General features: G+C 38.0%; 1 protein-coding gene across 1 annotated transcript; it reads left to right on the top strand.

Moving 5' to 3' along the window:
• The first annotated feature begins 51,706 nt into the window (after positions 1–51,706).
• LOC114492926 (glutamyl aminopeptidase) lies at positions 51,707–139,802 on the top strand. The gene is made up of 20 exons (XM_028507564.2): positions 51,707–52,559; positions 69,826–69,967; positions 71,955–72,086; positions 84,331–84,451; positions 87,086–87,240; positions 87,651–87,764; positions 90,479–90,613; positions 92,612–92,677; positions 98,572–98,637; positions 98,740–98,891; positions 109,554–109,633; positions 117,867–118,003; positions 118,107–118,162; positions 124,560–124,710; positions 129,040–129,113; positions 129,227–129,331; positions 129,420–129,590; positions 131,783–131,923; positions 137,933–138,011; positions 139,024–139,802. Exons 1-20 carry the CDS (start codon positions 51,952–51,954, stop codon positions 139,189–139,191), a joined length of 2,853 nt encoding a protein of 950 aa, XP_028363365.1. The 5' UTR covers positions 51,707–51,951; the 3' UTR covers positions 139,192–139,802.
• The last annotated feature ends 4,377 nt before the right edge of the window (positions 139,803–144,179 follow it).

The following is a 144,179-nucleotide window of genomic DNA, read 5'->3' as shown; positions in this document are numbered from 1 at the left end:
GCGCAGTAGCTTTGAAATCCAACTCCTTGTACCTGCGCAGGAAAAGCCCGCCAAAGATTAGCAAGGGGGCTTCTGCCCTATAAGAATAGAATCCCCCAGCCCACGTGCCCTTTTTTTCTCTGCTCAGAGCTGGCCCACTCCCGTGTCCTGTGGAGTGTACTATCACTTAATAAATCTTCCCTCTTTCTTTATGCTATAAACTTTGTGTGTTCGGTTCAATTCTTTGTCCTCGATCACTAAGAACCTGGTTACCTGTGCACACCTGTGACACATACACTCTCAGAACTGGTAGACCAAGTAAACTAAAAAAAGCAATGTTTGAAAATTTAAATACTACATTTAAAAACTTGACCTAATAGCAATATAATTTTTGTGTAAAATTTTTACACAAAAATTTTTATAGATTTTTACCTTGTGTTGATTTCAGTAGGGCCATCTAAAATGAACACATGTGTCAGGTTCCCAGGGCAGCAGCATCACCTATGTGGTAAAACTTTCTTTTAATAACAGAGCTGTCATCTCAATAAAGAACTCCAACTGCAGGAGCCCACTCTCTCCAGGATGTTCACTCTCTTATTCTCCTCTGCCTGGCATGCTGACCTTCAAAAGACGAAAGTTTGTTGAGGGGCACGTTGGCTGAGGCCCTCTGCACTCTCTGTGAAGGTCCCCACTTGGGGATAAGCAGGGTCAACAATGAAGAGGCTGTGTGCTCTACCCATGTGGATCACTACTTTGGTCAAGACTGCTGGTGGCCTACCCCATCTCTGTCCTTTTTCTTTTCCTTAGCAACAGATTTTATTAGGGACACTCATGTACCAAGCTAAATGACAGAACTTCCCAACTTTCCTTGCTCTGGGTATGCAAGGAGACAGAAGCAAAAGTACTGCATGGCATTCCCTGGAAAGCTTGGGCCTGACTCAACTGGAAGGAGCTCCTTTTCACCTCCTAAAAATCAGCAGTCCTAATTGTTAAGTCACTGTAGCCAGGTCACACTGCAAGAGCCAGAAGTAGTTCCTAATGGATAAAATTACTGGAAAGATTGAAAAGAGCAAGATCCAGTCATTTAAATTGTGCTTCAATACTTCTCTGAACCCTGAAGCAAACCCTCACAGAGTCGTTAGGGTAAACACTGCTACCTACTCGCACCTGAAAGATGAGTTAAATGGGTCTCTGGTAGTGTGCCTTTTACAAGGTCAAGGGGGTGAGGAACAAAAATCCTTGCTAAGGTGGAAACAGTCTTGTGGTACTAGCTCTTTGTCCTTCTACCAGATCTTTCAGAAATTGAAACAAAGTAATAATTAAAAAGTCTTTTCATCAAGCCAGTGTATCCAATAGGTTAGTGGTTTATAATTAACATAAGCAATCTACATGTGTTTACAAGCATCTGTAAGAGAAGGGAGAAGGGATAGGTGAGTGGGTTTAGAAATCCACCTCAATCACTTACCAACTATACTTAAAAAACTTGGTACTTAGCCCTAGCTGGTGTGGCTCCGTAGATTGAGTGCCAGCCTGTGAATTAAAAGGTCGCCCCCCCTTTGATCCCCAGTCTAGGGCACATGCCTGGGTTGCCAGCTAGGCCCCCATGGGCTGAGAGGCAACCACACATTGACGTTTCCCTCCCTTTCTTTCTCCTTCCCTTCTCCCTCTCTAAAAAATAAATTAAAATCTTTAAAATATTTTTAAAAACTTGATACTTAAAAAAGACTTTCAATTCCATCACTTAAAAGTGAAAACGATAACAGCAACCAAGTCAGAGAGTAATTGTGAAGATTAAAAGAGGTGGTAGATGTTTGGTCTTTAGCAATAAACTTGGAACATAATGACCTGTTAATGTTAGTCATTATTATTATATGCCACATAGAAACCAGTGTTTTGGTTATAATTAGGTGCAGCTATAAGTAACAGAGAGCACTCAACTAATATTAGGTTAAACAAAATAAAAATTTAATTTTTCTTGTAAACATGTAGTTTTGTTATCTGTGCCTAGAAGGGTGTCTCCTCTCTGTGAAGTTCTTCCTCTAATTTAAATATTATCTCCACTATTTGTCCTCACTTAGCTAAGCCATGACTCCTTCACTGTACATTTTAATTAACTTTAAAAATTGTGACTACAGCCCTGACTGGTGTGACTCAGTTGGTTGGATGTCATTCTGCAAACTGAAACGTCACAGGTTTGATTCCTGGTCAGGGCACATGCCGGGGTTGCACAGTTCCCAGTCAGGGCACGTGCCAGATGTTTATCTCTCACATTGATGTTCATCCCTTTCTCCTCCCTTCACCTCTCTCTAGGACTAATAAAAATTTTTCTTTTTAAATTGTGACTACAAAGAACAAAGTCTAAGTAAATTAGCAATTAAGATGATGTGAAGAGAGATTAGAAATCTGTATATGGCATCATCAGAATGAAGGTGAGAGGTAAAGTTTCTGGAGTTTGAAACCTGAGAGTATCAAGTTGGTCAGAAAAGCAGTCTATTGAGAAAAACAGACAGTCAATTCCTGCTCCAAGATACCATTGTTAGGGGGTGGGCAGACAAGAAAGGAGCAAAAAAGTAAGGGAATGAAAAGTGAACATTCTTAATGCAAATGACTTGTTTCTAGACACACACATACACACTTTTAGGAAAACATGTAGAGGCGATAAACCCAAATAGTGAGGAAAGCTAGAAGGAAAAGATGAACCTGGGATTCAGCACGATAATTACCTCGGGAAAGGCGAGACCGAGAAATCAGATGGAGAGGTCTACGTGTTGTTTGTCTGTAGCAGGTATGGACAGGGCCCTAACTTTTGGTTTGAGTGAGCGGTGGTCTCATAGGTACTTACTACTTTACTAATAGCAAGTGTCATTAATAATAATAAAAATGAATACCAGAAAAGAAATAAACTCTAACAGGCCAATTATTATAGAAGAAAGAGCTTCCAAAACAGCAAATATTAAGGGGGAAAAGATTAAAGTTAAAATATAAACAAAAAAGATAAACTCAAAAGTAAAATTTAACAAGAAATACATACTCTTAATGTCCATTAGATTGGGATTTATTTGTCAGTGTCAGAAGTGATGCCATTTTTACAGAGAGGTGGTTGCTAGAGGGGAAGGATCTGCGGGGCTGAGCGAAAAAGCCGAAGGGATTGAGAAGTACAGATGGGTAATCACAGAGCAGTCACAAGGGTGTAAAGCACGGTACAGGGAATGCAGTCAATGATATTGTGGTAACTGTGCATGGTGCCAGGTGGGTACTTGAAATATCAGGGGATACATTGTAAGGTATGTATTTGTCTATGCGGTACAGCTGAAACCAATACAAAATAATATTGATTGCAAACTGTAATTTTTGGAAAATGATGCCATTTTTCTGAGCTCTGTATCCACATCTATAAATAGGAGAACCAGGTAAAACAATTTTAGGATCTCTTTCAGCTTTAATATGCCATGTCTGTAGAACTTGCTCTGGACAAATCTTCAGTGAACTTGATGGTAGCATAAGCATTTCTGTGGCCTTTCATTGCCTCCAGTAAATATCTTAGATAATTGTCCAGAACTTAAAAAACATTGCCTTTAAAACCTGAACAGGGATAATTGCTTAAGTTAGTTTTCCTTACATTTCTGTTTTATTTGGTGGGGATAAAGATCCAAGTGTCTGGAATTTGAGATCTCGCCTAATCACTAGTACGATTTATAGTATTACATTCTACCCAGTTTATGTGAATGTACTTCTGAGAATTATGAATGTAATTCCAGAATTATAATGGAAGGCAATGGTTGTGTAATAGAGAGAAAAATACATTTAGAACAAAGGAACTATGTTTAAATTCCAGCTTTGCTTGTCAGTAGCTATGTGACCTCATAAAAGTCAGTGAGCAACTAAACACCAGGGCCCTGATCTATAAAGAAAAAAGTGAAAGGAAAATTATGATGTCACTTTATGAAATGTAAAGTGCTGTCCTCTGTACTTAAATACTTCAAACAGTGACGTCCACCATTCCTGTGCAGCCCATGTCAGCGTGGTCCTGCAGCCCCAGAACTGTGTATTCTGGTCAGATTGGATAAGGCCCACCCTAATTGCCTCATTTTAACTTAATCATTGCTCCAAAGGCTCTCTTTCCAAATACAATCGCATGCTGAAGAGGTTAGGGCTTTAACACATGAATTTGGGAGGACACAATTCAGCCCATAATGGTGGTTAAGCTTGTGGATTTTAGAATCAGTGAGACCTAGTGTCAAAAGTCATGCTTTCAGAACTGTATTAGTCAGGATAAGCCAGGTTAGACTGCAGTGATAAGCAACCCCAAGACAGACAAAGATTTATATTTTACTCATGCTATAGGCTCAGTGTGGATTGGCTGGGGTCCCTGTTCCATATTGTCCCCACTCCAGAACCCAAACTGACAGAGCTGACATCAACATCTGAAACATTAAGGACAGGTGGACAAAGAAGTGTGGCAAATTTCACAAGGAGTTTTCAAACTTTTGTTCAAGATTATACATATCACTTAAGTTCACATTTCACTGATCTTAGCAATTTTTAAAAAGATTTTATTTATTTTCAGAAAGAGGGAAAGGGAGGGTAAAAGAGAAGGAAAGAAAGATCAATGTATGAGAGAATAGATCAGTTGTTCCTTGCACGCCCCAAAAGGGGGCCTGGCCCCAAACCCAGGTGTGTGCCCTGACTGGTAATTGAATCACCAACCTTTTGGTTTGCAGGCCAGCGCTCAATCCACTGAGCCACACCAGCCAAGGCTGACGATAGTAATTGACATAGCCATGCCAAACTTCAAGGGACGTGAGGAGCCAGGGCCTGGAAGAAAAAATAAGCTGAAATATTTGTCAGTAGCCTCAATGTCAATGGAAACTACTTACTAGTAAGTGCCATTGGTAAGTTATTTGACACCTCCAGGCTTCATTTTTCTGAATGGAAAAGTACAATAATGCTAATACATATGACATAATGTTCTTGTGAACATTAAACTAGATAATAAAAAGAATGTACTTATACAGTGTTTGGAAAAGGTAATATGCTCAATACATGTTAGGTGTTATTATTACTACATGTAATATTAGAAAATTCCTCAGATAGGAGGAACTATAGATATCTAGTCAACTCTCCTTTGCATAATATGGGAACAGAGGCCCACAATGGATGACTGACTATCAGATGGAATAGAATCTTACTTGAATAACAATAAAATTTTTTTAAAAAATGGAAATAAAAGAACCCAGAGGTGACAATTTGTAACTTTAGCCCATGATTCTGTGTATCGATCGTGTTGGCTTTTGCAATCTGCTATATATAGGGAGACTATAATAGTAATTTATAGTTTGGGAAAATTCCAGATCTCGTAATACTTTAATGGACTGGAGGACAAGAAGTGCTTTAGGCAGAGTCTCTTTATCACTAAGTTAGTGGTTCTAAGAGGGGGACAGGGACCCATGGGGAAAATCCAAATGAACTGCTGAAATGAGAAAGACATGAGAAGGAAAATGTGCTGCCAAGCCTGACAGCCGGCACCGCTGCTCAAGAACAAAGAGTCGCCTGAGCTGACTTGTGGGTTTGAGCTGAGTATAGGAGATACCAGGGAGAAAAGAGCTGTAAGAGTGTCCACAGCTGCTCTCCTCACATGCACCATCCCTTTATGAACATATTTCCTGAATTAATATTCACAGTAGAGACGTGGTCTCTCTACTGGGAATAACAGGACATTCTCAACAGCTCCTTGGGCAAAAAGCAATTTGCCTTGGAGGAGTCTGCTTTTTGCTGTACCTTGGAGAATGCCAAGGAGAGGTGCCAATTCTTTCCTGCTTCTTCCAATTCCTGAAAAATATTAGCATTTTCATTTAGGAGTGAAGTCTATTGAAAAGGTGTTCTGTCTTTGAAAAGAAAAAAAAAAGGAGTAATGCTGCAAAAATGCAGTATCTCTGGGAGAGCCAGAATTACGTGGAATGAATTTGGCCCAGGCACATACTCATTTGAAAACAGAGTTTGGAATCTGTACAAGGACCTGGGTTATAACTCTGGCTCTAGTCCTTTTAACTGTGTGACCTTGTACATGTTGTTTAATGTCCATAAACCACCAGTTTCCTGTCAATAAAACAGGGATTATACTAGTACATACATATGTCACGGGGTTGTTATGAAGATTAATGAGATCCATCATCAAAAAATGTTAGCTACAATCATCCTCATTGTTATGCTCTTAGGGTATCTTCAGACACAAATCAAACATTTTCAGAATGAATTTTTAAAAATAAAATCTATCTTTCCCTTGTAAAAAGGATAGTGAATATAAAGCCTTTTATTTTAATGCTCATTTTTTTTGTCAATGGAAGTAACTTTCAGCATCCTAAAATTATGTTCATATTCAGCAAAATAGTGCTTACTCAGATTTTTGGGGTTAGAAATCATGCATACATGTAATAAATTTTCTCAGTGTGAAGGTAGCCCAATTTGGAGAAAAGAATAGTAAATTTAACCATCAAGAAACTTAGATTTTATGAAAGAACATTTTCACCCAACAGCTGGATGGCCTCACACTAATTCTCTAACCCTTTATTTCCTTATTCATCAAATTTAGTAACTAATGAGGCATGACTGGGTAAGCAAAGAAGGTTCAAAAGAAGTCAAAGTCTCAATTTGAACAATTGCAAAAATAATCATGCCTCTAATAAAAATACAGAAGTTAGAAGAAATAGTCTGTTGGAGAACATAAACTTGCTTTGAAACGTGCCAAGTTTGAGGATGATAGTGGAACATCTGGATGGCAAAATCTGGAAGTCAACTAGCAATCTACGATTGGAATTCAACAGCAAAGTTAAGGCAGAAGAATGGCAATGGTTAGGACCATTACATAGACCGAATACTTGACGTTATTAAAGTGAACATTGGTGATAAATATGTAGATATGAAAAGAACTCGATGGCTAACAAATTTTCTTTGGGAAGAAGAGTGGGAATTAGAGGAGTCAGCGGGGAGCCGTGGCAGTGTAGTGCCAAAGCGATAACGGTGCCCTCTCTGTGGTCTTGCAGTGATGTGTGAAGAGGCAGGTGAGGACTGTGTGAACTGACTTCCTTCCACCCCCACCCTGGAAAAAAAACAAGAAAAAAAATCTTTGGACTTAATTAGATGTTGAGTAGGCCACCAGCTTCTAACTCCTGGCCTCAAGGGAAGAGAATGTCAAACATTGGGAAGCAAATGGTCAGTTATAACAGAAAATCATGAGCATGAGACTTGAGAGTGGAAGTCCATTGAATTTTTAACTCTGAGAATTTGTCTGTGTTTTTTCAACACTGCTGGTTGGTTTCTCAGTAGAGTGAACTGGTAAGAAGCCATGTAGCTGGGAATCAATGGGAAAGTAACTGATGAAGAAGTGGAGAGAAATCCCGTGAGTTAAGGAGTGAAAACAACACTTGGTATGGTAGTCAAAAGGAATGAAAAGGGAAGGAGAAAAGAAATGTACTACGTATGGAGGCAGGGGGAAGAAAGGTCATTTTGAGGAAACAGCTGAGGTGAGATCACAGAGCACCTGTGTAAGCAAGCAGAGCGAGACTTTGAAATGCTCATCTCACATACTGATTATTCTTTAAATATTTACTCATTGGGCTTGGGTAGTTTAGGGGCTAATTCTGTTAAAAGCAACTTCTCTGTTTCTAGAATTCATCCCTAATATTTTAAATAAAGGTATAAAATCTACCTAGATTAATTTACAAGCATGTTGATGTTAAAATGTGTGAGATTATTTTAGGAATTTGAATGAATTAGCCTCCTCCATTTTTCTTCTTTTGTTATAACAATCCCCAGGGAGCCTTATTTTGCTCAGCTGCTGCATCTGATTTTGGTCCTCAGTGACCCCTTCCCAGCCTTTGGCATCCAATGTGTATGAGAAGAGGGAGCTAACAAACTAATTAGACTGGTAGCTTAAGAAAATAGAAATCATGGTACATGCCCACACCAAAAAGGCTTACATGCACAGAAATTGAGCTTTTGGCCTTGTCCCACCATCCCAAACTGCTAACCTCAGACTTTATCTTACACTTGGAAAACTGGTTTTGTTTTGCTTTGCCTTGTACTTCAGCATACTGTGCAGAGCGTTGGCATATTCATGCAATAAAGACTGAATTGGGAATGATGAGAACGCATTGGAAAAAATTATGTACGAGAAGATTTGGAAATATAACCCAACCATTTGCCATTAATGAAAATATGCAAATTGGTAAGATAACAAAATCTGCTTTAGCTGTTGAAATTGTGAGTATGGGTATAAAAAAGTTGTCTTTTGTGTCATATATATAAAAAAATGTATTAATAGTTTTCTCTTCCAATGCCTGTCTCTGTTGTCATTTGGCTGCCTCACATAATCATTAGATAGAAGAAAAAATTTTACAAAAGCTTATGATGACATGATCATATTCCTCTACAATGAATATTTATACGTACATCTTGAAATTATAAGATTTTTATGAAAAGGTAAAGAAAAGAATAGGCATTTGATGTGGGTGCACCAGATTGAAGACATTGGTCTGTAAGTGGGATCATGGATGTGTTCTATTTCTCCACTTGCTCATCAACAATTGCTTTCATCACTGTTCTTTTTTTTTAAAGATAAGCAATATATGAATATGCCTCACATCAAATTTATGGTAAGGTTTGTGCTTTTGTAAGAGTGGCCTTTAAGTATAAGCAGATTAAGTTATAACCAGAGAAGAGGGAAAATCACAGATTCCAGCATCCTCCTCTGTCCACAGAAGTCCACGATGTTCCTGGCCTGTCTGTTTGCTCTCTTAGGCTTGTTTTTCAGAGTAAGCTAGTGGAAGTAAGTGGCTTCTTTTCTTTATTAATTTTGTTTTCTATTCAATCTTCCTGTGTCCCCCTCATAGATGACAAGAATCCCCTTTCTAAATAAATAATGCTGTTTGCCTCAACTATAAACACAAATGTGATATATTTTTTTAACTTGAGTCTTCTTTTAAAAAGCCAGCTTTATTTAGAACTATCTGAATTATGTGCTGACAAAGCAATTATCAGTTACGATTCTATCCAGAATGACAAAATTTACATGCACCTCAAAGTGGATGTCACAACAAACTCTTGGCCACATTAATGTCGGGTTACTGAATGTTATAATCAGAGCCTTTCTTGAACTTATTTTACCTGAGTTCAGGCAGGTAGAACTGGTGTTCTCTTTGTTTTATAAATGTCATCATTCTTTAAGAGGAATCTGATAGTGAAGGTGTCTGCTTGCTTTCTGAAGATTTTAGTTCTGAATTATTAGAGGTTTTGCTGGTATTTTATTTTAACTGACATACCGTTTTTAAATGTGAAAGTATTTTTTGCACCCAAAATCTACTGTCAAGTCACATCATCTTCTTAAAAAATTGAAGTAAATGAACGTGCAAAATAGATATGGAACCATCACGGTAAAATAACATACTTTTGAATACCAACCTGCCATTTCTCAGGAAATTTAAATTGACATTTTTATGTCTCAGCAAACATCTAACTTGAACAGAATTAGGAATTAAAAAATAACATATCTAATCTGAGCCATAATTGCTTCTTTGCAAATATAAGAACTCTGCCAGTCAAAGTAAAAACTACTTTTCCCCCTTATTTCAGGAACTGCCCTTACTTATCCAAAAGTGGTACAGAGAATAAGTAACCAAGGCCACAAAACATCCTGTGGGGTTGCCCGTTTTCTAGCAAAATGGTAAGTATTTACTTCTGAACATTCTCTTCTTGAATAAGATTTTTCCCAAATCCATTGTATTACTACATGTTTTCTACCACTCTAATTTTAATCATTGTATCTGTGCATCTTTTCAACCAAACACATAAATCAACTTTATTGTTAAACAGGAATATATTTATGGTATGACTATAATGTGTATAAGTACACGTCAAATTGCAGTCTCTAAAATATTCTGTTTAATTTGCAATGAACAATTAATCTTTGAAAAGCATTTCAAGTGATTATACTTAAGATCAAAGTCTTCAGCATTTCCATACAGTCAGAAGCAGTTATTGGACAAGCTCCAAAGAATCTCAAGAGATATTGGTGACTAATTAAACCATAACTGATAAAGTGTATTGCTTGGCCTTATGTAAAACCACCTTACGGCAAATGTCAGATATTTAAAAAACTTCTAATGTTGTCATTTTATGCCATGAAAAATCTTTTAGCTTTTTTTAAATTTTTTATTTATTTATTTTTAGAGAGGGAAGGTAGGGAGGCAGGGAGAGAGAGACAGACAGACAGACAGACAGAGACAGAGAGAGAGAAATATCAATGTGCGGTTGCTGGGGGTTATGGCCTGCAACCCAGGAATGTGCCCTGGCTGGGAATCGAACCTGGGACACTTTGGTTCACAGCCCGCGCTCAATCCACTGAGCTACACCAGCCAGGGCTATCTTTTAGCTTTTTAACATTATGAATGATGTTAGCTGTAGGTTTGTCATATATGGCCTTTATTATGGTGAATCATGTTCTTTCTAATCCTACTTTGCTGAGAGTTTTGATCATAAATGGATGTAGGAATTTGTCACACATTTTTCTGCATCTATTAATATGATCATATAATTTTTAGCTTTTGTTTATGTGGTATATCATATTAATTGATTTGCAAACATTGAACCAAATTTGCATCTCAGGAACAATTCCTACTTGATCATGGTGTAGATTCTTTTCAATGTACTGCTGAATTCAGCTTGCTAATATTTTGTTAAGGATTTCTACATGTTGTTTATCAGAAATATTGGCCTGCAATTTTCTTATTTTGTAATGTCTTTGTCTAGTTTTGGAAGCAAGTTAATGGTGGCCTTGTAAAATGAGCTTGGGAGCCTTCCCTCCTCTTAAATTTTTTGGAATAGTTTGGAAAGGATAGGTATTAATTCTTCTTGGAATGTTTGATAAAATTCACCTGAAAAGCCTTCTGGTGTACTGGATGATACTCCAACCAACTGAGTCACTGGCCAGGGCTGCAAATATTTTCATTAAAATTATAACATAAACTATGTTCAGATTAAGAGAATTGGACCAACACTAACTAAATAATTAATACCTTGAAAGGGCAATACAAGAGGTGACTCATTGAGGGTGGCTTTATTTGTTTTTTTCTAGTTTCTTTTCGTATGAGTTTAGATTGTTTATTTGAGATTTTCCTTATTTCCTGAGGGAGGCCTGAATTGCTATAAATTTCCCTCTTGGAACTGCTTTCACTGTGTGCTATAGATTTTGGGTCACAGTGTTTTTATCTACATTCATTTTTAAGGTATCTTTTGATTTTATCCTTGATATTATTGTTAACCCTTTCATTGTTTAATAGCATGTTATTTAGTCTCCATGTGCTGTGTGTTTTTAAGCTTCTTCTTATTTGATTTCTAGTTATTGATTTCTAGTTTCATACCATTGTGATTGGTATTGTGTATTGTGTATTTCAAGTTATTGATTTCTAGTTTCATACCATTGTTATTGGAGAAGATGATTGATATGACTTTCTTAGTTTTTAATTTGTTGAGACTCGTTTTGTGTCCCTAACATGGGGTGTATCCTGAAAAATGTTCCATGTGTGTTTCAAAAGAATGTGTATTCTCCTGTTTGGGGGTGAAGTGTTCTAAAAGTATCAATTAAATCCATCTGATCTAATGTGTCATTTAAGGTTGTTTGCTTGTTGATTTTTGTCCAGATGATTTATCCCTTCATGTCCATGGAGTGTTAGATTTGCCACTGTGTCTGGATTACTGTCGATCTCTCACTTTATGTCTGTCAATCTTTGCTTTATATATTTAGGTGCTCTTATGTTGGGTGCTCTTAGTGTTTACAAGGATTGTATCCTTTTGTTGAATTGATCTCTTTCATCATTTGAAATGTGCTTTTTGTCTCTTGTTGCAGGCCTAGTTTTAAAATCAATTTTTCCAACATAAATATTGCTGCACCAGCTTTTTACTCTTTTCACTTTGCATGAAAAGCCTTTTCCATCACTTTACTTTCTGTTGAGCATGTCCTTTGATGAAGTGGGTCTCTGCAGCATATGTATTGGTCTTGTTTTCTTCTCCATTCCGCCACCCTGTGAATTTTGATTGGAAAATTTAATCCATTTACATTTAATTATTGATAGGTATATAATTATTGCCATTTTATTATTCATATTATGATTTTTTTCTTATTTTTGAAGAAGTCCTTTAACATTGTTGTACTACTGGTTTGGTGGTGATGAACTTTTTCTTTCCTGGAAAACTCTTTAAGTCTCTTTCAATTCTAAATGATAGCCTTGCTGAGTAGAGCAGTCTTGGTTGTAGGTCCTTTCTTTCATCACCGAATATTTCATGCCATTCCCTCTAGCCTGCAAAGTTTCTGCAGCAACATCAGTTCTATGGGAGATCTCTTGTATGTAATAAACTGCTTTTCTCTTGCTACTTTTAAGATTTTCTCTTTCCTCTTCAGCATTTTACTTATGTTATGTCTTGGTGCAGACCTCTTTGGGTTTATCTGGTTTAGGCCTCTCTGTGCTTCCTGGACTTGTATGTCTGTTTTCTTCACCAGGTTAGGGGAGTTTTCCATCATTATTTCTTCTGTTAAGTTTCAATCCCTTCTCTCTCCTCTCCTTCCTATGCCCTTATAATGCAAATGTTGGTACACTTGATGTTGTCCCAAAGATCCCTCAAATTATCATCATTTTTTAAAATCCTTTTTCATTTTTGCTATTCTGATTTGTTGTTTCCCACTATTTTGTCTTCTAAATTACCGATTCAGTTCTCTCCTTCATCTAATCTGCTGTTGATTCCCTCTGATGTGTTCTGTATTTCAGTTAACATATTCTTCACTATTGATTGGTTCTATTTTATGTTTTCTACTGTAACTTTATATTTTCTGTCTTTGTTAAAATTCTCACTCAGTTCATCTACTCGTCCCCTAAGTTCATTTAGCACCCTTATAAACAGTGTTCTTATCCCTTCATCTGGTATATTGCTTGACACCTTTTTATTCACTTCCTTTTCTGGAGTTTTGTCCTATTCTTTCCTTGGGGTCATGTTTCTTTGTCTCTCATTTTGGCTGCCTACCTGTGTTTATCTTATTAGGTAGATCTGCTACATCTGCCAGGGTTGGCAGAATGGCCTTATGAAGTAAGTGTCCTTGGAGACCCAGTATTTCAGTTTCCCTTGTCACATGTACTGGGTGCTTCAAGGATATCCCTATATGTGTTGTGTGTTGTATGTTGTGTTGCCATACTTCAAGGCCAGGCAGGTTCATGGTATTCATGCAGATGGAAAAATACTCACGAAGCTGTTGGGATGTCTGATGTGCCTTTATTCATGGATGGGTGAGCCATGCACGCTGCAAACTGCCTGTCTATCTGCATGTCTCATGTCATGGCCCTTGCTCCCCAGAGTGTCACCATAGTGGCACCTGTCCCCTTGTGTGTGTCTCCCACCATCACCCCCAGCAGGGAGTCCCTACCTCTTTAAGTACTACAGGGGAACAAAGATGGCAAAATGCCAGAAATTATATAACATAACATTATTCTGAGCATGCGAGCTCACTTCATGTTATGGGAACAGTTTATTGGACCCAGTCTCAAGGCCATGAGAACACTACTTAATCAGGTCTCTCCAAGGCTATGGGAACACTGCTTCCCATAGCTACTCAGATACCTGGGTGAGGAAGCCAGATGCCTCCACTTACCCTACATATGTGTACTCCTGTTGTAGTTGAGGCCTGGTTGCTGCTGACATGTTCGTGTGTGGGATTGACCCTCGGGCTGACAGGTTCTGACATGGGCTGGTCCCATGAAGTAGAGTTAGCTTTAGTGGGACTCTGGTGCCTGCTGACTCTGCCCTTTGGGTGTGTTGTTTATTGGATGGTGCTCTGGTGAAGTCTGAAGCCAGCCTACAGGGTGTGTTTGTTCTGGGCCCTTTGGGAGGACCTATGGTTCAGGCCTAGGTCAGCTGCTGTTTATTCTCAGCATGAGCCACCTGATGGGAGCTATAAAGTGATTTGCAGATGGTTGCCATTTGTGCTGGACATGGAGGCACCTGGGAGAGGCTAAGCTGTGAACTGAGGTCAGTTGCCAAGAGTGCCAGCCTTAGGGTCATTTAGCAAGAGGTACAGGGCATGCCAAGGCCAGATGCTGCTTTGCGATTTGTGAACCTTTGAGAGATTTTAGAAAAATTCACAGCACAAACCAAGATGAGCCATTTGTGTTGCAAAGTCATTGGTAGAGAGTCAGGCCAGATGCTTGAGTTGGATGGGTCATGTCTTAGGGAATCATCAGAGCAGGGCAAATGGTGTTAGCCAAGTAAAGGGCAAGCTCAGATTTGGTGCCAGCTTGCATGTGCCAGCTAGGTGGGAGAGGGCTCAACAAAGGAACAATGATGTCTGCCAGAGGGACACTCTGTCCCAGTGTGAGCTGCCCTGACCCCTGCCCTTCCATCCCTTGCCCTGAAGCTGGTTAATTTATTTCCTCCCCATATGTCCTTGGCACTTTTTGAGCTGCTACTCCATATCTGGACTTCAGAGTGAGTGAGTTTGTTAGTAAGCTCATGTGTGAGCCCTTTAAGAGGAATTCCTAGAACCCAGCTGCCTTCCACCTCATTCAGCCACAATCCCCACTGATTTCCACGGCTACATGTCATGGGGACTTCTCTTCCCAACAGTGGAGCCCTGGGCCTTTGACCCCTGTCCCCTCAGGGGAGACATATGCAGCCAAGCTGTGCCTCTCAGTACTTAACTGCCACACCCATTTCGCATCTCCACCCCTCCTATCGATGTTAATGTGACTTTTTCTGTATGTCCTTAAGTTATAGGGCTTCTGTTAAGCTAATTTTCAGGGGGGTGTCAATATGGTTGTCATGTACTTTAGTTGTGATTTTGATGTGGGCATGAGAGGAGGCAAGCACAGCATTTACTTACCCTGCCATCTTGACCAAAAGCTAAAATACTTTTAAATTTGGTTTTATGGGGCTTCTCAGTTAGTGTACAATAAACTTGTTTCTAGTGAACCACACAGTTAGTGTATGATAAACTTGTTTCTAGTGAACCACACACACTGCTTCCAGAGAGTTGACAATAGGAGAGACCATATTCCACAGAAAACCTAACAAGGATGTTTTCCCTCTCAGTAAGAAGAGTAGCTTTACCAATGGTATTGCAACAGTTGAAGTGGCTTCAAGTACTTTCTCACTTCAACAAGGAAAAGTTTATGCAAGAGGAAAGTGCAGATCATTTTGCCCCCAGAAGGACTGACATAGGGAAACGTTCCCATAGTTTTAGATTAGACACACCTGCTCTCCAGCAACAGCTTCTTTTTCTGACAGTGTGTTCTAGCAGCAGGGATGGTACAAGGTACACTACAGAGGCAGTTACAAAAATCTACACTGGAACACAAAGCAGGAGTTATCTCAAACAGAATTGTTGCCAGGGCCCCCGGGTGCTATCTGCCCTCTGCAGAGCATGAAGAAAAGAATGTCTCTCATCAGTTACTTCTGGCCAGCAAATATGCACACCTGGAAACTAGGGCATTGTTAAGCCATTAGCTTATTCCACTTCTTTTCTTTTCAAAGTCTAGCTGAGTCATGAATACTGTGACCTGGAAATTAGAAAGAGAGAGGGAAAATGTCATATCATGGAAGGTGGCTTTGTTATTAATTGGGAAAAATTACTCTCACACTCATACATATGCTTATAGGATTTTGTCTAGGGCAAAGTTCCCCAGCCCCGGGGCCACAGACTGGTACCTGTCCATCTGTGGCCTGTTAGGAGCTGGGCTGCACAGCAGGAGGTGGGCAGCGGGTGAGTGAGCAAACCTTCATCTGTATTTATAGCTGCTCCTGACACAGCACCATAACTAGACAAATTAATGAAATAGCAGAGGGTAGTGAGACACAATTGTCAGAGAGGATTAATGAGTCACTGTGGTACGCAATTCAGGTTGACGAGTCTACTGATGTTGACAGCAAGGCAACAAGGTTTGTTTTTGTGAGATACATTTTTCAGGAGGATGTGCATGAGGATATGTTATGTGCACTTTTGTTGCCAACTAACACCACAGCTGCAGAACTATTAAAATCTTTGAATGATTAGTTAGCAGGAAAACTAAACTGGTCATTTTGTGTCAGTATATTCATGGACAGAGTGGCTGCCATGACTGGACAGCTTTCTGGTTACATTACTTGGGTCAAACAGGTCACTTCTAAATGTGAGTCTATGCATTGGGTCATCCATAGAGAAATGCTGGGTAGCTGGAAAATGTCACCTGAACTTAACATTTTGCAGATGTGTTTAAAATTATCAACCACATTCAAGTGCGTGCCCTTAACTCCCGTCTGTTCACGCAGCTCTGTGAGGAGATGGATGCAGAGCACACACGTCTTCTCTTACACACAGAAGTGAGATGTTTCTAAAGGGAGATCGCTGGCCAGAGTTTCTGAGTTACAAGAGCCACTGCAGAGATTTCTCTTAGAAAAACAGTGACCAGTGGTAGCAGATTTCAGTGACAGAGAATGGGTCACAAAACTTGCTTACTTGTGTGACATATCCAACCCGCTCAATGAACTCAATCTGTCATTTCAGGGGAGAACAACAACTGTGTTCAGGTTGGCAGATAATGTGGCTGCATTCAAAGCCAAACTGGAATTATGGGGGCGACTACTGAACACTGGGATTTTTGACATGTTTCAAACATTAGCAGAGATTTTTTTAAAGTGACAGCGAGGGCCTCTTTCTCCCAGCTGGTGTATGATCACCTATCTCAGCTTTCAGAAGAGTTTGAGCACTACTTCCCAACCACAAAAGACCCCCAAGCTGGGAAGGAATGTAACCATGACCCACTTGTGAATAAGCCAGGTGAATTGATTTTGTCTGTGCTAGAAGAGGATCAGCTGCTTGAAAACGCAAATGACAATGGCTTTAAAAGTATGCTTGAGACGACTTCGAATGTCGATATATTCTGGCTTAAAGTCAAGGCAGAATATCCTGAGATTTCCACAAAAGCACTGAAAAGCCTGCTTCCGTTTCCAACATCCTATCTTTGAGAAGCAGGGTCTTCTGCAATGGCAGCAACCAAAACGAGATTATGCAGTAGACTGGGCATAAGCAACACACTTTGGGTGTCAGTGTCTCCTATCACCCCTGGATGGGTCCCTCTAGTTGCAGGAAAACAAGCTCAGGGCTCCCACTGATTCTGCATTATGGTGAGTTGTATAATTATTTCATTACATATTACAGTGTAATAATAATAGAAATAAAGTGCACGATAAATGTAATACGTTTGAATCATCCCCAAACCATCCCCTGTGCCTGGTCTTTGAAAAAATTGTTTTCCAAGAAACTAGTCCCTGGTGCCAAAAAGGTTGGAGACCACTGGTCCAGGGCATATTTCAAAACCCCTGGAGGTCAGATGACATGAGAATGGGATGGCAGGGGCAGGAAGTCAGTGGTCTTGAAAAATGAACTGGAAAGAAATAAGATCCTATTAACAATGTTTTTGTTGTTCTTGTTTTTGTTTGTGTTTTTCTCTGGTGGGAAAAGTGTGATGTAAATGTTAGAGGATAGGAGTGTGTGAACAGAGTGAGATTTTAAGATGGAAATACCTCCCACCCCCGCTACACACACCCACTTATATGTCTGAAGCACAGAAGAGTTTTTCTATAATCCTTAAAAATGGAATTGCTGTATTACAGGACATGCAAATCCTCAAATTTACTAAACAAAGTCAAATTGTTTCTAGTTTTGCTTCTCCTAGTTTACAACTTGCTTTATCATATTCTTTGCAGTATATTTTGAAGAGCAGAAGTTTTAAATAAAGTCCATTTATCAGTTTTTTTAATGTTTAATACTTTTTTGTATCTTAAGAAATCTTTCCTTTTCCCAAATGTTTTCTTCTAGGAGCTTTATAGTTTTACTTTTTCATTTAGGTCACTGATCAGTTTAAGTTAATTGTTTTTATATGGTGAAGTATTATAGATCAAAATTAATTTTGTTTCATATAGCTACTATCCTCTATTCAATTATTTCAGCACTACTTTTTTAAAAATATACTTTATTGATTATGCTATTACAGTTGTCCCATTTCCCCCCCTTTATTCCCCTCTGCCCTGCACACCCCTTTCTATCCACATTCCCCTCCTTTAGTTCATGTCCACGGGTCATACTTGTAAGTTCTTTGGCTCTTACATTTCCCATACTGTTCTTGCCCTCCCCTTGTCTATTTTCTCCCTACTATCTATGCTACTTATGCTCTGTACCTTTTCCCACTCTGTCCCCCTCCCATTCCCCTGCTGATAACCCTCCATGTGATCTCCATTTTTGTGATTCTGTTCCTGTTCTAGGTGGTTGCTTAGTTTTAGTTTTTGTTTTTTAGGTTCAGTTGTTGATAGTTGTGAGTTTGTTGCCATTTTACTGTTCATAGTTTTGATCATCTTCTTTTTCTTACATAAATCCCTTTAACATTTCATATAATAGGGGCTTGGTGATGATGAACTCCTTTACTTGACCTTATCTGAGAAGCACTTTATCTGCCCTTCCATTCTAAATGAAAGCTTTGCTGGATAGAGCAGTCTGGGATGTAGGTCCTTGCCTTTCATGACTTGGAATACTTCTTTCCAGCTCCTTCTTGCCTGCAAGATCTCTTTTGAGAAATCAGCTGACAGTCTGATGGGAACTCCTTTGTAGGTAACTGTAACCTTATCTCTTGCTACTTCTAGGATTCTCTCTTTCATTTTTATCTTGGGAAATGTAATTATGATGTGCCTTGGTGTGTTCCTCCTTGGGTCCAACTTGTTTGGGACTCTTTGAGCTTCCCGGACTCCCTGGAAGTCTATTTCCTTTGCCAGATTGGGGAAGTTCTCCTTCATTATTTGTTCAAATAAGTTTTCAATTTGTTGCTCTTCCTCTTCTCCTTCTGGTACTCCTATAATTTGAATGTTGGAATGTTTAAAGATGTCCTGGAGGTTCCTAAGCCTCTCCTCATCTTTTTTGAATTCTTATTTCTTCATTCTTTTCTGGTTGAATATTTTTTTCTTCCTTCTGGTCCACACCATTGATTTGAGTCCCAGTTTCCTTCCCATCACTATTTGTTCCCTGTATAGTTTCCTTTATTTCACTTAGGATAGCCTTCATTTTTTCATCTAATTTGCAACCAAATTCAACCAATTCTGTGAGCATGCTGATCATCAATGCTTTGAACAGTGCATATGATAGGTTGGCTATCTCTTAGTCACTTAGTTGTATTTGCTGTGGAGCTTTGATCTGTTCTTTCATTTAGGCCATTTTTTTTTTTTTTGTCTCAGCACACCTGTTATGTAGTAAGGGGTGGAGCTTTAGGTGTTCACCAGGGCGGGGCAACCCACATTGCTGTGTTGTGAGCTGTATGTGGGGGCGGGGGCGGAGAGGGAATAATGGCACTTGCTGCACTCTCTGTTGGACTTCAGTCCCTTCCACCACTTCCTCCAAGCTAACTAAGCCCTTCTTGGTGCTGATTCCCATGTGGGTGGGCTTGTGCACATTCTAGGACCCTGTGGGTCTTTCCAACGAGCTCTCCTGTGAGGCTGGGTCTCTCTCCCAGCACCTCAACCCCCACAGGTATTTTCAATCAGTGCCCTGAGGCTCTATTTCCTGGTGCTGGGACCCTGGGTTGCATGGTCTGTTTTCTCCTGGTTTATTTGCATTCGAATGTGGGACCACCCAGTTAGTGTGATGTCAGCCACCTTGCACAGAGTACCTCCCTTCACAATCACCACCTTGCTGGGTTTGCCCGTTGCCACCCCGAGTCCAGGGTCCACCTGCTGAGATCTTGCGTGGCTGGTGCCACTGTTTTTTTTGCCATGACCCCTCTCTGCCTGGCAGCCCAGCTCTGCCCCTCCTACTGGTCTGGATGAATGTGTCTATTTTAACTCCTTGGTTGTTGGACTTCCATACAGTTCAATTTTCTGTCAGTTCTGGTTGTTATTTTGTTTCTAAATTGTTGTCGTCCTTATTTTTGTTGTGCGAGCAGGCACAGTGTGTCTACCTATGCCTCCATCTTGGCCGGAAGTCCTCAGTATTACTTGTTAAACAAAAGAATAAACTATCTTTCCTCATGAATTACCCTTGTATCTTTGTCAAAATTTAATTACCCATATGTATGTAGATTTATCTTATCTCTATATTCTTTTTCATTGTTTTATATGTCTTCTTATATTAATATCTCACTTTTTATTATCCTAGGTTTATAATAAATATTGAAATTAGGTAATATAAGTTCTTAAAACTTTATAGTTCTTTTTCTAAATTATTTTGGGTCTTCTAGATTTTGGTGATTTTTATATTAAATTTTTAACTGGATTTAAATTTCTACTAAAAAAGCCCACTAAATTTTTGATTGGGATTGAGTTGAATCTCTAGCTCAATGTGGAAGCAATGACATCTTAAAAATATTGAGTCTTTCAATCTATGAATGTGGTATATCAATCCATTTATTTCTCTTAGCAAATTTTAAAGTTTTCAGTGTTCAGGTCTTACACATTTTGATAAGTTTATGTCTAAGTATTCAATATATATGGATGCTGAGGGATGGCATTTTTATTTCATTTTTCAATTTTTATTGCTGGTATATAGAAAAATTATTTATTTTTGTTTAACAGCCTTATTTCTCACAATGAGCTAGATTAATTTTGTGGTTCCCTAATCCACTATTCTCAGTTTTCATTTTCTACATCTTCTTGTTAAATTTCTTGTTGGTCTACAAATCTGTTACTTGTTCAACCAGTGTGATCTCGGGCTAACTGCAATGTGGGCCTCCCTGTATATTTCCCAAAGGCCATTGTTTTCATCATTGCTCCTGGATGTGGGTGTTTCTGCATTCTGTTTCAAATCAGTTAGCCCACTCAGGTGCGTGGCTGCCTGTCCTCTGAGCCTGCCCCACCCTGGTAGAACTAACTCTGTGTGTGGAACTGATGGGCCATGGTGTGCAGAACTGAAAGACCCTGAGCCTGAAACTCCACAGACTTCCACAGTACTCATAGTGACTCAGTAGTTTGTCTTGAATCAATGCTTCTTGAATTGTGTGTTTTTCATCAATTTCCAGAGTCTTGAAATGAGTTTTTCAAAATTTTTAGCCAGTGTTATTGTTACTTTTTGGGAAGAATATGTGCTAAGCTTCTCACTGGAGAAGAGGGACTCTTCTTTCTGGCCATTCTGAAAGTTGTGCTTTATGTAAGACTTTTAAGACGTAGCTATTAAAGCCGCACGCCACTCCTGCCTCATTCTGTTTGTCAAAGCAAGTCACGAGGGCAGCCATAGTAAGAGGGTCGGGAATAGGCTCAGATTCTTGGTGGGAAGAGTGGCAAAAAGTTACAGTGCTTAGTGGCAAGCACATAGGAAGAGGAATATTGTCACAATCATCTTGCCAGCAATCTACCACAGTATGACTAGATGGAGATAGAAGAGAGACAGACAGAGATGTGGACATGAATACAGGTATGTGTATAGACAAAGGTGTCCATTTGGATAATTATAATATTTTTATCCTTACCAAAATACTTAGTGAGAAGCAAAAGACATGTTAAGGAAGAGACAGAAGTAAAAGGAATTATTGAAAAGAAAGCCTCCATTTTAGATCTAGCTTACAATTAAAGTCTTTGCAATGCCCAAATTAAAGTAAATTTAAGTAAAATAGCTTGACATTGTATGCTTATGAAGGGACATTTGTCATGAATATTTCATATCCTGGTTCACTAGCACAGTCCTAATGAAGCAAAATTGTGAAATAGTTTCCTGTGTAGAAAGAAAGATTCTATTTTCTTCTCATAATAGCCATCTCCTTCTCATAATAGCCATTAGGTAAGCACTGTATTTTTTTGAACTATAAGACGTACTCCCCCACAAATTTGGGAGGAAAAGGGGTGTGTGTCTTATAGCCTGAATGTAGCTTACCTGGCTTGCTGTGGGCAGGGGGGATGGCCTATGTTATTTATATTATTAAATATTTTACCACATTTTTTGCTTCAATTTTTTTTCCCTGTTTTTTTTCCTCTAAAACCCAGGTGCATCTTGTGGTCCAGTGTGTCTTATAGTCCAAAAAAATCAGTAAATACTACAATGAATAAACTACTGAGTTAATTTGCTGACATAGCTGGAGGCAGGACTTAAACGTTGACCGTCTGTTCTGCAGTCTGCACTACATCACACAATATTCTCCATACCACTCTCTGCTTGGGTTCCTCCAAGGCCTTTCAAAGTCCTCTAGTTACACCTAGCATTTTGCAGGAGTTTGTCCCATGCACCTAGCACTTTTAGCTACTGTGTCGTGTCCACCATTTTCTCTAACACCCTTGCTCTGGTCTGGTTCCCCACAGTTAGGACCCCTGAGTCAGCCAAGCCTTGGGGAAGTGCTGGCTCTTGCTGGTGCTGCTGCTCCACAGTTGGCCTGTCCTGCCCATGGTCCTCCTCACCGTGCTGTGGCTGCCAGCTCAGAAGTACTCACTAACACCCAGCAGGGACAGTGCTGCCAGTGCTGGCAGAGTCTCCTGTTGTCAGTGGATGTCACTGCCTGCCAGCAGGAGTGCCAAACTGAGCCAGGCCTCTCTGTCTGTCCCACTCCACAGCCATCGGCAAAGGTCCAGGTGGGCTGGCTGAGCCAAGTGACAGTCACTGCTATCACTTTTCAGAAGTCCTCCTCCTCTTCCTGATGCTAAGCACTAGTCTAGAACACACTCAAGGTTCCTGCTGACTTACTTTCCTTAGGATGAGTTTTTCTTCAAGAGGTAATTCAGTTCAGATGTAAATACACTCCTGGCAGGTCTGCTCTGCCAGTGCTCCATCTCTTGACTCACTAAGTTCAAAGAGCTGTAAGTTCAATTAAACATAAGATTCCCACAGTAATAATTCAGAAGCTAGCAGTATTTGACAAAGACGTGTCCACGTAAACTGGGTCAATGCATTGGCATCAAACTTCCATGTAATTAATGTTACTATTCATATTATTTAAGTAGCAACAGTTTTTTAAAAAGTGTTTTTCTGGTGATTCTCATTCTGATAAATGATATTTTATATATGGGGAAAGAATGACTTTTATGACCAGCATCATGCTGACTTTTACCATGATAATTCTAAAAATTCCTTTTTATACTGAAAGTTGGAATACTTCATTTTGGGGAACCACTTCTTTGATACAATTTGCTGCTTCAGTGTGACTTTCAATATGTCATTTTTCCCAGAGATTATAACCTTTTGAAATAGTTTGTATTCATATTCTAAAAGTAAGGATGATTGACAGGTATAATGATGGTTTTATCTTTTTCTGTTGGTCATATTTTCATGAGTGAAAAGGCTATTTCTCAAGGCAAAGTTAGCTTCCCCCCCCTAATGTTATATACACTTTTCAGGCCAAGAAAGTCTCACTTATTACATTAGGGTTGCATCTTAGTGAACTAAAGGAGTAAATGTGCCTCATATTGTGATTTATCTTTTTACCCATTATATAATCTTTCTAACTAACGGGTTCTGGCACTGACTAGAAGAAAAGCATGCAAATTGAATACTTAGTTTTCCCTTGAATCTTAAATACTACATTCTCTGATATTTTAAACATGATCTATTTGTGGAAAGTCTAGAATATTAAAGTATACAAATACTTAATAATTATATTTTTTAATTAAAATATTTTAAAAAGTTACTTCCAATTCTATAGTACTTATGGTAATAAAACACATTTGGTATTGAAAGTATAATAGTTTGAGAACACTCACTGAAGAGGTATTTCTTTTAAAACTGCAACTCACAAAGAACCCAAATCTTTTAATTTTCAAACATAAGTACATTTTCTAAGTTATTGTATTTTTAGCTCTCATTCTTTTGTAATCAAACAAAGCTATTCTCTGAATATGATAGAAACTGAGAATGGTATTTCTAAAAAACAAATAGATGCAAGGTATGGCTGACATTTTTGCCTTGGACTGTATCAAGTTATATAAATCATAATTAGGGAGCTTGGGATTTTTTACAGTTCACAAAATGGTTGGGAACAGTTTTCGTTATAAGCAGAAGAGACTGCTTATCAGGAAAGTGATTTACTTAACATGAAGTTGGAATCCTTGAGATTTGCTCACATGGGCACTTCTTTCAAATCAGCACAATCCCTTCCCACGACTCCCTTATCATCTCATTTCTTCCAGGTACAATGTAGGGGCATATCATTTTTATAGATCTATTGTGTTAATGGCTTTACATTTAGTTACAACTATCTTTGTGTAATAGGCCTTAAATCATCACATTGAAGTGTAAGCGTGTCTCGGTGTCTGCATACGGTTTTTGCAAAGGACAATCCAAATAAAGTTTCACCCCATGAAATCTGCAACTCAGGAATTTTCAAGTTAATTCTGTACAGACAGCAATTATTTTTACTACCTCTCATATTTTTTTCCACAGGGAATGTTTCTCATTCTGTTGATTTTTGTGCACAGAGAGGGCTAGATTTGAGATTTTAACTCACCTGTATTTAATGAGTTAAACTGATGGGTAGAACAGTGCTAGGCACATAAAAAATCCGTATATGTGTTAGATATAATCATTCTTTATAGTGGTAGTAGATAAGGAGGGGTTATAGAATTGCTTACATATTCACTTTAATATAACTTCCTCCTTTGTCACTCAAAATGAAGCAAAATAATATGTGAAGTTTAGTGGAATGAATCTAAAGGTGAAGTTTAAACTAGGAGGAATTTCCAAAAATCTCTATTTTAGGGCTATTCTTATTTTATTTTGGTGCATATCTCTAGAAGTGTTTTAGCACATAAAGAAATAAGAAACACACCTTCAACTTGTATGTAACCGCGCTGTCCACATTTCAGTTCGGCACACAATCACTACCTCCCGGGGAGAGCTGGCAAGATGGAAGCAGACTGCGAGAGTACATCACACACCACTTCCCTGAACCAGACTGGAAAGAGGAGAACAATCACCTGAATTAAACTGAAGACTACCTGAAAAAGGGACTTTTAACCAAAGATGGCCAAAAAACCACCCCTAAGCTGGCAGAAAGGGCAGGGACATCTTAAAGGGATTGACCACCCCCACACAGGCAGTGGGCCGAGCTGGTAGCATGGCAGTGGGAGTTTCCCCCTGGAGAGAGAAGCCAGGGCCACAGACTGGGCCCCCCACACACAGAGCCAGCGCCGAGATCAGCCCACCAGGCAGCATCCAGCGGTGGAAGGCCACAGGAGCTCTCTCTGCTGGAGAGAGATGAAAACCGCTGGAGATGATCTACCATCTTTTTTTTTTTTTTTTCTTAAAGGAGCAAAACACAGGTTTTGTGTTTGCAGCTACTCACCTTGGGCCCCAGCGAAGGGAGAAAGGCGTAGACTGGAGGTGCGGGAGGAGAGTCTGGAGTGGGAGGCACTGGGTAGAGACTTGGGGGAGAGGCTGTGGGGTTTTGGGGACCCTGATGTAGCTGGCCTCCACAGCTGCCATCTTTCTGGAGAAGAGCTAGCCTCTCCCAGGGGAAAACCAGTTACCTTACCCTGTAGGATACGGCTCGCCCCACCCTCTGGAAATCCCCTTGGCACATTCTTTGAAATCCTGTCACTCCACCCTGCACCTTTTTTGTTTTTTTCAGTTTTTTCTCTGTCTTGGTGTTTCGTTTTATTTAGGTTTTTTTTTTTTTTCTTTCTTTTCTCCCATCCTGCATCTTAACCCTTGCTGAAGAGACAGCAACATAAACAGACTCAGGAGTTGTCAGAGACTGGCTGTAGGGTACAGCCACTCCATATACTTTCCTGGGAAAGACTGATGTTTCCCATTCATGGGAGAGCCCCAGAAATACTCTCCCAAGTGTTTGGACCCAAAATCTGGACTCTGGGGCCCCACCCTACCAAGTACAGGGAAATAATCCCAGGCAGACAGACTAATGGCTCTGGCGGAGGGGGTGGGGAGGAACACACCCACCATCTTCCCTGAAGTCTGAAAGGCATCTGCCAGGGGAGATGCAGGAATCACAGCTCTCTGTTTCTGCCAGAAGCCCTCTCACAAAGAGTTGGGTGCGCAACTATTTTAAAATTGACAGCAAGCCAGCAGGCAGAGACAGGCAAAGGTGAATCCTGCAGTGACTTGGGACATTGCTGACACTCCCCTGGACCCAGTGCTGACCCAAAAGTCAGCTTTGCAGAGCAGCTTGGCCCAGAGGAATCTGCCACAAACTGTGGATTGCTTGTAGCTTCAAAAAAGTTGCTGAAGGCCAGATATGGACAGCACCTGGTATTGGATTATACCAGACTCAGATATCAGAGGGTATCCAAAGGGAAAAACCAGCAGGCAAGAGCTAAACTCTGCTGAGACTAATCCACTTATTTCACTATTATTTTCACTATTTTTATTTTTCATAGCCTTTTTATTATTTTTATTCAAATTTCTTTTTCTTTTAATTCTGTGCTCTAATTTTTCATATCTCCTATTTTACTCTTATCTTTGATTATTACGTTGTTCCCTTCTCTGCTTTTATTATTTTTGTTACTTTTTCTGTGATCCTTTTCCTCATTTTCCTCTTTTAATTTATTACTAGTAGTAGTTCTCTTCCTCTTTCTCTTGTCATAATCACTTTTCTTTCCTTTGGTTTTCTCATATTCCTTCTCCCTTCCCCCTTTCTCTATTATTCCATTTCTCTTTTTGTTTTTGTTATTCTTTGTTTTCTTGTCATTGATGTTGCTGTTGTGGTTGAGGGGGGTTGCTTGTTTTGCTTTGTTCTGCCAGCACCTATACAACAGTGTACAAGATTTAGTGGGGGTTGAGCCTCTTAGTCAGCTAGCTGAAAGGGAGTTCCCACCAGTGAACAGGCCAATAACAAGCAGAACCCAAATACAACAGGAGAGTCTACATAACCCACACAAAGGACATTCCTAGAGCATCCAGATCAGGATATCAAGGAGTCTGCAACACTGGGTCCCACAGGACTTATAACACATAAGACCACTCCAAAATACAGAACATCAAAACAGATCAATCTAACAGATAGAAACAAACAGACAACTAAAATGGGGAGACACAGAAACAACTCCCAGATGAAAGAAAAGGAAGAATCTGCAGAAACAGAGATAAATGAAATTGAGACAAGCAACTTATCAGACATAGATTTCAAACTAATGGTTATAAGGATGCTTAGGGAACTTAGTGCAAACTACAAGGAACTTACTGGGAACTACATCAGCATGAAAAAGGACATTGAAATCTTGAATAAAAGCCCATTGGAAATCAAGAATGCAATATCTGAATTGAAGAGTACCCTAGAAGGAACTAAAAGAAGACTGGATGAAGCAGATCAAATCAGTGAGTTGGAAGACAAAGTAGAAAAAATCACCCAGTCAAAGCAACAAAATAAAAAAAAAAAAGACTCAAGAAGAAAGAAGATAGTTTAAGGGAGCTTTGGGATAACATGAAATGTAAAAATATTCACAGCATAGGGATACCAGGAGGAAAAGAAAGGGAGCAAAGAGTAGAATGCCTGTTTGAAGAAATATTGACAGAAAACTTCCCTAATTTGGTGAGGGAGAGAGTCCCACAGTTTCAGGAAGCACAGAGGGTCCCAATCAAGATGAATCCAAAGAGGCCCACACCAAGACACATCACAATTGAATGGCAAAATTTAAATACAAAGAGAAAATCTTAAAGGCAGCAAGAGAGAAACAGCTAGTTACCCACAATGGAGCTCCAATAAGGCTAACAGCTGACTTCTCAACAGAAAACCTAAAGGCCAGAAAGACTGTGCAAGATTTGCTAAAGGTACTGCTATAAGAAGAAGAAGAAATAGAGAGAGGAACACAGGTACAAAGGAGAAAAAGAGCAACGAATATTTCCCTATCAATAATAACCTTATATAAATGCATTAAAGGCTCCAATAAAAAATAGGGTAGCAGAATAGATAAGAAAATAGATATGACCCATAAATATGACACCTACAAGAGACCCAACCTCAGAAAAAATGATATACAAAAAACTTCTGGCCAAGGTGGAGGCCTAGATATATATACTTTGCCTCCTCACACAACCAAAAGAAGGACAACAAAAAATTTAAAAACAGAAAGAAACCAGAGCTGCCAGAAAATCAAACTGTGTGGAAGTCTGACATCCAAAGAGTTAAAGAAGAAACATTCATTCAGCGTGGTAGGAGGGGTAGAGACAGCCAGCTGGGCAGAGAAGACTCACAGCAGGGTGGCAGCTGGCAGACCTGGGCAGACAAGGGGCAGCTGGAGGTCCGGGCAGTTCCACATTTGTGTATGGTAAACCGGGAGGAACAACTGGGGAGTGAGACAGACCATGCAACCCAGGGGTATAGCACAGAGAAATAAGCCTTAAAACCTCTGGCTGTAAAAATCTGTGAGGATTGTGGTGGTGGGAAAAACTCCCTGCTTCACAGGACAGGGAGTTTGTTGGAGAGACCCACAGGGTCCTAGAACATACACAAACCAACCCACACAGGAATCAGCACCAGAAGGGCACAATTTGCTTGTGGGTAGTGGAGGAAGTGACTGATACCCAGTGGAGAGCTAAGTGAGTGGCATTGTTCCCTCTTGGCCTCCTCCCCAACACGAGTGCCACAAGGCAGTGACATAGGTTGCTCCACCCTGGCGAATACCTAAGGCTCTGCCCCTTACTACGTAACAGGTGCACTGAGACCAAAAAAGATGGCCCAAATGAAAGAACAGATCAAAGCTCCAAAAACAGACCTAAGCGATGAAGCGATATCCAACCTATCAGATGCAGAGTTCAAAACACTGGTAATCAGGATGCTCACCAAAATGGTTGAGCATGGTTGCAAAATAGAGGAAAGAGTGAAGGCTATGCAAAGTGAAATAAAGAAAAATGTACAGTCTATTCATTCGATGGAATACAGTCTATGTATTCTACAGAATAGACTGACAGGTATAAGATGGGAGGGAGGAAGTGGAGATTGATTGAAAGGTGAAGGGATTAGTCAAAGAATATATATGAAAGACCCATGGACATAGACAACAGTGTGGGGATTGGCTATGGAAGTGGGGGATGGGCTGGGTTAGGGGGTGAAGGGGGAAAATGGGCAAACTGTAATAGCATAGACAATAAAACATTTAAATTATAAAAATAATAAAATTGTGAATTTATTAAAAAATAACTACCTCCCAGAAGCAATCCAAAGTACAACACTCATGCCCACATCAACAAAAAGATTGTAGTCTCTCCTCCACTAAGTTCTCCTTCCCTTTTATGTCCCAGAATTCCTCAGAATGCCTACTTTTTATGAAACACAGTATGTTTCCCTTTGGCTTGCTGCTGGAACCAGAACTCGGATTGTTCCCTCTCTGAGAATGATAGACTCAACAAATGCTATGAGAAAGTGGGTGTCCAGAAGATGGTACACTGCATCTGCCAAAACAGCTGGAATCCGTGTAGTCCAAGGAAATTCTCCATTCATCACAGCCAGTGCTGGATCATGTTCCTGCTGCCTTTATGGCGATGGTTGCTGCAATCACCACAGTGCTTCTTAAAGGTGTGAGAAAGGATAAGCATTACCACACCCATGAATGTTAGCATAAAATTGACCCAAGCTTCCAATGTTACAGTTATTAATGTCACCCAGATCACCACTCTCTAAGTACAAAGGCCCCCCACCCCCAACCCACCAAGTGGGATGACTAATTTGGGAGTAGTTCTAGTGTCTTCCATTCCATGGATCCAAATCCACAGTTCCCTCTGGCCACACAGAGCGAGGCTGAGCTCACCAATTCTGTCTCTTTCTGCCTGCATGGAAACTTTTTTCTTTGGGAATTTCCATGCCCTTCCCTGACTTAGTCAGAGTACCTGGATCTGTTAACTTTTGGATAGGTTTCTTTTTCTCATACCTTCGAATTCACTAACCTTTTCTTCTGCAATGTTTAAGGTACCATTAATGCCATCCAGTGTATTTTGTTGTTTTCATCTCTAAGTTCAGTTTTGCTCTTTTCATTTACTTTTTATATCTACTTAACTTTTAAAAATAAAGAATACAGTTATAATAATTGGTTTAGTGTTTTCCCCACCAATTCTAATATGTCTGTCAATTCTGGCTTCAGTTGATAGATTGTTTTCATTTTTATAAGGATCCTATTTTCCTACCTCTTTGCATGCATGATAATCTTTGATTGGATGCCAGACTTTGTAAATTTTGTCATGTTGAGCACTGGATATTTTTTTGTATTCTTGTCAATATGCTTGGGCTTTGTTCTGAGATAGAATCTAAGTTACTAGAAAACAGTTTGATTCTTTTGAGCTTTGTTTTTTAGATGTTTTTTAGATTCATTAGGTAGAACCAAAGCCATGTTTAGTCTTTGGCTAATTATTCCCTGATACTGAGGCTACACCCTTCTGAACAATCAGTTCAATGTTCTGTGAATGTTTAGGTCTTCCAGTGTGGTTGATGGGAGTGGAACTGTACCTGATTGTGTGTGAATGTTCATACTGTTTCCTTTAATCCTCGTGAGTGATTTTTTCCTCTCGTCTCTGACAGTTTCCTCACATACATGCACTGTTGAATGCTCTGCTCCATAGTTAGGGGGACACTATTGATCTTTGGGTTCCTCTCTTCTCTGTGGTACTCTGTCCTGCAAACTCTAGCCGGCTTGGTCTTCCTGGATCCTCAACTCCATCTGCTCTGCTCAGGGTGTCTGCTAGGCTCCTCCACTTTTTGCACCACAGCCTGGAAACTCTTTTAAAGCATTGAACTCTGGCAGACTGATCTGTTTTCTGTATCTAAGGATGACTGTCCTATATTGCGTGATGTCTGGTGCCCTGAAACCATATATTTTATCATTTCCTACCAATTTTTTGGTAGTTTGAGATGGAAGGATAAATCTGATTCCTGATGCTCAATTTTGTTTGGAACTATAAATCCACCCTAATTATGAATATAAGACAGACTTCAATAATTTTCCACTTTGGGAGGAAGAAGTGGTACTTTGAAAATGTCTAAATAAGAGAGGTTCTTATTGGAAGAAGGAACTTAAAAGTTGTGTTTGCACAGTACTTTACATAATATTGATAAAAATCCATTTATATCAAAGAATGTGGGAGATTATGGGGAGGGGTCTAAACTTGCTCTTGGTGGTGCTGCCACTGGGTTGGCGTCTCAATCTAACCAATATGCTGTGCAACTGAAATTAACACAAAATAATATTGAATGTCAACTGTAACTGAAAAATAAAATAAAAAGTTTAAGAATTTTAAAAAAGACTACTGTTTCTGGTGCCTCTAAAGCAGAAACACCTTTCAAGAACTGACATGCACTCACATAGAAATAAATTCATCTTTTTAATTTTAAAAATTATTTCACAGAAACGACAGCTTTGGATACTGAAAGAAATACAGAAGAGTCTGGCATGGAGCCCTGGCCATTAGTTCAGATAGTGGAAGCATCATCCTGATATGCTAAGGTTAAGGGTTCGATCTCAGGTCAGGGCACATACAAGAACAAAGCAATGAATGCATAAATAAGTGGAACTAATCAATGTCTCTTTGTTCCTCTCTTGCTCTCTTTTCCTCTTTTTCTAAAAATCAATCAATAAAAAAAAATTTAAAACAGAAGTGTCTGGCATAGAAGTGCCTGTAATCTAATAGGAAAATAAGTCATATGTTTATTAGAGGTAGCACAAGGGAAGAAGAGATGAATAGGTACATAACAATGCAAAGTGCCAATAGAAGAAATATCATGGGTTATTAAATGAGTGGTAGAAAAAATACCAATATGTTTCAGTTTAGAGGGATGGGCAATCACTAGCTGGAATGGTTTCATAAGGGCTCATGGAAGGAATAAAACTTATGCTGTGCTTGATAAAATTTCACTACACAGATTTTAGATTTTTACCCTACATGATTCATTGTGATTTATTTCCATATAATATTCATTTTGCAGAATTGCCTTCAGAAGTCAAGGAAAGTCTCAGGAAAGGGAAAGTGGCAATATTATAAAATTTAACACCAACCACAATAAGAACTCTGAAACATTACTTCCTAGAGACAGATAAATTTCAACTGCTCCTGGGCTTTCCCACTGTGGCAAGTCCCACAAAATTGCTTCTAAACTCTTACCTCACCAAGGTAGGAAGAGAGAGACATTGTTCAAAGGCCAGTACCAGTTCATTGAGTACTTAATAGTGTGAGGAACCACCATTAGTGAACATGAATGATGGGCAGGAGATAAAGCTGTTTCAATGCTGCTGGGCACATTCATGTAAGACTGTAGATATCATTTCTCTGCTGCCTGTACAGGTCTCTTATAGGCTGGATGCTAAGAAAACTACTGACAGTAGTTTGGAACTGCTCACCAGTGCAGCAGAGGGACTATGTCATTTCTCCTCCTTTCCAGGAAGATACAGAAAAGCAGTAGCATGCAGCACATACCAAGAGAAAGAGTAAAGAGAGCTGGTGAAAGTAAGACTCATGGCATCGGGCAAATGAAGACAAATCCACAAAGAAGAAAAGTACCATGCTGTGGTCTATGCTTCAGAGCAAAGGTAAATCTGGGTAAGTTCAAGAAAGCTACATGCAGCCAGTGAGCAGAGAGTAGTGAACAGGAGTCATCACAATTAGAACATAATAGAGAAGCCCTCTCTTGCATTGTTTATCAGTGAGAGCTAAACAGTCGCTTGGATAATGAGACTTTCCTCTGGACTTGGTTGGATGGTGTTGTTCAAAACATGAAGCATAATTTTAAAACATGTTAAATAAAGTTTGACATTTTATTTTATAAAATTATATTTGTCATTATAATTACTTTTCAGAGTAAAATTTTAGAAACTCTTATTTCATTTCCTATATCTTACATCATTTCCTATATCTTACAAAATCTTATTTCTAATGTCAAATTGAACTTTTCTCATCATGCAAAGAACTTATAAATTTCCAAATGCTATAAGTGCATGAAGAGAGAATTCAAAAATATTTTTAACTCTAGTGTTAACTTGCTTTTATTATTCCAATGCCAATCAAATATTTTACACGAAGAATAACTGTTGATAATTAAAGCCAGGAATTCCATCCTAGTTTACTTTCCTTTTAGAAACAACTTCCAATAAATAAATGAAATAGCATTATTGCACTGTTCACATCAGAAGTAGAAGTACATGCATTGCAGTGTGAACACCTAGATAGACACACACTCCAGGGGTGTTCACTAGGCAGTGTGACTACAGATTGAAACCCATGAGAGTCAGATAACCATACCATTAGTATTTTGTGAGTCATTGTATATAGTAATCATGCTTGACTTTTATCACCTCAAAAGACAGAGATAAACGAAAAGCACCAAGATATTATAATCACTATTTCAAATTGAAGCCAAATCTCCAAACTCAAAAATGTCCATAAGAACTTCCTTCATGTTCACTGTTCATTCCTGTATTGCTGATTTTATTGATTGCCTTCTAGGTGACAGACACTGTGACAGTGGAGAAATAAGTGGAAACAGCCCTGGGTCAGGTGTCTAAACATGGCTCTGCCATCTCCTGGCTCAGTGACCTTTGGAAAGTTACTTAGCCTCACCCCGGCTTTCAGTTTTCTTACTCGCAAACTAGATTGTATCTAAATTGCATTTCAGCTTTAAATTTCCATTTTCTTATGAAAGATAAATTTATTTTTATTTTTAAATCAGTGAAGGTATAGGAAATTATGGCTAACTAAAAGTTTAGGATGAATTAGAAAAATAGGTTAGGCTATGTTGTTAGTGAGACCATGGCCTCACCAACTTTTTGGGTTGGTCAAAAAGTTGTGTTTGTTTTTTTTCCTTTAAGATGGCTCTAGTAGTACTTAGTTGTCCTTAACTTCATTCGAAACAATTTTGTTAGATTGTATGTAGACAGCTGTCATATTGGCAGGCACTTAAAAAAAAAAACAACAAAATTGTTGAATTTTTGTGCAGCCATTTTAACATTGAAGAGGGAAGAAAATAAGCAATATTTTCAGTATGTTATGCTTTATTACTTCAGGAAAGGTAAAAATGCAACTGAATACAAGACTTGTGCAGTGTACAGAGAAGGTGCTGTGATTGATCAAATGTGTCAAAAGTGGTTTGTGAAGTGTCATGCTAGTAGAGATTTCTCACTGGACGATGCTTCACAGTCTGGTGGACCTGCTGAAGTTGATAGCGATTAAATCAAGACATTAATTGAGGACAATCAACATTATACCATATTATAGCCATATTCAAATCAATAAGTCTATTGGTAAAAATGAAAATATGTGTCTTTTATTTTATGGAAAGAACTAAACAGACCTTTTGGCCAACCCAATATAATTCCCATTTGACCTAAGCTCTAAAACAGATTCATACCAATTCCTACTGACCAACATTGCAGAAGAATGCTCTGATTCCAGATTTGGGCACGTGTGTAAAAGATAAGCCACACTTCAGCTGAGAAAGCACAAGCCCTGCCAACGATAGTACTATAGTTTCACCTTTCTAGACCAAAGGGCAACGCTGACATGTGCTGCCTGAGGCTGATTTCCCATTACAGAAATGAATTGGAATCTCTCCAGGTACTTGGTAAAGTCAGAAGATGGAAATGCAATCAGGACAATGTTGCCCTTTTGGTTTGAGAATGGTGATAAGGAGAAGGTGAGGAACTGAAAGAAAGGACTTTGCCTACTCGAAGATGGAAGGTGTGTTCCTTACGTCCTAAGCAGTACATCCTGTAGCCATTTTCAGGAGCAAACTAGGCACAGCTACTGCATATTACTCAATGCCAATTTTAATTTCAACCCCCAAACAAGAGACATTTATTTTGTGCCTACTCTGTACCTGGCACACTTCTAAGGCAATGGGGATACAAGAAAAAGTTCCAGTTTGGCGGAGCTTACATTCTAGCTAGGGAGGCAGATAATATGCATTAATGAAAAACTAAGTGCAGTAAGTGCCAGTGGAAAGAAGGCTATAAAAACTATGGAATCATGTAATGAAATAGAAAATGCTAAGGAGGAGGGAGAAGGGCAGTAACAATGAAGCTAAGACAGTTAGTCAGGTCAGGATGAGGTATGAGTGGTGAGAAAGAGGCAGCCTTACAAAGATGATGGGGAAATGTGTTTTAGTAGACCAGAAATGGGACTCCAGAGTGTCCAAGGAACAGAAAGAAAGTTCAAAAGGGTGGAGCCTATAGGATAGAAAGAGAAGACACATTGTAGGTTCCTGTAGGTCATAAAAAAGTGTTTCGGTGTAGTTTCAATTGCATTGGGAATCCATTGAGAATTTTAAGCCGAGAATACTGTTTATGTTTTAAAAATATTATTATGTTTGCCATGTATATCATATTGTTTGGGAATCAGAAAGGAAAAAATAGCCCTGGCTGGTATAGCTCAGTGGATTGAGCATGGGCTGAGAACCAAAGTGTCATCAGTTCGTTTCCCAGTCAGGGCACATGCTTGGGTTGCAGACCAGGTCCCCAGTAGGGGGTGCATGAGAGGCAACCACACATTGATATTTCTCTCCTCCTCTTTCTCCCTCCCTCTCCCTCTCTCTATAAATAAATAAATAAATACATAAATAAAATCTTTAAAAAATAAAGGAAAAAATAAACTTCACATTGAAAAATTTTGCAAAGCTTTTCTTTACTAAAAAAAATATCAGATTTTAAAAGGTGAAACATTTGATTTATCTGCATGTGTATCTGAATGTCAGATGTCTCAATAAAGGCTTAACAAAGTATTCTTGTTATTTGACTGTTCTGTAACCCATGTTGTTAAAAACAGTCTCCAAGGCAAGGAGTGATTTTAATAATGTCTGAAGGAGGGCCTCAGCCTGGGCTGGGTGGATGGGGAGTGGGAAAGGAGATTGGAGAAGAGTATATAACATGGAATGTAAATATCAGCACAATCAATATTTATTTGAGATCAGCAATCAAAACATGATTTATAGAAAAGTGTAAGAAGGGGAAACCCAGATAAATAATTAAACTTATCCTAATAAATTAGAAGTATGGAATGATGACAGGAAATAAATCTGTACTTTTTTAGAGGCAGAATAAACATCTTTTCTTGGTTTATTTAACTTAATAGGTCAAGATTTGGAAATGGATGATTATTAAAATACAGGGAAGTAATAGCCACTAGCAAACATCTAAATATTTTTAATGAAGAACTTGACCCAGTATAACATGTATGTGTGTGTTTATTTTTTACTAAATACTAAAATAATATCTTTCAGAAAATCTTCTACACAAAACAAAATAAGAGCAACACAAAAGGACAAAAAATTTCTCTATGGCCTATATATTACCAAAGAAAACAGCTGTTTTTAACACTTTGTTATGTTTTCCAGTCTTACGGGGAGTTTAGTGTTGTACCTATCATTTCATTGTTTGCTTTTATGCCATAATATTTTTCACACTATTACATTATGTACATTTTATTATTTTTCTACAATAAGCCTATACTGGTTAGTAATCAAAACAGTTAAATACAGTAGCATAATCAAATTGATTACTATACTAGAGAAAAAAGTTGGTAAAATGCTTTTATATAAACTTAGTTAAACCTTTAAATTTATAAGTAAAATAGAAAATGAATTTTTATTTCAGCTTAAGTGTTATCTGAGCATCATTTTATCCATTCATTCTATTCATCACCATGCAATGCATTGTGGGGTTAGAAAACACTGTGAATGACTCTAATCTCAAAAGGTTATAGAGGGGAAAAGGCACATATTATATTAAGCCAATAGAAAGTAATTCCAAGCATCCAATAAATAAGAATAAGACATATACAACCTAAGTTCTGTGGCACATTAGGACAATGAAAAGCGAGTTCCATGGAAGTGAGGTTGCTTTGTTTAGCCAAACACACTTGTGTGCCAGACTTCGTCCTAGAGATTATGAACACAAACAAACATGAGATGAAATCCCTAAAGCTCTATTGCTGCACTGTCCACTAGGGTAGCTACTGGCCACATGTAAGTGCTAAGCACCTGAGATATGGCCAGTCCAAAGGGTGATGTGCTGTAAGCATGCAACACACTAAATTCTGATACTATGGAAAAATGTCAAATACATTATTGATTTTATATTGAACACACGCTTTTGTTTTGAGTACATGAAGTGATGCTTTTACATTAAATGCATTTTTTAAAATTTTGAGTACACGAAAGAATAATGTTTTGAACATATCATGTTAAATAAAACTAGTCTGCCTGTTTCTTTTTCATTTTTTAATGTGGCTACTGAAAAATTAAATGTTACATATATGGTTCACCTTGTATTTCTATTAACCAGTGCTGCTCTGGATCTTTAAAATCTGAACAAGAAAATGGCAACTTAAAGCAATACCATACAACCTGTACAAAGTGCCAGGAGAGAGGAAGAGATGCTGTAATTGCCAAGCACCTATGACCCACCTGGCAGTATGTGAGGTGAGGGAAGAGTCTTAGCTGGTGCCAAGGAGGAATAATTGTAACTCTGATGGAAAAAATGAAACATGGAAAGGGGTGGGAAGACACGATGTTTTTGTGGTTAGTGATAATACTTAGCTTTAGACAAAATGAGTCACAAGTGATGGTGGACTATGCAAGTAAGCACAGGCTAGCATAGTTTGATCTTGAATCTCAGGAGAAAATTTGGATTGGTGATGAATTTTGGGAGTTGTTGGAATAGGTGTGTTGGTTGAGTTATGCAATGGAGGAAGAGAAAGAAGAGAAAATGTCTGTCTTGTGGAGGAGCTACATTTAGAGGATGAAAGAAGACAATGGGGAGAGAAGAAGCAAAGAAATGTCGTGTCGTAGAAGCTAAGGGAGAGGGAGAGTTGAGGACAAGGAATGATTCATTCTTTTTTTTCTCTTTGTGCTTTTATTTACACTCATTCAGTCTTTGTTCATGAATCATTTATCAAACACTCTGTCAGGCATTGTGAGAATTGCTGAAGACACAGCAATAGACATGGCGGTGAACATTGTACAGTGCAAGGGAGGACGAGGGGAGAGGGTGATGGAGGTGGACAGAAAAATATGGAGAGTACAGAGCTTTGCACAAATGACAATTTAGCAATCAAAGCTATCAGTCCATCACAGCACCAAAACAAGAATCTGAATCAATCAAATGCAGGACCAGGAGGTTACTAAATGAATCATATAATAAAACTAACCAAATATTTTGATATTTAGTTTTGCCATGCAGATAGACCCTAAAGCAGGGTTTATCAAGCTCAGCACCACTGACGTTTGGACAGGATGACATGTGAGGAGCTGTCCTGTGCACCGCAGGGTGTTCAGCAGCATCATAGATCTCTGCCAACTAGATATCAATAGCAACCACCTCCGCTTCTGTGTCCAAGTCCTCACAATCAAAGATGTTGCCAAATATGGCCAGATGTGTCATCCTGAGAAGAGGTAAAATTGTCCTTCAATGACAACTACTGGCTTGAAGTAAAAATTCAGCAATTAAATATGTATGGTAAATAATATTAAAGTCAGACTAGAGGAGAATTCCTACACCTTTTGATAGGTTCATAAATGGAATTTATCTTGCTCACATAAAAATCCTTTGGTCGAGTGCAGTTAGGGAGTGGGTATATGTAGTCACCTGAAGCCCAGACTCCTGCCATCTTTTCCATCTTCAGTGGGTGGCTTTCAGATTTCCCTGGGTGTCAACATCTAGCTGGCAGACAAAGGAAAAGCAAAAGCACAGGATCACACAGGTGGTTTTTATGGACAAGTCCTGAAGAGAACATATTTCTTTTCACATTCCATGAGCCAAAACTGAGTTGCATTTCCACTGTGAAGTAGGCTAAAAAACACTGTCCAGCTATGAGTCCAGGAGGGAAGGGAAATATACTTCAGGAGCAATTAGCCAATCACTGCCAATAAACCAAGTTTCCTGGAACCTCAAACGTAACTTTGTTCTCAATGATCAGATTTCAATGTCTACATGAGTCAAATGGATAAAATTGTTAGATTAGTCTCCATGTGTCTTATTGCCATGCAAAGGCATTGTCGCTTTAGAGATAGCAGTATTGAGTTTCCGTTGCTAAAGAAAAGCAACAAGATGAATAAGGGGTTCTCTGCTGAAAGACACATACTCATTATGCAAATCACTTTATAAGCAATTGGGGGACATTAACAACGCTGGCCTTCAGAGAGAGCAGGACAGAATGCTAAGTGTTATGACTGAAATCACAGATGGGCTTGGAATGTGCTGCCCGAGCTACTTCAGGAGAGGGACATGGCTGGCTCTGTGAATGGGAATGTGGGTGCAGATACTTTATGTCTATAATGTTGTAGTTGAGACACACAAAACATCAGTCAAGAAAATGAAATAGCTTCATTAAAATCATCTGAAACAAAAACTTACTCAGTTTCTTGAATCTATGACTTATTTTAAAAATAGAATAACAATCAGTTTGTTAAAAGCAGCATTAGTGCATCCCACTTCCTGTTCTTTTTTGTTCTTTCATCACTTGAACAGTTGCCATAATTTACCTAATAAGCTAGGCAATACTCACACTGCTTAGACAACAAGGTTACAAGCTAACAGGAACATACTCCAGCACTAGAGGGCAAAAAGTAGTATGTTAGCCACCCCAGCTCGGAGCATGTTGGATATGGGGACCTCCCAGGGTACTAAGAGGACTGACTGACCGCCAGATAAACAAGTCGGTCTTCTATTTGGATCTTGAAGCACATTTTTTCTTGGAAACAACATTATAAATGTGATCTGTTGCTTATGCTACATGCAAAGGTCTATGTAGCTCATAATGCAATTAAAGTGCAAAATTATTTATGAAGAAGTCTGGACTAGCCCATTAACAGGACTAAATTTCTTCTATTAGATTTGGAGGCAGGAAGATGTGGTTAAGTAGCAACTGGGGCTCATAATAAGCTGTCACTGGGTGCATAAAAAAGACAGCAAATAGAAGACATCTGGCACCAAGTACGACCATGAAGGTTGGTTTTGTGTCATTTCCATTTCCTTCACTTTTCCTTCCACCTCAATGCAATTATCTTTCTGACAGTTGTTTCTATGGTGCACTGAAGTGCAAATACAATGACCTTTTGCAAAATAAAATAGGGAGTTGCTATACCTGGACCATTTCTAGACTCAGTGTGGAACCTGGAGTAAATCACTTCACCTGTATCCTCCTCAGTGTAACAAGTCTGTTCAGGGGAAATTAAGTCAGAGTGATTTTTTACAGCAGTCATGATGGGAAGTAAGCATCAGTGTATTGATCATGTAGCTGAATAGTTGTATACATGTGTGAAGAGAGAAGGCACTTGGCCTTGAATATATAGTCTTAAGGGAGGAGGGGGCAGCAGGTGGAAAACAAGAGGGAGCACACACTCTCTGCTGCTTTCAGATCTGTTCTCCTCCCTGTACACAGGGTATGTTTAGGCCAGGCGTGTGCTCCTTGATATGTACAGCCGTCTTTATCTACCCAACAGCCTTTCCCCACTTCTTATTTGCTAACAAATATCCTGCACTGGTTAGTGGCAGTAATGTGTGTTGTCTTGCAGATGAGTTGCAGTTGTTTCAAGTTGGTCATTTTCGCCACATTCCTCTCTCCCAGGTGAAGCTACAGAAAGACTGTGTGAGTCAGGACTGCTGAACATGATGTCAGGGAAGCCTGCTGAGGGCATCTGGGGAATTATTTTCTTCATTGGTAAAAGAAAAGAAATCTGAAAAAAAAGTTTTTACTCTTCCTCACTCTCTCCTATACTCTTCTTTCCTTGACAGCAATTGTCATAGCCATAGCTGTGACACCCAGCTTGAGACAACATAATGAATATTGTGGAATGGAGTTATAGCATATATTAGTTTGTTTCTTTTATTTTTCTTAAATTTCTTTCTTTAAGAATTTTCAATTACAGGGACTTCCAGTCAAGATGGAGGCATAGGTAAAACACAGCTAGCCTCCTCACACAACCATAGCAAAAATTACAACTAAAATACAAAACAACTATTACCCAGAATCACCAGAAAATCAAGTTGTATGGAAGTCTGACAACCAAGGGATTAAAGTCACATTCACCCCGACAGGTAGGAGGGGCAGAGACTCAGAGATGTAGAGATTCAGAGACATGGAATGGACGGCCCTACACTTATATGTGGTCGATAAAAATTGAGAGGGATACCTTGGGAGTGAGGAATTCCAGCTTCACCCCAGACTACCAGCCCCGGGTTCCAGTACCAGGAAAAGTCCCTATAACTTCTGGCTGTGAAATCCAGTGGTGGTTGGGGTGGCAGAAGAAACTACAGGATTTTCAGGCATCTCTGCTTAAAGGGCCCAAAATGGTCTTAGGACTTAAATGAAGACTCACTCTCTCTGGACTCTAGCACCAAGGCAACATCTGGAGGGACACTGGTGGCATATGGGGAGAACCTGAAGTGTCTGGCATCAGGGCAAGTGCCAGGAGAGAGCTTCCCCTTGGACAAAACCCCAGAGGCTAGGCAGCGGCCAATGTTCCTTACTGAGCCTTCCCTAACACAGAGTCAATGACCTGCAAGACCATAGCTGAGACTCCATCAGTTTGGTTCACACAGATTGTCCCACCCTGGCGATTACCTAAAGCACCACCACATCCAACTTAACTGGTGTGCTTTTCTACAATATGCCACACTACTAAGACAGGAAGTCAAAGCAGCTCTACCTAATACACAGAAACAAATGTAGGGAGACTGCCAAAATGAGGAGACAAAGAAATATGGCCCAAATGAAAGAACAGAACAAAGCTCCAGAAAAAGAAATAAACAAATGGAGATAAGCAGTCTATCAGATGCAGAATTCAAGACATTGGTTATTAGGATGCTCAATGAACTCATGTGGCACTTCAACAACATAAAAATGATCCAGGCAGAAATGAAGGTTACAGTAAGTGAAATGAGGAAAAATTTAGAGGGAATCAACAGTGGAGTGGGTAAAGTCAAAATCAAATCAATGGCTTGGAACATTAGGAAGAAAAAAACATTCAATCAGAGCTGCAGAGGAGAAAAGAATCCAAAAAACAAGGATAGGCTAAGGAGCCTCTGGGATAACTTCAAATACACCAACATTTGAATCATAAGGGTACCAGAAGGAGAAGAGAAAGAGCAAGAAATTGAACACTTCTTTGAAAAAATAATGAAAGAAAACTTCCTTAATTTGGTGAAGGAACTAGACATACAGGTCCAGGAAGCACAGAGAGTCTCAAATAAGTTGTACCCAAAGATGACCACACAGAGACACATCATTATAAAATGTGAAAGTTTCCTGGCTGGCGTAGCTCAGTGGATTGAGCGTGGGCTGGGAACCAAAGTGTCCCAGGTTCGATTCCCAGGCAGGGTACATTCCTGGGTTGCAGGCCAGAACCCCCAGCAACCGCACATTGATGTCTCTCTCTCTCTCTCTCTCCCCCTCCCTTCCCTCTCTAAAAATAAATAAATAAAATCTTTAAAAAAATAAAAAAATAAAATAAAATGTGAAAGTTTAAAGATAAAGAGAGAATCTTAAAAGCAGCAAGAGAAAAGCAGAGAGTTACATACAAAGGAGTTTCCACTAGACTGTCAGCTGATTTCTCAAAGGCAACTTTGCAGGCCAGAAGGGACTGACAAGAAGTATTCAAAATGATGAAAAGCAAGGACCTAAATCCAAGATTACTCTATGAAGCAAAGCTATAATTTAGAATGGAAAGGCAGATAAAGTGCTTCCCAGACAAGGAAAAGCTAAAGGAGTTCATCATTACCAACACATTATTATATGAAATGTTAAAAAGACTTATTTAAGAAAAATAAGATGATCAAAACTGTGAACTTTAAAATGGCAATAAACTCACAACTATTAATAATTGATTCTAAAAAACAAACTGAGCAAACAAACAGTCAGAACAGAAACAGAATCATAGATATGAAGATCATTTGGAGGGTTATCAGTTGGGAGGGGGAAGGGAGAGAAAGGGAGAAAAGGTGCAAGGATTAAGAAGTACAAATTGGTAGGTTCAGGGTATCAGTGGGATGTTAAGGAAATGGAGTAGCCAAAGAATTTAGATGCATGACCCATGGATACGACCTAAGGAGGGGAATATATATATATATATATAGTTATATATGTAATATATACAAATCATTATATATCATTAATACACAATTATATATGTAATATATATATCATTATATATACCAGTGTAATAAGATAATCATTATATATGTAATACATATAAATTTTCAATTACAGTTGACTTTCAATATTATTTTGTATTAATTTCAAGTGTACAGCACAGTGATTAAATAATTCCATAATTTACAAAGTCATCCCCTCAATAACTCAAGCACCCACCTGGCACCATACATAATTATTACAATTTATTGACTATATTTTTATTCTGAAGTTTACTTGGTGAGGATATTCCCTACCTTCAGATTTGTTGTTATGGGTGGTCATTATAGATTAAATAATAGTTACCTAAATTTTCTTTACTTGGAACTAAAAGCATAGCTGACTCATAAATTCCACAATAAATTTTCTCAAAATGCATAAAAAATTTTCATATCTCCAACCTATGGTAAGCTGCACTTGATGATTTCACACATGAAGACATGTCAGAAAATTGTGTAAAGAGATCTTAAGCAATCAAGCTAAGACCCTTGCAATATATGCATATAACTATCTTAGGCCCAAATAAGAAAGATATCAGACAAACAAAGAATAAAAGAGTCACCTGAAAAACCCTTAAAAGATAACAGAAATCAAGTTATCAAAAAAGCATATTAATGTAGAGGTCAAGTAATTCACCAGATTGCCATCAATGATAAGGATAGAAATAAATGGGGCAAAATATTCAGAAAATAAAAAGAAATCACTGTATCCAGAAGAAATAGTAATATTTTGCCCAAGGTTTATAACATGATTGACAATAAAGCATCTAGAATTAAAGCTTCCAAATAAGAAGTAAATATAATTTTTTCTCCAGACATAAATTTAATATATGATGTAAATAAATTCAGTGGGAGTCATAATGTTCATACAGAAATACATACATTCTGTTCACTGAAGAAATAATTTATCAAACTTATTAACAGATATCCCATTTTAAAGGCAACTGGAAAATAATTGCATAAAAATCTTTTGAAGCCTTGAGTAAAATCTATATATTTCCTGAACAACAAAAACAGTTGTTCTGAGGAAACTCAGAAGTGAATGAAAGAATAAAGTACACTAGTGTGTAAAAAGCCAATATTCTATCTGACCCTCTTTCTACTTGAGAAAAACTATTCTGTTCTGAGACTGTTTTTGTTTGTGTTTTTATTCAGTGCTTTTCCATCAGTTGAAATACGTGGCACAATGTGGTCCTCAATAATAAATAATAAATAGTAAAACAACTATATTAGTTTTCTTTGGCTGCTGTAACAAATTACCACAAGCTTCATGGCTTAAAATGACAGGTATCTTTTCTATCACATTTCTGAAGTCAAGACATCAAAAATCAGTATCGCTGGGCCAAAATCAAGGTGTCAGCATGGCTATGCTTTTTTCAGAAATTGTGGGAGAGAATCTGTTCCTGCTTCTTCCACTTTTGGTGTCTGCCAGCATTCTTAGTTTTGTGGGTGCATCACTCCAGTCTTCCAGACAGTCATCTTTAAATCTCTCTCTGCTGACTTTGCATTGCCTGCATCTGTGTACACAATGTCTGTCTGCCTTCCTTTTATAACAACACAGGAGATTGTGTTTAGGACCCACTCTGATAATAGATAATTCTAGGGTAGTCTCTCCATCTCAAGATTCTTGACTTAATCATGTCCGCAAAGACTTTTTTTTTTACCATGTAAGGTAACATTTACAGGTTCCAGGCATGAGGATGTATCTTTGGGGGATGGGGAACATTTTTTGCCTTAAGACAAAAGCATGCTGAAAAGAGATAAATGAAAAATGCAAGAGATGCCAAGAAAAGAGTACACCAACAGAAGGAATAACATTCCTATTACTCATATGGATGACTTTTAACATCTTATTGCAGTTAATATCTTTATTACCAAAGAAAACAAAAATTAAAGACAACTTTTTTTTAAATTAATGTGATAATAAAGAAATCTTCAAATAAAACAGCCAGTGCTAGTAAGTGTAATTTGGAAAATTACTGGCCTTTCCTCTGAAAGAAATAATACTCCTTAAGGTGAAGAATATATCTCTTAGAATTTTTGTGGGGAACATGATCCAAAATCATCACTGCTAGTATAATTCACTCAGACTCCTTATGGAATAAAAGAACATTGGGTGAGATATTTCCCCCCCACGAAGATTATACTTGCAAACTTCTGTAGATAGGAAAGAAGAAATAAAGAAAATATTGCCAAGAACTTTGATACTACAGAGGCTAGAAGAAAATGCTGAATGAATTAAGCATTTTGGGAAATTTTATAATTCAGAATATAGACTACTCAGAAAATTTATAAAATAATTTTGAATTATTGTGGAACTATAGAAATTTAGACTATAACTATTATGTTTTTCCTGCTGTTTGTTTATTTTACCATTGTCTCCCAATGTATTATTGCACATTAGAAAACCCAATAAAAAAGCAGTTTAAAATTATAAGAATAATAAATAACTTTCATTTTATTTTCCTTGCCTTTCTGAATATTTCAAAACCTCAACACACTAAGAGCAAAGCAAGGGTTTACATACATGCCTGTAAGAGTATTTACTAACATTTCATTTAATGCCCACATTTTAGTTTATCCTATAATTTTCTGTCCAGTATATATATGTTCAAAACTAAATATTAAGCTTCTGGTCAAAGTGGCAGAGTAAGTAAATACTGTGCTTTCCACCTCCCACAACTACACCAAAATTACAACTAAATTATAGAACAACCATCATTGAGAACCACCTATCACTGAATTCCTATAACTAAGCTTAAAAAGAAGAAGCCATATGGGGAGACTAATAGGAGGGGTAGAGATGGGACAGACAGGTTTCCCAATCATGGTGTGGCAGTCCAGAAATGAGAGACGTCTCAGCTGAGGAGGTTTCCCCCTGAGGAGTGATGGGTCCCAATTCCACACTGGGGTCCCCAGACTGGGGCTCCAGTGCTACGGAGAACAGTTCCCATAACATCTGGCTGTGAAAACCAGTGAAAATAAACAAACAGCAGTGTGAAAACCAGCCAAGAAGAGAGTGAGCTGGAGAGCTGCTGTGGATATTAAAAGGCCGAAGCACTGACTTACTCACACAAACTCACTCACTCTGAGCTCCATTGCTGGGGCAACCACTAGCAAAGCAATGGGGACATATGTAATGAAGCTGAGTTAACTATTTTTAGGGCAAGGACTAGAAGGGAAAGGTCAGGGAATCTCTCCAGGGACAGAAGTGCTGGCAGGTACCATTGTCCTTTGTTGAGCCTTCCCCATAACCAGCCAGTAGGCACAAGGAGACACCAAATTTCAGCTCTCCATTTACTTGGCTAATCATTCACTACACCCTGGTATTTTTCTGAGATCCTGCCCCACCCAAATCATACTCTCAATCCAAATGACTTCCAGCAGCTTTTCCACTCAAGTAACCTTCATCAGTTCAAGCTGCATCTTTCCTAGAATCAAAGGTGCAAAAACACCAAACAAGCAGCAGCTGGCCTAAATGTGCTTCATACTACTTGCAAAGAGGCACCAAACCCAACCCTAGTGGCAGCTGGTCTTTAGAACTATGGAAATTGAGACTATCACTATTATTTTTCTCCTGCTGTTTGCTTATTTTGCCATTGTTTCCCAATGTATTCTTGCACATTAGCAAACCCAATAAAAAAAATTTTTTTTTTGGCAGCCAAACTTCTCCCAGGAAACTCCAAGCCCAGCATAGATGGAAACCAACAGCAGATCACTTGGCAGCTTCTACCAGGTGGCCCTGGGCTGAGCAAAGATAGTAGCTGAACTTGGCTTGCATGAGAGACACTCTCGAGAGACACTCTCAAGAGACCCCAATACCAACACATGTAATGGCTGGCTTCAGACCACACCAGAGCACAAGCTAACCAGCTCTACAAGTGAAAATTTTCCCAAGGGCACTCTCAGCAAACACCAGAAGCCCACTAAAAGTGAATCCCACTTCACAGAGTCAATCCCCATGAAAAATTTTCTCCACTGGAGTCAAGCCCATTCTTTACAGCCAATCAGCCTAAAGGTCAGTCCTACCGACTGACATGCCAACAGCAATAGAAGCTCAACTACAACATGAGGGCATATACAACCCAAACTAGGCACACCCTTGGAGCACCTGCCTCAGGTGATCAAGGAGACTGCACCAATTGATCCCATAGGACACCTACTACATAAGGCCACTCTGCCAAGACCAAGAGACATGGTAGATCTATCTAATACATAAAAACAATTACAGGGAATGAGCCAAGTTTAAGGACAAAGAAACATGTCCCAAATAAAAGAACAGGTAAAAACTCCAGAAAAATAACTAAATGAAATGGAGTCAAGCAATATACCGGAGGCAGAATTCAAAATACTGGGTATAAATATGCTCAATGAACTTAGGGGAAGACAAATGAACACAGTGAAAACTTTAACAAAAAAACCCCCAGAAAATATAAAAATGGAGATAGAAGACAAAATAGAATCAGTCAAAAATGTCGAGTACAATAACTGAAATAATGAATTCAATGGAGAGAATCGACAACAGATTTGATGAAGCACAGAACCAAATCAGTGATCTGGAAGAGAAGCTAACAGAAAACACCCAATCAGAACAGCAAAAGGAACAAAAAAAAAAGAATTAAAAAAAATAGAATAGTTCTAGGGACCTCCGGGGCAACACCAAGCATACCAACATTCACACCATAGGGGTACCAGGAGAAAAGAGAGAGTGTGTTTGAAAATCTATTGAAAGAAATAACAATAGAAAACTTCCTTATCTTGGCAAAGAAGATAAATATACAAGTCTAGGAAGCAAAGAGGGTCCCAAACAAGATGAATCTAAAGAGGTCCACACCAAGATACATCGTAATTAAAATGCCAAAGGTTAAAGACAAAGAGAGAATCTGAACAACAGCAAAAGAAAGTTATTAACATACAAAGAAGTTCCCATACACTGTCAGATGATTTTTCAATAGAAACTCTGCAGGCCAGAAGGGATTGGAATATTCAAAGTGATTAAAAGCAAGGACCTACAACCAAGATTACCCAGTAAACCTATCATTTAGAATTGAAGGAAAGACTTCCTCAAAAAAGAAAAAAAATGTATGGGAGTTCATCACTGCTAAACCAGTATTACAGTAAATGTTAAAGGGACCTAATTAAGAAGATAAAAAATATGAATAAGAAAATACAGATAAAGAAAAAATCACTGATAAAGGCAAACATATAATAAAAGCAGTGGATTAACCAACTATAAAGCTGTAAAAGAGTTACAAGTCAAAGTAAGATCACATATAATTACAGCAATAAGAAATACAAACACACACCCATAAGAAGTAAAAAATAATAACAACATAAACATGAGTGGGGCCAGTAATATTGTAGTGATTTTATAATATGTTCAAACTTAAGAGATGATTACCTTAATATAGACTGCTAGAAACATAGCTTGACATATAGGAAACACAAGATAACCACAAACCAAAATCTACAAAAGATACAAAAGAAATGGAGAGAAAGGATCCAAATACAATTCTACAGAAAGTCTTCAACATAGTAGTGAAAGAAGCAAGAGAATAAGAAGGGGACAAAGAAGAACTACAAAAACAATCATAAACTATTAAATAAAAAGTCTACTAACAGGTTAACTATTAATAACTACATACCCATCGATAATTACTTTATATGTAATTATATGGACCAAATGCTTCAATAAGAAAACAGAAGGTAGCTGAATGAACAACAATGACAACAACAACAAATAAGACTTACAGATCTATTGCCTACAATCAACCCACTTCAGATGAAAAGACACACAGACTGAAAGTAAGGGGTATGGAAAAGATATTTCATGCAAAATGAAAGGAAAAAAAGCTAGGATAGTAATACTTATATCAAACAAAATAGACTTTTAAACAAAGCCTGGAACATGGGACAAAGAAGGGCATTTCAAAATGATAAAGGAATAAATTAAACAAGAGGATACAAATATAAGCATTTATGTACCCAATGCAGGAGCACCTAAATATATAAAGCAAATTATGACAGACATAGAAAGAGAGAACGATAGTAACAGAATTGCAGTATGGGACTTTGACACCCCATTGACATCAATAGATAGATCACCCAGACAGAAAATCAACAAGGAAACAAGGGCCTTAAATGACATATTAGACCCCAGGAGGTTCATTGATATTTTAGGGCATTTCAACCCAAAGTAGTAGAATATATGTTCTTTTAAGTGCACATGGAATGTTTTCCAGGATAGACCACATGTTAGGTTACAAAACAAGTCTCAGTAAATTTAAGAAGACTGAAATCACATTAAGCATCTTTTCTGATTGCAATTATATAAATTTAGAAATCAGTTACAAGAAAACTAAAAAAAAAAAGCACAAATATGTGGAAGCTAAATAACATGCTACTAAACAATGGGTTAGCAATGAGATCAAGAAACAAATAAAGGAACACCTTGAGACAAATGAAAATTAAAACACAGATATCTAAACTCGTGGGATACAGATAGAGCAGTTATAAGAGGAAAATTCATAGCAATACCAGCATACTTCAAGAATCAAGAAAAATCTGAAGTAAACAATCTAATCTTATACCTAAATATGAAAGAAAAAAAGAGAGGGCCCAAATAAATAAAATAAAAAATGAAAGAGGAGATATAACAAGTGACACCAAAGATTATGCAAAGGATTATGAGGAAATACTACAAACAATTATACACCAACCAATTAGACACCCTGGAAGAAATGGATAAATTCTTAGAAATATAGAATCTTCCAAGACTGAATTAGGAAGAAACAAAATTGGAAGGGGCTTATAACTATTAATAGACTTGAATTGGTAAACAGAAAAACACCTAGCAAACAAAAGCTGTGGACCTGTGGCTTCATAGGCAAGTTTTACCAAATATTCCAAGAAGAATTAACACCTAAACTTCTCAAACTATTCCAAAAAGTTGAAGGAGAGGGAAGGCTACCAAACTCATTTTATGAGGCCAGCATTACCAGATACCAAAACCAGAAAAAGACACTACAAAAAAAAAGAAGAAAGAAAGAAAAAATTATAGGTCAGTATTCCTGATGAACATAAATGGAGAACTTCTCAACAACATATTAGCCAAATCCAGCAATTCATTAAAAAGATTCTATGCCCTGGTCAAGTGGGGTTTATTCCTGGGATGAAAATTTGGTGCTATATCTGTAAATCAATGTCTGTCATACACTACATTATCAAAGAATACAAATCATATAATCATATCAATAGATATAGAAAAAAATAACAAATGTTGCTACTAAATGTAACAACTACTCAATAGTACCTCCTATGTGGGACATTCACTATGTGTGTCCCCATTCCGAGGCTCTGAAAGAATGGAAGATAGTGAAAACACTTTTCAACTTTTTCTAACCCAGCACTGCCTGCTCTGTATGTCTGTTAATACTCATGGATTGACCAAGTTTTTCCATAGTTACTTAACCTTTAAACATTTCTCTTCTTCAGAGAACAGAGGAAGTGAGTTAGATATATGGACTTTGCACTCAGACAACCTGGGATCAAACCTTAATTCAGTTATTTACCAGTTGTATGACCTTGAGCAAATGATTTGACCTTTTCAAATGTCAGTTGCCCCATTTCTAAAACGGGCATCATAATAGTACCTTTCTTAGTGGGTTGCTGGGAAAATTTAAGTAACTTCTATGAAATACTCAGCCTAGTACCTGGCATATAGAAAGTTCTCAAATTTTTTATAATTATTATTGTATTGCTACTATACAATGTATACAGAGAGGGCTGAGGTGTCTACATTTTAGCTACTCATAAATAGGATAGCGTTCTGTGTCCCCCCCATAACTTTGTCATTCAGAAGCGACAGGTTTGCACAGGTAATGAATCTCCTAGTCCGCCTCCCTTCCCATCAGAATCTGTTCCAAATGTGATCTATCACATCAAAGTCTAAAGAAAATCTCTCTTGGAAGCAAATTCCAGAGATAAATTTATCTACTCCAGTTCAGTTATCTAACCTAACAAGATTACAAAACAAATTTACCTTCCTTATAGCTCCGATTCTTCAGTCCTTTCCCCTTCTGTATCTCTGTTTTCTTCTTTGGCTTTCAGGTCCAGTACTGCTTTGGCTAATTTCTCTGTGTTTCCCCCTCTCTTTCATCCAGCATCCACTGTACTCATTTAAGGTTACCTGGCTATGTTTACTAATCCACCAGTTCAACAAATACTTACTGAAAACTTAAGTGGGTCTTGAGTTTCTGTATCACTGGGAGCATCTAGTTCCAGGATATGACTTTGGCAAAGGTCAGGATCTGAATATTTACATAATGTGAAAAAGAATACAAAGAAAACACTTCGCTTCTTTAGCAAACTACCTGGTAAAATAGCTGACAGTCAAGAAGCCCTTTGGTTAGGAGAGAGATTGTGCGCACAGCAGGAAGAAGCGAGACCCAGTGACAAAGGTTGAGTTTTTCTATTGCAGGCACACCTCTTGCCCAAATGTTTTCCAGAAAGCTGCTGACAGAGCTTTGGCCAAGGATCATCCTCATGTCGGCCGATAAACTAAGCCCTGTTTTATATTTAACTCCCTCCAATGACAGAGGGGTGGGGTGAGGATGCTCTGTTTATAAGGAAGCCGCGACAATTCTCTCTTCAGTCCTCTTCCTGGGGCCCAGCCACTCTGCTACCCCGCCCCCCCCTCGTTTCCGCATTCATCCTTCAGTGGCTGGGCTGAAGTTGCAGGGAGAGGAGAGGAAAGAAGCCAGAAAGAGGTGCGGGAAAAGCGAAAACAGGCTGCCAAACCAGGGCATTCCTTCCAAGTTAAAAAAGGAAGTCTGCTGACGTTAGCTACATTTAACCTCCTCTCGTGTGTAACATTTGACTTTGGGAACAAAAATGAACTTTGCGGAGGGAGAAGACTCGAAGAGATACTGCATCAAAACGAAACATGTGGCCATCATCTGTGCGGTGGTGGTGGGTGTAGGGCTGATAGTAGGACTTTCTGTTGGCTTGACCAGATCGTGTACTCTCCCAGAAGATGCCCCTTCCCCCAGTCCACCCACGGCGAGCCCTCCCCAGGACCAGGGGGCCTGCCCTGCAAGTGCCGATGAAAGCGGAGCCTGGACGAATTTCAGGCTGCCAGACTTCATCATCCCGGTGCACTACGATCTGGAGGTGAAGCCGGTAATGGAGGAGGACACCTACACGGGCAATGTGACCATCGAAATCAACGTCACCAAGGCCACCCGGCACCTGTGGCTGCACCTCCGGGACACCAGGATCAGCCAGCTCCCGGTGCTGAGGCGGCCCTCAGGGACGCAGGTGGCAGTCCAGCGGTGCTTCGAGTACAAAAAGCAAGAGTATGTGGTGGTGGAAGCACAGGAAGAGCTCACACCCAGCGGCACCGAGGGTCTCTACCGCTTGACCATGAACTTCGCCGGCTGGCTGAATGGCTCGCTCGTGGGGTTTTACAGAACGACCTACGTGGAGAAAGGACAAACCAAGTAAATATTAATTTTTGCTCTATTTACCCTAAACTCACATATTTGCTTTCCATTTCTTTTTCTTCCTTTTTCACTTTCCACCTTTTAATTATTTCGTTGGCCTCATCTTTATCTAAACTTGGTGTCTGGGAAACAAAAATTATTGCCCTGTCCTATTTTCAGAGCCTGTCATAAAACTTGAGAGTGCTAAGTGAGCTGCACAGAGTGAAAAAAAAATCATTGCAAGTCTTTCATTCCATTAGGAAAAATCATAATGTACTGAACTCTATCCTTAATATTTAGTATAAACTAAGATTTGTAAAATATGTGTATTTGATAAATTTAAGTGATGATATTCTTGGGCTCTATGGCAATGATTTTAAACTGAACCTTTAAAATGCTATTATACTAAATTTAAGTGAAAGTCAGCACATGTCAATTATAACTGTGACTGTTTTATTGGAGAAAAGACATTGAAAGAGTAAGTAATATTCATGGAATTGTCTTTGTATATCCATCTGGAAATGAAGGCAGGACTGTGCCCTTTTATTTCATATGGCCAGAACCATTTACAGATAAGCAATAAATCCTCAGTGAGTCCACATATCAGTGGCAAAACAGTTAAATCTTTGCACTTATTGCCTGTAATGCAATATGCATGTAACAGAAAATTCTATTAAGGACATAAAAAGGTATATAATTAAGGACATAAAAATGTTTTTCCTCCCCAGTCTTTCAAGTGTGTGCATGAACACACAAGTTCATTTCCTGATGGTTACTTGCCTTGGTAATCAATCAGAGGCTATTATTAGAGTTGCATTGAAGGCAGAAAGTCAAGGATCTTAATAAACCTTCACACTGTGGGTGTGGCCCTATATCAGGGAAGAATTCTACACCTGAGGTGTAACTGAACTTGAAACTGCTTTGGCCTTTGCTTACTTGGATTCTGAACAGGTAGTGATTAAGAAACCTTAGTGTCACAGTTAACAAAAGTGAAACTGGGGCCAGCTCACTGGGGTCAGCTCACAGATCCTTCAGCACCCCTTTCTTAAGTTGTTTTAAGCATCTTCTAGAGCAAAGCAAACCTTTTGGTCAAAATTCTTTCTGTTGTTTGTCAGAGACACTCAAGGACTAAAATAAATATTTCAATAGCCCTATCTTACTGTGGTACACTAATACATTGAGTAGAAATGCTAGTTTGAAAAAAAATATTTGAAGAAGGATGCTTGATGGTGTATCTTAATATCACTAGTAACAAAACAAACTATTGTTTACATTTTTCTGTTCATAAAAATTACAAATGTTGAAAGCATAAAAAGTTATTAAAAAAGAAACTATAAGTACTTTCACCATCCAGTGGTAACCCTGTTAATATGTTAATGTAATTCTGGTATTTTTCTAGGCAATCAAAACTGTAATTATATTATTTCTCTAATCTAGAATCTTTGTTTAATTATATTTTATTGATTATATTATTACGGTTGTCCTGATTTTTCCCCATTTGTCCATGTCCACCCAGATGGTTGCCAGATGTGGGGGGGGGGGGGCTCAGGTAATACCCCCACTGAAGTTCATGTTCATGGATCACGTGTATAAGTTCTTTGGCTACTCCATTTCTTATAATGTACTTTACATTTCCATGGCTATTCTGTAATTACCTATTTTGTACTTCATAATCCCCTTACCTCCCAACCCATTCCCCCATGTACCCTTCCATCTGGCAACCATCAAAACGCTCTGCATATCCATGACTCTGTCTCTGTTCTTCTTGTTTTTTAGATTCAGCTATTGATAGATACATATTTTTTTGCCATTTAATAGTTCATAGTTTTGATCTCCTTTTTCCTATATAAGTCCCTTTAACATTTAATATAATAATGGTTTGGTGATGATGAACTCCTTTAGTTTTTTATTGTTTGAGAAGCTCTTTATCTGTCCTTTGGTTCTAAATGATAGCTTTGCTGGGTGGAGCAATCTTGGCTGTAGGTCCCTATTTTTCATGACTTTGAATATTTCTTGCCAATCCCTTCTAGCTTGCAAAGTTTCTTTTGAGAAATCAGCTGATACTGTATGGGAACTCCCCTGTAGGTAACTAACTTCTTTTTTCTGGCAGATTCTCTCTTTATCTTTAACCTTTGGCATTTTAATTATGATGTGTCTTGGAGTGGGCCTCTTTGTATCCATCTTGTTTGGACTCTCTGTGTTTCTAGAACTTACATGTCTATTTTCTTCACCAAATTAGGGAAGTTTTCTTTCATTATTTTTTCAAACAGATTTCCAATTTCTTGCTCTTTCTCTTTTCTTTCCCTACAGTGCAAGTGTTAAACTGCTCGATGTTGTTTTAAAGGCTCCTTACACTATCCTTGTTTTTTGGATACTTTTTTCTTATTGTTCTGATTGGTTTTTTTGCTTCCTTATGTTCTAAATCATTGATTTGAGTATTGGCTTCATCCACTCTACTGTAGTTTCCCTATAAATTATTCATTTCAATTACTGTGCTCCTTCTTTCTGGCTGGATCTTTTTTATGCTGGTGAGGCCCCCACTGAGATCCTTGAGCATAGTTTTAACCAGTGTTTGGAACTCTGCATCTGATAGATGGTTTACCTCCATTTCATTTAGCTCTTTTTCTGGAGTTTTGATCTGTTCTTTCATTTGGGCCATGTTTCTTTGTTTCCTCGTTTTGGCAGCCTCCTATGTATTTGGCAGTTTCTATGTATTAGGTAGAGCTGCTTTGATTCTGTGTCTTGGTAGTGTGGCTTAGTGTAGCAGGTGCCTTGTAGTTTCCAGTGACAGAGCCTCCTCCATCACCCAGCCTGGTTATTTGAGGTATGACCTTAGTGTGGGCTAAGTACACCTGTCTCTTGTAGTTGAGCCTTGATTGGTGCTGGTGGGTCAATGCAAGGGTATTACCCAGGCCAGTCAGCTGCATGGACTGGTTATGACCACTTACCCCAAATCTGCACCCTCCATGGAGGGTCAGCTATACAGGGGTAGGGTGATGGTATTCAGACATGGTCTGTAGCTGTCCACTGTGTGCACTGGCCCTGGGGTTTCCCAGGTGGTGCAGGCCAAGGTCAGCTTCAGCTTTTGTTTTGCATGTGGTCACCCTGCCTGAGTTGTAAAGCAATCTGAGATGGCTGCTACTTTTGCTGAGCTTGGAGATTCCCAGGTGAAGCCAAATTGTGAATCTAGGCTGGCTCCTACTGGTGCAGGACGTGGGGGCTCACTGAGGCCAGCTGTTTCTTGTTGAGAGGATTTAGGAAGTTGTGAAGCATGAGCCAAGAACAGCCATTTATATGGAAAAGCTGCTTGGGTGGGCCTGTAAGTTGGGTGGAGCAGAGTCTCTGGGAATCTCCAAGGCAGGTCAAACAGTGTTAGCCACGTTGATGGAGTCTCAGTTATAGCACCAGATTGCCAGCACTGTTGGGGGAAGGTTTAAAAAAGGGACAATGATGTCTGCCTGCCTTGATGCCAGACACTTCAGCTTCTCCCTATATGTCACTGGTGCCTTTCAAGCTGCTACCCTGGTGCTAGAGCTCTGAGGGAGTGAGTCTGAGTAGGTGAGTCCATGTGTGGGTTCTTTGAGAGGAACTGCTCGGAGCTCCAGCAGTTTCTTCCACTGATGCAATTCCCACTGGTTCTGCAGTCCAAAGTTGTGGGAATTTATCTTCCTGGCCCTGGAATCCTGGGCTGGGGTACCTGGTGTGGGGCTGGGAATCCTCGCTCCTGAGATATCCCTCCTGAATTTTTAATGCACCACACATGGGCCAGGGACCAGCTGGCTTCACATCTGTGCTCCTCCTACCAGTCTGGATGGGTGTGGTTTTGTTAATTCTGTAGTTGTCAGACTTCCATTCAACTGATTTCTGATGGTTCTGAGTGATGGTTGTTGTACATTTTAGTTGTAATTTTGATATGATTGTGCAAAGAGGCAAGCCATGTCTGCCTATGTCTCCATCTTGATCAGAAGTCTTATCTATATACCTTTTTATAACTTAACATATTATAAGCATTTCCCATCCATTCTTAAATACTTTCAAGAGTTTGGTTTTAAAAATTGCACAATATTCCATTGCATGAATGCAATTTTATTTTTTAAAACCAATTCCCTGTTGGACTTTTGAGTGCTTCTACTATTTATTATTATGAACAAGTTAGAAAAGGATTCAGTTGTAAATACATCTTTAAGTGTATCTATGTATTTATTACCTTATGTTAGAATATAAAAGGTATGAATATACCCAGAAACTTGTAACATTTATTTTATTTATTTCATAAATAATACACATTCACTGCAGAAAACTTGGAAGCCAGAGAACATTGTAAGAAAAAATAAAAATCTGTTGGGAACCACCCTGACTGGTATCAGAAGCTGAAACCCCTGCCTAGGCTAAGGCTAAGGGAATGCCCTTGGAACCGTAAGCCAGCAAGGAGACAAAAGCTTGTCTCCCTGGCAGGAATGCTGCTTCTGCTGCTGAACCCCCAAAAGCTTGGTCGGTTAACCAAAGACGGGTAAGATTCCCCACGAGGGGAACGACCTAAGGCAGGCACGATCACTTTGGGAGGCCCCCCAAAAGAAGGACTTTGGGGGCTGCAGCAAAAGAGGGTGACGGACTCTCGCTCCTCGGCTTTGACATAGCCTGAGTTCTCATCGTCTGGGAGAAAATCTCCTTATTGCCTTAGTTCCCGTGCTAAGCCTGAAACAATGACAGGGCGGTGCAGCTCTGTGCTGAAAGGGCAGATTCCCTGGGTGATCAGGCCTAAGAAAGAACATGTAAATAACTGTGAAACCTTCTTTGTTTAAAATGCTCTCAGTTGAATGAGAGGGGTCCAAGGAGGAAGTTTGTTCCTCAAAGTCTTACAGCTCTTTGACCCCCACTCAATAGACCAGCAGAGTTCCTTGTTTTCTATAGTTCCTTACTTCCTCCTAATGAGTACTGTACTTTACCTGAATTATTATGCAAAATGAGCCCAATAAAAGCATGTATGGATGGTAAATCGAGGCCCTCCCCATTAGGGGGGGTGGCCACTTATCCCTGCTTCCCCACAGAAACTAGTCTTGTCTCTGTGCATGTTTGTGTTTGTTGTTTCTCGCATGTTTTTCAGTGAGCCATCCACAGCGTTCCGTGGTCACTGCTGGCCGGTGACCCACGCGCAACAAAAATCCACTTACAGGCCCATCACTCAAGTATAGTCTTTGTTAATACTTAGGCAGATATGTTTCTAGTATTTTTTCTGGACACAGATAAGCATGACGTTATTATGCTGTACATAGTGTTGTGTAACATGCTTTTAGGATATATCAACACTTTAATGTGTCATTTGGTATTCTTCCATAAATAATGGATACATGATAGTTCATTGTATGAATCTAATGTGATTTATTTAACTTTTCCTTTAAACCTGGGCATTTAAGTTGCTTCTGCTCTTTTACCTATAAACACCTAATGTTCATAAAATTTAATGAACATCTCTATAATAAACTGTGTAACATTCCTAATATTTCTTTAGGAAAATGGTGCAAACTATATTATGTGTGAATGCGTGTACACATGTATTTTATACACATATATATATAACCTGTGCATGCACATGTGTGTAAGTGTGTGTGTGTCTGTCTTCAAACTGACTTCCCAAAGGTATGACCCTAGTTATATTTCCTCCAACAACGAATGAAAGTACCTATCTCTCTGGGCTGCACTAACACTAAAATGCTTTTTTAAAGTGTTTGCACTTCATTGGAGGAAAAGGCATACTATTCTAAAGAATATCCATCTTTGAGAGATTAAAAAAATTCATTAGTGTAAATTGAAAATGAATCAGAACTTTCGAATGATTATTTCTAGGGTTTTAAAACTGTTTCTTAGGTTGTGAAAACAACAGAAATTTCATCCAAGTAAAGTCATCAAAACACATAAAAATTCTGTACACTACAGGAAGGACAAAAACTATGAAATAATGTTCCATTAATAAATTTCTGTTACATACTTTACAAATTTTAGAAAGCACTATATAAAAAATATATATTGTTCACTCTGATGCTTTGGGTTATTTTACTGTACCAGTTAATTTTACCATAAAATATATATGTGGGAGCTGGCATTCTGAAACTCAGCTGTCTTAATCATTGGTCAAAAAGTACTATGCGTCAGTAAGATTGGCAGAGAAGGCCTGTGCTCAGTTAGGTCCTCCGGGAAGACTGGTCTTCCCCTGCTTGTCTGTTTTCATTGGTAACTTTTGAGGTTCTCACATTACACAGGATGCTGCCAGTTCTGCTCTGCACACATGCTTTGGAATAAATAGTTCTGGCTCATACTCAATAACTTCATTTAAGCAACATGGAATACTTTCAGTTTGGGTTGTTATGAAATACTGTATTTCAAACATATAAGAAAATGCATTTTTTTAAGCCTTTGGACAATGCAAGCCTCTCAGGTTTCCCATCCACAATGTCCACATAAGGGCCAGAGGAGTGGATTCACTGGAGCAGCACCATTCTTTCACATTATACAGTGAGCTTTGTAATATTGGATGTTCATACACTGAAAATTCCATTGCAGTAATAGATTTTCAGTATGTGACCAAAATTATATTCTCTGACTTGTCTGCCTTTATGTGAAATTTAACTCCGAGACTGAGTATTAGCAAGATTGGGATATTATTTGGTGCAACCATAATGCAAACTAAACATGACTGTACTCAGAAGTAACCAAAATTACTTGATTTCTGAAAATATAATTCGGACTTGAACTTCACAGAAGGGAGACAACTATCTGAGCTTCTTTCCCTCAACATTGTGAAAGAGTTGTAGAAGAAGGGGGAGCCAGCTTAAAGTTCCCTAGTACCAGTCTCTACATCATGTTGCTGGGGACAGACTTGTAGTGAGGCTTAGGAGGACAAAGTCTGGAAAACTTAAAAGTCACTTCTACTCTCTGGTCTGTTCCTTAAGGTCTGAGGAAAACCACTTAAAAGGATTGGAAGGAAGCTTTGAAATGTTTTCCTGCCCGCATCACCCAAACCCTCACTCTTTTCAGTTTTTCTTGTCCCAGGCAGAGAGAGTCCCCTTTACTCACATCTCCAAAATATTTAATGATATTTTTTCCTCTCCCAGGTTCAGCATTTCTTTCTCAGTATTTGAATTGCTTTTACACAGCATTTCTCAAAGTATGTTCCACAGAGCTCTAGCTGCATGGGTCATTGATAGATTTTGCCAAAAAAAAGGAGGGTAGGGATTCTGTTGCCAAATTAGTTTGGTCAATAATATTAAATACAGCATGGTTTTTTAATGGTGGGACTTTTCAGAGACTTTTATATGACAGTGTCCATTATGAATTTCTAGAGACTGACATAGTTGCCATTTTCCAAACTTATGTGAGTGTGGACACTTCTGTGGGTCTCTGAGAGTACGCTGAGTCTCTCTTGTTCATTGCCTGGAACACAGTGAACACTCAAACATTATTGAATGGATATAGAGAAACAATTTCCTACAGGCCTTTGCACTCCTAATGTCCTCTGGCACAAGCTGGGATAAGCCACAGTGCTATAGCCCCTTTCCCATGAAGGACTCCAAGTTCTACTGATGATATCTCTACCTCCCAACTCAGTCAGGGTGAAAAACTTCCTTGGTTTCTTTTCTGCCCTTCTTATTGAAGAAAAGCAGAGTTTGGTAAATCTTTTTTTTGATTTAAGAACAAAGTCTTCATATGTTAAGATCTGAGAATATTGGAATTGACAGAAATCACAAAAACATAAAAGGGGGACAGATGGTTTCCAGTTTGAGTTTTCTGGAGTATTCTTTGTAACATTGGTAGGCTTGACACTGAATTTTGATATTATGGTGGGATTTTGATAAGCAAATGAGAAGGTAAAAGCAGGCAAAAAGGAAAGGCACTGAGTCAGAGAAGCAGAGTGGGGAGGTAAAATTAGTTTGCGTGAGCGGTTTGTATGAAGAGGTTAGCTAGAGATAACCCTAGAAAACCTATAAGAAAGAAAAGGAAGGATAGCTAATGACAGGCATTATAAAGGATGTAGTAACTGGATGGTGAAGGAAAGAGCCAAGTTTATATTTGGGTACGTGGGAGACATTGAAATGACACAGGAAAGAGAAGATGAAGATCAGGTAGGACAGTGGTTTCAAGACAGACAGAAGAGGACACAATGGAGAAGACAGTTTGGAGGAAAGAGAGTCAGAATTTGCAAACTGGTTGACTATGCAGAGGGTTAAGTTAAAGTTATGGGTCTAGGACACCCCAGATACCTGATCTGAGGAACAGACTTCACATTAGTTGGAAATACAAGAGAAGAACCAGATTAGAAGAGAAGGCCCCCAAGTTCAGTGTCAGAGATGCTGAATGCCTGTAAGACATCTAGGGAGAGATATCGAGTAAGCATTTGGATAAATAAGCATGAAGCACGAGGTTAAGCCTTGTGATGAAGATATAGGAGTTAAATGGAAATATGACAAAAAAAATCAGTGTGATGGTCTTAGTGATATGTATGTGTGTGATATATTCTCACACGCATGGACATGCAGACTCATTTGCTGTGTTGATCTTGAAATTTTAGTCATATGTCAGTTTTCTTATTATATTCTTAGATTGATACATCGAGCTTTAGTATACCCATTATCAATAAAGAATCTTTTTTGGGGGGCCTTGTTTACTTGCCACAGGAGGCTTAGTTATTTCCATTATTTTAGAAGAAAGGGAACAAAATGATTTTACTTAACCTTGAATGTCGTCTTCTTAGGAAAAAGCAATTGGAAAAAAAGGTTAATTAATTCATGGGTTAATTCAAACCCCCAAAAGTCTGATGGAATCTGTATAAGCTGCATGGGTTGTCTTGCACTGGTCAGCTTCCCTGTGTGAATCTGGGGCCCTTGCTTTCCTCTGCACGGGCGCCTAGCAACTGTGGCTGCCTTGCTTGCATCAGAAGCCTTTGTTCAAGGTTTTCACCCAGACCTTGCTATTTATTTTGCTGGATTAAGTCATTAAATTGCTGACTATAGCCTGAGAGTCTTCACTGGAAATAGTATGCCAAGTAATTTATGAGATAGTCAAGTAGTTTGGTTTGTTTTTTCAGTTGATGCAGAGTGAACTGGCCTGTGACTTGAATCATCACCTTTTCTCTATTCTCTAAAGTCTCCTTGATGTGGCAGAGCCAGAGAAGTCAGAGGGCTGTTCTTCCCTTTTACAAATTAATAAGCTGCATAGAATTATATTTTTAATGTACTGAGCCTCGAAAGTGACTTATTAATGTAGCACAGAGAGGCCCTCATGGAAAAGTGGTTTACCTCAGCAGTTCCCCTGGCACTATAATTACTCAGGACATGCCCAGCAGTCACTCCCGAATGTATTGTGCTATTAGCCGGGCCTTTTCCATTAACTGGTAACACAACTCAGCTGATTTTAAAAAGAAAAAAGTTTAATCACTGAGTAAAGCCTCCCACCAAGAAGTCATGGTCTATAATTGTTTCATACTGCTATCTCATACACCTTGTTTTCAAATTTGCATATCTTTACAAAACTTTAGTAACTTTGGATGGAATTTAGCATATTTAAATTGGAGTTCGTGAGAAAACAAGTTATCATTTAGAAAAATCATATTGACTGTAGTATTTACACACAAACTTTAAAAAACTGATTTTGTTCCAGTACATATATTAGTGTCAAACAAATACATTTTGAAGTCTGTTGGTTGTGGAAGGTGCTACATCAGAAAGTGTAGTTAGGCAGGCTCAGCCAAGCCTTGACCTATGTGGCACCCTGGTGAGGACTCTGCTTTTTCATCTTGGGGTGGTTTATAGGCTTTTACTTTGGAGCACTCTGTCCAAAGCTGTTTAGAGGGGCCTCGGCATCCGGTGTGATCTGCAGGATGGAAGGATCTTAACCAGTAGAGTATAGCCTGCATGGTCTGAACACAGGAGTTACAGTATTGTCAGTGCTGGAAATAGTCTTTCTTTTCTTGTAAGATGTATGAATGAAGTGTTGGTGTCCTCACCAAGAGGTGGCATCTAAGGGTTCTGAGGAAATAAATGTATAGGTCCTTATGTACAGACCTCTGGATAAACACGTTTTGTATATACATTTAGGACAGCTGTTTTGAATTCATACAGTCGTACATAAAAGTAGCTGTATAATTTAAACCCGTGTGAACAGTTTGGATTTTTTTTACTCATGCATTTGGGACTTTTTCATTTGGTTGATTAAAGTTGCATATGGTGTGTGTGCATGAAAAAAAAAGTATAGTTAGTTTTCTAGAATTTAATAGAATGAGGTGTATCCTAATCCCATTACGTAAATTTCAAGAGAGTTTCAGATGTATTACTACATGTGACCTAACCCTTCTCTGTGCCCCTAGCCCTGTGAAGAGGCCAGATGTGCTTTGGGAACCAGCTGTTATAGATGAGGGCATTAAGAATCACAGATTTTTACTTTGTTCAGGATCACACTTAAGGGACTGAAGTAGAATCAGAATCTAGGAAGTTTTACTCTTAGAAGAAGACTTTGTCCATAAAATTATATTGGCTCTGCAATTTAGAAAACACAGTGCACATTTTGTAACCCTCCTTGTTAACAAATGTCACTTTACCTACCCCAGTGTATGCCCAGATCACAATAATGGAGTGAGTTCACAGTGATTAACATTCAGTTACAGGACCACAAACACACTGCACAGAGACATCTCTGACACTGTGTGGCATTTCCAAAGTGTCTCTGAGCTTTCAGGCATAAGCTCTTTTAAAGAGAAATGGAGAAAGGATAGAAAACTCTTCTATCTCTTGGGTGCAGGGACATAGACCAGAGACGGGAAAAGAGTACTGAAAACCTACCCTACCACTATTGCTTAGGGACCTGGAATTCCACTCCCTCCTCACCCTTCTCTCCCTCCACGCCCACACACTTATATTCTCAAATTTCTGAGGCATGACTAAGCTGCAACATTCTTGCAGTGGTTTTTCCTTTTCTTCTACCTGTGGAAGAAATCAGAAGCAGAAGAACTCAGAATAAAAAGGCAGCTGACAAACATGGGATTGGAGCTTGGTGCAGCTTACTAGAAAACCTTAGTACTTGAGGACAGTGTACAGATTTCTTTATAGTCTGATGTATTTGCAATTCACAGCAATCTGCACAGTGTTAGAAACTTCAATTCACTAGTTAAATTGTTATCCTCAGAAAAACTCATCAGTAATTATTTTATTGAGGAATACATTCTTGACTGAGACTTTGAGTATTTTTTTATTTTGAAATAATTTCAAATTTACAGAAAAGTGTCATGAATGGTACAAGAAGCTCCTAAAACACTTTACCCAGATTCACCAATTTCCTCTCTCTCTTTCCCTTCATCATTTCTCTCTCTCTCTCTTTCTCTCTCTCTCTCTAAGTGTATCAAAACACTGTTTCCCTTTACCTCTTAACATTCAGTATATATTTCTTAACACACAACATTCTCTAACAACCACAGTGCAATGATCAAAATCAGGAAATTTAACATTGTTATAACACAATCATTTAATCCACAGTCATAATCAATTTTCATCAGGTAACCACAAATGTCTTTTTGAGCTATTTTTTTTTCCACAGTCCTTAAGGCAGTCTAGATTCATTATCACAAAGACTATAATAGAGTGCCTGTTAGATTCCCTTGAACTAGAACTGTCCTCTAGACTTGTCTTTCACAACCTTGATATTTTTGAAGAGTTCAGGCTAGTTATTTTGAGAATGTCCCTGAATTTTAGTTTTTCAGACTTTCCTCATGATTTAAAAATGCAACTTGAGCATTTTGTCAAGAATTTCACGGAAGTAATGCTGTGTCCCTGTCCCTGTTTGGGCATCCACTGCCCATCATTTCTAAATCCATTGTTGCTCCTAAAATTATTGGTAGGCAATCTATTTGGTATTGCCTACCAATAGTTTGCCTACCAAATAGATTGCCTACCAGTAATTACCCTCTTATTTATTTGTTCATTTGTTTTATGAGAGTAAGGATTCTCATTTTATTCAAAGGATTATAATCCGATTGTTTATTTTGATGTTGCAATTTCCTCAGACTTGGCTAGTGGTAGTCCCCTCTAGTGGACTCCTGTGTCCTTTTTACTTGTTCCCGTGATTCTTTGAGAACCTCCTCAGTTTTTGGCACACCAACATGTTCCAGGATCATCTTGGACATTTCCCGACCCCACACTGGAATCAGCCATTTCTCTAAGGAATCCTGGTTCCTTCCAGTAGAGGATGATATTCCAAAATGACCATCTGGGAACTAGTTCTATTCATTGGTACACGCCTGTCACTGTATCCAATTCTCTTTAGCGGACAAAGCTAGGAAATGTATTTTTATATCCTTTTATCAATATCTACTTGAAAATCATTCAGTTTGTAGCAAACCAGCATTTACAATTTGATATCAAGGCTATGTTCTAAACTTTAAACTTCCCTCCTTACAAATTTATAAATTATTTTCCCCAACAGGGAAAAAGCTGCTTTCCATTATTATTATTATTTTTTTACATTTGCTCAAACAGAGAGGGCTTTTTCTGAATTACTAACCTGTGCCACTGCAACAACACAAAACTGCTTACTAGAGCTCAATATTCATGCATAGTTGTTTTCAGGTAAAATTTATTTTTTATTTTTTATAAAAATATGGTCAGACTTATTTGTGATCAGAAAAATACAACTTAAAATGATAATGAGGTATCACTTACACTAATTAGACTGCGAGAAATTAGAAAGCTGACTAATGCCAAACATTGGTGGGGAATGAGGAGCTGTCACAGCCAACTCACAGCTGGTGGGAGCAGCTCAGGACGCCCATTCTGAAACATAGCAGCAGTGAGGGGATTACACACAGCGAGCTGTGGCCCTAAGATCCAACTCCTCTTCCTCTCCATCTATAAAGCCCATGGGTTGGAGGTAGGATCTGTGAGTGGTCCAGCCTGATGGTCCCTGGCTGGACACAGCAGTGACCTATCTCCAGGTCACTCAAGAGGAGTCAAAGGCCCCCCAACACTGGTGGCAGTTTTCTCCACAAGGTGGCCCTCCTGGCTTTTCCATGTTCTTAGTTCATATCTTAAGAAATTAGTGCTTTTTTTTTTTTTACCAAAAGAGAACTGTGACTTTTGTTTTGCAGTCTGCCAAGTTGACTTCATTCTCCTTTGCTATTTGAGTGGCATTCTGTTGGAAAGGTGGCATCCCAGGTCCCAGGCCAGACCCACTGACCCAGAACCAGCATTTCAACAAGATCCCCGGTGATTCTTTGTTATATTGAATTATGAGAAGCACTGCTCTAGGCTGTTCACACCACTTCATCCCAACCCACTTTTTACAGCCTTTTATTTTCACCACAAGCAGATCTAATTTCTTGCACTGTCTTTACTTACTGAGCATCAGCTGTGAAGCAGCCATTATGTCAGACCTAGATCAGCATTGTCTTGTGTACTCTTCCCACCTGCCTTGTGAAGTAAATGCTATCATAAAATTCTATTTTTAAGAAATATATTTTATTGGTTATGCTATTAGAGTTGTTCCAATTTTTCCCTCTTTGCCCCCCTCCACCTGGCAACCCCCATTAGCTCCCAGCACTCCTCCCCCTTAGTTCAAGCCCAGGGATCATGCATGTAAATTTTTTGGCTATTTCTTTTCCTGTACTGTTCTTCACATCCCCCATCTATTCTTTAACTGCCTATTTGTACTTCTTAATCCCTGCACCTTTTCACCCATTGTCCCCATTCTCCCTTCCAAATGATAATCCTCCAAATGATCTCCATATCTATGATTCTGTTTGTGTTCTGCTTGTTTGCTCAGTTTTTTAGATTCAACTGTTGGTCATTGTGAATATATTGCCATTTTAAAATTCATAGTTTTGATCATCTTTTTCTTAAATATGTCCCTTTAACATTTCATATAATAATGGCTTGGTGATGATGAAATCCTTTAGCTGTACTTTGTCTGGGAAACACTTTCTCTGCCCTTCAATTCTAAATGATAGCTTTGCTGCATAGAGTACTCTTAATTGTAGGTCTTTGTTTCTTATCACTTTGAATACTTCTTGCCTGGTCCTTCTAGCCTATGATGTTTCTTTTGAGAAATCACCTGACAATCTTATAGGAACTCCTTTGTAGGTAACTCTCTGCTTTCCTCTTGCTGCTTTTAAGATTCTTTATCTTTAACCTTTAGCATTTTAATTATGATGTATCTTGGTGTGTTCCTCTTTGTGTCCATCTTGTTTGGGACTCTCTGTGCTCCCTTGACTTGTATGTCTATTTCCTTCACCAAATTAAGGAAGTTTTCTTTCATTATTTTTTCAAGGAAATTTTCAATTTCTTGTTCTTTCTCTTCTTCTTCTGGCACCCAATGATGTGAATGTTGGTACATTTGAAGTTGTCCCAGAAACTCAGAGCCTATTCTTATTTTTTTAATTCTTTTTTCTTTTTGCTGTTGTGATCGAATGTTTTTTTTTTCCCTATGTTCCAAATCATTGGTTTGATTTTCAGCTTTATCCACTCCACTGTTGATTCCCTGTAAAACTTTCCTTATTTCACTTAGTGTAAACTTCATTTCTGCCTGGGTCTTTTTTAGGTTCTTAAAGTATCTAATGAGTCCTTGGGCATCCTAATAACAAGTGTTTTGAACTCTGCATCTGACAGATTGCTTATCTTCTTTTTGTTTAGTTCTTTTCCTGGAGTTTTATTCTGTTCTTTCATTTGGGCCATATTTCTTTGTCTCCTCATTTTGGCAGCCTCCCTGCATTTGTTTCTATGTATTAAGGAGAGCTGATTTGACTCCCTTTCTTAGTAGTGTGACGTATTGTAGAAAAGCACAGCAGTAAGTTGGGTGGGGTGGAGCCTTAGGTAATTGCCAGGTTGGGGCAACTTGTGTGAACCAAGTTGATGGAGTCTCCAATATGGTGTCACTGATCTTTGGTTCTGTGTGGGAGAAGGCTCAGAAAGGAGACAATGGCTGCTGTCTGGCCTCTGGGGTTTTATCCAAGTGGAATCTGTCCCCCAGTACTCGCCCTAATGCCAATCATTTCAGTTTCTCCCTCTATGCCACTAGTGTCTTCCAGGTGCTGCCCTGGTGCTGGAGCTCAGAGGGAGTGAGTGTGAGTAAGTCCTAAGTCTGTTGCAGACCCTTTATGAGGAGATGTCTGCAAATCCTGCAGTTTATTCTACTGCCCCAAGCCCCAATGTTTTTTACAGCTAGAAGTTATGGGGACTTATCTTCCTGGCACTGGAACCCTGGGTTGGGTGGTCTGGTGTGGGGCTGGGATCCCTCACTCTTGAGTATCCTTCTCAATTTGTATCTACCACATGTGGGAGGGAGGTCACTCATTCCTCATCTCCACATCTCTGCATCTCTTACCCTCCTACCTGTCTGTATGAATGTGGCTTCTTTAATTCCATGGTTGTCAGATTTCCACAGAGCTCAATTTTCTGACAATTCTGGGTGATAGTAGTTTTGTAGTTTAGTTGTAAGTTTTGCTATGGTTGTGTGAGGAGGAAAACCATGTTTACCTAATGCCTCCATCTTGCTATTTTTAAGAAACATTTATATACATTAAATGCATAAATCTGTTGGGCACAATTCAGTGAATATTGACAAATGCACACACCTTTGTTACCTACACTCCTATGAAGATAAAGATTGTTTTTCAGGCATCCTGCAAAATTCTCTTAGTCCACAGTCTCTCCAGACACATTTTTCTGGTTGTGTTTTTTACACAGACTAGTTTTCTTGGCTTAGTTTTTAACAAGTAATTTTTATATCTACAGAAATTTTTAAAATAAATTCAGAAATATTTTAATTTCTTATAGATGGTTGTTGACTTATGACATACTACTTTTTTAGTAAATTAATGTATATAATACACTGTTGAATAAAAATGAAATACAGCCTCTTACCACAGCCTCTGCTGGCCTCTCGAACATCTCTTTTGCCCAGTCCCTCTTGTTCACTATACTTCAGCCACATGGGACACCTTTCAGGCCCTCAGCCACATTAAGGTCGTTTCCACCTTAGAGGCTGTGCACTTGCTGTCCCCTCTATTAGAACACATTTTCCTGACTCTTCACCTGTCTGGATTTTTCTCATCATTTAGATCTCAGCAAACCATCAGCTACTATGAGAGACTGTCCCTGACTACTCTACTTAATGTTGCTTACCAGTGCTCCTGAGTCATTCTCTGTCACTCTCCCTGTTTTATTTTGTACAGAGTTCCCATCATGCTCTTATTTAAATACTAGTCACTTATCTATTTATATGTCTGTTTATTTCTCATTGCTATTCCTTCACTACCCAGGATAATGCCTAGCAAATGTGTGTATCTGTGTAAGAGAGAGAATGAAGTAAGGGATTCAATAAATATTTGTTGAATGGATGAATGATCTAATAATTTAGCTTGGTAACCTTTATGATATACCTTCCTTAGTTCCTGAGGATTTTGAAGGACAAAATATTTTCTTTGCACAAAATATTAGTGAATATAAGTCAACATTTTTCTTACTTTTCCTTTCTTTTATATTTTTTACTTTGCTTATTCTTCTAATGAATAATACAGTAATAATACTGTGATATGACTATACAAAAGTATATATTCATTGGTTTTTTGAGGAATTACTCAGAAAAAAACATTTCTACTTTGAAATGATGGAAACATTAACATTTTTGCTTACATAAGGATATGCAAGTTAGAACCATAAAGAAATGCTGTCCTCAAAAACAAGCTTTAAACCTGGCCAAAGTTTGCTTCACCTGGGAGGTTACTCAGAGCCTTGACTTTGCTTGGAAATGAAGCTGAGTGTGTCCTCTGGTGTAAAACAAATAAGAAAGAAAGTGCCCTTAGGGACAGGAGCAGTGACTCTGAAATATGCTTCCCTCCTCCATGAGAGAACACAGCTGCTCACTCTCTTGAGGGCTGTCCAAGACAATCTCTGAGGTGGCTTTGGGTTTATTTACTTTTTGTTTGACAGCTTTGTGGTGAAGGGAGTGACAGCTCATAACTGGGTTCATTTTTGCTCTTCTACAGTCACCATATTTTTAATTATGATGCCAAAATAGCTAAAAATTCATAGAAAATATCTGAAGTTGTCTCTGGACTTTCATTTATTTGTTACCTTAAAAATTTCAGAAAAGTCTCAATAACTCTTTGATAGTTTCTGAATGGAAACTCATTTTAAGAAATGTAATGGTTGTAATGACACTGTTGATTGTTTCTGTGGGAATAGCAACATGGGGGCTGTTAGAAGAGATCACAAACATTATGGTTTTTTTGTGTGTGTTTCTTTCTAAGGAGCATAGCGGCCACTGATCATGAACCCACGGATGCCAGGAAGTCCTTCCCGTGTTTTGACGAGCCCAACAAAAAGGCAACATATACAATATCTATCATCCACACCAAAGACTATAAGGCACTTTCAAATATGCCAGTGGAGGTGAGTATTTAAAAAAAGTTTTTGTTCACAAAGGTAGTCTGTTTAAGATATTGGGTAAACTACTTGATTTGCTGTGAAAGAATCTTACTGATTTCTAAAAATTAAAAGTGCTCTAGTAGCTTATTTAGAGGTTTCAAAACACATTTTGGGAATCTCTTTTCTTTGAATCCCAGAAGTCTTTAACCCAAGAGATCACAGTCCAGTCAAAAAGCCACCGTGGGTTTTTAAGCTAGAGAGAATACAGTAGACAGACACCAGCGGGGCTCTGCTTTGCTGAAAAAAATGACAACTTAGTGGCAAAGTAAAGAAATTACTGACTGAAAAATACTCAAGGGCCTTGTCACTATTCTTGGTATGTATTTAAATATAAATCCAGTTTTTAAAATAGAGATACTGCAAAATATCATCACTTAAATATTGGAGTATAGAAGCCAATTTTAGGAAACAACATATGCATAGGTTTTCTAATGAATTAGACATACTCATTAAATGTTAAAAAAATAGGTTACAGTAAGTTCTGTCTGTACAGTTATTCACATAAGATTTTTTCCACAGTTACTGTTCCTTGTCCCCATAATGGGTAATGTAGTTAACTAAAGTGACATTACCTTAAAGTTGAGGTGCATTATACCTTAAACATTTGACATGTAAAAGGGCAGTGTTTGTCCTTAGACATAATTCTCACCTAACTCGTATCAGAAAGGCACCCTGCCAAAACTGTATTTCCCATCTTTCTGTCTGACTATCCGAAATATCATCACTGAAATCCATCCCTTTTTATTATAAATATTCCTAAAAAAAAAGCTTCTGTGTGAATCAGTTCACCAACTTGGTTTTTTTTTTTTTTTCTGGTGTCAGGTACCTGAGCAATTGAGTTTTGACTGGAGAAGAAAGAGGAAAGAATAAACTTAAAGTGTGAGACACTGATCCAGAAGACTGGATCCGAGGAAAATGCCATTAGACTGTGGAATGGGCTGGGACAGTGAGGCTGGGAGGAGAAAGAATGTGAACTTTACTAACTTCTGCCTAAGACTTCCCCATATTACCTTTGGCTTTTGCAGAGTATATTTCTGGAAGTCCTAGGAAAAAGAGAGACTATTCTGTGTAATTAGATCAGAACTAATACCAGTAAGTTTTTGTTGCAGAGCATCTTACTTCGCTGGGGTTTCAACGCTTCCATATTAGCACATGTGTACACATGCTCACCTTGTCAACCATGCATCAATTCTAGTTCAGCTTCCCTTGCTTAATTCCTTTTTAAAGCTTCTCACTGTTGTGTGACTTAATGTGTGACTATAGGGCATGTGGAAATGTTTACACAGTGGGTAGCAGGAGTGGGCAAGTATTCATAGATGGAGTCTGAGGACTGGTGATCGGCAGCGAGGAAGGCAAAGCTGGTGTGGACAGAGAGCAGACAGATGGGGTCAGCAGTCATACCAAGCAATGGAACCCTTCTCTTTCTCCATGACCAGGGCAGTGAGTTTAGTAGTGACCATACTTTGGGTCTTCGATACGGACAAGCAGAGATGGAAAGAGAGCCCAACATCCTACTGTACCTGGTACAGCTAGTGCCCTACACATACTCAAATCAGAAAATACCTACTTAGTTCTTCCTGTGGGCAGCGCTTTGAGCACCAGACTCATCTTCCTTAAGGAATCACAGCAGCTCCTCAAGCATTAGGGCCAGCCTTCTGCGTTTCATGTAGAAGGATAACTGAACTGTCCAATTTATATCACAGTCAGAATTGTATTTCTCTCTGAGAAAGTTTTTATATAGCATAGTTCATCAATCATTCTTTCACAGTACTAAAAACAAAATAAATTTTCCTTTAGTCTTTCCAAATTCCCCCTTTAGGGGTAAAAAGAAATTTAATCCTTAAGCTTTGGCAGAGGGCTTCTGACTAGAAAGCCTGGTTTGGAACCATCGTTTGCCTTTGTACACGATCGACCTTTTGATAAATAAAAGTTTGTCTTCTGTTTTCAATAGAAAGAAGAGTCGGTGGATGACAAATGGACTAGAACAACTTTCCAGAAGTCCGTCCCCATGAGCACTTACCTGGTGTGCTTTGCTGTGCATCAGTTCGATTCCGTGAAGAGAACATCAAAGAGGGGAATTCCTGTGAGTCACGCTATATTTTTTAAAAGTATATCACGTGCCTTTTTGGTTGACTTTCTATTTGTGGAATTTTTTTTCATACAACAGAGTAGAATAGCTCATTAGTTACCCAGTTCTGTGAGTTTGATGGTATATTGAACAACATAGAAAAAATGTAAAGTAAAAGAACAGGTGAAGAATAAACAAACACAACAGACATAGACATGGGTAGCCTCAAATTATTGGGGTTGGCCCAATTTAGTAAAGTGGCCGAATGTATGTATGTGTCTGGGCAGGGTCCCAGAGAGCCCAGAGAAGGAGAAGGAAAGCAGAGGTAGATTAATGTTCTTTGAGTAACTAAGCCCTGAGTGGCTTATAGTGCTATTCCTGTATGTAATTCAAAATAAGACAACAGCAAAGGGTCCAAAAGCATTTTTTAAAATGTAATAAAATATAAATTTTTTTATCAAGATGAGTAATTCAGTAATTTTCTTTTGAAAAGCCAAATACTTTTACCTAACTATTTTTCTCACTTTGGAGTCCCCCATTTGGCTTATGTCCTAAACACTTACCTAGTCTGTCATTCCACCTCTGTGCTATATTCTATGTATCTATAAATACTACTGAAATGATTTCTCTATCAAAGCTGAGTGCATACACTCTTAAATCGGTGAAGATTTCTTCTTTTGAGTGGGAAAAATAACATAATACCATCATAATATATTATTTTCTGATCATCTGTTGGATGAAAGAGGAACAGAAAGCCAAAGTGTCCTTGGGTACTTACCAGGGACTCTGAGTCATGAGAACTCAGTGAAGTTGGGATGTGGAGCTGAGCAAAGTGGGTACCCCTTCCTCCGCCTCATCTGTAGAAGACGTGTGGCCAGTTTTCCCTCTTGCAAAAACCTGTGGACTGTTTGCCTCAAAAGTTGAACAGAACATGAAGGGAGAATTTAAGGTATCCAATGTGAATGACAATTCATGGTAAATTCCATCTCTTTGACACTTAATAAGTTCCCTGCCTGGCTCCTACCTACTCACTCTAAACTGAAATCATATAGTCCAGAACCAAGCACAAATGCTCCCAGCACAATCTCTCACTGCAGACTTACAAAAACAACCACCCCTACCCCTCCCTTACATCTGCTTAAATGTAACAACAGAGGGGACTCATACCACACTTGGGGCACTATGTATTCTTAGAGCTGAACAGATAATCTGAGACAAGTAGGCATATGAAGAAAACAAGCAACATGAAAGAGAAAAATCCAAGACACAGTGGGGGTAAATGGTGATAATTGAGAAAACAAAAGATAATCCCCTAAAATAACACACAAAATTACACTTACACGTTAAGCCTTTAATTATTATGCTCAGAGATTCAAGAAGCTATGGTCACAATAAATAAAAACAAGCAGTTAGGAGAAAAAATGAGAAAAAGTACTCCAAGTTTAAAAACGTGATTTCCCAAGCAGGACCTGGCTCTGGCCCCAGGAACCCATTTCTATCTGTTCTAAAACCAGAGCCTGATAAGCTTATGCTCCAGTTTCTGCCCACTTCCTTGTATTTTTATCAACTCCATGGAGATGCCTACATTATTTAAAGCCTTGATATGTATCATGGGTTTTCTTTTTTTTTTTTTATTGCATCTGCTCTTATGTATGTTAGGAGCAATGGAGGCACATCAGAGCTTCAATTTATTACACCCTCTTGACCCAAGGTCTCTATATTACTTTGTCAGTTAAAAAAAGAAACTACGTAGTTATTGTGTAATACAATATTTTTGGTAGAAATGTCATGAATCAAAGGACCATTCTTATCCACTCTGCTTCTGATAGTATTATTCTGGTACATTAATCACCTGCTATTCAGAATCAGATTATACTGTGCAATCCAAGAATCTGTAATATCCTGATTAAACTTTTTTGGGTATGGTCACCCTCCTGGCAAGAATTCTTTATATCAATAAACACAGCATCAATAAACTTAATCAAACAATTAAGGTCTTAGTTGTATACTTGGAGAGAGCATAGCTGATTGAACCATTCATTATGTTGAAATGTCCTTGTTGCTTATGAGAAAAATTATATTGGAGGACCCAGTCCTAAAACATTGTTAAGAAAAAAGGTAACTCAGTTTGGAAGGTAGCTCAGAAGACTTTAACACTGCATAGTTTTTGAATATTAGTTATATTGCATTTTGATTCAATCCTAAAAAAAATAAAAACCAGAGCAACTGGAAGAGTAACTTACAGTACTTTAGCAACAACTGAGGCCTGCCATTGATGAATTTTTCCACAATTGTGTTGGCAAGATATCTATACCTGAAGTGTTTTTTTTTCAGGTGTAGTTGATTTGGTTAAGGATTTTAAAGTAAATGAAACCACTGAATTCTACCTCCCAAAATAAAAAAAAAAATACCCTGAACTGTACAAAATGTAGAGAGATTCTATGACATTTTGGTTATGTGAGTAACTCTTGAGTTACAATGGGCTTCTCTTGCCCTTGCAGGAGTCATGTCCTAGGAAACAATGTCACCAGTAAGCATATTATTAACCTTTTAAAAAGATTTTATTTATATATTTTGAAGAGAAGGAAAGGGAGGGAGATAGAGAGGGAAACATTGATGAGAAATATCAGTTGGTTGCCTCTCACATGCCCCCAACTGGGGACCTGGTCTGCCACCCAGGCATGTGCCCTGACAGGGAATTGAACTGGCGACCTTTCAGTTTTGCAGGACTATGCTCAACGTAGTGAGCCACACCAGCCAGGGTGCATGTTATTAACTTAATAGTCCAGTTCAAAGTCTTCCATTCAGATATACTGAAATCTATTTTTAATCCAAAACAATGTTATTCATATATTGTTAGGTTTTTAAAATTATAGTTTTAATACACATACATTATAGAAAATTTGGAAGAAATAAAGCAAATACGAGAAAGAAAGCGTTCCCATATTACCACATATAAAATTATTTAAAGTGTTTAGGGTTGTGGTGCTATCTGAGGTACATTTGAGATTTGTCCTCAGTAATTTGCCAGAATTTTTAACTTGGCACTGGTCTCCTAGAAACTGAATTTAGGAAAAGTTAAATAGCAAGGGTGATCTTATTCCTGAAAACCAGTAAGTTCTAATTAAGTCTTGAATTTTGGGGGGGGGCATTTGACCTGTGTCTTCTGTAAAGAAGGTTGTGCCAAAAGAAGCTATTACCTTGCTGGAGATTATTTCCACTTTTGACTTTCATGAGAAGACGAAGTTGGGAAGAATTATTCACTAAGAGAATGCTGATTGAAAGCATCTGCTTAATTAGGTTTATACTATAACCATATTAATTCTAATAACTCAGTAAAAGAGATTATATGGTGCCCTCTTTCAAAAAGTCTTACAAGATGATTTCTGAATAGTAGCACCTAGAATTATACCTGTGAATGAATCCTTCCTACTTGCCTATGTCTTTTTACTTGCTTCCATTTTGGTCCATCATTTGTCTGGATTGGTAAGATTGGTTGAGGGCAGAAAATATGCATGTCATGGATTTTTGTATTCACTCTACTTTTTTGAGTTGTTTTAGGTTTTTTAATTCATGCATTATACTCTGGTTTCTCTTCAGATCGTATAAATCTTTCGCCTTCTTTTATGTATGCATCCCTTACATGAAAACAGCATTATTAGAAAAAGTTATTGTTTTAATACTTAGATATAATTTTGAACTTTGTATTTTGAAATAGTTTTAGATTTTCATAAGAGTTGCGAGATTACAACAGAATTCTCTTATAATGTTTACCCAGACTCTCTCAATGTTAAAATCTTATATAACATTTTATCACTTACTAAAACTAAGACATTAATATTTATACAAAAATATAAACTATTGCAGCCTTTATTTGAATATCACCAGTTTTTCCAGCTGGTGTTCTTTTTTCTGTTTGAAGATCTAATAGATGAGACCACATTGTATTTAGTCATAAGGTGTCCTTAATTTCCTCCAATCTGTGACATTTTCTCAGTTTTTCCTTTTTTTTTATGATCTTGACACTTTTGAAGAGTACTGATCATTTTGAAGAATGTCCTTCACTTTGGGTTTTTCTTCTGTTTACTCATGCTTATATTGGGGTTTTGGGTTTGGGGAAAGTATTGCAGAAGCGAGGTGCCCTACTTATCACATCATGTCAGGGGTACATGCTATCACGATGACTTAATACTGCTGATGCTAACTTTGATCACTTGGTTAAAGTGATGTGTGTTTTCCATTGTAAATTACTCTTTCTTTTCCATGCTCTGTTTGTTAGAAGCCATCACTCAGTGTGGTACATACCCAAGGGGAAGGGAATTAATCTCCACTTTCTGGAGGGAGGACTATCAAAGAATTAGTGGATATGTATTATAATTGCCTCAGTAATTAGCAAATACATAGGAAGAAATAATTAAACGCTGTGTAAGTATCTAATTTCTCCTTAAAGTTTTGACCAGTCATTGTTGCATGCACCAGCAGGTCTTGCCTATAACAGTAACAACTCTTGTTTACTAATGGCAATCGATTTACTTCCCTCAGAGACATTTTAGCATAGGATTATTTTATTATCTTAAAAAGATATTTTTGGTGTGTTTTTGCTAAATGGTTTTCTGAAAAGAAATCATTCTGAATGACTGATTTTGAATTTTATAATACTTTATGAGTTTTTAACTTTTTTACTGGAAAAAAAATGATTATTCTAAATTAAGGTCTCTAATTTTCTCCAAAGAAGTGTATTTAATTCAAGAAGCCATAGGTTATTGCTAATGATTCTTTTTCTTTATTTACATTTTTAAAAATGAAAACAAAATGTCAATAAAAAAATATAAAGTTCTATGAGGTAAGTTAGATTTTTCAAATGTTAATTTTAGCTTTTAAAAAATTCTACTGCAGTAATAATAATCACCAAGTGTCAAACAAACTTTGACTTAAACGGAAAGTAAGCTGTGAGGAAATGCCTTCTGTATCCTGACCCTAAGTGGCAGTGCTGAGTTCCTCCTCAAGCCGCACTTCACAGCAGCTGAGTTCGGAACTCCAGGTTCTGAACATGTTTTCCATATCCGTAGTTACAGCAGAAAAGTAGTTCTTAGTCACCCAAACATCAAACAAAGGTTGTGCATATTTATCATTTATCCATGGGTCACGGGAAAATTAAAATTTAGAAGAAATACACCACAACCCTGTAGTAATGCAGTCACAGACAAAACTTGAAAAAAAAATAATGTGTCACTCTTTCTTTCTACCAGATATTACCCCCACTCAACTTTTGCCCATGGCTGGAAAAATATTTTGAAGAATATAAATTTGTAAAATTAAACACACTGGTATTATAGTCTGTAATACCAACTATGTACCTTGAATATGCACTTATGGAATTAAAAACAATATAAAATTATTTTCTCTGTCCCATCCTGCTAGCTCAGCCTGGATAATGAAACAGTCCCTTCAATCAGATTGTTTTATTCATCTTTATTGAGCATCTACTATGCGCAGAAGGAAGATGCTAAGCCCTGAAGGGAGCTAAGCTATTTGCCCTCAAAAGAGATGTGAAACAAAGGTGGTCTCCACTGTCTAGTGCCACCCGAGTATGTCTTTGCTTGTCACAGCATCCTTCTGAGTGCTGAAACCCTCACCTTTGGTTTCATGCTAGGCCATTTAAATGGGTGTGTCTCTTTGGAGCAGTTCAGGTGAGACTGCAAAACCTCAACAGATGAACAGGTGTTAATTCTGCTGCATGATAGGCAGTAGGTAGGCAGGCTTTTGTTTGATAGGTAAAGTGACCATACATTTTACCATCTATAAAATATAAATAATAAGGTGTCCCTAATTACGACAAGAGGTGTAAACAGGCAAGCAACAAACTTGGGACATTCCTAGGCAAACCTGCATGGATGGTCACCTTTATCGATAGAAAATGCTCAGCAGACACATGCAATAAGGATGTGGACCCAGGGCACAGCTGCCCTGCAGTGCTCCCAAGTGACTGTGGGAATCCTACAGGCACTGGCCGGCTTCTGACTAGGGTGATAGTGCAGCGGTGGCTTGCAGTCTGTTCAAGCTGACTCCTTTCTGTCCATGTGGCCTTTCCAAGTTCAGCGCCGCCTTCACCTCAAATCATAACACACCCTTCCAGATTCTTGCTCCATCAACCTTATTATTCTTCTCCTGGCCCTGGTGACTTTCATCTAGTTTTTTCCCCTGAATTCTCTTTCCACTCTATCTTTACACTGTACATTCTGTGGTTTGCTTTTTTCTGTTTTTATTCTAAAAGCCTTTTCTAACAGGGTCTTGCAGAACAAATGGTTTTAGCTTTCAAATTTATTGTGTATTTTGGAAGTCAAAAACTTAACTTTTCCTTTTTACCCCTGCACGCTCCTAATGGTTCTAATGGTAATGTGGATACCACAATGTGGAGAAGGGCATTGCTCTTCATAGGCAAAAGGGCAGGCAAAAGGGCAGGCAGAAGGGCAGGCAGAAGGGCAGGCAGAGAACATCAAGACGTTAATAATTCTATGTATTGATGTTTCTCTAATGATATTAATGCTCTTGATGAGACACAAAAAGCTCTTATGTCAAGCACTGCTTAGTCTTTAGCTTAGTTAATGCTCACAACAATTCTGTGAGAAAGGTACAATTGCTGTCTCTATTTTGCACTAGAGAAAGTCAGGTTTCATTGGTAGGAACAGAGAAAAGAGGCAGTATAATATAGTAAAAACAAACTTTGTACTGAATTCTGGTGTCATTTCGGCCTCACTTTTTTTGTATACATGAGACGTCACTTTTCTCATGTATACAATAAGGAAGTTTATTTTTAAAACTCTTCAAACTACAATTGTAGTTAGAGGTCTACAACTTTATTTAAAACCTGTGTGGCTAGTTGAATGTTGGACAGATTGTGAAGAGTAATAATGTGAAAATACTCTGTTTTATTAACTACAGTTGGATCTGGGGCAAGATACACAGTGGTGTATCTTGGTAATTTGGTTCATTATGGAAACACACTGTTTTTATTTTTTTTAAGATTTTATTTATTTATTTTTAGAGAGAGGGGAAGGGAAGGAAAAAGAGAGGGAGTGAAACATCAATGTGTGGTTGCCTCTCGCACACTCCCTACTAGGGACCTGGCCCACAACCCAGGCATGTGCCCTGACTGGGAATTGAACAGAACCTTTGTTTTGCAGGCTAGCACTCAGTCTACTCAATCCACCACTGCTCAATCCACCAGCCAGGGCTTTAAAAACGAAATATATGCATACTGGTTAGTCTCTTGAAGTCTTACAAATTTGATATTTGTATATAAAGCTTATATTTAAAGTTATAAATCTTATGTATAAGCTTGACATTGAACTTTTAGTAGAGTCCTTGAATAAGAAAGGTGTATATGACTCAGAAGGTAAGAAGAAGAAAGAATATACATACATGCTTACCTCCTCACTCTAAGCAATTTTAACATGGCTAGTTATTTGCTTTTTAAAAAGTCATCTCAGTCAAAGCACACAGTTAATCTGGAAAAGTGACATTTATTACTAAATGATGATGACAATTCAGGGATAATTTTCTGAGCTTTGTTATGGACAGAAGTGCTAAGGCTTAGCAGATGATGGAGGGGTGTTAGCCCCCTCGCTAAGCCCACAAAAAGGAGGAGAGGATGCAGAAGAGGCCCGGGCTGAAGATGAGGCCAGAGAGCAGGAAGGCTGAGCTGAGGATGAGTGAAGGCACCAGCAGAGAGGAGGACACTTGTTAAAATGACCAAATCTGAACATCGCAGATGTTCTGCTGTTAAATGGATGCCACATAAACTACTTTGAAGCTTCAACTAACAGACAGTGTTGACATGTTGGCAGTGTTTTAAAAATAAAATATGTTTGTGGTGTATGGCAAACTCATAGATATGCTTTGTGATGTAGGACACACTCACAGACTTGCTTTGGCTAATTACATTATGAGATGAATACTCTGTGATTACTTAGCTCAGCTCATAAAAGCAATGGTTGATCTATGATTCTTAAAGGTAAGAATTGTAGCTCACAGGTGATAGGCAGACAGGCCAGACTGTAAAAATGGAACATATTTCCATGGGGTTGTGTTTCTCAGAAACAAAAGAGGAAGAGGCTATTTTTATTTTGGTTGAATTTATATTCATATCAATCCTATTGAAGGACACTGCATTCCTGCTGCTGCCAATAACAGAAATACGGAGAGTAAGAAAAATGGGATATCTTGTCCGAGCAGCATTCTGCTTAAAGGGAGTCAGGCCACTGGCATGGGAAATGTGAAGATTTGGATGGAAAGAACACATGTCTTTCTACTCCACCCAGGATGGGAGGCCCAACCATTATCCCCTCTTCCTCTCTCTCGGCCCCCTCACTCTGCACACATTACGTGCAGCACTGACATACAGAGTGTGTAGACAACAATGGAATGGGTCCAGAGGAGCTACCCTTGCTGAAGTTGTTAATGGTAGAAAACAGAGGTGGTAGAAATTCTTAGGGAGTTTGGACACACTGATTTAATCACAGATGAAGAACTCTGAGAAGCATCCTTTACAGCATGACTATCTAGTGTGAATGTGATGGTTTTGATTTCATAGGGAGCAATTACCTGTGCTCTGTTTAGTGGCCACCAACTGAGTCTTTGGTTTCACTTAACTTCTTGGAAAATGCTTGTCGTTGCAGCAGTTCAGGAGGGCAGAAAGGAAATGTACCATCACTTATGGCAAGTTTTTAAAAAAATCTCAAAGAACGTTGGGATGGTAATTGAGTGAGTTGTGTTGCCTTTGGAGATAAAGATGATCACATTTTTTCTCATGCAAATAAAACAAGGACATCAGTTACCAGAGGAAGTGAGAACAGTGAGCTCTTGCTGGCAATTTAAGGGATGCCCTTTCAGAACTTGTCCTTTAAATTATTGATTTCTCCTTGGTGCTTCACTTCTAAGAAAAGATGGCTCAGATGTGTGCCTAAGTAAAACCAAAATGAGCAATGCATTTGAAATAATAAAAAAAGTAGGCATAATTTTCTTTCTTTCTTTTTTTTTTTTGTTTTTTGTTTTAATGATGGGGCACCTGTTCCCATCAGGTATGCTGGCTTGAACTTACCAGATGACTGCATCTTTTGCTTTGCTTGAGGATTTTGAGTCATTTCTGAAATTCAGCAAATATACTTTATTTGAAGTCTTCACAAACTTTTTTATTTTATTTTTTTAATGATTTTACTTATTTTTAGAGAGAGGGGAAGGGAAGGAGAAAGAGAGGGGAACATCAATGTGTGGTTGCCTCTCACACGCCCCCTACTGGGGACCTGGCCTGCAACCTAGGCCTGTGCCCTGACTGGAAATCAAACCTGTGATCCTTTGGTTTGCAGGCCTGTGCTCAGTCCACTGAGCCATATCAGCCAGGGCTTCATAGGCTTTTTTAAAAAGACATTTTTAGAGCAGTTTTTAAGTTTAGTTTACCACTAAATTAAGGGAAGGTACAAAAATTTCACATAGAAAGGAGGATGCCCCAAAAAACCAGAATTATCTTCTGGAAGGCAGACTCATTGTAATACAGGCTTCCCCCACTAGGTGAGTGTTCTAGGAACCTCTCTGTATCAGCGTACTAGCTGGTGTTGTTGCAAGAGGCTGTGTTCGGCTTCAGTGAATTTTTCTGAAGACTTTTTCAAAACATTTGCCCATATCATGATGGGTTTATTTACGAGTGCACCTGCCCACACCTCACTGGGTGTTCTGCAGTTTTTGACCAAAACCAATGTGACCTCCGTGCCCACCCTCCCTATTCACCTGATCTCACCTAAGCAACTTGATGTGGAAGAGGTGAAACAAAAAATGGCAGAAACACTAAAAGGCATCAAAATCAATGAGTTCAAAAACTGTGTTGAGCAGTGGGAAAAATGTTTTGATAGGTGTATTGCATCAAATGAAGAGTATTCTGAAGGTGACTGAAGTTTAAATATGTAAGAATAAATACACAATTTTTTATATATAAATTCCAGGGTTTTGGGGTCCCACCTTGAATGCCCCCTGCTCTCACACATTCATAGCCTCCCCCATTATCAATATCACTCCCCAAATAGTATTTTTTTTTTACCCAGGATGAACCTAAAATGACACAGCATGTCACCCAAAGTCCATAGGTTGCTTTAGTTATGGTTAAGCCTGGGTTGTACATCCTACGGATCTCACCAAATGTACAATGATGTGTATATATAATTTTATCATGCAGGTGTTTTTAACTGCTCTGAAAATCCTCTGTGCTCCACCTAGTCATCTCTTCCTCCTCCCCCATGCTCACTCCAGGCAATCTGTTCATTGTCTCTACAGTTTTGCCTCTTCCAAAATGTCAGATAGTTGGAATCATACAGGATGTAGCCTTTTCAGATTAGCTTGTTTCATTTAGTAATGTGCACTTAGGTTTTTTCCCTGTATTTTAATAGTTCCATAGCTTATGTCTTTTTAGAAGTAAATTTTCCATTGTGTGGGTGGAACACCATTTATTTATCTATTCACCTACAGGAGGATACCTTGGTTGCTTCCAAGTTTTGGGAATTATGAGTAACCCTGCTGTAAACATCTGTGTGCAGGTATTTGTGTGGACATTGTTTAAACTCCTTTGGGTAGATACCAAGGAGTGTGATTTGTGGGTCATATGTTAAGAGTATGTTTTGCAAGAACTGCCATACTGTCTTCCAGGGTAGCTGTGCAATTTTACATTCCCAACAGCAATGTGTGAAAGTTCCTATCCTTCCTTGTCCATACCAGCATTTGGTGGCATGAGAGTTCTGGATTTTGGCATTCTAGTAGGTCTGTAGTGGTATCTTGTGGTTTTAATTTGCATCTCATTGATAACACATGATGTAGAACATTTTTCCACATATTATTTGTAACTGTATTTCTTCTTTGGTGAGGTATCTGTTAAGATCTTTGGTCCACTTTTTAATTTGGTTGTTTGTTTTCTTCTTGTTGAGTTCTAAGTGTTCTATGTGTATGTTGCACAACATACCTTTATCAGATGGGTCTTTTGAAAATATATGTTCTCAGGCTGTAGTTTGTTTGCTCATTCTCTTGACATTGTTGTTCACAGGATAGAAGCTTTTAATAAAGTGCAGCTTATCAATTATTTCTCTCATGGATTGTGCTTTTGGTATTGTATCTAAGAAGTCCTCTTTGCATCTAAGGTCATCTAGGTTTTGTTATCTTTTAGGAGTTTTATAGTTTCATATTTCACACTTTGGTCTATGATCCATTTTGAGTTAATTTTTATGAAAGGTAGAGGGTTTGTGTCCAGATTTACTTATTTATTTTTGCATGCAGATAATCAGTTTTTCCAGCACTGTTTGTTAAAAAGACTGTCTTGCTCCAATGTATTGCTTTTGCTCCTCTGTCAAAGGTCAGATGATTTTATTTATGTGGGACTATTTCTGGGATGTGTATTGTGTTATATTTATCTATGTGTGTATTTGTTTGCTAATACTTCATTGTCTGATTACTGCAGATTTATATTAAATCTTGGAATCAGGTAGTATCAGTCCTCCAACTTTGTTTTTCTTCTTTCCACATCGCGTGGGCTATTGTGGGTCTTACATGCTTAGACTTGGTGGTGGGAGGATCAATACTTGATTTGATTTATAAATGATGTCACAGCAATATCCTGGAGACTTACAGAATGATGTAGCTTATCCAGCTTCTTCCCTCTCAGGAAAATCTTGAATCATTTTCTTTTAGATTCTTGACGTAGAATAATTAAAATATCAGAACAGTCATTTAGAATAGAACTAAAAGGCAATGGATAGAATAGAACAAGTGGTAAACATGTATGCAAGGGCTATTTAGATGAGGAAAATCACGTGATTGATTTCTTCACTGGCAAATTATACAGAAATGATGATAGATAGATAGACAGACAGACAGACAGACAGAGATAGAAGAATGGACAAATAGGTAAATATGTAGATACATAGACATTAAAAAGACAATATATATTGTAAGTAGAAAAAAGTAATAACATTTAAAAATGTATTGAACAGTATGCCAATCATTGTCTCAAATTATTTCTAGTGATTGAAATCACTCAGTGAGCTATGCAGTATTATTTTGCTTTACATATGAGCCTCAGAGAAGTGAAGTGAACTGCCCATGTACAACTGAGATTCAGATGAGACTCACTTGGTTCTAAAGCTGACCTTCTTTGCACTACTTCTTCAGGTGTTTTATCAAATGAGGAATAATTTTCACTGAATGTTTGTGTTTTGTTTAATAGCTCACTGTATATGTCCAGCCAGAGCAAAAGCACACAGCTGAATATGCAGCAAACATAACTAAAAGTGCGTTCGATTATTTTGAAGAATACTTTGCTATGGATTATGCTCTTCCTAAATTAGGTGAGAATCTATTTTTTTCTTATTTTTTTAATATTTCTTTTGTTTTCACCTAAGTTAACTCACTTCCTCCAGTTTTATCATGCTCAATTAATACTCATCCCTAAGCCTTTTTATTGCATGCCTACAGTATGTGTCTAATACTTAGTTGATGTGGAAAGATCCATTCTGGATCTTCCAAGAAGAAACTCTATACTCTGTTCCTACCTGATAAATACGTAGTCTTTTATTTAACAAATAAAGATTAAAGTACCATATGTGCACAAAACTGCAGATATTGTAATGATGGAGCTAGAAATGGCAACCTAGATCGGTTGATTTCAAAATTAGTACCCATCCTGATAGCTTCCGTTGCTTCCCTACCATCAGTGAGTTAGGAAATAAGAATCAATGATGCTGTCAAAGTCCCATGTGCCCCCAGTCTTTCTACTATTGCACAAGACTAATTCTAGATTCTCTAGCAGTTAAAAAGAAACAATGGTGCTCCTTCCATGAATATTTTTCTAATGTGGGAATATTTTATTTTTAAATAAAAATAGAGTATAATCAAAATGGCATCAATATGACACTTCTATCAATAGCGGAAATCCTTTATTAGTAAGTTTGGGTAGTATTAGCAAAGACTTCAAATGGAACACCCATATAGATGTCTGCAGAAACAAAATAAAAGCAACAAAAAACAAACCAACCAAAAATTGACTTATTTATTTATGCTTCTGCTCTTATTTTGATATAATTCTCAATGCAAAGCAACTGGAATGCCAAATTCTTTACATGAGAATGACTATGGCTCTAAGCATGTTTGTAGATGCCCCATTTTCTCCTCAATGGCAGTGGCTCCATTTTTTTTAAATTGCTTAGCAACTATTATCAGTAGAGGAAGACAGGAAGAGAAACAACTTTTCATTGCAATCAGAATAATGTTTAATAAAATGTTCATCACATTAATTTGAAAGTCTTTTTTTTCTGTATCTCACTTGTGCCACCAGAGATGATCCAGGAAGTGGAAATCTCACAAATTTATTTCTCTCTTCTCCTTGCTTTGTTTCTTCCTCTCCACTACTACTGCCGCCACCACTGCTACTGCCACCACCACCACTACTACGTCTACTCCTGCAGTGACGACGACTACTACTACAACTACCACAACTACTGTCACTATCACAACTGCTATGACTACCTCCACTACTACTTCTATTACTGCAACTACTACATCCATGACTACTAGGACTGCAACTATTATTACTACTATAACCACTACAATAACAACTATTACAGCTACTTCTATTATAACTGCTACCACAACTACTACTACAGCTACTACTATAACCATTACAACTAATGCTACAACTTCTTTTCCTCATTGTCCTCCTCCTTCTTTATAATTTTATATGAATTTTAACTTTTTCAGAATTGACACTATCTTAGACTTTCCTTAGAAATGACTTCTGCATTTATTATACCTCCCAAAATTAAATTCACTGGAGGTAATTATAATGTTAATTATCAGAAAAGAAACTAGGTTACAAAAACTTCCTTTTTTCCAAACAGTAGGTGCAAATTACACTCCATAATATTATGGGAAAATTGGCCTTATGGGGAATATTTCTCCACCTTTTAAGTGGTAATCTTGTGAAAAAAAATAGCCAAATCTAAGAATGAAGATAACACAGAAAGGAAACTACAGTTATAATTGTGACTTTCATTTAAGATATATCCATTTTCCTTCTTTTATAAAAACCTTTAAGAGTCATTATTTTGACCAGAAAAAGCCTTCTTTATATGTTAGATGAAATTTGAATTTATTTTCATTTATGTGCCTCATTTAAATTCTGTGTAATGATAAAGAAATTATACTGTTATCATAGTTCATTAACTGGAGAAGTTGGACTCTGTCTAGTACTCAAGCTGAATATTTCCCGTTTTGGGATTTGACATAGAACTGGTCAATACTACCTCTTCCTATTAGGTAGTATGTCCAAGATTATAGGCTCCAGAAAAAATAAGGAATAGAGAGTTATGATAAAATTCAACATTTTAGACCTGGAAGGGAATTTAGAGAGAATATGGCCCATTTCATATTGATCCAGCTAATTTAATATATACAAATTTAAGGTAAGTTACTCAATTCATAGAGAATCAGGTTGACTTCAAATTGTAGAGTTAGGGAAAAAAGTAGAATTTATATTTTCTAATGTACTATAACCTTAGAAATATATTTTTGTGCATTTGGAAGCTCTTTACTTCTCTGTAAATCCTCATTTGAAAAGTCTATTCCCTTAATTTTTCACAACTTATCCCCAAAACAGATACTCTGTGTTATCTAAGTGAAAATTATTTAAAAAGCTAATAAAAAAGAAGGACAGCAGGGAACAAAAGACACAAAATTATAGAGGACTTGAAAAGAGCATTGCCATTAGTAAAAATGTGTAATTAGTAAGACTGTCATTTAAAAAAACCAAGATGCTGGTATCTGGAGCCAACAGGAAAAGGTCCATGGAAATTCTGAGTGCATGGAGACTGAAAAGTTATTTTTAGACTTTTTAAAATGCATTCATCTAAAGAACTTAAATTGGTAAGAAATGTCATGAACAAATGGAAAGAATGTACTTCTCACTGGACTCTCTTTTTCCGTAGATAAAATCGCTATTCCAGACTTTGGCACTGGGGCCATGGAGAACTGGGGACTCATCACGTACAGAGAAACAAACTTGCTTTATGATCCCCAGGAGTCGGCCTCATCAAACAAGCAGAGGGTGGCCAGTGTGGTTGCCCATGAACTTGTGCATCAGGTATACAATCTTCACATCAGATTTGCTAAACATGGTTTAGACCACAGAAATAATTGAAATGAATTATAATTTAGCAAATTAAAAATAGCCAACTCAGAAAGTCCTGCTTGAAAGTCTTTCTTAGTGCTGATAAATATTTTACCATAGAGAAACTTGTAAGACACATTGTTTTGCCTTTAATAAATACACAATATGACTTCTTATAACTTTAAATATTCCCAGTAATACCTACATCAAGACAAGAAAGTAAGGAAATTTTAAGATCATTTTAAAACCAGGAGATAAATGCTAAGGATGCCTTCCACTTCTGTGTCAAGTGACAAAATTTACACGAACAAATGATTTATTGAAATATTCTAGGTCTCTCTGCCAAAGGCATAAGAATTTAACTTTACTGCTTATAATTTCAGTGGTTTGGGAATACTGTGACCATGGAATGGTGGGAAGACTTGTGGCTGAATGAAGGCTTTGCCTCTTTCTTTGAGTTTCTGGGAGTAAACCATGCAGAAGGAGATTGGCAAATGGTGAGTCCTGAACACGTGCACTCCAGGCCTCTATTTTTCCCATGCAGAGCAGATCGAAGCATTTCAACTGTCACCCTGAGTCCAGGCCAAGTGAAGTGGTGAATTGGGAATCCAACTGTGGGAATGGGGTGGAGCCAGCGTTTGCTTTACTGAACTGTGCCTTGCTTACAGCCTAAGCCCAGGCCCAAGAGGCCAAATGGCCACCAGGATTTGAGGATATCCTTGATAGATTTACTCAGGAATATGTGTCAAGGCAGGAAAAAAATAGCTTGGACAATACCAACTCTGTGTTCAAGAAAATACCTGTAGTCCAAACCCTTTGAAAAATGTCTAAGCTTAATTTTGTAAATGACTCACCTTACATAGGTTGCTTAAACAGTGTGGAAAGAGATGGGAGCATAAACTTCGTAGTTAGACTCAAGTTCAAATCCTGGATTCATCATTTCTTAGATGCTTCCCAGGGAATGTGACCTTGAGCAAATTACATATCCTCTCTGAGTTAGTTCTCTTTTCTATGAAAGAACACTGTTCTCTGTCTTTTAAACTTGAAAGCTCCCAAAATGTACATATAATTATTGTTATAATACTCTGTGTCCCTGAGGGGCCTATGATGGAGGCTTCTGGGAACTCGAGAGATATTTCTTTCCAAAAAGCTAGAGATTTTGGTATTTATATTTAGGTAGTGAAAGTATTATTATTTATCTGTTTGTATGTATGAAAGTGTCAAGTGTAGATGAGCAAAAGTGGAGAATTACAGTTGCATACTGTATAGACTACTGCCCTCTTCTGGACAGAATAAAAAGACAATGTTAAATACTTGAAACTCTTAGTTTCTACAACTTTAAAAAGTGAAAAAGTTAATTTGTAACAGTTGTTTCTTTACTAATTTAACTTACATCAGAGTTTTCAACCATGAAACTATTGATATTTTGGGCCAGATAATTCTTCATTGTGGGCTGTTGTCCTGTGTCTAACAATATTTAGCAGTATTTTGGGTCTACTAGACGCCTATAATCACCCATTGCAGTTGTGAAAACAAAAATGACTTCCATATTTCCGGATGACCCTTGGGGGACAAAAATGTAGTCCCTTAATTGAAACTACTCATCTATTCTAAAAATTGCTGATTTCATAATTTATTGAGCTATGTAAATGAAAACATTTTGTCTTTTATTTTCTATAAAGTAATCTGGTACCCTTCTTATGTCAAGATATTATAAGAAATCAAAACATTTTTATATTGCTATATATTTTATATATAATACATAATATTTTAACATTCCAATTTCAGTGTTTCAAAACACCATTTAAATTCCAGAAGAATTTAGTATGCAGTTCTAAATGAAATTTAATCACATGATTCAACTCATTCATTCATTCTTCATTCAGTTGACGCTATGAAAAACCCAAAACTGAATAAAATTTCTGCCTTTGAAAAGTTCCCATATTAAGAGGGGACAGATAAATAAAGATGCATCGTGAGAGAGCTTGGTAAGCACCTCAGTAGTGGAGTCTGATTTCACAGGCTTTCGAAAACCTCACGCCCAGGAAGGTAGTATAACTTCCCCATGTCACATAGACAGTTGGCAGCACAACTAAGACTAAAGCCAAATGTCCCAACACTGAGAACTGGATCCCGTCTACTTAACTAAATGTTTTACAGGGACAGAGGGAATTATAGTCTGAGTCGAAATGACCTGGATTGGCAGTCATCACTTTAATATTCTGTAACCTTGAGTGGAAGCTCGGTACTTCTAAGTCCTCATCTGATAACTTTATTCTCTTAATTCTTCACAGTTGAACTTGATTGACAATAGTACCTTGCCTATTGAAAAAGAGTCCACAAAATCAGATAATGTAAAGTAACATTTTTAATTCAGTAAGACCAATAAAGTTTTTTATTTTTTTATTAGTAGTGATTTAAGAGAGTTAGATTTTAGAGTCTAATTGATTAAGAACCAAAACAGTAACAGCAGCTGTGTTAGGTTTCTCCTCCATGCCCGGTGCTGTGCCAACTGCTTACCAAGCTTTAGCTCTTTGAACTGGCTGCACAATTCTAAAAAGTAGTTGCCATCATTACCTATGTCACAGTTAAAGGAACTTGTTCACACTTATGTTCAAGAAAATGGAAAAACTGACAAATGGAAAAAGGGAAGCCTGACTATAGGAGTAGATGGCTCAACTACTCTATTTTGCTGAGAAAACAGGACTGAAATGAAAAGATGATTAATAATTAGAACTAAAGCAAAAGTTATGTTTTCTTCAATTAATCATGAGTCATCCAAGTTCCAAAGATTAGTTGACAAAAAAATTTTTTAACCCAAATATCAATTTATAACAAATCAACTTGCCTCAGAACAAATCTGTGTGATGATATCATATTCCCATTGCACCAATAGGGATGCAGGGCGTGAAAAGTTTGGCACCTGTTTGAAAGTCTCACAGAAGTACCAGAACTCACAGGTGCTTGTGTCTTCTGGGCCTGTAATAAATACAGAGGCAGAATGAAAGGAGTTATGAGAAGGAGAAGGTGACATAATCAGTATAGACCAACTAGTGTAAAACATGATTAATTTGAACACTTAGTGCTTGTTTTGAATATTTTGAGTCATTTGTACTTATTTCCCCCAATTTGTATTCTGTACATGATACATTGCTATATGAGTCAGGATGAAGAAAGTACTATATTTCTCAGATTCATTCTGTCATTTTAGCGGGACCAGATATTACTTGAAGATGTGCTGCCTGTACAAGAGGATGACTCTTTGATGTCTTCACACCCCATTGTGGTCACCGTGTCAAATCCTGATGAAATAACATCTGCTTTTGATGGGATATCCTACAGCAAGGTGAGGGAAATATGGCATTGTTTTTAATATCTTCCTTCATAGTGCTTTTTCTTTAGTAAATGCCTAGAAGTGATGGTAATACAGTCACACTGTGGTAAAGGGCTTTAGAACTGTGTAAAATGTTTTCTGAGTGTTGAATATTCAGTGGTTTGTGTTCTTCAGTGCAAATGACCAGTGCTGATATTGTGTCCAGATTTTAAATCACAGTTTTAAAAAACTTTTACTTTTGTTTATAAGAGCTCTCATGCTGATAATTGAACATTTAAACTTTAAGCATCAAATTTAAAATTATTTTATTTGATTTTTTAAAAGACAGTAAAACCTCTTCTGCCCATGTGGTCGATGAGAAACGCCATGTGTGTGGATACCTTTTACAGTAGAACCCTTCAGTGCTGCTAACAGGCATTTAAATCCAACTCAGTTTGAGGAATTGCTTGTATCTATTTTTAGATAAGATTTAATGGCGACTTCGTTAACATGTAAATGAGGCATTTTTATCCAATATAATTTTGTGGGAAGTTGCTGAAAATCCATGGTGACCCACAGTTTTATGTTACCCTGTTTCTCTCTCAGTATCTCCTGCAACTTCTCCTCTAAACACATTGGTGCCTGAGCACATCATCCTTCTGTTGTGTTCCCCCTCAGCCTCAGAGTTCACCCCACTGTATTAAGTTGCTCAAAAGCCACTGAAAACTGACACTTTTGTTATTCTAAGTGATATTTAAAGTTTCACAGAAGATGGAAAATTATAATTACTAAAGTCGATGTGAGATAGAATCGACCTATGCAAGCTCTTGCTGCACAGGCCCAGGTTGCAGTCCCCTGGGGTGGGGAGGGGGGTGGTGCATGCGGGAGACAGCCAATCGGTGCTTCTCTTTCTTTCTCCCCCCTCTGCCCCCTTGCCTCCTTTCCTGAATGAGAATAAAATAAACTTTTCTAAAAAACTGATTTGAGTGGGGGGAAAAAAGCTTTATATATTTATATGTATGCGTATACATATTAGTATTTGCAATATGTAGCATCATCTGTTTTGTCTTTTTCTCTCATACTATTCCTATGGCATTGTTCAGGCTTCTTTTATTTATTTTGCTTTCACACTGTCAGTGATTCTTTTTCATCTTCTGTTAAAATGAAAGTGTCCAAACCAGAGTTATTAGTATATGCTAATAACTCACAAGGTGAAGTTTATATTTATTGAATCAGCTTTTTCCTGAGTCCTGGATACTCCATGGGTTTAAGATATTAGGCCTGAAGAAAATAAATATTTATCATCCTCTTACTACATACAAAAACAATTTATAGTAATCAATAAATTATAGTAAAAGTTACCAACTTAAATGTTTTTCTGGTCAGTTACTTGAAAAAATTGATTAAAAAATCTGTTAACAGGAAAAGTTAGTACTAATATTACAACGTGGAAAAGAATGTAGACAGCAGGGGTAGCCATCAAGTTCTTCAGACTAAAGAAAAGCCAATGAGATAAACCACTTTTGAAGAAAGGATTTTACACCTAAATTATGCATTTATCTATATTAAACTATTTGACAAGATAACATCTCAAATATCTGCTTCCTTCTGTTAAATGCAATTTGTTTCAATTATTTAAGTATAAACAGCCAAAATTTTATCCTGAAACTGTTTTCCTTATTCATGAAAGAACCCTGTATTTCTAAAAACTTTCCTCCTTCATTAGGAAAGCCCCCTCTGCTGGTTCATTTGGTGAAGTGCAGCAACTACTTGAATCTCAAGTCACTGAAATGCTGGTCATTTTATCGATTTCTCTTTACCTTTAAGTTATTTCAGAAACACAGATACAGGGAGCATGCCAAGTGGTATTATAACCCTAAAATCACAAAGCTATAACCACATAATTTATTAGAGTCATCTTCAAGAAATCTCATAAATATGATCATGAAATACTAGTCACAATAGTGATTACTGATATTTGTCCCTAATGTGTTTTTTATTAGTTTAACTTCTCATTCTTTTCCATCATAGGGAGCTTCCATTCTGAGAATGCTTGAAGACTGGATATCACCGGAGAACTTTCAAAAAGGATGTCAGGTACGATTTAGCATTTTTAATGATATTAAAAGTAAATTACACTGATATGTGGCTGATGAAATGTTAAGATATAAGATTAATTAAGGGCAAGTCCCTTTTTACTTTTACTTTCCTTACTCAAGGATAGATAACATAGCAAAACATTAAAAAGTGATTTTGCATCCACTTAAGTGCCTACATTGTATCAGTAATTACCATGTGGTGGCGTTTCATGGGGAATTTTAAGCATTACTTCATTGTTGTTGTTTTTTAATCCTTTACATGTGTATGAAGCTGCTAGAGCTGGCATAACAAAACACCAAAATGTCACAGACTAGGTGACTTAAACAGCAGACACTTACCTTTTCATAGTTATGGAGGCTGAGGAGTCGACGATGAAGTTGCCAGCATATTCAGATTCTGCATAGGGCTGTTTTGCTGGCTTGCAGATGGCTGCCCTCTCACTAGGTCCTCGGGTGGCTGAGACATTTAAACCTAAATACCTCCCAAAGACCTCATTTCTAAATACAATTACATTGACATGGAGGATTAAGGCTTTACTGTGTGAATTTCTAGGGATTTGCTTTATGAATTTAGTCCATAGCAACATGATAGAAAAATATAAACCTATCTATTAAAGTCTTCTCTGACAATTTTTAGAAAGACTTTTTCCTTACTACTGGATTTGAAAATGGTTAATATAAACACCCCTATTATGATGAAGTCAGTGAATAAAAAGAGCCTGCTTCCTTTTGGAAATGGAAATGACAGTAAACTTTCTAAAGCATTTTACATGTCCCACTTAATTGTATTACTGTCATTAGTTGTTGAGGTTTCATTTTCTTCTTCTAGCAGACTCGAAGCCAGTTCTCTCAGCGTCTTATATTACCAAGTAGCTCCAGTACGTCCCTAATCCTGTCTGCAGGTTGGCCCCTCTGCAGCCTAGAGATGGAAATGTCTTCCTAGCGTTTGCCTTCCACCGCCCCCTCCCCTCTCGCACGTCCCAGGTAGTTAGGCAGAGCAGAGCTGACGGCGCCCAGTGGATGAAGCAGAACGCAGGTCATAGCAGTGGCCCTGCTAGTCTTCCCAAAGAGTAACGGGACGGTGGCTCCTGTAACTCTCACTGCCACCAAGTCCGTCTACGTGGCATTTAGTACTGTCTATACTGCTCCCAAAGGAAATGGTCCCCTTCTACCCAATACAAAAATTCCCAGGTGACTATTAAAGTAAGAAGTAAGACTAAGATTTAGCAAATATTCAGGGAGTACATCAGTACCTTTTCCTTCTGTCCATTAATAAGGTATTCTGTGTGGACATTAGGTGGAAAGGGAGAGGCTATGTGCTTGTTCTTATATGTACATTAGAAAGTCTTGTAAGCTTTCCATCCGCTTCAAATTCAGATTTCCTCATATCTTTGCTCAGTGTAGGCACCGTTAGGGCGAAACTCTGCCATCCATATCTGTGCATGCATACCAGTGCCTAGTAGGATGCTTTATACATGTTAGGTGATCCCAAAAATGCTTCTGGAATGAATGAGTGAATAGTCTATGACAAGTAATACAGAAATAAGCAGGCAATTCCTTTAAAAAATAAATTAAAATTCCATTTGCATCATTTTTAGTCCAAATTAAATTAATGAACAAAACATTCCTGGACTCTCCAAAGTTGACTTTAAATTAAATGCTATTTCATGTTAACTTCTTTAGAGAAGTACTGAGAGTCTTTATAGGTGAGTAACTACTCTAATAATTCACTCATAATGTTGCATTTTCTTTAGCCCAGGATCTGTGGTATAATTAGTTAAAAACCCAGTCCTGTCTAAAACTAATATTTCTAAAGTTAAAACTGCATTCCTTCACCCTAACTGCGATTATAGATGGCACCAGAAGCTGAATAGAAAAATAGATATTAATGTTTCATACTATTATAGTGCTATGAAGTGAATTTACCAACAAATAAAAATAAAACCCCCTGTAAAACAGTAACTCTTTTCCTTCAATCTTCAAGCACCAGTTAAAATCTGAAAATAGTATATAAGGCCACTCTCAGTAAGCCTCCATAAACTCTCACACCAGTTGGAATGTCCCTTCACATAGTTCAAGGTTCCAAGCAGAATTTTGTCTTGAGTTATCATCATGCTGCATGCTCTTGTCTGAGTTCTTTCCCTTGCAAATACTAACTTTGTGCCAAAAGCGACTCTTCACTAGCTAACCAGGGACAGCACTAACTCGGGGTGGCCAGCTGTCTCTTCTCTTTCCTGCTCATCACCTTTCCCCAAGCACAAATTAGACAGCAAAGCAGGTATAGAGTGAGGGGAAATAAGAGCAAAACCACCAACTGGAAATTCTTTAAGGCTGTGCTCATACAGAAAAAAAGCACAGCAGATAATAGGGCCTTCATAACAGTGTATGGTCATGAAATGCTCAGAAGTATATCCATCCTTTCTTTTTCTCCTTGTTATCAGTAGTACCATTGACAACACAGCAATGGCTCAGATGGAAAACGTTCTTTCCCTTCCTGTGATACTGGTCATAGAAACGGTCCTTTCCTTTTCTGAGGGACTGTTATTGGTTGACCTAGGTCATCATGAAATTTTTACTGGAATTGTGATCTTTCAAGGTAAAGAAGAAAATTTCTTAGTATAGAACATTCAGAAGTACAAATCTAGACAAAATAAAATGAGTACCCTTTTTACATTTAATACTATTCTGTATTAGTTTCAAGTGTACGGCATAGTGGTTGGACAACCACATACTTTACAAAGTGTCCCTTCTGATATTGCCAGTAGCCACCTGGCACCATACATGTCACCATACTATTGACTATATTTCCTATGCTATCCTTTACATCTCTGTATTTTGTAACTACCAATTTGTTCTTCTTAATCATTGCAGCTTTTCCACCCACTCCCCCAAAACCCCTCCTCTCTGCAACCATCAGAGTCTGTTCTCTGAGTGTGAGCTCATCTGTAAGTCTGTTTCAACTTTGTTTGTTTATTTATTTTGTTCTTTAGATTCCACATATAAGTGAAATCATATAGTATTTATCTTTCCCTCTCTGACTTATTTCACTTAGCATAATACCCTCTAGGTCCATCCATGCTGTTGTAAATGGTAAGAGTTCATTTTTTATGGTCAAGTAATATTCCATTGTATATATGTGCCACAACTTTTTTATCCACTCATCTATTGGTGGACACTTGGGTTGCTTCCATATCTTGGCTATTGTAAATAATGCTGTAATGAACATAGCATTGCATATTTTTTTATATTAGTGTTTTGGGTTTCTTCAGATATATACCCAAAAGTAAAATTGCTGGGTCATGAGGCAGTTCCATTTTTTATTTTTTGAGAAACCTCCATACTGTTCTCCACAGTGTTTGCTACAATCTGCATTCCCACCAACAGTGCACTAGGGTTCCCTTTTCTCACAACCTCACCAGCCCTTGTAGCTTGTTGATTAACTGATGATGGCCACCTGACAGGTATAAGGTGACATCTCACCGTGGTTTGCATTTACATTTTTCTCATGATTAGTGATGTTGAGCATCTTTTCATATGCCTGTGGGCCCACTGTGTGTCCAAAAGGAGTACCTGTTAATGTAAATGTTCGTTTAGCTTCTAGATCAGTAGAAGCAAGCAAATGCAATTTAAGAAAGTAACAATAACTATAGTGGTGAAAACCACACAAACTGGTCCAGGATTCAGAATTCTTTACAGAGTAATGTCTGGTAAATCCCTTTACCTCTTTAAGCACCATTTTCCTTTGCCCCTTCTCAGAATATGGGAGCTGTATAAATAATATGTGAGGTCCTTTCCAGTTCCAATATTGCTCATTTCTAAGCTCAAGACATTGTGAAAATACTAATAAACTCCTCTAAATTAATTTTAAGAAACTACTATTCACTAGAATTTGTAATTAGCAGATATCTATGGTTATAATTATTAGTATTCTGAGTATACAATAAGCCAGGCAGTGAAAGACAAATACCACATGATCCCACCTTTAACAGGAACCTAATCAACAAAACAAACAAACAAGCAAAATATAACCAAAGACACTGAAATTGAGAACAGGCTGACAGTGCCCAGAGGGGAGAGGGGAGGGAATTTTAGGGGATAAGGGTGTAGGGTTTGCAGAAACAAACAATGAATGGGGGGGGGGGGGGGGGGGCGGGGGGGGGTTGGAAATGGGAGGGAGGTGGGGAGGGCTGAGGGGTTGGGCTAGGAGGGTGGGGCGGGAAAGGCAGAAAACTGTACCTGAACAACAATAAAAAAAAAAAAAGAAAGAAAAAGTGTTCTCTTTAAAATGGGAAAAAAAGATAAAATGAGTAATTTATGCAAACTCTGGAACGAATACCTGACATTGACAGAGTATGCACCTGTCCTTTCTTCTCCCTTCCTTTGCCTGCCCTCTGGTGGCAGGGCTGACTAGTGGACTAACCAGAAGAACAAATCTGAAGGCAGCATTCCAGACTGGCCTGGGCCCTTTCAGGCTCCATGGAGCAGTCTGCTAATGCTGTTTTATCTCTCCATGCCTAAAAAGGAGAGGGATTTAGAAGCTAATGTGACTTAGGTATGGCATCTCCTAAAAATTATAGCAACTTAGAGTGAAAATTATATGTGCAAAGTCAACCACTAGTTATTTTCTTGAAAGCTGAAGGAATACTAAAGAAGCTTCTGTCTCTGTCAAAGACGTCCACATTTTAAGCGGGACCGCACTGGAGATACACAGAGGCATGATGCAGTGGGAGCCATGCAAGGATTCCTGGAGAAGCACCAGTGGGCTCAATTCTGAGATTAGGAGAAGACGGGGAATGTTCTCTAGGGAGATGTCACATTATATCTGAAAACTCAGATGTAGAGAGATTTTTGTGAGTAGAATTGTCTACAAGGGAAGTCTTCTAGTTAAAAATTTGTATTTTAAAAATATCTGAAGAGTGGAGACTTACGTAAAGTGAATAATTTCCCCATTTACTCACCACCATTATCGTTATTCGCAAGCTTGCATACTCATTCCTGTGCAGCAGGGTCTGCAGACTGCTGCCTGTGGGCAGACTCTGGCGTGCTACTTAATTTTGTAAGGCCCTCAAACAAAATTGTTTCTAAATTTTTAAATGGCTAAAACAATCTGGAAAAGAGGATTATTTTATGTCACATGAAAGTTATAGGGAATGCAAACACCGGTGTGCATCAATGAAGTTTTACTGGAAGACAGCCATGCTCTTTCATGTACCTATTACTCATGGCTGCCTCTTGGCTATGGAGGCAGAGTTGAGTGGCTGCAACAGAGATTTTTATGGCTCACAATGCTTAAAATCTTTACTGTGTAGATTTTATAGAAAAAGTTTGCTGAGCCCTGGCTTAGAGCCAAGCTCCTTTATTTTATGTCCACACATCACTTCACCCTTCATGTGTGTGAGGGGGTCATAGGGTGTCTGAGATGAGAAAACACCACTACAACTGAAGGTAGGAGATGCAGCCAGTAGTGGGCAGGTTAGCACCGCTGAGTAAAGATCACAGAACTGTGGGTCTTCCTTGAGAGTAGACCAGAAATGTTAGGGGCTGTGGACTGTTTGCTGAACACTTGACTCCCCTTAAATATCTTATATTGCTTGTCCTGAAAAAAGGAAAAACTCTTTCTCTCTCTTGTTCACAATTCCATTGATGGACCAAAACCCTATCTTGTTAATAAGAAAAAATATTTCTTATGCTTTACAAGTAAGTTATTGTTTGTGCAGTGTTTTTATAGGTTAACAATGTTTTCCATACAGTGTATCATTTCATTTTCATTCCAGGTACACTTGCTATATTATACTTCTCAGGGAAATATGTCCAGGGGGTTCAGGATGTGTTGGGAAAGCATGAGAAAGGCAAACAGTGACTCCTAAAGAACTTGTTCTCTTTCACATACAGGCTTATTTGGCAAAATACAAATTTAAGAACGCAAAGACTTCAGATTTTTGGAGAGCACTTGAAGAGGTAAGGAGGAGTATATACCCAAATATTCCTTTGTTTTATTAACAAATGACTTACCAATCATTCCTTTATCTGATTATTTATCCCATGTCTTTAAAATCTTAGGCAAGTAATCTACCAGTGAAAGAAGTAATGGACACCTGGACCCAACAGATGGGTTATCCTGTACTTAATGTGGAAAATAAGACAGCCATCATACAGAAACGCTTTCTACTGGACGCAAGAGCTAATCTTTCTCAGCCACCTTCAAATCTTGGGTAAGGGTCTATAATGCATTTCAAGAGAAAAGCAGAAATTTGATGGAAGTAATGGCCAGTTGTTTAGATCTTGCTCTTCAGTACATGATTGATGGGAGATATAAAAGTACGGTGTCTTTAGGGAAACAAAAGCACTTAAAAATAGCTTAGTGGTCTCCAGGTTCAAAATGCATCAAATGCCTGTTCTTCCCAGATATCACTGAATAAAGAAATAGAAGTGCTAAAAGAAACTTAGAAAAAGAAAAAAGAAAAAAAAGGGAAGGGGCTCCATGTACCAGAGCATTCTAGAAGAAGGAAAACAGAAGGAGAAATATTGACAAAAGACAAACTAAGGAAGATGCAAACAATGAAAAGAGACTTGCAGTGTAAGTGAAAGCTGATCTTCCCTTTCCCTAGACAGGCTCTGTGCTCAGTGTCAGCGTGAAGAGTTGGGGGCAGCAGTGAGAAATGAGGATGAAAATAAGCAACTAATTTGAATTCTAGACTCAGGACATGGTGCCCTTGGAACTTGCCCTCAACTTTTCCTTTATCTACTGTCATCCTTCCTCCTGTCCAGAGCTCTCAGAAGTCTGGCAATGACCCAAGGCAAAATTCCAGAGGTTGGGTTTTTTTTTTCTAAAGAAATTGACTTATATCAGTAGAGGAGAGCTAAGGATTTCCCTTAGGTTGAGACATCCAGAGTAAATCTTCCCTTATTATGGTAGGGTGGGTGGGTGGAGACACCAGCTCCCCTCATTCATGCACAGAGCTCCCAGTCAGACTTCCTGTTCACTGGAGAAGACGGTGTCAAAAAAACATGACTCCTGCCCTGGCCAGGTAGCTCAGTTGGTGAGAGTGTTGTCCCTGTATGCTTGCCTGTGGATTTGATCCCAGGTCAGGGCACACACAGGAATCAACCAGTGAATGTATAAATAAGTGGAGCAACAAGTCAATGTCTCTCTCTCTCTTTCTCCTTTCCTCTGTCTGTCTAAAATCACTCAATAAAATGTGTATGTGTGTGTGACTCCCTTCTCAATAGTAGAGTGATTACATACCAGGCATTAAGAATAATCAATTTTGTCCTTTTTAAAATATGAATGGATGATCAAGGATTAAAAAAAACACATGAAAAGAATCTAAAATCATAAAGGATAAAATCCTACCTGGACAAACATAATGCCTGTCTCTGTAAGAAATATAATTGGGGAAACACAATAAATTTATGGAACAGAGTGAGAGATCAAAGACCCTATTCTACCCACTGCCTAAGAGGAGGATGACTTTTAAAAGACAAAATGAGGCTCTGGCTGGCGTAACTCAGTGGATTGAGCTCGGGCTGTGAACCAAAGCATCACAGGTTTGATTCCCAGTCAGGGCACATGCCTGGGTTGCAGGCCACAGCCCCCAGCAATCGCACATTGATGTTTCTCTCTCTCTCTTTTTCCCTCCCTTCATCTCTAAAAATAAACAAAATCTTGAAAAAAAGATAAAAAAAAGACAAAATGACAACACAAAAGGTCTCTAGAAGATTAAATTTTGGATTGTAAAAATATTTAATAGACCAAAGAAATTTGGGACATTTTCTAAAAATATAAGACAAATACACATAGAACTGGCAAATAGGAAAGAGAAGACAAATATGGAAAGTCTAGCTGCCAACTAATAAGTCTTGTATAAAAAGAAAACAGAGAAATTTGAGGGGCAAGAAAACAGAGAAACTTGACTTATATCAAGAAATAAAGGATACAAGAATTCTGACGAAGAGACTCCATTGAGTACACATGTGTTTGTAATGCATACACAAATACCTAGCTACGGCCTCCTAAAATTTCAGAAAATAAGGATGCACGAGTTAGTGTGGCGTTAGTCTTCTTCATATCAACCCCAAGTGCAAGAAGAAAATGGAGCAATTGTCTAAAATGGCGAGACAAAACGTACTTCCAACCCATTCTCATTCTCTACCCAGTGAAACTAAAACAAATGCAAAGAAAACACAGTAAAAATGTTCCCAGACATGCAGTCTGAGAAAATGCTTTCCACACACTACTTCTTTGAAGTTACTAAGACTGTACTCCAGGAGGTTTGGAAGAGGGAGAGAAAAGCTATGAATGCATCAATAAAAGAAGAAATGAGACCTAGGCAACAGTGCATCCCACCTAAGAAAGCCAGGAAAGGAAAAGCAGGCTGACAGTGACCTAGGGGCTCAGGGCTCTGAGCCACAGCAGGTGACTGGGGTAAGTTTGGTGATCTCCTGGAAAAAGAGTGATTGGGAGGATGGAAAAACTTGAGGACTTGATGAAGGCCCATCATTTTGCTCAATTATAAAGAGATAAATAAATAGTTATATGTAAAAATTGTGATTAAAAATATGAAGCAGGTAGAATGATTTTATGCCATTGGTAAAGTATAAGAAAAAAGGGTCCATTTGACCCTTATGTTAGGATGTTAGGGGAAATCTTATTTATTTACATGACTTTTGGCCATGGAATTAGACTGTAGAGAACATAGGTCTGTCTGGAAAAAGTCCAGCGATCATTAATATAACATGAACGATTTCAAGACTTCGATGTGACCTGGCAGCTAAGGAGAGTGGACTGGAATGCACATGCATGAGCAATGATGACTTCACTGTACTAGTCAGTGGGAACAGGAGGCACCAGTGAGTGAGCATGTGTACTGTGTGGCCATCACATTCAAAATGACTGAGTGAGTACAGCAACAAATCTGCATCAAATTTTGCATTATGCTTGAACATTCCTCTGTGGAAACTATTCAGATGATTCAGAAGAATGCAGCTATGGGCAACTGGTACTGGACAGCTTAATCAAGACAATGCTCCCACTCAAGTACCATGTTTCATGCAGTTTTTTTTGTGAAACATAAAATCACCCAGGTAACTCAGCCCTGCTACAGCCCAGATTTGGTGCCTTGCAACTTCTGGCTTTTCCCAAAACTAAAATCACCTTTGAAAGGGAAGAGATTTCAGACCATTGATGAGATTCAGAAAAATGCGATAGGGCAGCTGATGGTGATTGGGAGAACTGTGGAGGTCCCAAGGTACATACTTTGAAGGGGACTGAGTTGTTGTCCTATATACAATGTTTCTTGTATCTTGTATCTTCTTCAATAAGTGTCTCTATTTTTCATATTATATGGCTAAATATCTTCTGGACAGACCTTGTATAACTCTAACACACTTCTTGTCCAATAATATATATATATATATATATATATATGTATGTAGGTATATATATATATATATATATATATATAGTTTCATAAATGTTATTTATTCTTTTAACTTTTATAGTCAACCAATGGATAACAAATATAGAAAGCTTATTATGGTTTCAGAGTAGACTGTAAACATAAATAGTAAACACTGTAGTAAGAAAAAAAGCTGGCATAAGAAAGGAGCTGGAAGAGGGAGAAAGGTGGAAGAAAGTTGAGATACTAATTCAATCATGTGCCGGAGCCAGCACCAATCCTAACGCAGTCACATCATGCTGGTACCTTAGAATATTGGTCATAATGTAATGGAAATCAGGTAATACTATACCCTTCTCCCCTAAGCCAGTTTATTACTAGTACTTCACAAGATATCCTTCCTGTACAGTTAGAAGGAGTATCAATACTCCCATTTATGAAACAAAAACAGCAGAATGAGTATATTATTTAAAGGAAAAATTGTAACCTACAGAAAATCTAATAATAATTTTACTTTATTAAATTTTGACTGTTAAAAGGGGAATGGATGAGAGAGTAATATAAGTAACTAAGTCACCCTCTTTCTTGAGTGAGTTAATAAATACTATCTTAAAAAATAGAGGTGTTGAAAGTTATGGAGTTACACATTGGAAGAGTTAAAACCAGAAGCATTTAAAAGAGGTTGCTTCTAAGAGGTACTGGCCTGTGGGAAGTGTGGCAAAGTAGACTGTGGCTTTTCAACAATCCTTTCTCTAGTATTTGCTTAAGGATATTTTACTTACTAATTGCACAAATGAAATTTTCCTGAGCACTTAAACAGCAATTACAAACTCATATTCTCTTGCGTGTATCACTTCTAAGAAATTTTTGAACATCACTTAAAATTTTATTAAATTCCACTTATAATTTCAAAATACAAACACCTAAAGACACAGATTTATAAATCTAATTTTTAAAACTTTCCTATACATTTTTATGAATTTAACAAATTAAAATTTATGAATATATCAAATTTCTTGGACATTTTTAACATATTAAGAATCAAACCTTTAACTACATAATCAGAACTATCTAGACAAATACAACTATGAATTAAGGCATTCTAAGAATTTCAACTAAAATTACAAGTCAAATATGTCATTTTCTCTAGTTTGCCAGACTTTTAAAAATCTGAAATATGTAAAAGCTGACAAAACATGTGCAACACAACTGATCATTTCACAGCTTATCACCCTTGTGTAAATGCTACTTGTACAAAAGTCTTCATACTATATCTCTTTATGTATAACTGAATGGTTATTTTTACATATGTTTCTGAAGTGACAAGCACTCCCAGTGGAGAGAACAAAATCAGGATCTCAGGACCTCCAGCCCCTCGGTGTACCCCTTTGGGGTTAACACTTCAGACCCCCATTACCCGGCTGAGCCTCTCTCTTCCTAGGCTGGATCCTGGCTACATGCGGGCTGCACAGTGTGGCGCTGGCCCCCTTGGACACGTCCAGTCTCACCCATGCCAATCTTCATTGTCCCTTCTTTCAACTTCTTAATACAGTTTGTGTGGAAAAAATTTTGTATCCACCCCACCTCAGGTGGCCTCTCATCTCCACTGCCTGATTTCCACTGGAAAGACCTTTCACCCTCTTTATCTCTTTTTTACTAGCCTCATCGGCCTTATTTTATAGTCACATATATAAATCATCACCAATCAATTATTCAGTAGCAATTAGGATAACACGAGGAAGGAGAATTATAGGGTGTGAAATGTCTCAGAAAGTGTTGTATTTAAGAACTGTAGCCTCCTTTCTTTATAGTTACTGTTTTATGATCAAGCAAATTAGATTGGCCAAATTTAATACTGGTGGAGCCTTTGGATATTAAAATTTAAAAGTATTTCTCCCTAGTGAAACCAGCTTCTGTTTGGAAGCTTCACAGCAATTATTCTCTCCTGTCATATGTACCCACTGACAGGCTGAGCCTGAATTAATGGGTAGGTCAGGACGTGTAGGGATAGGAGGGCTACAGAGGATTTCTTTCTCCAGGAAGTGGTTTCTAAGCTGAGTAAATTGGCATGGGGGGTTGGCCGTCAGGGGTGTTCAAAACAGAAACTTCATGCCTGAGGGCTCCAGAGTTAAAAAGGAGCATGAAATGTGTAAGATGCAACACTCATTGAGAATTTTCTAAGTAGCTGGCATTATTTTAAACACTATTTATAGTGCATTATTACAACGGATGGGGAAACAGAGGCAGCAAATGATTAATTTCTTTATGCACGGTTACACGGAGTGTAAGCGATGGAGCCTTGACTGGAACGCAGGCAGTCTGGCCCCAGGAAATGGGGCAATCCAGATGCGCTGGGAAGAGTGGTGGGAGGTGCAGCCAGGGAGGAAAGCAGATGCCTGGCATGCACACCATGTTCAAGATTTTGAACAACGGTATGCTAATCCGAGGACTTCAAGGAGAGAATTGGTGGATCTTATTTACATTTTTCAAAGTGTCTCTCTGGCTGCACTGTGGAGACCAGATTAGAGGGCGAAGAGTGGGACAGGGAGACCAGTTAGGGCAACACTGTGGGGGAATAGGAGAGCCCGTGGGATCATCCTCTGCATTGTGGGTGGTTGGAGAGGTATGGCCGACGTTTCAGAGATTAGGCTGAGCTCAAAGTCCTAATTAAAGAACAAAACAATATTCAGGGAATTCAATCAGATGCATTTTGCATAAATAATCTCCTTTTAGAATGTCGTTGTCTAGTGTTCATAGCCATTTTTCTAGAGAAATGCAAGGCCGTTACAGGCACACTTTGTGATACGTACTCTATGCAGTAAATAACAGAACCTGTTTTCTGGCTTCTGATTCAGAGCTTTGGGAATTAAGTCACTAACAGCACACTCAGGTGTTTACAAAAATTCAAATTGTCAAAATACTTTCTGTCCATGACCTCAGAGAATGAAGAGCTCTGAGAATTATTAAATTAGCTACTTGCAAGGTACTGGTTGGCACCTGCACCGGAGAAATGCGGAGAAAGCCCGCGGTGCTCCCAGTGGAGGCCTGTGCCCAGCCTCCCTCCCGGAGCCCTCAGGCAGGCTGGGCTCCTGGTGGAAAGGAACTGCAGAGACACTGGATGCCTTACTCTCACCCGAGTTCCGAAAATTAATAGTTCTCCCCCAAACAAAGGAAACTGTGAGTTCCTAGACCAAGTGAGATCAGTCAGGGAGTATCTGTGTATACTTCTTTATCTTTTGTTGACTTTGGAAAGCAAAAATTATGATGGCAAAAACTTTTTTTCACTCTTTCTTCTTCACAGCATAAGAATGAGTGGAAGCAGAGAGGTGACTTGTTATCAACATAATAAAGTCTGATTACCCTGTTAACTATCAACTGCTTATTTTATAGTTACTGTTTTATGTTCTAGCGAATTAGATGGCCGTATTTAAAACTGAAAAAAAGATTTCTCTCTGGAGAAACAAACTTCTGCTGGGAGAATGGTGCCGTAATTGCTCCCTTCTGCACCCACTGATTCCTTGAGCCAAAAGACTCATTAACACTGTGGACCAGAGAAATTGGAGTTTTTAAAATCGCTCTTTGGTTATAGATTCTGCTTCACACAGAAGAAAAAAATTATTTAGAAGTGAACTAAATATATATTCACATCTAAAATTACTTTTTAAGTCATAATAAAACTATAAATTGCATTCAAGTTTTAAAACATGGAATTATGTTAACATTTATATTTCTCTAATATTTAATTTCTACCTTCAGCTACTGTTTTTACTTTATTCAGGTTGATAGGTGCATGATTTTCCATGCTCATTTATCATAAAGTCAATCAAATTGTACCATTTACAAAAAAACCATAGTTACATATGCACAGAAAAACAAACCCAGGAAACAGATGCTTCCCTGTTGAGAACACTTGTTAAAAATCAGTAGTTGAAACCCTGGCTGGCGTAGCTCAGTGGATTGAGTGCGGGCTGAGAACCAAAGTGTCCCAGGTTCGATTCCCAGCCAGGGTACCTTCCTGGGTTGCAGGCCATAACCCCCAGCAACCACACATTGATGTCTCTCTCTCTCTCTCTCTCTCTCTCTCTCTCTTTCTCTCTCTCTCTCTCTCTCTCTCTCTCTCCCTCCCCCTTCCTTCCCTCCCTAAAAATAAATAAATAAAATCTTTAAAAAAAATCAGTAGTTGCTCAGGAGCAAATAAGTGAGATAAAGACATTTCAAAGACATATTTTTCACTTGATTGAAGATTTAGATCGTAATATATTCTTTGGTGCCCCCAGAAAGTAATGAATTCCTTCTCCAGCCCTAGTGGCCTCTTGCTCCCTGTTTAGCTATTTCCATGTCAGGTAGAGAGTAGTCGATTGAGTCGCACTATAAACTCAATAGCATCCTTCTCTTTCTCATTGTTTAAATATTCCAAGATTAGGGAATTCTTACTGACCAGAAACTTTTTATAATCCAAATGGTGTAAGTTATGGTTTTAACACCATGGCCTCAGCCATCTCCTAGAAACGGGCCGGTCCACGTCTCCTTCAGGGGGAATTCGCTGTCAGGCCACTCCGTGTGGAAGGGTGGGCACAAGGGTGTTACCTGGGCCAGAGTCAGTTTCCTTGTTGAACATTAAAGTGACCATACTGAATACTGCCAGAGGCTGTTATATTGTTAGGTATAAAGATAAAAGTGAATTATACTTTTCAAAATGAAATCTGATATTCCTGAATTTTAGATAACATATAGGAGCCTCTATTGCTTCATTGATGTAATTTCCACTGCTTGACATTTTGTATTCTATAGTCTATTAGTTTACTCGGCTTCAACTAGATTGGATCCTGTAAGTGATTCTTAAACTATAAAACTATATAGCCTCAACCCTCTATCCTTTTTGTCTTAATGATATTCTTACAGACCTCAGGGCAACATTTTTTAACATGACCTTAGCAGTCTAATTTGTGCCTGCTTGTAGGCACAGTACAGCCCCAGACACCATGTTTTGGAAGAAATAGTTGAGTGTGTGCATGGGGCTCTGTTGTTTCAATCAGGTTGGCATTGGAGAAAGGCAAAGAGAAATGAAATATTAGAAATTTACATGCAGCAGCAATGAGCGGAGCAGTGAAAGAGTGAAATGTGTAGGTAGGACGGGACTTTTAAAAATGCTTCTTTGTCTGTCTGAGAAGCTACCAGGGATCACTCTTAGGTTGGCTTCCTAAAAGCAGACCCTAAGGTGATCATTTAAATGAAAGCCACTCACTAGGATTGTTTCTAAGAAAGACTTACAGAGGATTGGGAAGTGGGAAATCAGGCAAAAAAAGGTACAATATCAAGCAGGTCTTGCAGAAGACGGTGCTTCAGAGAGGTCCTGACAGATGCGGCAAGGAAGAGTCTCATGCCCATCCGTTGCTGGCTGAGGGCTGCATCCAAGAATGTGAGTTATCTGGCCCTTCTGGCTCTCCTTGCTCTGGCAGCCAGAGGGCAGTCCGCCGACAGGGAGACCCAGGTGCTGGCTGTCGCAGGGAAAGCACAGTGGAATCTGGGGTGTAGGAAAGGGACAAGGAGACTCATGGGGGTCAGGGTGGAGCACTGACAATGTCTGCTGCAGCAGCCGAGAAACAACTTCTATATTGGTTCTATGAAACCTGCAACCGCAAACATTCCACTGCAATAGAATCCTCCAAGACAGCTAGGAAAAACTCAACCCTATAAGACATTTCAATCACTATGAAACAAAGCATAATTTCCTTCATGTAGATAGCCAGATACACTCTCCCTGAATGACATAAAGTTTATTATATACTGAAAATAGGAAATATCATTCCCCCATTTTCTGTGAGGGGTTTAAACAGATGAAGAAAAAAGGCCAGTTGTGAGTTGAAACCCAAACATAGACTCTTCCTCTCCCTAGATTTCCTGTATTTTTCTGATTGCTAAAAGACGATATGAGAACAAGAAATGAAAAAGGCATTTAAGATCTCATTTAATTTCTTTTTATCTAGTTTATTTTCCAATTGCAGTTTACATTGATTATTATTCTGTACTAGTTTCACGTGCCCAGCAAAGCAAGTTAGAAAATCATGTACTTTACACAGTGGCCCCCCACTGCTTCAGATGCCCACCTGGCCCAGGCGTCCCTAGTCCCCAGGCTGGGACCAGTACTAGTCTGTGGCCGGTTAGGAACCGTCTGCACAGCAGGAGGTGAGTGGTGGGCCAGGGAGTGAAGCTTCTCTTGCATCACCTCCTGAGCTTCGCCCCCAGTCCTCTCCCTGCCCCTCCACCCCACCCCCATCCATGGAAAAATTGTCTTTCACAAAACTGGTCTCTGGTGCCAAAACCGTTGGGGACCACTATAGTTACCAGGATATTATTGATTCTATTCCCTACCTATGCTGTAGTCTACATCTCTGTGACTACTCTGTAACTACAAATTTGTACTGCTTAATCCCTTCACCTCCTCACCCAGCCCCCCAAACTCCCTCCCCATAACAATTGCCAGTCTGTTTTCTGTATCTATGAGTCTGTTTATATTTTGTTTATTTTGTTCTTTAGATTCCACATGTAAGTGAAATCATATGGTCTTTGTCTTTCTCTCTCTGGCTTATTTCACTTAGCATTAATACCCTCTAGATCCATCCATGCTATTGCAAGAGGTAAGATTTCTTTTCTTTTTCTGGCTGAATAATATTTCATTGTGCAAATCACAGCTTTTATACCCACTCATCTATTGGTGGGCACTTGGCTTGCTTCCATATCCTGGCTATTGTAAGTAATGCTGCAACAACACAGGGGTCATGTTTCATTTAAGATCTCCTTTATGAGTTTTTAAGACTAAAATGTTAAACATATATTGTATCAAAATACAAAGGTAACCTTCTCTCCCCCAACCCCACCACAAGAAAACACTAAGTAGCGAGGGCAAACTGAGACATGCTTGCCTGATAGTATTTTCTTGGTGCACTGATTCAAATGGTTCTAAATAGGAGATTTTTAGAGCATGAGAAATTTGAAGAGATGATGGTGGTGGTGTCACTTCAGCGTAGTTTCTAAAATGTGCTATTTCCTTTACACCATTTTAAGATTGCCTTCTGAATTCTAAAAATGCTCTGTGTTCCTTGACAGAAACTATAGCATATTGGAGCACGTGCAAGTGTATGTATGAATGCTCAGTGTTATTATATGATGTTACATTTATGTAATATCTTTTTCCCAAAGCCTCAAGGCATTTTATTGAAATAGTCATCTTTATCTTCAGCTACTTTTTTAATCCAAAGTTCTAAGTTTTAGAGGTTTATGGAAATTGAAAGCAGTTACGTGGCCTGTCTTCATCACTTGAGAACCTTGTATTAACTGTATTCATTGCAGTGCATATACTGGGCGATCACGGACAAAGAATATACGCTTGCCTATTGCCTTTTAATTATAGTTACTTTGGGTATGTTTTAGTTCCTTAGTAATAAAAGTTAAATTTTTCTTTTTAAAACACTTTAGATACACATGGAATATTCCAGTTAAATGGACTGAAGATAATGTGTCGCGTATTACATTCTACAATAGATCAGAAACAAGAGGTAAATGTCATCAATTTATTTCTTCTTTGGATTAATATGATATAAATATAAAAAATATCAGTAAAGCTGAAACCTATAATGTAAATTTTAGCTAGAAGAGATATCCTAAATAGTTTATTGATGTGTACAAATACTTATCTACAACCATGAGAACTTTCCTACCTTGATATATTCTTTTTAATGATTTACCATGACTGACACAATACAAATTCCATATTCAAAGGAAAAGTGTCATATGCTCGACAATTGGAAGATCTGTCTATGTCATCTTCTTCTCTTTCTCCCTTCCCTCCCTCCCTTCTTTCCTTTCTTCCTCTTTCTTCCTTTCCTTTATTTCTTTATACCAGATTAGTAAGCTGTTGAAATTTTTTAAATGTTATATGACAAGCCTGGTTTTTTAAATGCTATTATTAAGTTAAACCTACCATTTTCCCAAATCAACATATTGGAATCTTCAAATTAGCTTTTCTGAGCTGTGAGTTGTCATTAATAGCTCAAGACACTATCAGTATCTATATCCACTCACCCATCCATCCATCCACCCATCCACTAGCTCCCTAAATGAATTACCTGGCACTTGCCTGTGTTAAAATTCAGCTGTGACTGTTCTGCTCACTTAAATTGAGATGCATGTATTTCTGTATCCTGTCTCCACTGATTTGTCTTTTTCTTTCTTGGAAAATTTTACTTATATAAAAACAAGGAGTACTTGTAACATGTTGTCTCCTTCAAATCACTGAAAAAATAACATAAGCCATGCTTTAGCACCCATCCCAGAGGAATCCTGCTTTTTATACTTTACCATTGTATTTGTTTAATGTTTCAAAACCATTGCTTATCTAAGACAAATGAAACACTTCTTCACCCCCTCACACTAAGACTTGGTTTCAGAATAGCATTTGGTAAGGGAGGGAAGTGGGTTTGGCTGGGGTCGGGGGTGGGGGGGTGGTGGGAGGAAAATGCAGACAACTTCTAATTGAACAACAGCAAAATAATTATTAAAAAAAAAAAGAATAGCATTTGGTATGAAATTTCACCCTGGATTCTTAAGCATGGAAGTATTTAGATCACCTATCTTTTATATGCATATATCTATTTGCTCCTGAAAAATATTCTAAAATATTAGGTATTATTTCCCCTGGAAATTAAAATTTTACTCTATTTTCAGTAGATTATTTATAAAAACAGCTTTATTGAGTTACAATTCACATGCTATGCAATTCACACATTTAAAGCATACAGTCCAATATCATAGATACATGTAACCATCACCACATGCAATTTTAGAACATTTTAATCACCTCACAAAGAAACTCCAAACTCTTTAGCTGTTAACACCTCCATCCTCCCATTCCCCTCTCCCTAAGCCACCATTAATCTACTTTCTGTCTTTATAGATTTGCCTGTTTGGGAAATTTCATGTGAAAGGAATGGTGTATGTAGTATTTTGTGATTGCATCTCTCACTTAGCATAATGCTTTTGAAGTTCATTCCTCTCACAGCATGCGTTAGTATTTCATTCCTTTTTATTGCCAAGTTATATACATTGTCATATCAATATAGCTTTTATATACCTAGCTATCAGTTGATTGGCATTTTTTATTGTTTCTGCCCTTGGGCTATTATGAATAATGCTGCTATAAACACTTGTGTAGAAGTTTTTGTGTGGATAGAATAGGTTTCTTCACCTTTGGTTTTTTTTAAAACTTTCTTTATAAATTGTTTTTGGGATTTTAAAAAATTTTTACTGTAATCTCTACCAGCTTTGCAATTGTCCTGCTAAGATCTTTTTTCTGTGGCTCTTACCACAAAACTTTCTTTTAGTCATTTATGGTACAATTACTTGAATTGTGATTGATAGTTTTTCTGAACTCCTCCAGAATTCCCAGATCAATGCCATTTTCTCTTGGTATTTTATGATTATGCTCTGTTTGAGTACTAAGTTCTATTTTTTCTGAGCTGTCTTCTGATCATTTTCATACTCATAAGCACATTTGCCAAAGGAAGATGGATAATCAGAAGAAAGACAGCTTTAAAAATGTGTAATAGCACTGATTGAAGGCACAATAAGGCCAAGATTCCATTGGGAGGTTTTCAGTAGATTTGATTTAACTATTACCACATATTTTCCCCATTGGTAACCATTCGTTAACTGAAGATTGGAGAAATGTCTTGGAAACTGCCTGATTTGCTGTGTACAAATTTAAAAGCATGAATAATTGATTTACACTGACACAATTTCCCCATAATTTTTATAAAGTGAGGTTTCTATACAGTGAATTTTCCAGATAACTAAAGCTTACTCAAATGCTGATGTGGCTCAGTAGATTAAGTGCCGGCCTAGCAATTGAAAGGTTGCTGGTTCAATTCCCCGTCAGGGCATATGCCTGGTTGTGGGCCAGGTTCCTAGGTGGGACAGTGTGAGAAGCAACCAAGTATCTCTTGCACAGAGATACTTTCTCTTCCTCTCATTCTTCCTTCCCTCCTTCCCCTCTCTCTAAAAAAAGAGTAAATTTAAAAAGTTAATAACAATGAAGATTTTTAATATATTATTTATATATTAGAATATTTGAATAATAAATTGCACCTTTGATTAAATAAATAATCGATTCTTTCAGGCAGGTATTTATTGAGGACTGACTTATGTGCCAGACCCGGGGATAGGCATGGAGACAAACCGAAGGGGGAAAAGCGCAGTGCTTACCCTGCGGCACTGAGTGTCCAGGGAGGGCGTGGGCCGTCAGCAGGCACATATAATGCTGCGTCGTAAGTGCCTCCTGTGGTGACAGCAAAGGGAGCTTCCTGGAGAAGCACTGGCCTGGATTTGGGGGTTCAGGAAAGGTCATAAAGAAAGAGACATCTAGGCTTAGAGTTAGGGGGCCTAAAGGTAGAGTTTAAATGGGTGAAGGACTTGACCGAATATAGGCAAGAGTCGTGCACTGGACAGTGAACACTAGCATGAAAGGAAGAGAGCAGAGGGCTCTCACAGTGATGCTCTGTCTGTCTGTCATTACAGTTAACACATTTTTTTTTTCCCTGTAGCTATTGACTCACCTGTCTCGTTTCCGTAGAATATTCCTTGAGGAAATGGAGCTTATCTTTTGTTGTTTTCCTATATCTCCTGCAGGTACCTAGTAATTGTTTATTGAATGAATGAATCAATGAATCAATGAATTAATTAATAAACTCTAATGCCCACAGCGCTTTGATGACAAAACCTATTTTTATCGGAAACTTCAGAATCATGACGAGTCACTTAGCCAAAAGCAAACTAGCCATCTTTCCCTACATCAAAGTGCCTGCTCCATTCTTAGGCTGTACACTAAGTCCCCCTTTCCCATTTGGGGACACCCTCCCCTCTCAGCTGAGTGTACTGAATGGGCAATCAGCTCAGGTTACCAGCCTTACCTCCCTCCTCTTGGCTGCTTTGATGACTCACCAGTTAGAAATTTCCCAGGCACTGGTGGGACTTCCCCCAAGGTCTTTTATTTACATGTTATATATAACAAAAGGAGAGACTCTTGCCCTGAAAAATCTCTCTTCTTGCCCTCTGTAGTGCATTTTATGCTGTCAGTTTTATTAATTCTTATTCCTAGTATTATTACTTTATATTTTAAACAGCACCATTGCTGTTTAAGTTTCATGTGATTTGTCTTTTCTTTTCAAAGTAAATTATAAGCTCCCTGAAGATACAAACCACACATCAGACTTCTTGTCCCCTGCCCACCCTGTTCCCAACAGGGTGCTGTGCCCATCCAAAAACTTGCTAAGAGTTTAGTAAGTCATTGCTTAATAAAGGCTTGCTTGCCACCACGCTGCTATGCTTTTAGAGATGACCTGTGCATCCTTCATGCCTCTGTCTTGAGTGTTACCTGCTATTTTGGCTATTGTAAGTGCATCTACATTTAGTAGTATTCCACCTTTTTGTTTTTAATCTCCTGCTTTCTAACATTTAGAATAATTGAAGATTATCACGATATCAGATAACTAATCTTGCTGAAACATAATATTTTAAAATAGGCATTTCTAAACACATATGGTCTAGGAGAGGATCTAGGGCATAATCCATCATCAGGACTTTGTGATGACTGACTTCATATTTGGGAACCCATTCTGGATGGTTTAGATGGCCAAATTCTGACTATATATAAGTAGAATATTACTAAAATTTGATGGGAGTCATAGTTAAATTTTTCATATTGAAATAATGATGGGAATATATTTTAAGATTTAATAATAAAGAAAGAACAAAAGATGTTCTTTATCCATTCAAGTTGAGCCTTATGGAATGTTCGGATTTTGATTGGATCATTAATGATTCAGTTCTGCAGGTTCAGAAGCTCAGTTTCATTGATTCAGCCCTGGTCGACAAAGTCTTAGAAGATTTATTCACATAAGTCAAGAGTATCAGAACATTATTTTGTTATTTACACAAATAAGAATGTACTTGCCAAAGTGAACCAGAATACTCATGTCTGATAATTAAGTTATCTCTTTCAAGAAAGAAAGTTTATTTAATAAGGATAAAGAGAGAGCTAAGGTAGATCAGTTATTGGTAGCCTGATGTATTGCATTAACCAGGGGAGTCTAATTATTTAATTTAGAGGCTATCAGTAGTGACTGCATGAAATAAAAATCTCTTATTCATGCAATAGTCCAAGGGAAGTTTTCTTGACTTACCATTTCTCCTAGGTGGTTGTCCCCCATATAAGGAGGACAACCCTTATTTTCATGACACAGGAAAATAATGAAGGGACCAGGCCTAGAAGAAGAGCACTTACTAGTTTTGTCCACATTCATGGACAGTTGTCAGTCATGTATTGCCACCCAGCTGCAAAGGAGGCTGACAAATACAGTGCAGCTGTGCACCCAGGAGGATGTGGGAGCAGTGTGCTAAATAACCGACAGATCTCTGCCACATATACTGTTCTCTGTAGGAGCAAATATGTCGAAAGATCTGGAACATATATACCAGCCCACTTGGGTGCCTGGTTCCCTGGACAGACTGAGACACACCGACAGATCTTCACTGTCCATCCACCCTTGTCTGCAGTTATACCTTCCCCATCGCCAAAATCACAGCCAGTGCCAATCTTCATCAGGGCAGCCAGTTGGCATTTTTCCAGATTTCTGTTTATTATATATTAAATATTAATATTATACCTTTCTTTTCTGGGAGATTCTGTAGGCCATATGCTGAGTTTGATGAGGGACAGAATCATTAATACTTTCTTGACTAAGTAACTTGTTGAAGACATTGCCACAAATGGATGAGTGATGCATTTTACAACATTTCATGTTAATCTTAGTTCCAGAGGTAGAAATTTTCTTCTTGACCCCAAATCCTGATAGTGCATCATCCTCCTTGAAATTTTTAGCTCTCCAGCACTATTTGTATGTCATAAGTAAAAATTATTACCCTTTATCTTTCTGCTGCTTTACTATTATGTGATACATAAAATTTAATAATATATAAGCTGCCACTTTACACTGAAAAATAATTCACGTAAAGATTAATGCAACACAGCATTTTTATAACCAAAGAAAAAGTATTTATTTTCCTAGAAATCTCAGGCTATCACAAGCTGTCTAGTTGTCTAAAGTTTGTTGTAATTATTTATATAAAACAGTATATTAAGGAATTATTATGTGTGCTCTCTTACTGAAATCTATTTGTGTTGAAATGAAATAGCCACTGCATGAAATTTTTAAAAGGTACAGTTATTTGTGTTCTATGTCATCTAAAAATAATAGAAAAAAATTTTCTAGAAGGAGCACCTACCCCAAAATCAATTCATTCAAAATGTGCAGCACTTTTGTGCATAAGATCAGCAAGAAACAAAATAAAGTAATTCATAAATTGAATGATAGAGTGTTGTGTGACCATTAATTTTACATTTTCATGTATATAAAACAAAATTGCAGGTGTTTATAATACAATTCCAAATGAAAAAGATGACTAATTATAAAAACAATAAGGTTCCATTATGTGCATTTTCTGTGTGTGTGTGTGTGTGTGCATGTATATGGAAAATACACATTCATACAGAAGATAAAAACACGTTACTTCCATTCCCTATCTGGAATAAGCATCAGTATTTTAGTTTCAATTACTTCATTATGTAACTAAACAACCAACAGTATTTTGCTGTTGAAAGTAACATGAACTTGGAAAGTCTCTAACTACTAATTTCCTGGATCTCTATAGCTTCCTCATCTATAAAGTGAGAAGAATCACAGTAACTTTAGACAGGCTTAACTAGGTACATATAAAGCACACTAAAATACTGCAGTATTTAGATGGATTGCCAGGAACTTCTCAGTGTTATTTATATTTGCTTTGCTATTTATAGAACTGGAGGCATATCCCCTTTCATAGTAAGGGGGATAGTTACCATCTGCTGTGCACACAACTATATGACCAACACTTTACTGTGTTATCTTATTTAATCTTCACAACAACCCTGTGAGGGAATTTTATCCCTATTTCCCTCACGGTGAACTGGGACACAGAGAGGTAGAGTGATTTAGCCAAGATCAAACCACTAGTAAGTCACAGAGCAAGGATTTTATCCTTGATCTTTAGGACTTGAAAGTCCACGCTCTTTGTCCTGTAACACATGGCCCTGTGCTTAGCACGAGGCTCTCCCCATACAAACATTGAAAGTGTATGTTGCCAGAAGATTAGCTTCCTTTTAACAACTTGTCCATGGGAGAAGGGCAAAGGAAGAAATACTACATGAGTGAGGTAAAAATTTATAATTTGTCAAATGCCTTATTGTCTTGTTGAAGAGGGTACAAATACATTATGAAAAACTACTGTGTCCTGGATATCTTCCAAACCTTGCAAATACTTCCAAAATTTAAATCACCTTTCCTCCCAAACTGACGCATACTCCTCTGTTCTCTAAGGGCAAATTCATTATTCATCCAGTCATGCAAGCCATTTCCCCACCGGCTAACTCTCCACATCAAGTCAGAAAGAGAACTGTGCTGATTTTACCTGTGGTGTGTCTCTCGTATACATCATCTCTTTTCTAATTTCATCATCTCCACTTTAGGGTAAGCCTCGTCTCTCTCGCCTGACATTATTACAGTGGACTCTAGAATCTCCTTCCAATATGTCTCTCATACCACTATCAAAATTATCTTTCTAGAAAACAGACTTAAGCATGTTGTTTCCCTGCTAAAAAGTCTTTACCATCTTATCATCCTCAGAAGATGGATTCCTTAGCAAGGCTTCACAGTGAAGCCCCAGCCCTTATTTCCAGCCTCGTCTCCTATTTTCCAGTACCACATTCTACACTGTCAGTTCACCAAACTGTTTGCAGTTCCTCAAATATACTAAGTAATCTCACACCTTATTTAAATTGTCCATTGTCCTTGCAAGCTATATATAGATATTTATTTATTTAAAAGTATAGGAGTATTCCTAACAAATCTGGCCATGTCAGGGCATAGCTATTATGTGAAGGGTATATTTTACCTAAATCATAAGTCTGTGTTCCTTCGATGTTGAGCTCCTAAAAATCTATTTACTGGAGCCTTATATAAATAGTGGGTGCTACTTTAAAAAGTTAATTCAGAAAAATCCATTGATGAAAAAGCATTGATGTAATCAATTGAAATAAAGTAGACTTTACACAGATAAAATTGGAAGAGCGAGTATGAAATGGATTATAAAGTAAAAAGTGTCACCTTTGGATTTCAGTTTTAGCATAAGCCTTGACATTTTAAAAGTTTTACTGATTCTCAAATCATCCTGCATAGCAATAGTCATTCCCATCAATGTGAATGTTGATTTTAATAAACAAACTATTCTTTTAAATGTTTTTACATTTTCGTCCCCTCGCCAGGCTGTTCCAGTGAATATTCTTTGTGTGATTAATCCCTCATGACCTCCTTGTTTTTAGGCTTTATTTTCTTTTATTGAAGGATTGATGAGCACAAAATTATTTTGACCTTTTGGTGAGCTTCTGCCAGTAAGAAATACAAATCACAAATTACATGCTACTTATTTATATTTCTTTTTTTTTTTTCAGTTCACATATTATAGTGACATTCTAACATTGGGCAACAAAATAAGAATTAGGCTTTGGGGTTTCGATATAAGTCAAACTCAGCTCTTTGACCTAATATTTCTTCTCTTTTTTCTTTACCCTCTGGGCCTAATTTCTCTGTGTTTACATTGTATGCAAGTATGTTTCTCATTAGTGTTTATTTACTATCACAGGAATCACTTTGAACCCTTCTTATACAAGTGGAAATGGTTTTCTCAAAATAAACCCAGATCACATTGGGTTTTATCGTGTAAATTATGAAGTACCAACTTGGGACCTGATAGCTACCAGTCTTAACACCAACCCCAAGGTAAGAGTAACAATGACTATGAGTTGTTTTATTTCCGTTCTAAGAACAGCATCTTAACACTTTAAGTATCACGTTTCTTACCTCTTTTTCTTCGTCTCCCCAGAACTTTTCCTCCGCTGATCGTGCAAGTCTTATTGATGATGCTTTTGCCTTGGCAAGGTGGGTTTTGGAATGAGATTAGATCATTTAAAATACCGTGAATTTTGTCTTAATTTTTCAAAATGAATTAGAACAAAAGTTAACAATTAATTTTAGTTTAAAATATCCAATGCCACTATGTATAAAATTATTCTTTGACTCTTTTTTTAAAATTCATATGAACCTCATAGGCAGAATACCAATAGTGCCCTTAACATACACACAAAAACTCACCCACCTTGTTGATTCTGAGTAGAGTTTGTCTGTATCAGAGTCCTTGAGCTAATTAGGAATGAAGTTTGCAAATGCTTAAAAGTACACCTTCCTAATTTGATTTAGGAAAAAGATAAACAATGTGTTTTGTAAACTCAATTCTGTGAGTGGAAGCACATTGTAAGATTTTTATGGCTGGAGTCATCACATACCATTCAGGTCATAGGAGTAAGAGGAATGAGACATGGTGTGTTAGGATTGTGCAGAATTAAAATACCATTAGAAAACTTGACTTTTTTTCATGGCCTAAAAGCGACCTACACTTAAAAAAATAATTAACATAGACTGGGGGGATGGGGTAGTAACTCTAGGGTTTAATTTTTTTTTTCAGGTAGTCTAACATCAGTAATTCAATAGGTATTTGTTGAATTTGTGGCACTTCTGTGGGAGCTAGGAACACAGCTGACTTTTTTGCTGGCCATGTAGTGGCTTCATGCTAAATACAAGTTAGGTACCAAGAATGAGACACAACTCCAGTGCGTACTCAGCAAATTGTAAAAATGCACCCACCATTGATTAGTGGCAACAAGGAAGCATTTAGAAAAGCTCTTCTGAATTTGTAATGTAGCATCCCTTTTAGGTAATAAACACTATGATTCACTTTAGTGAATCTCCAAGTTTAATTTCCTGGGTATATAACAAATTAATTATAGTAGTCTCCCCCTATTTATGGTTTTGCTTTTCTTAGTTTGAGTTACTTGAGGTCAACTGGAGTCTGACACATAACTTTTATTACAGTATATTATAATTACTCTATTTTATTATTAGTTATTGTTGTTAATCTCTTACTGTGCCTAATTTATAAATTAAATTTGATCACAGGTATGCATGTATTGGAATATATATATGTGTATATATGAATATATATATGTATTGAAATATATACACATACATATATATGTATCCAATACATGCATACATGCATATATGCGTGCATATATATATATATATATATATATATATATATATATATATATATATACATATATATATGGGGTTTGGTACTCTCCACAGTTTTCAGGCATCCACTGGAAGTCTTGGAATGTGTCCCCTGTGGAGAAGGGGAAATGATATTGTATTTTCATTATATTACAGTATGTCAGTCACTTATTTAATAAATACTCATTGAGTGTCTACTCTGTACCAGCCACTGTGTAGACATAGGAAATTATAATAGAACCATTAGAAATTGTCTTCAGGAAAACTCTCTTGTGAATATATAATAACCTTTTCCAAAGCTTAGCATCTTTGCTGTTAAAAATTACACAGAACTGTGATACCTTTATAGCTTAAATCCCATCACAGCACAGTGCACACAGTTCTTTTTGCTTTAAGGAGTGAAAGCCACTTGAACAGCTCTCTCTGAGGAACCGTGTATAAAGTGAATAACTCACACAAGTGAAAGACTTTCTTACATTTGCTCAGCTCCTTCGCCATAGCCCCATAAAATTTTGAAGAGCTGCAGAAAGAAAGTGAAACAAATTTGAAAACCCCAAAATTTGAAGAATCACACAAAAATCAATCCAGAAAAGACCTGAAATATAACCTAAGCTATTGAGCTATCGTCCAATTTCCTTTTGCAACACATGAGCAAAGCAGGACTCCGAGAGGAACACACTCCACCAGTTTTAGTTAGCGACGGGTCCAGACCAGTCTGAAACCTTAGGAGGAAGAAAAGGAGAAATGTTTAGTGAAATAGGGAAGTGTCCGTGGGAGGACTAGAATTTACACAGTTCTGCTCAGGTGGAACTCAGGTGTTCAAAAAGAAGTGTAACTACAAGATATCATGTTGCATAAGTAGGACCAAAAGGGTGCATCTAAAAGTAAATGTATTCTTGATTCCGTTGTCCCACATTTAAGGAGCTAGGACTCTTATTACCCTGGATGGAATATCCAGCCAGACACATTTGTTAAGATAATGTGTGAAAATTCACCCTGTCACTTTGAGTCAGTCCCCCAAAGAAGCTCAGTTTGATTCTATGCCCAGCCCAAGGAAATCATCAAAGTTGTCAACTTCAAAGTTTCTCCCAGCCCCCAACTTGGGCCAGCATCAGGCCAAGCTACCTGCAAGGGGAACAAGGTGCTTGATTTCCTCTCCATTTCCCTGTGTGGAACATCTGCTTCTCACCTGTTATGCTGCCTCTGGTCCGTCCAGCCTCAAAGCAAGGAGAGCAGGTGAAAGGAGGAAACTCTTGACGTGCTGTCTACTTTTGCTCCTCTCTGCACCTTGGAGATGTTTAACACTGATTCTTCTTGTGTGGTATTTTCATGGGTTTTTGCTGCTCATACCCATTTCATGGCCAAGGGTGTTTCTCCTGCAGTTATCTTGAGGGGCAAGTGACTACCTCTGACCCACTTCTGGTCCATAGCAGGTATTCGTGTATCCTTTTCCCTGACAAAGTCTGAAACGACAGGTCACTCCATTGTCCCACTACTTCAGTCTGAGGTCATAGTACTAGCCAAACACGACCCCTTATTCTTTAGATTTCTCAGGGTAGGGAGTTAGACATCAGGCCACTGTACCTCCGAGATCCAGGATACGCCTGTAAAATTCTTCAAGTGGTCCCATTAAAGGCCCCTTTCTTAAGTTTGATGTGAGGGGACAACCTCACAGTAGTCTGACAGCACTCCCACAGCCCTCTTCTAAAATGTCACTCTCTCCCACTTAGCTATTCCAACCTCTTTACTAGGATGGTGGTGGCTTATTAGCTAAGGGTCACAAAACCTGTTTCTGACTATGTTAGCTCCAATTTTGTGGGCTGCATCTTAATTTGGAGGGTAGGCCAAAGATCCGAGTTTTGGGCCCTTGCCAAAACTGAGGCAGAAAAAAACTCTTTGTTGTACACCTGTTATGGTAGATTTTATCCTTTTCAATAGCTTATTTTGTGCTCTGCAGCCCACTGTGTGCTAAAGCCAGGAGAGGGGTCAAGACTAACATAAGGGAAAGGAGAGGTGACTAACAGGTCCATGGCAGGAGCAGGAGTTTCTGGGTGAGGGAGGAATGGCACAGAGGTTGGCTTAAAAGCACACCTAAGCTAATGATACAAACAGAATTCCGGCCAAGTTTAAAGGATCAGTGGCTCCATTGATATGTAAGTAGAGGGCCAGGTTAGCAAATAAAGACCACCAGGGGAGCGTCAGCCATGCCGAGATGACCAGTTTTACCATTTTATAGGTGTTTGCAGCGGTAACCAGAGGACAGCACAGAACTGGATAAGCAACTGTCATGCCTCCTCATGGACAGTCCTTTGTAAATAATAGGGAGACGTAGGCAAATGGGGAAAGGTAAAAAGGGGTCTGACTGTTTTAAGCCAGAAATCTGAATTTCAGTGGCACGTTAATGTTGAGACCAGATACATGGGAACTTTCCAAAGCTCTCCACACCACCTGACGGCTTTGCTGGACATGAGCACGTGGGGTCAGTTCCATCCACCCGGGTACCTCTCTCAATTGTTCTAATGTCCCCTTCCAGAGCCATGTTTAACAAGACACTATGCTTAACCCAGACCTCTCTGAGAAGGACCTTGCAGTCATACCCAGGGAAGCAAAAACAAACCTCTGTTGCAGGATTCCTGAAACAGTTCTCCTGGGTGTCTCGGCCCAGGACAGGAGAACTCGAATTCCCTCAGAGGACCCCGTTGTCCTCTTCTTCTCCATTGAGTTTGGGGGGAACTTTTCTTTAAGTTATAGCCTCCATTCTCTCTACACAATGAATTATAAGAAAATTCTATGAGTTGAGTCCTTTAGGCTGGGTTCTCATTGTATAAATGGAAGATTTTGGAATAAAGAAAATTCTCAATGAAGTCTGGCTTTCAGAACTGCTGTTTGCCATGGATTTAAAAAGAAATGAAGCTTGAGACTCAAAGTTGAATAAGGATGCTGTCTTAGGTGGAGTTCCCTAGAAGCAGAGTCTGAAATGGGAGGTTTTGTACATGTAGTTATTGACAGAATACTCTCCTGAGGTAGAGAGTACGCAAACCAGGTTGGAATGGGGAGGAAGAGCTGAGCAAAGACATGGTCTGATCTGGAGCCAGGCTTTGTCAGATTCTACTAGGAAGCTATGAATTGTGCCACAGAGTAGGATCTACTACAAGAACCCAGGATGGCTTGCTGCATTCCTGAATCAGATGATTGATTAATGGTCAGGAGTAAGGGTTGTATAACCTCTTAGGCAAGATAGATGTTTCTGGCCTTCAGAAGGTGGCAACTGTGAGCCAACACAGAGCTGTAAAGAGATATGGGTGGGGCACTATAGAAGTCTCTGTTCTAAAAAACCAGTTCTTCACATGTGGTCCCAGCAGTATCAGCATTGGCTAGTAACTTGTGAGGAATGCAAATACTTAGGCCTTACTCCAGACCCACTGAATCAGAAATTCTGGGAATGAGACCCAAGAGTATGATTTAACTGGCTTTCCAGTACTGCTGATACAGACTTAAATTTGGGAATCATGGTTCTAAATGGTAACGTTTTTCCTCTGAGGTATCAAATACCACTGATCCCATGGGTAGGAGCTGCAGAGTAACATGGCTTGTGGGAAATGAAAAGTACGTTATCTTAATTATCAAAATATTATCTCCTGTAATATCAAGCATCAAAAATTCACTCCCATTCCAGTGTTCTGGCCATATGACTCAGACTTTAAGAAAATAAGGGATACCAAAGTGGAACTATTGCATAGCTATCATCAAGTGTGTTGGAAAAATAAGACACCAGAAGAAGACATTGATTTTTCAACATTTGAATACATAGCACTCAGTCAGGGCCTCTAACCTTTGGGTCATCAGATTTATGGTGCCCAAATAACCAACTCTTCTGGTCCTAGGAACCAAGACCCTTCTAATCTTTTCACCTCCCAGAGGTATGCAGCCCACTTGATTTCTGACCAAATTATCTGCCATTCTTTCTAAAATTTCACTAACCTCTTTGCTAATTTGATCCTTAGAGCAACAACTATTCTGCAGCGTTATCCTAAAAAAAAACACTGATTGGATGTAATTGTTGCTCTATCCTTCTGGAAAAACAGAGAATGATTAAAATTAGCAAATTATCAAGTTTCAGATGTCAACACAGCGTTCTACAGTTTTTTACTTAACACATATTCTCAACAAAACACTCCATTTCTCAATATTATTTATACTTTTATTAAAAGGAGGCCAAACACTCCAAAATGTAACTCCTCAATCAGATCAGGAACTGAGACAATAAGAGAAATCAGCTCCTTGAACTGAAAAGAAAACTCTGTATCATATCTCATTACTAAAAATCATATGATGCCGAAGATTTTTATTCTTATCTATCTCTCCAATACTAGTTCATCCTCTAATCAAACTCTTAGGGAGAAGTCAAAATATAATTACATCATTCTTTATTCACAAAATGACCTCAAACATAATAGCACTTAATGCTTCAGTGTTACCAATTCAATAATTTAAAATGTATTTTTAATGGAAACTTACAAATATAATTGAGAAAAATAAGATTTTCATCAAATTCTTCCTAAAACCTAGGCTACAAATTGAAGCATGACAGATTTCTAAGAATATGATTTCAAAAGATTCTAGAGTTCTCTCTAAGGAGGAAGAAATGGGATTCTTTAAACTTTGAAGTGCCAATAGTAGCTTCAAATTTTCTGGTGGAACAAGGTTTATGTTTATTTATTTTATTGGGAAATGAATAAAACAGGAGATGTTTTATGGGAATATAAGTTCACTTGGAATGTTTTAAGTATTCATGAATTGTACTGTTATTCATGCTTCTTCATTTCAAATGCAAATAATTTCATTCAGATACATTAATAATGATGTATTTGTCTATTGTAATTAGTTTATAAACCTAACATTTAAAAGTTTCTATTCATCAATATTAATCACATAACTTTTGTTATATCTCAAATTTTGCCACAGATTTTTCAAATGTACATCTTAATGTTCTTTCTTTCCATTTACTATTAAATGTTTGAAAGTGTAATATATCATTGTGAACAAAACTATTTGCTTAAGCTTCAAAAAATACATACATTTCTAAATTGTGTAATTGAAGGATTCTCATTAACATTGAAATCTGTAATCCCCATATTAATTCTTTCAGTTAAATGGAAGGTAATTAATCTTTTTAATTAACTGTGGTTTGTTTTTCCTTTCTTAGAGCTCAACTTCTGGATTATAAGGTGGCTCTGAACTTGACCAAGTATCTCAAAAAGGAAGAGGATTTTTTACCATGGCAGAGAGCCATTTCAGCTGTAACCTATATTATTAGCATGTTTGAAGATGATAAAGAGCTATACCCTATGATTGAGGTAACGTTAATGGTATATTGTATGAAAGTAAATGTTTAGTTATTAGCAGAATAGGAAAATTTCTGAGAGAAGGAGCTCCTGGGAGATAAAACATATCTTCCCTGCCAAGTGAAGTCAAAGGAAAGTACAATGACTTGACTAGTCGAAGCAAAGAGGTACTATTTTTTCCATTTTCATTTTATTTTAAATTGTATTTTATTCATTATGCTATTACAGTTGTTCCAATTTTTCCTCCTTCACCCTACTCCACCCAGCACTCCCCACTCCCTCAGGCAATCCCCACATTCATGCCCATGGGTCATGTGTATAGATTCTTTGGCTACTCCATTCCCTATGCTGTACTTTACATCCCCATGGATATTCTGTAACTACCTATTTGTACTTCTTAATTCCCTCACCTCTTCACCCATTCCCCATAACCCCCACCCATCTAGCAACGATCAAAATGCTCTCTGTATCCATAATTCTGTCTCTGTTCTTATTGTTCGCTTAGTTTCTTTCTTAGATTCAATTGTTGGTAGAATGTATTTGCCATTTCATTGTTCATAGTTTTAATCTTTTTCTTGAATGAGTCCATTTAACATTTCATGTAATAATGGTTGGTGATGATGAACTCTTTTAGTTTTTTTTGTCTGTGAAGCTCTTTATCTGTGCTTTGATCTGTACCCAGCAAAATGACAGTTTTGCTGGGTAGAACAATCTTGGCTGTGTGTCCCTGCTTTTCATGACTTTGACTGTTTCTTGCCAATCCCTTCCAGCCTGAAAGTTGCTTTTGAGAAATCAGTTGACAGTCCTATGGGAATTCCCCTGTAGGTAACTAATTGCTAAGATTCTTTCTTTATCTTTAACTGTTCACATTTCAATTATGATGTGTCTTAGAGTGGGTGTCTTTGCATCCATCTTGTTTGGGACTCTGTACTTCCTGGACTTGCATGTCTATTCCCTTCACCAAATTAGGGAAATTTTCTTTCATTATTTTTTCAAATAGATTTCCCATTTCTTGTTCTTTCTCTTCTCCTTCTGGTACCCCTGTGATACGAATGTTGGAAGGCTTGAAGTTGTGCCAGAGGCTGCTTACACTGTCACCATTTTTTTGGATTCTTTTTTCTTCTGGTCAGTTGTTTTGGGCTTCCTTATGTGCCAAATCATTGATTTGATTCTTAGCCTCATCCACTCTACTGTTTCTTCCCTGTGAATTGTTCTTTCCTTCAATCATTATATTCTTCTGTTCTGACTGGATCTTTTGTTGCTGTTCGGGTCCTCACTAAGTTCCTTGAGCATCCTTATAACCAGTGTTTTGAACTCTGCATCTGATCGATTGCTTATCTCCATTTTGTTTAGTTCTTTTTCTGGAGTTTTGTTCTGTTCTTTCATTTGGTTCATGTTTCTATGTATTTGGTAGAGCTGCTATGACTTCCTGTGTTGGTGCCATGGCCTAATGTAATAGGTGTCCTGTAGGGTCCAGTGGAACAGAAGCCTCTCCTATCACCCAAGCTGGGTACTTGAGGTGTACCCTTCATATGGGCTGAGGACACACTCCTCTTGTAGTTGAGCCTTGATTGCTGTTGGCAGGTCAATGGGAGGGACTTACCCAGGCCAGTCAGCTGCAAGGACTGGCTGTGACCACTGACCACCAACCTCTGACCTCTGTGTAGGATCAGCTGTGCAGGGGCAGGGTGGTGGTGCTCTCATATGGTCTTAGCTGTCTAGTGGGTGGGCAGGCTCAGTGGTTTCCAGGGTGGTGCAGGCCAAGGTCAGCCCCGACTTGTGTTCTGCCTGGGGCCACCCTGCCTGAGCTATAAAGCAATCTGAGATGGCTGCTACTTGTGCTGTGCTTGGAGATCACAGGTGAAGCCAAGCTGTGAGTCTAAGGTGACTGCTGCTAGTGTCCATCCTGGGGCCACTTAGCAATAGGTACTTGGGCTGGAGGTTGCTGAGGACAGCTGTTTCTTGTTTGAGAGGATTTAGGAAGTTGTGAAACATGAGCCAAGACCAGTCATTCATATGGAAAAGCAGCTTGGGTGGGCAGGTAAGTTGGGTGGAATGAGTCTTTGGGGATCTCCAGAGTAGGGAAAACAGTGTTAGCCAGGTTGATGGAGTATCAGATATGGTACCAACCTGCTGGCTCTGTGGCACTGTTTGGTGAGTGTTCAGAAAAGGGACGATGATCTCTGCCTGCCTTTTTGTCTGGGAGAAAGCTGTTTCCCAGCTCATGCCATGATGCCAGATACTTCAGTTTCTCCCTGTATGCCATGGCAGCCTTTCAAGATGCTACCCCATGCTGGATCTCAGAGGGAATGAGTCTAAGTCCATGTGTGGGTTCTTAAGAGGAACTGCTTGGGACTCCAGAATTTTCTTCCACCAACTCAATCCTCACTTTTTTTGCAGCCAGTAGTTATGGAAACTTTACTTTCTGGCACTGGAACCCTGGGCTGGGGGGCCTGGTATGAGGCTGAGACTCCTCACTCCCAAGATATCTCTCCCAAATGTTTATCCATTACACATGGATGTGAGACCACTCTGTTCTGTATCTCCACCCCTCCTACCAGCCTGGATAGATACAGTATCTCTTATTCCAGAGTTGTCAAACTTCCATTCAACTCAGTTTCTGATGGTGCTGAATGATGGTTTTTCTATATTTTAGTTGTAATTTTGATGTGGTTGTGTGAGAAGGTGAGCTGTGTTTACCTATGCTACCATCTTGACCAGAAGTCTGCTATTTATTTTTTCACCATGAAATGTATCAACATTTCTGGTTCAATATACCACTTAAAGGCATATTTTAGTGTTATAAGAATTACAATAATTAATATTTATTTAAAATAGGCTACATTTTGCCCCGACTGGTGTGGCTCTGTTGGTTGGGCATCATCTTGCAAAGCAAAAGGTCACTGGTTGTGTTCTGTTCAGGGCATCTGACTGGGTTGCAGGTTTGGTCCCCAGCTGGGGTGCATATGAGAGGCAACCAGTCACTTCCTCTCTCACATTGCTCTTTCTCTCCCTCTCTTTCTCTCTTTCTTCTCCTCTCTATAAAAAATAAATAACACCTTTTTTTAAATAGGCAACATTTTAAGTCATAGATACTAAGTTAATCTATTTTTTAATGAATTCTTCTAGGTCAAAATGAATTTATTCTTTCCAAAACATAACATGATATTTCCTTGTTATTACTAAGTTATTTTACATTTAGATTTTATTATAAGATATTCTAAATACTTTGCTTTATGATTTCTGTAGCACTTTGGTAAAACACTTTTGTAATTTTAAACAAATTCTGGATTAGAATTGCTGTCTCTTCCACTTGGTAAATGAAAGAACTTAGACAAATGGTTTAATATTGTGAGTCTTAATTTCCTTTGTACAGTAAGAATGTCAGCACTTGGCTGCCTATGCTAATGGGACAGTTAAAGTTATATAATATAAACATCCTTTGTAAATCCAAAGGCAAAATACAGATATTGAAATAACATTATTATTTCATCAATACTTGAGCAAACTTCTCAGTGCAGCAAGTATGTCAAGTGTTATTCTGTTTCCTATAAGTGTTAAGTAAGAAGTGGAAACTAAAAGGGGCTTACCCAAAGTTTTATAAAACACCAGAGAATGCTCAGGATGTTTTCTTTGCACCCTGAAGTTCATAGCAGTACAATTTACAATAGCTAGATGCTGGAAGCAACCTAGATGCCCATCAGTAAATGAATGGATCAAAAAACTATGGTACATTTACATAATGGAATTCTATGCAGCAGAAAGAAAGAAGGAGCTCCTACCCTTTGCAACAGCCTGGATAGAACTGGAGAGCATTATGCTAAGCAAAACAAGCCAGGCAGTGAAAGACAAATACCATATGATCTCATCTTTAACAGGAACCTAAACAACAAAACAAAGAAACAAGGAAAATTGAGTCAAAGACACTGAAATAGAAGACAGGGTGACAGTGACCAGAGGAGAGAGAAGAGGGACTTTCAGGGGAGAATGGGAAGGGTTTACAGGAACAAATTTAAAGGACACATGGTCAAAAGCTAGGGGGAGGGTGGTAATGGGAGGGAAGGGGGGAGAGTTGGGTAGGTGGGCTGGAATGGGAGTAAAAGGGAGAAAACTGTATTTGAACAATGATTAAAATAAAAAAAAGATGTTCTTATTTTCAGGATTGAAGCAATATTACAATGTGATGAAAACTGAATACATCTCTTTCCTAATGACAGGCCCAAAGTTCTCTGAACTAGTAGGAGAAAAGGTTATTTTCTAGGGGGCTGTAGATTATAATAACTGAAAGACTATTGATAAATAATGAATGATTACTCATTGTTCGTGGTGCTTTTATTTCAGGAATACTTCCGAGATCAAGTAAAGCCAGTTGCAGATGTTCTGACATGGAATGATACTGGAGACCACCTCACAAGGTGATTTTTTACATTTTTAAAATAAATATCCATTCAGTATCTGTTTGTTTGTTTGTTCTAAATTGTGTTGAAAAGTGCATCAGGCCCACCTTTGTGTGTGTTTGTTTTCTAAGGTTGCTCCGTGCTTCTGTGCTGGGGCTCGCCTGCAAGTTGGGAGACAAAAAAGCCTTGGACAGTGCTTCCCAGTTATTTCAGCAGTGGCTCACTGGGACTGTAAGGTGACTGTTCACCATGTTTTCATTTCCAGAAGACTTTAAATTGTGAAACAAAACATTAAAATTTTTGAAACACTGTTTATTCTTCTAGGATTCCTGTAAATCTCAGGCTTCTGGTGTATCGGTATGGAATGCAGAACTCTGGCAATGAGACTTCATGGAACTACACTCTTGATCAGTACCAGAAGAGTTCATTAGCTCAAGAAAAAGAAAAACTGCTGTATGCATTAGCATCCGTGAGGAACATTACTCTGTTGTCAAGGTAGCTTGGAGCTTTTTCCCCCACTTCTATGAATGGTATTTGATGGTTTTTGTGTCACAGTCTCTTATAGATGCTATTAAAGTATAAGTTTCCAAGAAAATCTATTATAAATTTTTTTTTTCCTGTAAGAAACTATCTGTGTAACAGTAGCTTAAGAAGTAAATAAATGTAATCTCATATGAAAAAATTCAAAAGGTAGACAGTTTTCAGTTGTGAGCAGTGGTTCAATATTCATCCTGGACCTAGTCTCTTTTTCTTTCTGTTCTGTCATCCTCAACATGTTGGATGTCTCCTGACCTCTAGACTTCTAACCATTTTGTCTTCATACATGTACTCGTATGTTCAGTGGAAGCAGGACAGGAGCAAAAGAGCTCCTCCTCACAAGGCTATGTCTTTTATGTTAAGAGATCAGTTATCTCCACTTCCCCTCACAGTCCAGAAGTGGGTCACACTTGATCATTCTTGGTCATACTCTGGGTCTACCACCCAATCATTTGTGGATAAGGATGAACTTGAAGTGTTTGACTGGCTTGGATCAGTCACACTACCCTGGAGCCAGGATGGGAGTCTAGCTTTCCTAGGATCAAGGACAGCTTGATCCAGAGCAGGCGTCTGTCAGCAGAGGAGTGTCTGCCACAATATGTGTACACACACAAATGAAGTGTATTTACATTTCATTTAGAAGGTATAAAGGCTTCTTGAAGCTCATCTATGAATCTTCTACTCCACACCTATGCCGCAAGTCAACTAACTTCTGCCTTAACTCATTTTTTACTTAGTTGTGGTTTCTGAATTTTTTACTTTATTAATTTAACCAAATCTAATGTTATTTCTTGGTATAGGCATATAGATTGTGGAACTAAAATTGAACATGATATCTACCCCTGAAAAACTTAAGGGTTCATGAGAAAGGCAGAATGTAAATTATAAATTACAAATACAATAACCAGTTTGTAATGACTACCAGAAACTGTCTATACCTGACAGGGCCAGCAGTGCACCATCACCATCTTACTTCAGGTCTATATGTCAGTTCTCCTGCTCACTGCTCTAAGACAGCCTACCAAAAGCTTGAGCATCCTGACAGTCCACAGAACATCACATTGATCTATTATGTGGATGGCATTGTGCCAATTGTATCTGATGAGAAAATTAGCAAATACTTAGATGCCTTACTAGACTCTTGTGAACTGAAGGGTAAAAGGTAAATTGCACAAAAATTCAGGGGCCCACCACTTTAGTGCAGTTCCTGGAATTTCAGTGGATTACATCATGTTGAGATATTCCTTCCATATACAACTGTGGCACAAATTTAATAAAAATCTATTGGTTTGGTCTCTTCATCTATTGATTTGGACTTATTTGAATTATACTATAATTATAGCCAACTAATCCTACTACACAGGTTATGTTAGGAGATTTTTTCTTACAATCAATGAAAGAACAAATGAGACTTAACTGTTATCCCACAGAAATCAGAGCATAAATACTTTCCCTTGACTTACTGGCTTCTTTTTTATAGGTCAGTGGGATAATAGGTAAATGGGCAAAATGCTTCTATTCTATAGAATTATTTTTTATTTTTGTTATTTATTGGGGTGACATTGGTTAATAAAATTATGTAAGTTTCAAGTGTACAATTCTATGATACATCACACAAAGTCCAGTCATCTGCTGTCATTATATACTTGGCCCCTTTACCCTTTAAGTCTTCCTACCTCCTCCCCTTTGCCAACCACCACACTGTTGTCTGGGTCTATGAGTTTTTGTTTGTTTATTTGTTGCTTTCAGTTTTGTATGCCACATAGAAGTGAAATCATTATGATTCTCGGCTTTTCTTGTCTGACTTATTTTGCTTAGCATGATATTCTCAAGTTCCATCCATGTTGTCACAAAATAATTAATAGTAAAATTGTGTTTCTTTATTATTTTTAGTACTTTCAAAATAATTCCAGTTTTAATGTTTCTATAGTTTACATCTCACTAGCCCTCAAAATTATAGATTGCTTTTTAAAAAAAGTTAAATATTTTAGAAAGTTTTAAATTGTGTTTTATTATTTTTCATATTTAATTAACTTGGTTGGTTGGTGCCTCAAGAATTGAATTACAGGATTGAAAGCTTTGTTCTCTTGGAATTTAGCTAAGGATAAATGGACATTAAAAGTTCATGTTGAATTTTTGGCTTCTCTTAGGTATTTGGATTTGCTCAAGGACTCAAACGTCATTAAATCTCAGGATGTGTTTACAGTCATCCGATATATCTCATATAACAGCTATGGGAAGAACATGGCCTGGAACTGGATACAGAACAACTGGGAATATCTAGTCAACAGGTGGGATGATCAGATAATGGTTTGTTGTTCTCCTTGTTGGATACTGTCTGCAATTCTTTCTCTCTTTACTGTACTGTCTCTGACATTTATACAGTATCTGAAATGGCGTATTACCAGAGCTAAAGGGTCATGGTATTTTCCTTCCAGGGAAGCAGTGTACTAATTAATTTTCATCATAATTTATTTTTGGAAAGTATTCCACCTCATCTGTAGAATTCTGAGATCTGGAGAGATGCCTAAATCACATTACTTTTAGTTTGGTTAAAACAAGTTAATGTAGTTCTGCCTGTTGTGATAGTACCTAGCATAATGCCAGGAACATATTTAGTTCTCAATCAGCATTTAATGAAAACTAAATGGGAATTTTGAGACGTGGGTTCAAATTAGAGCCCTATATCTTACTAGGCTTATGTGAATGATAAATTTTATCTCTCTTGACCAGGTAGTTAAACTTCAGGTAATTTGAGACGTTCTTAAAAGGAATCTACACTTCCCAGGCAATAACTGTTTAAAAATGGAAAACAGCAAATTAACTAAAGAAATTCTTTCCCAATTTTTTAATTTCTTCAGCCCCCTACAAGTGAAATATTGCTATTTTTGGTCCTGATTCTCTAAATTTAATGCTTATTTTCCATTAAGAGGATATTTCTTTGACAGAGCAAAAAATAAAATCCCAAACAAATATGAAAACACTGACCAGAAGACCTTTACCAGCTGAAATCCCCACACCAAGAAATAGCCTCTGTTAGCCCCTCCTAGTCTCTTCTGTCTTCCCGCCAACACTGCCTGACTGACTGCCTTATCAGAAACATCAAATATGAAAACTTTTCTTTATATTCTTTTCTGCACTACAATTCACCAGAGTGTCATCATGTCAGTTCATATTTCCCATCCTTCTGGGATCTAGATTCAGTCTCCAACTCTCAACCAAGTTATCCTACATTGTTTTTGGTTTTTTTTTGCCTATTTGTGATAAGTTTTTGCCTCTTTTATTCTTGCAATGATCAATAGTAACTGCTCATCCATCTCTATGGAGACTGATGTACACGCACACGTACATGATACTCTGTTCATCTGTTTGTAATTGTTCAATGAAATGCTTGGTTTACAATTAATAAATCTGCTTATTCAGAACACATTATCTAGGGGTAACAGTTCATATTATGCAAGGTAATGCCTTTCATTTTGAAAGATATATGCCTAATGACAAATACCATGTATTTTGTTTTAATTCAAAAGACTGTGAAACTTTTATTGGTGTATGCTGCATGAAACCAATGTAGATGAAAAGCAAGGCTTACTTTTGAATTATTGTGAAAAGACAAATAAATGATGTTCATTTTGCAAACTGTTTATATAAGGCTTAAATAGCTCTGGTGTAATTTATTTCAAATAATTCATTTTTCCCTTTTAAAAATTAGTTCATTGTTATTCCTCTTAAAAATTAAGAAGTAGAAAAAACCAGTGCTATCTTGTCATAATAGTTATAAACATCTGGCCTTAAAATAAATCTATTAGACATAATACTGAATTTTTTTCAAGAAAAATGAATTGATAAAAAATTTCCAGTGCTAGTTCCAAAACCCTCACCCAAAGATTTTAGTATTTCTTCATAGTCTAGAAATCTAATTCTCATAAAGTATTATTTCAAAGAGCACAAACATAAAATTATGTAATAACCGCGTGATGGACACACACGCCCAAGATGCCCAATATTATTTATGACTAGTTTGAATAAATACAATTTTTCCATTAACATTGGATAGGACAAATTAAACAGAAATGAACCAAGCTTTATCCAAAATTTCCAAACTCTTGAACCTTTTCCAGATTTCAAGGTGAGTTGTTTTATTGCCTCCATTTCTAAACAATTTATTGTCATTCTACAAAAAAAAGTTGCTTTTTAATAAAGTTTTTGTCATGTGGTTTTTATGACAACTGATGGTCACATCTCTAAAGTCCTTTTCCAGTTTGAGACTTAACCACCAAGTTCCAAAGATACTTCAGAATTTTTTTTTTGCTTTTATTTATTCCACTAAACTCTTAGATAAAACTGTGAAGTTGGATGAACCCAATAAATCAATAACGTAGGGTGGTAAAGTTTGCCTTTAATTTACAACTCTAGCTGAAAAATTAAGTCTATGGAATATGACTGAGACCATTCAAACACTACCCCATTAACAAAATAATTTGAGAAACAGAAGTCTTGTGTGTGTCAAAATAATTTATTTTGAGAAACATAATACCTATGTAAATATTAAGTCTAAGAAGTTTATTTTCATATAAATTCAATAGAAATTTAAATAATGTTTTAAAAGTGATCAATATAATAGATGTATAACATATTTCTTTTTAAATGCTATCCTTTATTTGATACTGGTTTCTTGGGTATGAATGAATTTGTTCTTACAATTCTAGTATTTATACAGTTAGTTGTGTTTTTTTATTCAGTGTGTTCATTGCTATTTCCCAAATATATCCTTTAATTTTTAGTCTCTAAGAACAAAACAGAGGAGGAATATCACTGAAATTAAGAAGCTTACTGATAAAAAAGTGTTTTCTTACATGTAATTAGCAGACTTTCTTTTAATCTATAGACTATCATGATAGCAACTTAAGTGTAGTTAGTTTCTTTTAATTTTCATTTTCTTACTATGAGTTACTGTTTTGTACAAAATACAGGTAAGCAAAATTAAGGATATGAAAATCACCCATAATTCTATTTAGAAATAACCCCTGTTGTCACATTACTATTTTTCCCTTGAGTCTGTTTTTTTAGGAGAAATAATGTTTCCCTGTTTTCATGGATCTTAGAGTCTAGTGATAGAGACCAATATTAACTTAAGAGTCACACAAATTCTTGTATACTTAAAACTGTAATAATTACAAACAGAAGAGGTTCAGAGCACCCTGAAATAGTATAAAGGGGAAAGCAACCAAGTCAAGAGAAGTTGGAAGTCAAGGGCTTTCCTAAAGGAAGTGATGGTTATGTTGAATTCTGAAGGAAGGGCAGGAGTTAATTAATTGGGTGAACCAGAGTTGAAGCATTCCTGGCTGAATGCTTCTATCAGGAAAGAGGGAAGGTAAGTGTCCATCTTTGCAGGGTAATATTAAGATTTGAGCTTTTGTTCTAAGAGCAATAATTCACTAAAGGGTTATAAGTAAGAAAATGAAATGTTCAATTTTACTTTGAAAAGAAATTTCTAGTGCTGAGGCAAAGCACAGGCCTAGATGGAGGCCAGAGTGAATTTGGGGAAAGCAGTTGGAAAGATATTGCAGTAGCTTTGGCAAAGGATAATGGTAGATTAGACTATGGATATAATGATGAAGATGAAGACATAAGAACAACGTTTAGAATTGGGTGGTAGATTAGAAATAGGAGTCAAAGATAATGCCTAGATTTCTAGAAAAGATAAGATTTGCAGAAGGAGAATGCTGAATTCAGTTTGTTGTATGTAATGCTTTTGATTCTCTTTCAAGATATTAAAGTGAAAATTGTTTCAAGGAGGTTATAGTTCCTTGTCAAAGAACTCTTAAGAACCCTTGTCTTAAGAGTTACTTAAGGTTTGAGTAAACTGAAGACTGAAAAATACTTATTAGACTTGTTGGCATAAAAGCTATTGTAACTCTAGAAAAAGTTTTCCAGTGGAGTGGTGGGAGCAGCTCTCAAATTAAAACAGATGAAAGAGTCAGTGGTGAGGAGATAGAGACAAGAACTGTAGAGAAATATCTCAAAAAGTTTGGCTATAAATGGGGGAAGTGAGAGAAAGGAAACTGAGAGAGATGCCAGATGAAAGGTAAGATTTTTCTTTAACTCTGAGAAATAATTTTAGTATGTTTAACATATTTAAAAGCTAGTAAGAAAGACCCAGTGAAGAATGAGAGATTTAATATGAAAGATCTAATAGGCAGAAAAAATATTTTTAAAATAAAGTTTTTAAGAAAGTTGGGTAAAACAGGAACCACAGCACAGGTGATAGGAGGAAAATTGGTATATATGTATATTTGTAGGATAAAAGATATCGGAGTTACTATGTTTTTTTCTGTGAAGTAAAAGGCAAGATCGTCTTTTGGGGGAGGAAGGAAAAGGGGGAGTGTTCGGAGGTTGTAAGAGAGTGAAAACATTTGAAAAAGGCAATTTAAAAAGGAAGAAGAGGAGTTGGCCAGAACAATGTAGGAGGATTGTGAAGGTGGAGAGCTTATTGAAGATAGATATCCATGAATTTATAGTGAGATGTTGTGAGAAAAGTTGGGTGACCTCCCTTGATAGAACTTGGCCACTTGGTGCAAACACAGAGAAAATGCCTGTTAATTTCATCCAAATGCCTGGAGTTCTGCTAGATACAAACAATTAAAATATAAGGGAACAGTGACCAGTGTGGTTTAGTTGGTTGGGCATTGTTCTGCAAAGTGAAAGGTCACTGGTTAGATTCCCAGTCAGGACACATGCTTGGGTTGAAGGTTCAGTCCCCAGACAGGTCACATATGAGAGGCAACCAATAAGTGTTTCTCTCTCACATCAATGTTGCTCTCCCTCTCTTTCTACCTCCCTCCCCCTCTCTCTAAAAATAAATAAATAAAATCTTAAAATATATATATATAAGGGAGTTCAGGACTTAGGCAGAAATGTTACTGAAAATGGTAGACTGTGAAATCTAAACTATATAAGAAAAATAAGCAAAAGAAAAGGAAGAGCTGATGGTCCAGGAGAAAGTAGGAGTAGTGATGCCCAAAGGGCCAGAAATCCCCAAAGGGTCAGGTAAAGGGAAAAAGTGGTCTAATGGAAACCAAAAGATAAGTTGTGTCATGGAGGGTGTATAAACAAATCATTTTGGAGGAAGAGTATTTAAGGATGATCACAAGGTATGACAATGAGAATTGATGGCTGAAACTGAGTAAAGAAAATATCACTAGAATTGAGGAAGTCAAAAAATGAAGGAGCTAAGATGTTATATTGATCGTCCATGTGAATCTTGTAATTGCCCAGCATGATCGAATGGCTTGGGATTAGGTACCAAAGTATATCATAAATGAGGTGAGGAGGGATAACCTGAAGGAACATACATTTTTAACAATAATGAAAGAATAATGGTCTGGAAGCTGCAATGGGAAGCTCAGCACACCTATTCCATTTTTGGCCCAGTGCTACAAAGGGTGTGGGAAAAATAAACATTCCCCAAATGGGAAGTGGTATTCCCTGCAAAGGGATATCTCCAGAGAAACAGGCTGAGGCTTGAAGAGACTGGGGTGATATAGGAAGCTAAGACAGAGAGACAAAGTGGTACATATTATGGGAACAGTGTTGAGAATACATACCTCGGAGTCTTAGATTTTGGATAATGACTGATGACATTAAGTAAAGGGAAATTGCTTGCCTTAGACTTCTAAGATAAAAGATGAAAGACATGGTGGATTTAAATTCAATGATGTCTGGGATAAGAGTGAACATTGGACCTAGTATACTGAAGATCATGGTTAATTATTAGAACTTTTTGTCTTTTACACACTGATTTTCTCTTCATATTTCTTTTGCCAACTATTGATTCATTATTTTGCTAATTTCAGGTTTGCACATTTTCCCCTCTCACTAATTTAAAGGATTCTTTATATAGGGAAAATATTTGCTCTTTTTACATCAAAGTAATAAATTATGACTTTTAGTTTGATGGCATTTTTAGTATAAAACTTTAAAAAAAGTGTCTGCAACAAACTTTATCAGTTTTTATCTTTTTGGTTTCTGCTTCTACTATGTGATAATTATTAATGTAAAATTTCCCCTTCTATTTGTTTACTTCTTTATCTATTAATGTATTTTATTTTATCCTTCCCTAACATTTCAACAGTTCACATTTTTTTAAAATTATATTTTATTGACTATGTTAGCCCTGGTTGGTGTGGCTCAGTGGAGTGAGTGCCACACAAAGTATAAAGGAAATGTTTGCATCTAGAGAAAAGACTTAAAGTTCTGTGTGCTTATATTCTCTTTTACTCCCCTAAACTCCTCTTCAGGTACACACTCAATGACAGATACCTTGGCCGGATTGTCACAATAGCAGAGCCGTTCAACACTGAACTACAGCTCTGGGAGGTATGGAGACAGATTCCTCTGTAACTTGTCTGGGAAGGAACAAAATTAAACTTTTCTACAAAACAGAGATGGTATTCTTTTCTATTCAGATCAGAGGAATGAGAAAGAAATAATTCTTGTATCTAATTAAATGTACACCTATTTTTTTCTAAACTGAAAAAATATTGAATAAGCAAGAAACAGACAAAGTTTAGAATCTGAGAAAGGCAAGCTTTAGTGGTCTGCATGGGATCATTCAGCTTACCAACGAATGAACAGTAGGCCTTTCCTTTCCTGGTAATTGTTACCCTGGTATAAGTTGGCCCAAATGTGATTCCTTTCAAAATTCATGGTTTTGGAGTTTCAAAACTTAACACAAATCTTTTGTGCTTCAAACATCTCAGTTCCCTGAGGGAAAAATGTATATTAATGTTGGGCACATTGTATGAATTTTCAGTATCTGTTTATTAGATATTGGAGTGTCAACATTCCTCTGTGTGTTAAGAAACAAAATAATTGTTATTTTTTTAAATGGCAAACAGTTGTGTTTTACAGAAAGTTCTGGAGGAAATTGGGAGGATAGAACAAGTTTAACAAAGACTTTTTTATGAGTCCTTAATAAGTGAACTAAAAGTATATTAAAACGCCCTGACTCCTGCAGTGAAAGACTAAGCAAAGCCATCATGCCACAGACCAGATTTTCCAGGGACTGCCCTGAAACATGCACAGAAAATACAGAAATCAGCAGAAGCAGGAATGGGCATGCCAGCTGTTAGTTGCTGCCCTCCTTCCCCCCATATGTTAGAGTCTCTTGTGGCTTGATGCTCTGCCAGGCATCCAAAGCCATGGGTGATTGTGACTGTTCTGAGAGATGGGCTCAATATAAATGAGGGACCAAAAGATATATCTCAATGTTGTGTAGTGAACCTGAATTTCTGGTAAGAAGGAAACCAATCTTGTTTTGTAAATGCCATTCTTGAAGACGAATTGGGCTTTAAAATGACTTGCTTAATTATTTCCCTCTCTTTTACAGGTGGAGAGTTTTTTCAAAAAATATCCAGAAGCTGGAGCAGGAGAAAAATCTAGGGAGCAAGTGCTGGAAACAGTGAAAAACAATATTGAATGGGTAAAACAAAATAGAAAGAGTATAGCAGAATGGTTTGGGGATTTACCTAGGAATGGTTCAAATATTGTATTGTAATTTTGTGAATCTGTTGTTTCTACTATTAAGCATTTAGTGACCTGATATTCAAGCACTGTGGGGGGATCCTTATACACAGATTCTGCTTTTTCTGAGTATTATTTTTTTATGTTTTGCAAAGCTTTAAAATTGTTTATGAAAGAAGATACAAAAAAGGAGTTAATGTACTCAGGGATTTCTTCTAAGTGTACTTCATAGGAGATTCTTTTCAAAGTGAAGAGAATGTAATAGCCATTTAAATGTCTTTAAAAATCATTCTTTGTATCTCAAATCTGTGAAAATAGAACAATTTGGTCTTAGCTTTACATTTTCAGTACCAAAGAAACACCACTAATCTTTTCTCTTGATTGATTTTTAAAGTTGAATACCGGTACTTGAGGGACCAATATTACATCTTAATCTTTATTTTATTATTCAGAATTATACAGATCTAATACCATTTTATTCACATATGTCTTATTCCTTTAAATCCTACCAAAGTAACTGAGCTTAAATTTTACTCAAGGATTGCATGAATTAGCCAAAGAAATGGCTGACTGTTGCCTTTGCTCTTATAACATCAACAAGAGAACTCTCCTCTCCTTTTAAAAATAAATCTGAATGATTACTTTAAAAATATATATTGTTTTTCAGTGTCACTTTACTCTTGAATAATAACAACTGCAGTGTTCCCTGAATAATTTAGCACAATGCAACTCTGATTCAAGAACGCCACCTTTTTCATGCCTGGTACTCCATCAACCCGTTCCATTCCCTGCAAAGCTCCCTCAAATATGCTATGAAATTAGAGGAAAGATAGTGCTTAACTCTGCTCCATGGACTTTAGAGGAAAAAGGCTGAATAATTGGAAACTGGTCAGGAAGAAGCAAAGACTGATTATTCTATAACACTAAATGGAATTAAAATTTAGCTTCAACCTAACCTAGCAATCTAAGTGTGAAAATGAGGAAACACATGGATGTCTGCAGCATGACTCTGCATATCTGAGGCTATATCTTCTTATAGTAACTTTTATGCATTAACCCCTATCCTAATCCATACAGAATAGCACGGATCAAATTTAAATCCGTGACTTGATTAAAGACATCAGTTATATTTAATATGGTACTTGATGCCTAGTAGATCCACAATTTAAGCCCAATAAGTAGAAAAGATGGTAAATTACTATGTCCCAATCTTCTATCTTTAGAAAAATCTAAATTTATTTAGAACCTTCTGAAGTATAAAATCATTTAAGATTGGCTTGATAGTAATTGAAGCACATGAAAACAATCAAAGTTTTAGCATTGCCTTTATTTCCATAACAATGTGCCCTAATCAAGTCCTGTCAAACTTTGTAAACTTTCTTACTGCTGTCTCTCAGTGATCATTTTCTCAGCCTACATAGCTAAAGTGACAAATTTACATGTAGACTGGGAAGAAGTCAAAAGATAAAAACAAAGAAATTTCCAGACCTTAAACTTAAAAACTATTGTTTTAAATTACTTCAGAAGAAAAAGCACATTAACATTCTAAATCATCAGGACAACGACACTATGAACTTCAAATTCACCACAATCAAAACCAGCACTTGAAGTCTAGTATTGTTTCAAGTATACAAATAAGGAAGTAAGATGGCCTATTCTTCAGCTTTATGTAACAAATGTATTTTTAAAGGAAAAAATATACAATGGTAAGTAAAACAGATTTCAGCTTGTCTACAAGCCATTCTGTTTCCTTCTATTTTAAGCACTAAAATTGAGAAGGAACTGTTTAATCCCTTTACCCCACATGAAGAAGAGCTATGCAGGCTTTGCCATAACTAATTCACCAGCCCACCAGGCCTTCTTATTTTTTTGGTTAAATCCTCACCCAAGGATATGCTTGTTGATTTTAGAGAGGAAGGGGGAGAGACAGAGAGAGAGAGAGAGAGAGAAAGAACATCGGTGTGAGAGAGAAACATTGATCTGTTGCCTCCCTTACGCACCACAACCAGGATCAAACCTGCAACACTTTGGTGTACAGGATGGCGTTTTAACCAGCTGAGCCACCTGGCCAAGATAACAGTATCTGGTTTTTAAAAGACCGATGACCAATAAGCCTGTGCAAAGCACAACTTACTACTGTAGTGACTTGGTTTTGTCACAGTTTTCACAGGGGAAAATTTTGTATGTTGTTTTCAAAATTAAACCACAGTAAAACCGTCAACTTTTAAAACATAACTGGGCCTGGCTGGCATAGCTCAGTGGATTGAGCGTGGGCTGGGAACCAAAGTGTCCCAGGTTCGATTCCCAGCCAGGGTACATTCCTGGGTTGCAGGCCATAACCCCCAGCAACCGCACATTGATGTTTCTCTCTCTCTCTCTCTCTCTCTCTCTCTCTCCCCCCTCCCTCCCTTCCCTTTCTAAAAATAAATAAATAAAATCTTAAAAAAAAAACATAACTGGGAAAAAAAATCCATAAATTGGAAAATGACTGGCAAGGTCCCACAGCTAGAGGCAGAGCCAGTAGTACTGCCTTCCCTCCGGGCAGCCTATTCCTGTGTTTCAGATCGTGTCTGTGCACCCACTGAAATAGACTGGAAGTTTAAATAATGAACCAGGAATGTAAAAGTGACACGCAAGGAAGGCCTGGAAAGCAAAGGTATACAGCTGGGTTGAAGGCAATGGTATTCCTACAGTTTACTCTCCATGTTGTGAAGTATTAGTCCAAAAATAGACAAATAGGAGGTGGGAACAAAAATCTCGAACAGTAATTCTCAAAGGAGATTAGGGGTAAAGAGCGATAAAAGGAAGGGGGTAAAATTATCTATGGAGCTTCCCAAAACCTTGTTAAATAACAATAATATCAAACAATTTTTAAATTTGCCAGGTACTATTCTAAACACCAGCACTGCAAGTACATTGATTTTTACATTTAAACTTTACAAAAACCCCATGATGTGGTACCATTAATACCTATTTTATAGATGGAGAAACTGAGAGAAGTGAGAGAACTGGCCCAAGGCCATAAAAGTAGTAGCTGGCACCAGCCAGGATTTGAATTCAGGAAGTTCATCACCAGAACCTATGTTCTTAATGACTATGTCAGAGGAGAAACACACCTGTTAAAGTTAGGGTGATCTGGATTTGAATTACAGCTACTTGGCAGTCCAGAGCCCTTAATCTCTTTATTGTTCAGTTTCCGCATCTATAAAGTAGAGATAAAAGTGATAACTACCTCAACTTGAGTTGTGAGAATTAAATACAAAAATGTATGCAAAGGATGAACGTATGGGAAACAACTGTTCTGTAAACATTAGATAAGTTAAAATAAAAAACTAATGAAAGCCAACCTTAAAAACACCCTGAGTGGTCAAAACCATTTTAGTCACATAAGCAAAGCTCAATTTACCTTCGTTTTCAGGACTAACTTGACCTGGGTCATTTCTTGTTTATACCTCTGGAAATCATAAACTAAACAATGTGTTTCCCAAGGTTGACATGAGATAGCCACTAACCAATTCCCTATTGTGTAAGAATATTCTAGTATTATAACCAATCACTCTGAAAAACAAATAGACACTGCCTTCTCACTATATAAGCTACCTTATAACAATTTGCCTCTGAGCTTCATTTGTGTTTTGGTTAGAGTGCTCCCGGTCCATGAACTATTTTCCTGGTGTGTGCACAATAAATTTTTATTAATTACTACTTCAGTGGTTAATTGGTTTTACTTCAGCTGTTTCTAAATTTTTGACAGGTGCTATTACTGTAACTATTACGATATTTCCCAGGCCCCACTTAAGACACTAGTTTGGAAAAGATAGTACACTTGGTTCAGAAATAACCAAGCCTAGGCACTAAGGAGAGGCAATGTGTCAGACTATGTTATTGTTCACAAATCATCACTTCCCTCCCTGGGAGAAGATTTCATTATGTCACCCAATGAAGTCTAGCATGGGTTTGTGACGTGCTTTGGCTAGTGAAATGTGAGTGAAGGTGATGTGTGTTGATTTCAGGCAGAAGTGTTCAGAGCCAGCAGTGGTTTGCCATGTTCTACATTTTCCTTCTGCCACTAGATCCAGCAATGCTCACGACAGAGGCTGCTCACTTAGCCTGAATGTAGAATGAAAACAACATGGAGCAGAACTTCAGCAACACAGTGCACATGCATTGGGACTGAGAAGTACCCTTTGTTATTGTGACTCACTGAAATTTTGGGGTTGTCCATTACCTCAGCATAATCTAGCCTCACCTGTCTAATATGAACACCAAGCTAACATGGTGCCCTACCATAGTTATTTAGTTATTTATTTCCAGTCCTTACTCTTCCTCCTTCCCCTATCAGGGTTAGCAACTTTGCCCAATTATTTTTGTAAGACCTGCAAGCTAAAAATAGTTTTTACTTTTAAAATGGTTGAAAAATCAAAAGGAAAATAATAGTTCATAGCATGTGAAAATTATATGAAATTCAAATGTCAGTGTCCTTAAAATTTTGTTGGAACACAGCCACACGCATTCATTCATGTACGTGTTGATTCTGGCTAGTTTCCTGCTACAACGGTAGTGCTAAGTGGTTGCACTACCAATCTTAAGGTCCACACAGCTCAAAATATTTACTATCTGGGTCTTTTATAGAACAAGTGTGCCCACCCCTGCTGGATCTCATCTTTACTCCTTCCCTTTTGCATTAAATTCCCCTACCCCACCTGCTTCTTCCTCCATACTCTCAATACGGGTTTCTCGCTATTGACTTTTGGGGCCTGTGAATTCTTTGTTGTGGAGAGCAGTCCTACATGTGGTGCAGTGTTTAGCAGCATCCCTGGCCTCTCTATCCTCTAGTTGCCAGTGGCACCTCCCCCTAACCAAAAATGTCTCTAGACATTGCTTAATGTCCTTAATGACCTTTAGGAGGTCAAATCACTCCCGCTGAAAATCACTGCCTAATCTTGAACTTGTCAATAGATGATGCAGTATTATTTAGCCATCCCACAAGACAGGTGAGGAGAATGCTGCGGGCTGAGAGCA

The sequence above is a fragment of the Phyllostomus discolor genome, chromosome 1 (assembly GCF_004126475.2).
Source record: "Phyllostomus discolor isolate MPI-MPIP mPhyDis1 chromosome 1, mPhyDis1.pri.v3, whole genome shotgun sequence".
NCBI classification, from domain to species: Eukaryota; Metazoa; Chordata; class Mammalia; order Chiroptera; family Phyllostomidae; genus Phyllostomus; species Phyllostomus discolor.
The sequence above is the reverse complement of the archived record's forward strand: the minus strand, read 5'-3'. Positions and strand labels throughout refer to the sequence as shown.

Bases quoted from the DNA above. Each gene is read 5' to 3' on its own strand.
- LOC114492926 (XM_028507564.2), top strand. From the start codon at position 51,952: ATGAACTTTGCGGAGGGAGAAGACTCGAAGAGATACTGCATCAAAACG. The intron at 90,614-92,611 runs GTGAGGGAAATA...TTTCCATCATAG, and splicing joins ATGGGATATCCTACAGCAAG to GGAGCTTCCATTCTGAGAAT. The intron at 129,114-129,226 runs GTGATTTTTTAC...TTGTTTTCTAAG, and splicing joins ACTGGAGACCACCTCACAAG to GTTGCTCCGTGCTTCTGTGC.